General features: G+C 42.5%; 4 protein-coding genes across 4 annotated transcripts; 2 read left to right on the top strand and 2 right to left on the bottom strand.

The window, feature by feature from the left end:
- Positions 1-25,886: 25,886 nt before the first annotated feature.
- LOC142196968 (vomeronasal type-2 receptor 26-like) lies at positions 25,887-45,994 on the bottom strand. The gene is made up of 7 exons (XM_075266939.1): positions 45,870-45,994; positions 44,349-44,640; positions 42,266-43,069; positions 40,988-41,170; positions 39,634-39,855; positions 31,011-31,134; positions 25,887-26,800 (listed from the first exon to the last, which is right to left on the bottom strand). The coding sequence occupies exons 1-7, from the start codon at positions 45,992-45,994 to the stop codon at positions 25,887-25,889; spliced, it is 2,664 nt and encodes an 887-aa protein (XP_075123040.1).
- Positions 45,995-52,623: 6,629 nt separating this feature from the next.
- LOC142196967 (vomeronasal type-2 receptor 26-like) lies at positions 52,624-87,074 on the bottom strand. Its single transcript, XM_075266938.1, has 8 exons — positions 87,068-87,074; positions 84,224-84,388; positions 74,342-74,628; positions 70,419-71,183; positions 66,703-66,924; positions 64,657-64,780; positions 58,453-59,347; positions 52,624-52,759 (listed from the first exon to the last, which is right to left on the bottom strand). The coding sequence occupies exons 1-8, from the start codon at positions 87,072-87,074 to the stop codon at positions 52,624-52,626; spliced, it is 2,601 nt and encodes an 866-aa protein (XP_075123039.1).
- An 11,122-nt stretch (positions 87,075-98,196) lies between these two features.
- LOC142196966 (vomeronasal type-2 receptor 26-like) lies at positions 98,197-109,069 on the top strand. The gene is made up of 6 exons (XM_075266937.1): positions 98,197-98,456; positions 100,107-100,320; positions 101,430-102,233; positions 104,807-105,028; positions 106,451-106,574; positions 108,168-109,069. The coding sequence occupies exons 1-6, from the start codon at positions 98,197-98,199 to the stop codon at positions 109,067-109,069; spliced, it is 2,526 nt and encodes an 841-aa protein (XP_075123038.1).
- Positions 109,070-111,600: 2,531 nt separating this feature from the next.
- LOC142196965 (vomeronasal type-2 receptor 26-like) lies at positions 111,601-142,064 on the top strand. The gene is made up of 9 exons (XM_075266936.1): positions 111,601-111,633; positions 112,316-112,380; positions 113,495-113,622; positions 123,493-123,509; positions 126,268-126,528; positions 129,258-130,058; positions 132,047-132,268; positions 138,895-139,018; positions 141,151-142,064. The coding sequence occupies exons 1-9, from the start codon at positions 111,601-111,603 to the stop codon at positions 142,062-142,064; spliced, it is 2,565 nt and encodes an 854-aa protein (XP_075123037.1).
- Positions 142,065-144,179: the final 2,115 nt, after the last annotated feature.

Genomic DNA, 144,179 nt, shown 5'->3' with positions numbered 1-144,179 from the left:
CCTGACATCCACTGTTTCTTCATCCTAACTCGCACCTAGCCAAGCTGCTGATGGTGGATTCACTGCATTTTAGTGGATTTTACTGTGTTTTGCCAACTGATAACATGTGCAACACCCTGGAAGAAGTTACCTAGCCACCGATGTTTGTCTAGGAAAGCTGTTGTTGCTTTATATGCTTTGCATATCTAGACCATTCTCCACAGCCATCTTCACCAGGGCGAGGTGTTGCTTCCACTTCTCCTTCCTTGTTTTAATGGTGTAAAGTGAGGGGCTGTGATTTGGTTTTACTGTTAGTGACTCTAGACTTAGAGGAGCCAGCAGAGCTGCTGTGATGCTTTGCTGCAAATTGGGTTATATAACACATTGGTCACCATCATTGCACTGGGTTAATGCAAGGGAACCTGGGGAAGGATGAAGATCTGGGTCAGGGTCATTGCGACCTTCATAAGACATCTGTAAGTATACATTTTACATAAGTCCTACCCTTGGTTCACATATGCATTTGGTAATCTGTTCAGGGAGTCCACATGGGAACCCCATCAAACGGATTACCGAATGCATTTGCAAGTGGTGTGCAGTGAAAGTACATGGACCCCATAGACTATAATGGGATCCTTGTGCTTTCCGCGAGATCTCACGGAAAGCACATGGACCCCATTATAGTCTATGGGGTCCATATGTTTTCACTGAACACCGTCCCCATGTGGACTCCCTGAAACGGATGTGAACAAGGTCTTATGCAAAGATAACAATGATAATGACCACGTCAAAGTTCTTAAATGGGATATCCAGAAAAGTTAGATGAGGTGGATATATCTAAAAATACATGCACATATATAAAAAGGAGGTAAAAGGTAGATACATGTAGGTATATGACAATAGACATAAATAATGGAACTTAGTTGGCATACATGGATATGGGGCAATGTTCCAAGTACATAGGAATAAATGACTAGAGATGCGAAGTCCAGATTTCTACTACAATGATATAATCTCCAAGAAGCATCATGGTAAAAATAAAGCAAATATAACAAGAGAAAAACATATGTAACATAATCTGACCAATCTTACCAGACTAGTAGAAACAGAGTAAGGAAGTGTGTGGAGCAATGAGCGTCAGGGAATAGGCTGTATGGCAGGGGTAAGGCGCTGTGTATAGTATCAGGGATCATGAAATGAAATTCACTTGTGAAAATTCACTTACCGCTGTGTGCATCGCAACGGGATTGGAGGATGTACCTCTATGGTCCATAGTAGCACTTTACAGTGAACTCACTTCCGATCACGAGCAAAAGTACTTGGGAGTGAAGCCAATGTGGAAGGTGCACAATGGCGCATGAGAAGTGAATTTACTTCCAGTTGAGTCACCCAGTGCCAGGAGAGAAGAGAGAAGACTGGGACAATGGCAGGCCAGAAATGAGTTATGTCATGTCACTCTACGTCTGGGAAAGGAGGTCACATGTGTACAGGACACACTGATGGGTTGAGCCCCTCTCTGAGCTCCTCAAGACAATGCAAACTAAGTGCTGAAACATTAATGTTTACAAAGCTTTGTTATATAAACCTCCTTCTATCCCCAGACTCCCCAATCTGTCTGTACTCCAAGCTGTCTAAATGGATATAGGAAAGTCCTCCAGGAAGGTCAACAGAGATGCTGCTACTATTGTGTGCCCTGTCCGGAGGGCGAAATCTCCAATGAGACAGGTAATATTTACCTACAGACTGTCAAGAAAAAATGAAGTTGATAAGTTTCATACATTGGGGCAAATGTAATAATCTGTTAATTTCTGGCACAGAATTGGTGCATTTGTGGGGCACATCTGATTGCTCTAAAAATGCACCAAAAATGCAGCACTTTGGCGACATTCTGACTTGATTGCAACATTTGAAAAAAAAAAATGGCCGGATCAGCCCAAGGTCAAGGCCCTAGAGATTTATTATTATCCATGAAATGTCTGGTATAGATATAATTTTTGGCACACAGGACCTCTCATAGTGCACCAGATATATCAGGTCAGTGCCATATAATAATCCATGCACATCTGCCACTAGTGCTCTAAATATTACAATTGGTGCAGTATGTGCTGGTCTTAATAAATTCCTCCAATTATCTATCTCCATTTCAAACATATTGTGGGAATTTATTAACACTGCTATATACTGTGAATGTCTTAATATTTTCAGAGCTGGTGAAAATGAGGCATTGATCTAGCAAGAGCTACCTTCTATAAGGTGGTGCTAGAGCACGTTCCTCTTGTGTTACCTTATTTGCATATTTTTTTCTCAGCCAACCAATAATCTGCTTCACACTGGTGGGAGACAATAACCTCTAGACAGCGAATGGGTCACTGGAAGGGTCACTATTCCTTTGGGAGGAGATTTGCTTTTTTGACTTTATTCCCAAATCATGCCGCTAGGTTTAATGAAAACCAGACATTGAGCAGTAGAGAACTACCTTCCTTCCAAAAGGTGGCGTTAGAACAACTTTTTCAATCAAAGGGGTCATATTTTTATATTCTCTTCCCAAGGCAGCAGTCAAATCTCTAGTGTTTGCCCTATACCCCTTCACTTCCATTTCTCAATATGAATATCACGGTTGTGTCAATTCCTGAGCAACCATATGTTGAATGCTGCTTGCACCTCTATGGAAATAGGGTAGGAAAACTCTCCCTATGACGTCTGACTAGGTCCTGCCTGACGGTATTGGTCAGCTGTACCCAAGTTAAACTTGGCCCCGACAACTTCTGGCTCCATAAACACGGAGACCTAAGAGACAGGTGGGGGTGAGAGCTGAAAGAGGCTAGGGACTGGCATGCTAAAGGTGGTCACCCCTAACAAAAGAATAGGTGCAGCTGCAAATAGTAACAACTAGGAAGGGACGTGCTGGAGAATCAACAGGCAAAGCACAACCATAAACACACAACAGGAGAATGAGGAGAGGAAGAGTGAAGTAGTGAGGAAAGGGTATCACAGGACAGGGGCAAAATAAACCTGAAGCCCTAAACAAAATCTCACTAATACCAAGACAGTGTCAGGCAACCAGAAAATGCAGGACAGGGGTTTATAAGAAATGTTGAGGGTTAAACAGACTCTCACACAAGACAAAACTCACACCACTTCCAAATCAGCTCCTGAGACTGTGCAACTCCCACAAAACACTGCTCCTAAACTGGGCCAAGAGTCCTCGCCAAAAACCGGCAGTGAGCCTTTTACAGACCCCGGAACTATCTGATAGGTTGATGACAATGTCAAACACCTGAAGCTTGCATCTACTGAGACAACCAGCCAGCTCAAGGATACACTGAGGCAGATACCAAAGCCCTGACTCCACAGCTCAGTAGCAAAGAGAACGACCAGAGAGCCACAGGACACCGGCTCCAATCCCCAGACAAACACCACCAGAACATACACAAGACTATTACAAACAACTCAGGTCCTGATGATGAAGAGCCAAAATGAAAACTTATGGGTCTCAGATCACCATCTACCCATAAATATGCTTCTTTGTGATTCCTTAATACTAATTCTTTCCTTTTACCATTCCACAACCCTCTCAAACCCATCACAACCACTATGTTTAAAGGGCTATTTAAATGGATTTTCCCACAAACATCACCAGATATAAATTTCTAGACTATTAAAAGTTAAAGATTTTAATAAAATAAAGTTAGATTTGGGAAATTTTCTTGTAAGTCTATAAAAATCACTGTTACACTTGTAATCTTTATAACATCCAAAATAAATTAAAGGACGATTAAAAGACGCCGATACAAAGCAGAGATATGGGAGAGAATATTTATTCATGTGTTTGGGTGGTATGACTATATCTTTTTGAACAGCAGAGCATTTCACATCTTGAAAACTGTAAATTTTTCCAAATTTCCATCAGATTTCCTATTTTCTTTTTATAAGTAAATGCAAAAAATATTGATCAAAGTTTACCACTAACATGAAGTCCAAAGTGTCATGAAAAAGAATCTCAAAGTCACATGAGAAAGTTAAAGCGTCTCAAAGTTATTGTGACATAAAGTGATAAATACTAAAGTGATGAGGTTTGGGAAGTGGGGAGTCAAAAAAGAAAATCGTAAAAATATCAGCGGTGGAAAGGGCTTAAGGAAATTTTCTGTCATGTCTTTAAGGGGTAAAATAACATTTTCCTTCACTACTATTTGAAAACTGCCTCAGTTTGTAAGGTCAGAATAGTTTTCTCACCCCCGTGACCTCTTGTTCTCATTCTTTGTTCTGGGAACATTGTAAGCTCCTACGGGGAATCTTCTTACTCTCCCACTTCTTGCATTGCACCTTATTCCTTATAAATTATAAACTCCTATGGACAGGATTGAGAAGTCCAAATACTTCTACTGCACTGGATGGTCAATTTGTTGAAAAACAATTTTCTAAAATTTTTCTAAGTATTTTCTAAAGAAATAAGGTTTTTATAGAGCAATTTAGCAGATCTAGATAAAAAGTAAAAAAATAAAAAAATAAAAAAGAAATACATGATAAAAAGTTACTTATGTAACAGAGTATTATTATATAAAGATTCATGAACATGTCATCTCCACAGATATGGAAACTTGTCTGAAGTGTTCTGAGGATCAATGGTCGAATGAGAGAAGAGACACCTGTATCCCAAGAACGATTGTGTTCCTATCTTATGAGGATTCCCTGGGATTATCTCTGGTTGTTATTGCCGTGGTCTTCTGTCTTCTGACTGCTGTTATATTGGGGATATTCATCAAATACAAGGACACCGCCATTGTGAAGGCCAATAACCAGAACCTCAGCTTTATACTTCTTCTCTCACTCATGTTATCCTTTCTCTGTCCTTTCCTATTTATTGGGCGTCCAACCAGAATGTCCTGTCTCCTCCGACAAGTGGCTTTTGGGAACATTTTCACAATCGCTGTCTCTTCCATCTTGGTCAAAACAATCACCGTAGTCTCGGCCTTCAAGGCCACAAAACCCAACACATCAATGAGGAGATGGCCCGGGAGACATTTCTCTACTTGTCTTTTAATCATCTTCTCATCCATTGAGGTTTTCATCTGTGTCATCTGGTTGTCTTTATCGCCACCATTCCCATATCAAGATACAGAGGTAGAAATAGGGAAGATAATCCTACAATGTGATGAGGGGTCTGTCATTGGTTTCTACATTTCTTTAGGCTATATGGGATTTCTGGCTGTCTTGAGTTTTGTTGTAGCATTTTTAGCCAGGAAACTTCCAGACACCTTCAATGAGGCTCAGTACATCACCTTCAGCATGCTGGTCTTCTGCAGTGTGTGGATTGCCTTCATTATGGCCTATCTCAGCACCAAGGGGAAATACATGGTGGCTGTGGTGGTCTTCACCATTGAGGTTTCTAGTGCGGGACTTCTGGGCTGTATCTTCTTTCCTAAATGTTACATCATCCTACTGAGACCAGAACTGAATGTAAAAGGAAACTTAATAGTTCAAACAAAACATAACATAATATAACACTTGCAGATGTGTCACCTCTTAGCTGTTGATGTGTATCTAGATATATCCTGAGATGTCTAGTCTTAAATGTATGTAACACTCAGGAGGGCCAGGGTTGGTATCACGGGTAATATATCAGATGTGGCCGGATTTCAGGGGGTCTCTGGGTCCCAAATGTGCACAAAGTCTCCTTTTTGATGTCCCCGACTACCCACCCCCATGTTGATATCTGACAATGACAACAGACAACCAGGTTTCGGGGGTAGCCATTGCTTTTTTACTAGCAGGACGAGGTAATACAAATGTACATATGTAGTAATTCTTCACATACAATACAGCGATCTTTATAGGTATTGTCCAATTGAGCAGGTGATAGAGTTTGGAGCAGGAATGCTTTGGATAGCTTAATTAGTAGTTGCTTGGATAGTTAAACTTGTATATCGATCCGGAGTACATGGAAGGATCATACCTACACCTTTCCTTATGGGGAAAAAACTTGGATGAGGGTAAAGCATCCTCAGCCTTTATAAGCAGGCTTTGGTAACATGGAGGTAGAGCACTAACTCCACCTTCATACCAGCTCTCACTCTCTTCATATTGACACTTGTTATTTGTCATGCATATTCTATGTTCTTTTAACTTTGTTTAATTTTTGGACTGTAACCTATCTATTCGTTTGAATTAAACCTTCGTTTGCTGTTTTAACCACAAATTGGATTGGACTCCAGCTGCTTCTTGGTATCACCGAAGTACACCTCTTGTCTCATCAGTCAAGTGGTGTGGGACGTTATTTAACATTTGGCGAGCCACTCAGTCGTTGTCTGGAAGTATTCCTCAGTCCTTTGTTTGCAAAAGGGAGGACTGAACGGAGGAATCGTTTGCAAAGTGCAAAGCTTCAGGACTTCGTAAAGTACCTAGGACGGTGAGCCACGCTTACAGCTATCAGCTGCACGAGTAGACGGAAGCCTGTGTGCGGAACGTCTGTGTGAGAGCAGAGGAATTTTGGCCTTGACAGCACAGTGCATACAGAAGATCGTGTAACTGAGTGAGTATGGAGTTCATTGTTTCATATTCTGATAAGAGCAAGCTAGATTTTAAGTATGTAAGTAGTCATACTAATGCACAGCTTTGGTCTAGTTTATACACTCAGTGTGAGGAAGAAAATCAGCGATTAGATAAGAAATTTATTTGTGTTGATAGGTTGCAAAAGAAATTAAGGAATGTATTGCATATGGTCAGAGTGTACAATTCTTTAGTTATTGAAGAGAAACAGACACACAGGGTATGTGTGAACACTAAAGGCACAAGTAACACTGACACACAGACAGTGGAAGAGGATTATAATGAGTGTTCAGCATGTGAGGTATTAGCCCAACACATTGAGGAGTTGGAGGATCAAATGGAAACTAGGACACAATTAGTTTCAAAATTACGCCAGGATATAAGGAAAATCTCTGCTGCTACAGGTAGTCCCTCCTATATTCCAGAACAAAGCCACGGGAGTACAGAACAGTTAGAAGAGGTAGATCTTAAGAGAAGACGCTTACATGAAAGGGCAGCTAGGTTGACTTTAAAAATCAATGATCAGTTAATGAAAATTGGGAAAGATGTTCCAGCTTACAATGACAAAATGGATGCTTTCCACAATGCAAATACTTTTGAATCGTATACAGATAAATTTAATCTTACTGATGAACAGAAAAATAAGATTTTCAGAGTATGGTTACCTTCTCACATGGCCAAGAGGTTACTGCCGACGCCTGTGGTGAATGAGGACAATGAGGTGATGCATAGTACTGAATCAGATAGATTGAAACAGCTTATATTTTTCACTACTGGAGAATGTGAACCAACAGTAGATATTCTGGATTCTTTGAAGCCAACCTTGGAAGATGATCCTTTTGCTTTCTTAATGAAGTTTGAGCAAGCATACAGGATGGTCTTAGGGATAGATGAGGGTGAAGAACCTTCAGCTATGATAAAGGCATTTGTAAAGAAGTTTAAATATTTGGATCCAGTATCATTACGAATTGCCTCAGAAAAACTTGCTTTATATGATGCAGCAATGTTCATTGACCACATCAGAAGGTCATTGAAGCAAACAAGCACAAAGGCAAAGATTTCTGCTGTCCAGAATAAAGTAAATAAGCAATCAGTCAATGCAAATCAGGACAGTCAAACTAATTCCAGGACTGCACCTGTTCCTAAAAAAAGTATTGCTCCAAAGCCAAAAAGGAAAGGAACTTGGGAGAGAGGTCAGATGTCTTGTTATCATTGTGGTAAAGTGGGACATTTAAAATGGCAGTGTAAAAGTTTCCTTAGAGAGACCCAGAATATAGGGAAAGAGAATGGTCTAGTGCCCACTGCACCTCCTCCTCCTTCAGAGGAAAGAGAATCTCCCTATGCATCTCTAATCCGGCAAATTAGGGAAATATCAATACAGGGATCAAAAGGGAGGTCACGCGTCATGATTGACAGAGATGATGGTCTGTTAGGATCAGCATGACTAGAAAAGATTCCAACCTCTCGACCCTTGGAATATGTAGCCCCAGTATTTTTGGATGAATGTGGAAGACCTTTTGTAACAGGATCTCTTCAAGGGGAAAAGATCACGTTCCTCATAGACACTGGAGCTCAACTGAGTGTCACAAATAAGCTTCAGATCCCATCCAAAAATGCACCTGTTTGTACAATTGTAGGCTTCAATGGTCGTGGGGGGGTGTCAGCCACATTGATATCTGATGTTAAGTTTGAAATTCCTGGACATTTGGAGACGAGCATTGATATTTGGCATTGTCCTAATTCAGAGAATATCTTAGGGACTGATGTAATGAACAAACGAGGTTGGATTATTGATTTGGGAAACAAGGTGATTTGGAAGGATGTTGATGGTTCTAAACCGGTACTGATTGATCCAAGTGAATACAGCAAGGTTGGAACTATTTGCTTAACAGATGTTATTCCTTCTGATCATGTTTGGCCTGACACTGGTGGTGATGTACAGTTAAAGGAAATTGTAGAAAGTATTCCTTCTTTGTGGGCACAGTACAGGAATGAAGTAGGTACAATGAAAGATGTACTTGTGAACATAGAGGGTAGGGATCCACCAGCCCAAAAACAGTACAAATTGCCTCCAGAATCAATAGGTCCAATGTCTAAGATTATTGAGGAGTTGCTTCAGCAGGGTGTCATACGGAAAGCAAACTCTGTGACAAACAATCCATTATGGTGTGTCTTGAAACCTGATGGTTCATATCGTATGCTTTTGGATTTAAGGCTTTTGAACAAATATACGCCTAATGTAGCTCCAATTGTTGCTGACACACATGATTTGTTGGGACAACTAGATGCAAAAGCGAATTATTTCTCGGTCTTGGATATTAGCAATGGATTTTTTAGCATAGAATTGGAAAAGAGTTGTCAATACAAGTTTGCTTTTACATTTCTGGATGAACAGTATGTGTTCTGTAGATTGCCTCAGGGTGCCCATTTGTCACCTAGCATATTTCATCAAGCACTAGCAAAAGTGTTGGGAAGGAGTTCACATCAGAAATATATCAAACAGTTTGTTGATGATATTTTGGTGGCCACAGAAGACAGGGAAACACATTTGGAAGTTTTAGCGGAATTGTTTACCTTGTTGCACGAAGCAGGTCTAAAATTGAACACAAAGAAGTGTAAACTGATGCAACGTGAAGTGAAATATCTGGGGATCCTAATTAAACCAGGAAAGAGAATGCCTCTCCAGGACAGGGTTGCAGCTGTTGCTTCACTTCCCATTCCAATGTCACATAAGGATCTCAGACACTTTTTGGGCATTGTGAATTTTTCCAGAGAATTCATTGAGGGATTTGCTGAAAAGGCAAAGCCTTTATATGATCTCTTGAAAAAGAGCCATGATGATTCCTTTGGTCCATGGACAGACCGGGAACAAAAGGCATTTGAACAATTGAAGTTAGCTTTGCAAACAGCTCCAGCCTTGTCAACTGTGGAAGCATCAGCTCCATTTGCTTTGCAGGTACATACGTCAGAAGTTGCTGTTACATCTGTGTTGTTGCAATTGCAGTCAGGGGAATGGAGAATTTTGGGATATTTCTCAAAACTCCTTACTCCGGTGGAAAAAGGGTTCGAAACTTGTGCGAGACATCTGATGGGAGTGTATTTTGCTGTAAAAGCAACTGAACACATTGTTGGCTTTAACAAATTAATTTTGCAGACGCCGCACTCCACATTAAAACTTCTCCTTGAGAAAAATATTCCAGGTGTATCTCATCAAAGATTTGCACATTGGTTGTTGACTCTGTCTCCAAAACAACTTGAAGTTGACCACAAAGCCAAGTATGTACTTCCCCAATTGATGCAGTACGAGGGTCAGGCACATGAATGCTTACACACATTTCAGGAGACATACATTTCAATGTTCAGAAGAGAAGCAGAAAAGACTGACGAAGCAGTTTTTGTGGATGGATCACGGTTTTTCAATGAAGGACATTACTGTTCAGGGTATTCTATCTGGTATCCTGAAAGAGGATATGCAATCCAGCACAAGTTACCAGGACACTATTCAGCTCAGAGAGCAGAGTTAGAAGCTGTCAGGACAGTGTTGGAGATTGATGAAAAGGAGAACAGAAGTCCTTTGGTCATTTACAGTGATAGCTCTTATGTGGTTCGGTCTTTGACAGATTACCTACCAGTGTGGGAAAAAAGAGGCTTTGTTGATTCATCAAACAAAGTGTTGGTGCACAGTGATACTCTAAAAAGAATTGTTGAATTAGCTGCAAAGAATCCAAAAGGATATGCAATTGTCAAAGTCCCAGCACATAAGAAAGGAAACCATGAGCTAGTAGTAGGAAATTCTACTGCAGATGCATTAGCAAAAGAGGCCGCTTTAACAGGAGCAGAGGTCCTCGAACCTGAACAATTGAAAGCCTTATCAGCTAGGAAAACAGACACGCATTTGCCTTCTTTTGCAGAGGAACAAGCAAAGGATCAATCCCTTGCAGTTTCTCAGGTTGATCCAAAACCTCCCTTTGTTTGTGAAAACGGGGTTTTGTGTCATGACTATAACGGGGAATTGCGTCCTGTTGTGCCAGAGCATTTACAAACTGAATTCACCCGATACAATCATGAGAGCTTAGGTCATTTGGGTCAGCAAAAGTTGCTGGAAGTTCTTAAAGGAAAGTTTTATTGGGACAAAATGGAGGAAACTGTACAAAATGTTGTTCAGTCATGTCTCATTTGTGCTCAAGTGAACCCTCGACCTAAAGGACAAAAACCTCCACTCCAAAGAATTGCACCTGCAGATGGTCCATGGTCTACATTGCAGATTGATTACATAGGTCCATTGCCTACAGGTAAACATGGACTCAGGTATGCATTGGTGGTGGTAGATGTGTTCTCAAAATGGGTAGAAGTTTTACCAGTCAGGAAAGATGATGCTTTGTCTACAGCTAGAGCATTGGTAAATCATGTGTTTTGTACTTGGGGGATCCCAAGAATGATCACTTCCGACAGAGGAAGTCACTTTACTGGACAAATAATGCAAACAGTTTGTGGTATTCTAGGAGTACAGCAACAATTCCATGTTCCTTATCATCCACAATCTGCAGGTATAGTGGAAAGAATGAACCGAACAATAAAATCCAGGATTGCAAAAATGTTGTTGGATAAAGGAAATACATGGGTTGATGCAATACCATTTGTTTTGATGAGTATTCGAGGAACAATTTCCTCTACAACACAATACACTCCTTTTGAATTAATGACAGGAAGAAAAATGCCATTAATATTTCCGCATGAACCATGTTTGTCTACACCCCAAAAAGATGCTATAGCAAGGTCCAGGTGGTTGCAGTTGCTGCAAGAAAACTTACAAACAATTCTTCCACATGCAGCATCTAGAATGCAACGTATGATGCCACCTCACTCTTCAAAGTTTGTCAAAGGTGCATCAGTGATGATTAAAACCTTCAAGAAGAGTGGACCTTGGGAAAGTAATTGGGAAGGTCCCTTTGAAATAATTGATACAATGGGACAAGTGATGATTTTGGTGCAAAGATCACCCAAAGCAGGAAAAAATACTCGCAGACAACAAAAACTGTGGGTACATGTTGATCAGTGTAAATTATATGTTTCAAAATAATGATACTGCTTGTTTTTTTAGGAAATGAACCTTCACAAGGAACTACATCTCCTTGAGGAAAGAGACAGATCAAAGGTTCATCGCAGTCAATATAGAAGTCTCAGAAGATGTTATTTGGTGGGAACTTTCCTTCTGATATGCACTCTGGCTGCCGTTTTGATGAAAGACGCGTTACAGAGTGGAAACAACGGGAGTGACCAAATAAAGGAGGTGGATTTACTACCACGGAAAACAAGAGACTATACACTAGAACACTTGCTTAAAGAACGCTTGAAAGATTATTCAAAGGACATTACAGGACATTTATGTTTGGGTTATGGTGCAAAATGTTGTATTGAAATATACTACACACACGACACAAACATTATGTTAAGTGATAATTTAGAATTTACAGAGTTTGCGTATAATGGAGCTTCAATTGAGCAAGTAGACCTTTCTTCATGTTTACATTTTTCCTCTAAAGTAGTTTGTTTACCGGAACAAGATAAGACTATCTATCATTCTTGTTTCCATAACCAAAGTACATGTCATGCTAGAATTGAAACTGTACAAAATATACATGATATTGTGACACCAGTTGGCCAAAGAAAAGTATGTATACAAATTATGTCGGAAAAAGAAAAGGTTTCAGCATTTTATCCTTCATGTGTATATGCTGAAAACCTGACTAGAGGATTGTATTGTAGAGATGAGCGAACACTAAAATGTTCGAGGTTCGAAATTCGATTCGAACAGCCGCTCACTGTTCGAGTGTTCGAATGGGTTTCGAACCCCATTATAGTCTATGGGGAACATAAACTCGTTAAGGGGGAAACCCAAATTCGTGTCTGGAGGGTCACCAAGTCCACTATGACACCCCAGGAAATGATACCAACACCCTGGAATGACACTGGGACAGCAGGGGAAGCATGTCTGGGGGCATAAAAGTCACTTTATTTCATGGAAATCCCTGTCAGTTTGCGATTTTCGCAAGCTAACTTTTCCCCATAGAAATGCATTGGCCAGTGCTGATTGGCCAGAGTACGGAACTCGACCAATCAGCGCTGGCTCTGCTGGAGGAGGCGGAGTCTAAGATAGCTCCACACCAGTCTCCATTCAGGTCCGACCTTAGACTCCGCCTCCTCCGGCAGAGCCAGCGCTGATTGGCCGAAGGCTGGCCAATGCATTCCTATGCGAATGCAGACTTAGCAGTGCTGAGTCAGTTTTGCTCAACTACACATCTGATGCACACTCGGCACTGCTACATCAGATGTAGCAATCTGATGTAGCAGAGCCGAGGGTGCACTAGAACCCCTGTGCAAACTCAGTTCACGCTAATAGAATGCATTGGCCAGCGCTGATTGGCCAATGCATTCTATTAGCCCGATGAAGTAGAGCTGAATGTGTGTGCTAAGCACACACATTCAGCACTGCTTCATCAAGCCAATACAATGCATTAGCCAGTGCTGATTGGCCAGAGTACGGAATTCGGCCAATCAGCGCTGGCCAATGCATTCTATTAGCCCGATGAAGTAGAGCTGAATGTGTGTGCTAAGCACACACATTCAGCTCTACTTCATCGGGCTAATAGAATGCATTGGCCAGCGCTGATTGGCCAGAGTACGGAACTCGACCAATCAGCGCTGGCTCTGCTGGAGGAGGCGGAGTCTAAGGTCGGACCTGAATGGAGACTGGTGTGGAGCGATCTTAGACTCCGCCTCCTCCAGCAGAGCCAGCGCTGATTGGCCGAATTCCGTACTCTGGCCAATCAGCACTGGCTAATGCATTGTATTGGCGTGATGAAGCAGTGCTGAATGTGTGTGCTTAGCACACACATTCAGCTCTACTTCATCGGGCTAATAGAATGCATTGGCCAATCAGCGCTGGCCAATGCATTCTATTAGCGTGAACTGAGTTTGCACAGGGGTTCTAGTGCACCCTCGGCTCTGCTACATCAGATTGCTACATCTGATGTAGCAGTGCCGAGTGTGCATCAGATGTGTAGTTGAGCAAAACTGACTCAGCACTGCTAAGTCTCTGCATTCGCATAGGAATGCATTGGCCAGCCTTCGGCCAATCAGCGCTGGCTCTGCCGGAGGAGGCGGAGTCTAAGGTCGGACCTGAATGGAGACTGGTGTGGAGCGATCTTAGACTCCGCCTCCTCCAGCAGAGCCAGCGCTGATTGGTCGAGTTCCGTACTCTGGCCAATCAGCGCTGGCCAATGCATTCTATTAGCCCAATGAAGTAGAGCTGAATGTGTGTGCTTAGCACACACATTCAGCTCTACTTCATCAGGCTAATAGAATACATTGGCCAATCAGCGCTGGCCAATGCATTCTATTAGCTTGATGAAGCAGAGTGTGCACAAGGGTTCAAGCGCACCCTCGGCTCTGATGTAGCAGAGCTGAGGGTGCACAAGGGTTCAAGTGCACCCTCGGCTCTCCTACATCAGAGCCGAGGGTGCGCTTGAACCCTTGTGCAGCCTCGGCTCTGCTACATCAGAGCCGAGGGTGCGCTTGAACCCTTGTGCACACTCTGCTTCATCAAGCTAATAGAATGCATTGGCCAGCACTGATTGGCCAGAGTACGGAATTCGGCCAATCAGCGCTGGCCAATGCATCCCTATGGGAAAAAGTTTATCTCACAAAAATCACAATTACACACCCGATAGAGCCCCAAAAAGTTATTTTTAATAACATTCCCCCCTAAATAAAGGTTATCCCTAGCTATCCCTGCCTGTACAGCTATCCCTGTCTCATAGTCACAAAGTTCACATTCTCATATGACCCGGATTTGAAATCCACTATTCGTCTAAAATGGAGGTCACCTGATTTCGGCAGCCAATGACTTTTTCCAATTTTTTTCAATGCCCCCAGTGTCGTAGTTCCTGTCCCACCTCCCCTGCGCTGTTATTGGTGCAAAAAAGGCGCCAGGGAAGGTGGGAGGGGAATCGAATTTTGGCGCACTTTACCACGTGGTGTTCGATTCGATTCGAACATGGCGAACACCCTGATATCCGATCGAACATGTGTTCGATAGAACACTGTTCGCTCATCTCTATTGTATTGTATTGAAGGAGACGTAAACGCTATAAGGATGAACATGGGAAGATTTAATATATCCTCCATAGCGAGCAGTTATTTGAGAACCCTTCCAGTGCAATATAATCTATCTCAAGTTGATAAATTTCCATGGAAAATGTGGACAGAAGAAATTGTAAAAGATAAAGGTCTATTAGATGCTCTAACAAGACAGTTAAAAGTGGCTGAAATTGTGTTTAAACATCAGCAAGGTCAACTAGATGATATAGAACATGAATGGAGCACCATGTCAGGATCATCCTGGTGGGGAAAATTTAAGAAATCGGTCGATGTTTGGTCAAAGTCATCAGCAAAAATGGCAGTTGGAAATGTATTATCTAATCCTATTGTTATTATATTTATGTTTGTAGTGGTGTGTATATTGTATCAGATATTTATAATGTGTAGAATCAAGAGAATATACACTCAGGTAAAAAAGGAAATTGGAAAAGGAGACAAAATTTTACAAGAAATGTTAAAAAGAACTCAACAAGCTAGTTCCATCATTAACACTGAGTCAAAGAAAGAACATGCTGATAAAATGTTATCACATGGCCTGTGAATGAATGTGATACGATTGGTGAGTAAATGAGTTAGAGTAGGGAAATTATGATTAGAAAAATGTATATCTAATCATAATCAGGGGGAAATGTTAAATCTCATAATTTGCTGAACTTAGAGTGTGAGTGGAGAAGGTCATGGAGTAGCATTTGTGTCCAGCATGTCATCCTTGACAGATGAAGGGGCTAGTGGAATGTTGGGTGGAGGTAGAAGAAGTCTCGTTACTAACAACAATACGTCAGTGTAGCCAAACTTAGGGCTATGGTCAAACAAGGAACGATCCGGAGTACATGGAAGGATCATACCTACACCTTTCCTTATGGGGAAAAAACTTGGATGAGGGTAAAGCATCCTCAGCCTTTATAAGCAGGCTTTGGTAACATGGAGGTAGAGCACTAACTCCACCTTCATACCAGCTCTCACTCTCTTCATATTGACACTTGTTATTTGTCATGCATATTCTATGTTCTTTTAACTTTGTTTAATTTTTGGACTGTAACCTATCTATTCGTTTGAATTAAACCTTCGTTTGCTGTTTTAACCACAAATTGGATTGGACTCCAGCTGCTTCTTGGTATCACCGAAGTACACCTCTTGTCTCATCAGTCAAGTGGTGTGGGACGTTATGTAACAGTTAGTCCACAACAAACTGGGTACACGTATGTAAGAAAGGATCTAGACTGTGCCAGCAGCGGGAGACCCTCGAATTCTGCCACACTAGCAATGGGCTTCTTAAATATGGATTTGTCCCAAAGACTTACTTGAATAGAGAGATACGTGTGAAGTTCCCAGATGTATGGATAAGCAGGTCCGTCAACGTTAGTGCTTGTAGGCTTGATGATTCAGAGGAAAACACTCTCTGAGGAGAATCTTGAGTACAGAGCAAAATACATCTCTGCTTGCAGTGCTCTGAGGGTTGGCTGCCATTTTCAGCTTTCCATGTGTCTGTCCCTGCAGCTAGCTCCACACAAAAGAGAAGAGACAAAAGGTCCCCAGCCCCCCTAGAGGGGGCTATAACTCCTCCTCTTCCAGGCCAGTCAAGGGAGCTTGATTGGTCCTGAAGGTCACCTGGTCATACTGGACATCCCTGTGCACTGGCAACTCAAATTAGAATGGCAAAGTATAGGCAGGTGTAGTTCACAAAAACATCCACAAGATGGCGCATTAATAGACCCCCTGTGTGCTGGCTCTGGTAATATAGAAAGAAGGGGGAGGAAACTCTTTACCTTATATGCAAATGTCCACACCATCTCGGTCTGCAAGGACTAGTAAAGGGAATTGGACGAGCAGCACCGGGACATTACATGTATAAGATATAATCTTGTATAGGACTGTCAGGTTGCTGGGTATATTGAAGCTGTCTACTATAGAACTGTGCAGACCTGTGTCCACCTGCCACAACATCTCCAGACCTTCATAGGGAGTGGTGAAGACTCTGCAGTTATGACTTTTATTATAAAGGGTGGATTCGTCAGCTCATTCAGATTAATATTAGACCTATTGTACGTTATTTAGGTTTCCTTTGGCAAGGAGTATCCAAGGCAAAATGGTTACTACATTTTGTTTTAACATAATAATTAGTTTTTTTTTAGAAAATCACTTACTTATCAGTAAAATAAGGAGAACAAGAAAACAAATTCTTGCCAAATTGTGTATTTCAGTACTTGGTTACAACCACATGTCTTTATAACTTTTTTGTATTTCATCTATTTTTATATATAAAAGATTTTTTTGACTATATTATTTAAAAAAAATAAATAAATAACATAAATAACATAAATTCTAGGTGACGCAATGTGCGCTTTACCCCGGACTGAAACTCTGCTTATAATATGCGGTGCTACAAGAGAATACAACTTATCAAACGTCTGAAATACAAGTGAACAAGGGAGACCCAGGCCATGCGGAGGACTTCTGTTCTTCATGTGTCGGAGACTGACAGTTACAGTTTAGCCGAACAATCACTGCAAATGTTTTACTGATAAAAGCTAGAAATGGCCAAACCTTGAAAGATTTGTCTGGTTTCGGGTTTAGTTGGTGGGCGCAAAGGACGCGGCGCAGGCGACCCCCTGTCTGGCCGCGGCAGAGTACTGCGGTCCCGTGGTGAGGCCACACAGGTGGGGCAGCGTATGGACTTGTTGCTGTCCCAGAGTAGAGGCCCTTGTGCAGGACGCTCCGGACCTCTCAGAGACGCCATGTTGGTGTGGGCGGCGGCCGGACGATAACTCCGCCCACATAGATAAGTGGCACCCAATCAGGTGAGCTGCTGAAGGGGCTGGGATGACGTCAATTGAACCGTGAGAAGCACCGGGCATGGGAGTGAATTGCAGTGGTGTATGGGAATTCCATGTAGCCTATCGTTCAATCCGGGACCCAAGGTATGTATGTGCGCATTTTCAGACAAATCCGTTCGCCTGTGTAGGTGTGATTGAGGAACAAACATCCAAACACACAAACTTTCACCTTTATAATATTAGTAGAGTACATTATTATTATTATTATTATTATTATTATTATTATTATTATTATTATTATTATTATGTTTTATTTATTATATGTAATGATTTGTGTCTATTGTATACAGTGCACTATTCTATTGTATTGCTCATTGTTGTCTACAGTAGGCACCATCTCAGCCACACTAAGCTCCTATATATGATTTCAGTTTTAATTCTAAGTGCCCCTTCACACGGAGTTTATGCTCCGCTCATTCAGACACGTATACGTGAGCGCTTCAAAACATTCACTTCACGTTCACTTTCACTTTTCACTTTCACTTTCACTTTCGCATTCACTTCAATGGGAGCGTGCGTAAAGCCGGCTTTCAGATGTTCTGAAATGAATCACTTGTTTATGAGCATTTGTATCACCTCGAAATAAGACATTGTTCAGAACACTCTAAAGTGGATGACAATAGGGGAGAACTCCTTATATGTGGTTTATATTTTACAGAAAGAATTAAGGAATGTGAAAGGAATAAGGAGGGAAAAAGAAAATGGAGAAATTAAAAAGAACAATGGAAGGAAAATAAAAGGAATATTGAAGGGATTAAGGAAGGATGGAAAGAATATGAAAATAATACAGAAGAAATATAGTAGGAAGATGGAATATATTAGGATGGAATATAGAACGAAGGGATATGGACAAAATACATGGGTAAGGCTGGGTTCACACTTCAGTTCAGTGACTACTGCTGTGTATGGGGTGACCAAGGAGGGAACTTTGTTTATCTGTATCCCACTTGGGGTTACTCATGTGTGTGTTTACTGATCACAATAAAGCTACTTGTTTTACAGAACAATTTGGGAGTAATTTTGATACTTTTCTTGTTGGTCCTGACCTTATTGATTTTTCGCCCCTCCGTGGATGTTAAGGGCCCCAGCAGCTGACCAATACTCCACTCCTCCTCCATTCTGCTGTCCTACACACCCGAACCATTCCATAGTGGATTACGATCATACGGTCGTGCACTGCCAGTGGGCCTTGGACAGAGCCGACTTCACATACAGGCGAGCCGACTTAAAAAAAATGGCTGCCTGCATGTGAAGTCGGCTCTGTCCGAGGCCCGCTGGTAGAGCTGACTTGCACATGCGTTGACTTTTGACCCACCTCGCGCCGGAAGAAGATGATGAAGAGGCAGTTGCTGATAAAGATGGGGGTTGGAGAGAGTTCTCTCGCAGCATTGGGGACACTTTCAGTGCTGTTTGAGTGCTGGGGCCCGCCCCCAGTACTGCGAGAGAACACATTTGCATATGGACAAAAAACGTGATTTCAGGCGAACAGCGGCGCAGAGAAGACAACAAAAGGTAGGAGAAGAATAGCCTTTCTTAAGGCTATTACGACGTTTCATGCGTTTGAATGATAGGATCCCTTTAACTATGAGGCCCCACATTGCAGGATTACTTGGTGAGTGAGTATTAGGGTCCATTCACACGGAGTAAGGCGAGGCGTTTTTTGTGCTTATTTTTACGGCCGTAAAAAGACGTTTCCATTGAGTTCTATAGTAAAATACGCCTGTATTTTTACGTCCGTAATTTTATGCCCGTAAAATAACAGACGTCAAATTACGGACGTAAAAATACAGGTGTATTTTACTATAGAACTCAATGGAAACGTCTTTTAGGGCCGTAAAAATAAGCACAAAAAACGCCTCGCGTTACTCCGTGGGAATGGACCCTAAGGGTGAATTCACACTGAGTAAACGCTAGCTTATTCTGAACGTAAAACACGTTCAGAATAAGCGGCGTCTAAAGCAGCTCCATTCATTTCTATGGGAGCGGGGATACGAGCGCTCCCCATAGAAATGAATGGGCTGCTTCTTTCACTCCGTGCAGTCCCATTGAAGTGAATGGGGAGTGCCGGCGTATACGGCAAGCTCTGCTCATGCCGGAGCGTATACGCCGGCACTCCCCATTCACTTCAATGGGACTGCACGGAGTGAAAGAAGCAGCCCATTCATTTCTATGGGGAGCGCTCGTATCCCCGCTCCCATAGAAATGAATGGAGCTGCTTTAGACGCCGCTTATTCTGAACGTGTTTTACGTTCAGAATAAGCTAGCGTTTACTCAGTGTGAATGCACCCTTAGACTGGAACTGTGTCAGTCAGCTTATATTAAATAAAAAAAGCCTGATGAAGCCTAATTGTATCCGTAACAGGCATTTACGTCAGCACTAGAAGATCATCACACATATTGGTAGAACGTCCGTGAATAGGTTTGTACGCCATACCACATATGCATGTGATATATACTTATGGTGTATATTATTCTTGTGTACTTTGTGAAGGATTAGGGGGCCTCATTAATTGTACGCATTAATGTTGATGGTTACTTATTTATTATATCTTATACTAGCTGGTACCCACGACTTCGTCTGCGGTGATTGTAGCAGTGGGTATATACAGGCGCGGGTAAGGTTTTTGTAGTGTGTATAAGGGATGGGATATGAAATGTAAGTTTGTATCTTGTTTTTGCTATAATTCAGAGAAAGTTACTTTGTATTTGAGCTGCTATATATACGGTGTTGTGAGAAACTTTACATAGTGTCTTTGGGACAGAAGTATTTGAAGTTAACCCTTTCCCGTCGATGGCATTTTTTGATTTTCGTTTTTGACTCCCCTCCTTCTAAACCCCATAACTTTTTTATTTCTCCGCTCCCAGAGCCATATGAGGTCTTAATTTTTCCTGGGACAAATTTTTCTTCCTGATGCCGCCATTATTTATTCTATATAATGTACTGGGAAGCAGGGAAAAAATTCAGAATGGGGTGGATTTGACGAAAAAATGCATTTCTGCGACTTTCTTACGGGCTTTGGTTTTACGGCGTTCACTGTGCAACCAAAATGACCTGTCCCCTGTATTCTGTGTTTCGTTATGATTCCGGGCATACCAAATTTATATGGTTTTATTTACATTTTGACCCCTTAAAAAAATCCAAAACTGTGTTAAAATTTTTTTTTTTTGAAAAGTCGCCATATTCCGACAGCCGTAACTTTTTTATACGTGCGTGTACGGGGATGTATAGGGCGTCTTTTTTTGCGTGACCGGGTGTACTTTGTAGTTCTACCATTTTCGGGAAATGTTATTGCTTTGATCACTTTTTATTCAAATTTTTATCAGAATCAAAACAGTGAAAAAACGGCGGTTTGGCACTTTTGACCATTTTTTCCGCTACAGCGTTTACCGAACAGGAAAAATATTTGTATAGCTTTGTAGAGCGGGCGATTTCGGACACAGGGATACCTAACATGTACGTGTTTCACAGTTTTTAACTACTTTTATATGTGTTCTAGGGAAAGGGGGGTGATTTGAATTTTTAATTCTTTTTATTTGTTTTTATATTTTTTTTCCTTTTTTTTAAACTTTTGTTTTTGCATTTATTAGACCGCCTAGGTATATTGACATGGGTGGGCGGTGTTGCGAATTGTCAGAGCAGTGGGGGTCGGCAAACATGGCTGCTCCGGAGCGTTATAGAGAGCCTCCTGGAGTATCGGTAAGGTGAGGGGCAAAGTGGTAAAGTCTATGTATACAGTCCTATGAAAAAGTTTGGGCACCCCTATTAATCTTAATCATTTTTAGTTCTAAATATTTTGGTGTTTATAACAGCCATTTCAGTTTGATATATCTAATAACTGATGGACACAGTAATATTTCAGGATTGAAATGAGGTTTATTGTACTAACAGAAAATGTGCAATATGCATTAAACCAAAATTTGACCGGTGCAAAAGTATGGGCACCTCAACAGAAAAGTGACATTAATATTTAGTAGATCCTCCTTTTGCAAAGATAACAGCCTCTAGTTGCTTTCTGTAGCTTTTAATCAGTTCCTGGATCCTGGATGAAGGTATTTTGGACAAACAATTCAAGTTCAGTTAAGTTAGATGGTCGCCGAGCATGGACAGCCCGCTTCAAATCATCCCACAGATGTTCAATGATATTCAGGTCTGGGGACTGGGATGGCCATTCCAGAACATTGTAATTGTTCCTCTGCATGAATGCCTGAGGATTTGGAGCGGTGTTTTGGATCATTGTCTTGCTTAAATATCCATCCCTGGCGTAACTTCAACTTCGTCACTGATTCTTGAACATTATTCTCAAGAATCTGCTGATACTGAGTGGAATCCATGCGACCCTCAACTCTAACAAGATTCCCGATGCCGGCATTGGCCACACAGCCCCAAAGCATGATGGAACCTCCACCAAATTTTACAGTGGGTAGCATGTGTTTTTCTTGGAATGCTGTTTCTTTTTGGACGCCATGCATAACGCCTTTTTTTATAACCAAACAACTCAATTTTTGTTTCCAAAATGAAGCTGCCTTGTCCAAATGTGCTTTTTCATACCTCAGGCGACTCTGTTTGTGGCGTACGTGCAGAAACGGCTTCTTTCTCATCACTCTCCCATACAGCTTCTATTTGTGCAAAGTGCGCTGTATAGTTGACCGATGCACAGTGACACCATCTGCAGCAAGATGATGCTGCAGCTCTTTGGAGGTGGTCTGTGGATTGTCCTTGACTGTTCTCACCATTCTTCTTCTCTGCCTTTCTGATATTTTTCTTGGCCTGCCACTTCTGGGCTTAACAAGAACTGTCCCTGTGGTCTTCCATTTCCTTACTATGTTCCTCACAGTGGAAACTGACAGGTTAAATCTCTGAGACAACGTTTTGTATCCTTCCCCTGAACAACTATGTTGAACAATCTTTGTTTTCAGATCATTTGAGAGCGGGCTGTCCATGTTCGGCGACCATCAAACTTAACTGAACTTGAATTGTTTTGTAGAAAGAAATGGTCCAAAATACCTTCATCCAGGATCCAGGAACTGATTAAAAGCTACAGGAAGCGACTAGAGGCTGTTATCTCTGCAAAAGGAGGATGTACTAAATATTAATGTCACTTTTCTGTTGAGGTGCCCATATTTTTGCACCGGTCAAATTTTGGTTTAATGCATATTGCACATTTTCTGTTAGTACAATAAACCTCATTTCAATCCTGAAATATTACTGTGTCCATCAGTTATTAGATATATCAAACTGAAATGGCTGCTGCAAACACTAAAATATTTAGAACTAAAAATGATTAAGATTAATAGGGGTGCCCAAACTTTTTCATAGGACTGTATGTGATTGTGTGGGGTTAGGGGCGAGGCTGTAGAGGGCAATAGGAATTTTGTGGCTTGCTATGGTCCAAACTGTGTGAGATTGCAGAGATGGTGGTGTGAGTTTGGGTTTTGTGAGGGTCCTGGCACAAACGTATGTGCGCTATTGTGACGAAAAGTAGCCTATTGCGCAATCCAGTGTAGTGACTATGTTTGTGGAAACTCTCAGCCAAATCAGTCGAGCGGGTTTTGAGTGATTGAGGAACAAACATCCGAACATCCAAACACACAAACCCACAAACATCCAAACTCACAAACTTTCACATTTATAATATTAATAGGATTATTATTATTATTATTATTATTATTAATTATAATTTTTTTGTTCTTTTCTATAAAATATTATTATTTATGCATATTTAATATTTGAGATGTATGACCACTGCATCTGACATACTATACTATGGAATCTCATTAGGTTTATTGGTTACCATGTAGACATGTTATAACTAGAGATGAGCGAGTAGGTATTCGATTGAATACTACGGTATTCGAAATACTCGTACTCGATCGATTACCATTCGCTATTCGAATGGAAAAATTCGATGCAGAACCAGCATTGATTGGTCGAATGCTATACAGTCGGCCAATCAACGCTGGTTCTTCTCCTACCTTTAGAAGTCTTCTCCTTGCAGCGTCCCCGCGGCGTCTTCCGGCTCTGAATTCACTCTGCTAGGCATCGGACCTGGGTAGAGCCGACTGCGCATGACTGTAAGCGGCCATTTTCTTGTAGTGCGGACATGCGCAGTCGGCTCTGCCCAGGCCCGATGCCTGGCAGAGTGAATTCAGAGCCGGAAGATGCCGCGGGGACGCAGCAAGGAGAAGACTTCTTGGAGAATCCAGCCCGACCCTCACTCGTGGACTTGGTAAGTTCAGTTTGATCGAACGTTGCCTACCCCTGAAACGAGCATTTTCCCCCCATAGACTATAATAGGGTTCGATATTCGATTCGAGTAGTCGAATATTGAGGGGCTACTGGAAACGAATATCGAATATCGAGTATCTAACTACTCGCTCATCTCTAGTCATAACTGGTGTTGTTGTGCATTAGTATTATGGTTTATCTATTGTACCAGTGTGTGAAATTCCCTCTCCTACATGTTTTCTTTTCAGTTGAGTTGTCCTTACATTTTATTTCCTACCCTGTATTTTTTTTTCGTTTTCTTTTTTTTTTTTTAATTTTCATGTATAATTTTCTTTATGTATGTATTTCATTAATTATTATTTGATTATTGATAAATGTTGCTGATTTTTTTTTTTGTTTATTGTATTAATTTAAATTAAATAACAGGATTTTTAAAAAAAAAAAAAAAAAATTCAGATTAGCTCATGATAGATTGTATATCGGGTGAACAACACACCAAAAAAAACCCACCTTTAAATAATGGAGATTTTTTATTTAGATTGATGGAGGCTGCACTAATGTGAATATATGCACAGTTGTATATTAAAAAAAAAAAAAAAAAAAAGCAATGAATATTTTTTTATTTTTTTCAGATTAATAACAATGCTTCATCAGACTATGTATTTGGTCACCAGATCAGGAAAACAACACACGTCGTTTTATTCAGATAAACTAAGCTGTATAAAGGGTGAATAACAAAACCAAGGCTTGTATATAACAGAGCGCTTTACTGTTAGAACAGCAATATGTATTTAATACGAAAATGTAATCTCTCTCCCAAAAAAGTCTTTTGCAAAACATTGTTCACTAATAGGATTGTCTTGTCAGTAACAAAGTATGCTTAAAGAATGTGTATAGATGTGAAAATGCTCTATTGCACAACCGTCAGACACAATGAAATCACTGACAATGAAAGGGTTAACTGTGGGTGAGTAGCAGAAGAAGCAAAGATTCACCCGGTCACTTATTAGCACTGCTATGTGTATGATCCTATCCTAGCTCTACTCAATTCTAGCACTAATCTGTGCTCATTTCTAAGGGTAAGTTCACAAGGCGGAAACCTTTTTTCGCTATGTGACTTTTCTGCCTGGCTAGCCGCAAAGGGATGCTGATGTCGCGGGATCCCGCTCCCAATTAGGCCCGGATGAATAGGCCTAAACAGGAGGGTGTCTCAAGCCACAGAATCCACGTGAAGATAGGGCATGCCACTTGTTTTTCCCGCCAGCTGAAAAAAATCGCCAGCGGGGAAAAAAAGTGAATGACTCCCATTGAAATGAATGGCAAACGTTTTTTTGCAGGCGGATTTTGAGGCGTGAAAATCCGCCTGCAAAATACTCCATGTGAACATACCCTAAGTTCTGTAACTATTCCTGGAATTCGTATTGCTTTGTCTGTGTTACAGTCTATAATATTATCAGGTGGTGCTACAATGTCACAGACTAGTCATGCACTAGTGTCTTCTCTGTATTTCCTAATCAAACACATGGTGACAGCCATTTTCTTGTCACTGGACCAATTTTGTTTGTCCAACGCAAATCGCCATTTGTCCGGTTTTGTTAAAAACTGAACAATTTGGAATAAATTTGGAATGGACCTGACTTATTACAAAGCAGTTTGCCCATGTGTAGTAGTGAGTTTTTAAGCTGTGTGGTCATGGTGCTGAGGAGCTTCAATGGCGTAGTGTCGGTAGGACCCCTGTGGAGATTGGAGCCGTGGGGAGTTTGGACTCCCTAAAACATCAACCCTCTATAGTGCACAAGGCTCTTGTCCTAAAATAATTACAAAATGACACAGTTACTATTTCAACTTAAATGGATTATAGAAGTAAGAAATGTTACATATAATAATCCTTATATGTTATCTCCTTCTCTCTATGGAATCCATAAGACATTTGTATTTCTTCTGCATTTTATTTATTGCAGCATTTGTTTTTTTCTCTAAGATGTAAAATTCAATAAAAAGATTTAAAAGAAAAAGGGTGTCCAAGCTCGACCCCTATGAAACCTTATATAGTGTTCAGGAAGAGATAAAACAATAGTAATTCTAAGTGGATTTAGTATTTTTAAATATAAAAAACCCCTTACATTGTTCTATTCTAGATCTTATACTATGTTATGTTTTGTTTGAACTATTAAGTTTCCTTTTACATTCAGTTCTGGTCTCAGTAGGATGATGTAACATTTAGGAAAGAAGATACAGACTAGAAGTCCCGCACTAGAAACCTCAATGGTGAAGACCACCACAGCCACCATGTATTTCCCCTTGGTGCTGAGATAGGCCATAATGAAGGCAATCCACACACTGCAGAAGACCAGCATGCTGAAGGTGATGTACTGAGCCTCATTGAAGGTGTCTGGAAGTTTCCTGGCTAAAAATGCTACAACAAAGCTCAAGACAGCCAGAAATCCCATATAACCTAACGAAATGTAGAAAGCAATGATAGACCCTTCATCACATTGTAGGATTATCTTCCCTATTTCTACCTCTGTATCTTGATATGGGAATGGTGGAGATAAAGACAACCAGATGACACAGATGAAAACCTCAATGGATGAGAAGATGATTAGAAGACATGCAGAGAAATGTCTCCCGAGCCATCTCCTCATTGATGTGTTGGGTTTTGTGGCTTTGAAGGCCGAGACCACGGTGATTGTTTTGACCAAGATGGAAGAAACAGCAACTGTGAAAATGTTCCCAAAAGCCACTTGTCGGAGGAGACAGGACATTCTGGTTGGACGCCCAATAAATAGGAAAGGACAGAGAAAGGATAACATGAGTGAGAGAAGAAGTATAAAGCTGAGGTTCTGGTTATTGGCCTTCACAATGGCGGTGTCCTTGTATTTGATGAATATCCCCAATATAACAGCAGTCAGAAGACAGAAGACCACGGCAATAACAACCAGAGATAATCCCAGGGAATCCTCATAAGATAGGAAGTCGATTGTTCTTGGGATACAGGTGTCTCTTCTCTCATTCGACCATTGATACTCAGAACACTTCAGACAAGTTTCCATATCTGTGAAGATGGAGATACATATGACATTGATGATTCCTTATAAAATAATACACCATTATGTGTTGGAAGCTTTGCAGCTTAGTTTTTACTCATTTCTTCTTCTCTAAATATGAGTCTAAAGCTGGGAGTGGTACCTCGACTGTGGAAAACATCTTGTGTGGTATCAGTCCCAAAGAAACCCAGCCCGATGGGCTACAACGACTACCGACCTGTAGCACTGACATCCCACCTGATGAATGTCCTAGAGAGACTGGTCCTGACACACCGACGCCCCCTAGTGAGCTCCGCTCTGGATCCCCTCCAGTTTGCCTATCGGCCGGGCATTGGGGTAGATGACGTCATCATCCACCTTCTTCATAGAGCTCTTTCTCACCTAGAGAAACCCGGGAACACTGTGAGAATAATGTTCTTTGACTTCTCCAGTGCGTTCCACACCATTCAGCCAGGGCTACTGAGGGAGAAGCTGAACCTTGGTGGAGTGGACCACCACCTGTCCAACTAGATCCTAGACTACCTGACAACCCGCCCTCAGTATGTGAGAGCCCAGGACTGTGTGTCTGACACTGTGATCTGTAGTACGGGGGCACCACAAGGTACAGTTCTTGCCCCATTTCTTTCCACACTGTACACTGCCGACTTTAGGCACAACTCCTCCAGCTGTTACTTACAGAAGTCCTCTGATGACTCTGCTATAGTCGGCCTTATCACTGATGGCGATGATAGGGAATACAGAGACTAAGACCGGGATTTTGTTGAATGGTGCCAGCGGAACCAGCTCAGAATTAATGCTGGGAACACCAAGGAGATGGTGGTGGACTTTAGTAAACGGGGAGGTGCTCCGAACCCAGTGGAGATCCAAGGGACATGTATTGAGATAGTCAGGACCTATAAGTATCTAGGCGTGCTCCTCAATAATAAATTAGACTGGGCCGATCACCTGGAGGCGCTGCACAGAAAGGGCCACAGCAGACTCTACCTGCTCAGGAGGCTGAGGGCCTTCGGAGTCCAGGGGACACTTCTTAGGGCTTTCTTCAACTCTGTGGTTGCTTCAGCCATCTTTTTCGGTGTGGCCTGCTGGGGAAGCAGTATATCAACCAGGGACAGAAATAGACTTGACAGGCTGATCAGGAGGGCCAGGTCTGTCCTGGGGAGCCCCCTGGACCCAGTACAGGTGGTGGGTGACAGAAGGATACTGTCTGTGGTGACCTCCATGCGGGAGAACAAATCCCACCCCATGTATGGGACCTCGATGGGACTTGGCAGCACTGGAAGTGACCGTCTGCTTTATCCCAAGTGTGAGAAGGAGCTATCGCAAGTCCTTCCTTCCAACCGTGATCAGGCTGTATAATCTACATCAAACCAAGCAAAGATCACTCCGCACAGAGAACTAATGATTATGACTATGACGTCTTCCTTCTTTCTCTTCCGTTCCTTAGCTGCTATGGATTCCTAGTATATCTTCTCTCAGCTTATATGTGTCTACGTCTGTAATATATTACTGTGTATTATCCTGTACCTGTATTACTAGGCTGCTGTAACATGCTGAAATTTCCCCAGTATGGGACTATTAAAGGATTATCTTATCTTATCTTAAAGTCTGTATTCAATTTTCATCTATTATCTTTTAGAAAAATTCTAAAAATGCTTAAGAAAAAAATATTTCTTAGCTTTAGTGAATTATTTTTTAACAAATAAGACATATAGTAAAGTATATGAAGTTGGCATGTCCATCCCATTCCATAGGAGCCTAAACTCTATAAGGAATAAGGTAAAGATTCAAGAAGTAGGAGGTTAATAACTACAGATGGGCAAATCTGCTTGTAATGAGCCGGGTCGTCACGAATATTCCAAATTGTTCTGGTTTATATGAAACCGAACAAATGGAGATTATTCATGAACAAACTAAAATGTACTCTGTTCAGATAGGACTCTAGGAGACTTAATAGCATTCTACACTATGTTTTATAGATAGGTTCCTAGGAGCCCTAAGAGTATTCTACACTATGTTTTATAGATAGGTTCCTAGGAGCCCTCAGAGTATTCTACACTATGTTTTATAGATAGGCTCCTAGGAGCCCTAAGAGTGTTCTACACTATGTTTTATAGATAGGTTCCTAGGAGCCCTAAGAGTATTCTACACTATGTTTTATAGATAGGTTCCTAGGAGCCCTCAGAGTATTCTACACTATGTTTTATAGATAGGTTCCTAGGAGCCCTAAGAGTGTTCTACACTATGTTTTATAGATAGGTTCCTAGGAGCCCTAAGAGTATTCTACACTGTTTTATAGATAGGTTCCTAGGAGCCCTGACAGTGTTCTACACTATGTTTTATAGATAGGTTCCTAGGAGCCCTGACAGTATTCTACCCTATGTTTTATAGATAGGTTCCTAGGAGCCCTAAGAGTGTTCTACACTATGTTTTATACATAGGTTCCTAGGAGTCCTGACAGTGTTCTACACTATGTTTTATAGATAGGTTCCTAGGAGTCCTGACCGTGTTCTACACTATGTTTTATAGATAGGTTCCTAGGAGCCCTAACAATATTCTCCACTGTTTTATAGATAGGTTCCTAGAAGCCCCGACAATGTCATACACTATTGTAAGCCGATGGCTGGTCAGGTAATGGAGGGGGTGTACATCTCACCCAGACTACTCAGGTGGGTGAGATGGAGAAAACTCCAGGAATGTTTGTTCTCAGCAGACAACTTTTGTCTGCTGAGCATTTTGGTAAATGCTCAGTATTGGGCTGGATTTTTCGGAATGACAGTGTCACGGTTCTGTGTATATATATAAATATTTTGTTTAAAACTACAGAACCTCTTAGCTGTAGAACACTACAGCGAGGTTCACAGGCCCAATGGTGGGCGGTTGTATGTCTGAACTCAATGTGAACTACTGCAAGACACTGCAGCCTGGACTAAATGTGAACAGTGTGTACTGTGAGACACTCCATGTGAACAAGGTGCAACTAAAATCCTGCCAGTTTACCTCACTGGCCAGGTGCACCAGTACAAGTGAAACACACACAGCTGCCAAGGGTTAACACTCACCCCAGGCCAGCAAACACGCTCCCGCACATATCTAGGAGCCATACATGAATTCAGACAGTTCACATAGGCTATCTCAGAGACCAAGCCTGCTGCAGCTCCACAAGCTGGAACGGCGTCTACCGCTCCTAGCCCTGGTGTAGATCCAACAGTTCAAGGCTTACAGGTCCTAACTAACAGCACCCAGATTGAAGCAGAGAAACCCCACACAGAGGCCTAGTCTGACAACCTGCCTGAGTACTGGAGCCTATCCCTGACTACTGTCATTCACTCTGTGGACTTTGAGGAAATTTTAGACAAAGTGTGAGCCCCCGACGGGCGTCGACTCACACTATTTAAAGGGAAGTCCCCACCCAATAAGGGCGGTGGCCATGACCTCACCACTCATGCTCAGTAGGGGAGAAAGCTGGATGGTTAGACTGACCCACAGGTGGCGCCGTGAGCTATGATAGCAACCTGCGGGACCCAATCCTAACAGACAGGTAGGTTGGTTAGCAGTAGTATTACATTTCCACTGATTGTTCTCTAGACCTATAGAGATGAATAGAGTAGCAATGAATGAGCACAATCAGTTCTTTTCATTCATATGGCATACATGGGAAGCCCAATTCTTCATCCCGGGTTCCAATGGACAAACCATCACCCATCAGACAGTGTTTAGGGGTATAACTTGTAATTACTGATAATTGCCCTTAAACATTTGGATGAGGTGAGTCTTGAGAGTCCATTAGAAAGCTAAAACTTCAAGGGAGCAGATGAGGTTTTGTGTAGGGCGTATTGAATTGTAGGTAAGAGTTAAGGAGGATAGGGCATTGTAAGTTAGGGATGCCCTTTAATTCTCTTTGCAATATGCAGGAAGATGAGGATGAATGTGAGCCAAACTAAAAGAGAAGGTGACTGTGAGCCAAACTAAAAGAGGGACCGAAATCATGTAGTAGAGTTTACAGTAGATTGGAGAAAAGTCAGTCTATTGACTAGGATATTGCAGTAACATATTCAGGACTCATTCAGGACACCATTCATCACTGGTGTTTCTTATATACAGGGCAAGTGTTGAACTTGAGAACACTAAATATATGTTTGAGTTGGGGACAGAAAGATAATGTGTAAATCTGTTCCGCTTCTTTTTCTGCAGGTTTGACAGTCTGTGGGTAAATATTACCGGTCTGGTTGGAGATTTCCCCCTCCGGACATGGGACACAGTAGTAGCAGCATTTATGTTGTCCTTCATGGATGACTTTCCTGTATCCGGGTAGACAGTGCGGAGAGCAGACAGATTGGGGGGTCTGGGGATAGAAGAAGATATATAAGAAGTCTGACACCTCTGTAAATAGGATAATATGTACGAGGACGAAACATTTAGCTTACACTTTTTTAAATCCAGCAAATACAGGAATATCTGCAACAAAATAACCCAAGTTCTCCAAACTAGCCTTAGAAGATTCTGTACTGCTACAATCCATTTGCGACAAATGATTGACACTGACGAAGGAAATGTTGATATGCTTCTAGTATTTATTGTTTTCATGTGTCACCACTAACAAAGTAATTCCAAAGAACCGTAGCTTAGATCATCCGAGGTCTCAGATCATAGATACAGAGAGGCAATACATGTATCTAATAGGCAAATTCTGTGTCTAAACCAGGCATGTCAAACATGCGGCCCTTTGGGCCGCAGAGGTGCAATACTCTCGCGGCTATTCGCTACTACACGCTGCTGTGTAGACGTGATGTGACGTGATGACGTCACATCGCGTCTAAATCTTCAGGCGGAAGCCGCGCGGGTTGAGCCGCGCGGCTTCCGCCACCGGCAGCACCCTATGTCGGCTCATTCATTTGAGCTGACAGCGGAGGGGAAAGCCGCGACCGCGATGGTCGCGGCAGGCAGGTTTTGACCAGAGAGAGACGCGGCTCGCCGCATTTCTCTCGGTGTCAAAACCCGCACGGGCAGTTCACGTGTGAACTAGCCCGAGGGAGAGAGAGAGTGCGGCGGGGGAGCGAGGACTCGGAGTCGTCGGAGAAGGTAAGTTTAATGTGTGTATGCATAGAGGTGGAACGTGAAACAGGGCAGATGAAGGAGGGGACAGCATGACACTGGGGGCAGAGATGGGGGGACATGACACGGGGGGCAGAGATGGAGAGGACATGAATCTGGCGACAGAGATGGGGGACATGAATCTGGGGGCAGAGATGGAGGGGACATGAATCTGGGGGCAGAGATGGGGGACATGAATCTGGGGGCAGAGATGGGGAACATGAATATGGGGGCAGAGGTGGAGGACATGACACTGGGGGCAGAGATGTGGAGACATGAATCTGGTGACAGAGATGGGGACATGACACTGGGGGCAGAGATGGGAGACATGAATCTGGGGGCAGAGATGGGGGGACATGAATCTGGGGCAGAGATGGGGGACATGAATCTGGGGCACAGATGGGGGACATGAATCTGGGGCAGAGATGGGGGACATGAATCTGGAGGCAGAGATGGGGGGAAATGAATCTGGGGGCAGATATGGAGGGACATGAATCTGGGGGCAGAGATGTGGGGACATGAATCTGGGGGCAGAGATGTGGGGACATGAATCTAGGGGCAGAGATGGGGGACATGAATCTGGGGGCAGAGATGGAGGGGACATGAATCTGGGGCAGAGATGGGGGGACATGGATCTGGGGGCAGATATGGGGGGACATGAATCTGGGGGCAGATGAAGGGTGTATATGTAAATAGATAATTTTCTTTTATGAAACTAACAAAATCTTCTCAGAGAACAAGGCTGACTGATCACCACTTATAATCTAAAAAAGATTGAAAAAAATGATAGCAAATAAATGTTTAGTTTTTAATTGCTGTATTTTTGTTAAATATATTAGTTGCTGTTACATATTACTACTTCATATCTTGTTTTCATGACTGCTGTTAAAATACGTGTGTGACATTAGCTGCTGTGTGCGGCCCTCGCAATAACCTCTTGTTACTCATGTGGCCCTCGGGGTACCCTGAGTTTGACATGCCTGGTCTAAACCATTGTCTACTGGCTGAGCTGCTGTCAGATCCTGCTATGACGTGGTGACACCATTGTTTCCGTAAGTATAATCTCCCTATCTTATAAAAATGAATTCTTGTCTGTCTGTCTGTCTGTCTGTCTGTCTGTCTGTCTGTCCGTCTGTCTGTCTGTACTCTAATGCGAACCAAACGACTGGACCGATCTTCACCAAATTTGGTACAGAGATACTTCAGGTATCCGGAAAGGTTTAACACGAGACTCCAACTCGCTCGGACGTACCGTTGCTGAGATACAGCATTCCAAACACAGTGCCCCCCCCCCTTAGCCAATACAAACCTGCAAGTCTTTCACTCATATTCCAACTGCAATACACACAGTCACTCCACATGCACAATACAACACTGATATCCAAACTGAGATACATGCATCAGAGGATTAGATACACAGATCAGCACAAAGTATCACATGCCAGAGGATTAGATACTCGGGTCTGCACACAGTCCCACACACCAGAGGATTAAATACGCATTTCTGCACACAGTTCCACACACTGAAGGATTTGATACGTGCATTTGCACACGGTTTCACATGCCAAAGGATTAGATACAGGCGTCTACACACAGTTCCACACTCCAGAGGATTAGATACGTGCGTCTGCACACATTTGTACACGCCATAGGATTAGATACACGCGTCTGCACACAGTTCCACACTCCAGAGGATTAGATATGCGCGTCTGCACAACGTACCACATGCCGTAGGATTAGATACGTGCGTCTACACACAGTACCACATGCCTTAGGATTAGATACACGCGTCTGCACACAGTACCACATGCCATAGGATTAGATACGCGCGTCTACACACAGTACCACATGCCGTAGGATTAGATACGCGCCTCTTCACACAATACCACACAGGGGAGGATTAAATACGTGCGTCTGCACACAGTACCACACGCCAGAGGATAAGATAAGCGCATCTGCACACAGTACCAAATTCCGTAGGATTAGATACGCACGTCTGCACACAGTTCCACATGCCGTAGGATTAGATACGCGCCTCTTCACACAATACCACACAGAGGAGGATTAGATACGTGCATCTGCACACAGTACCGCACGCCAGAGTCATTAGATATGCGCGTCTGCACACAGTTTCACTTACTGGAGGATTAGATACGCGCCTTTTCACACAATACCACACGGGGAGGATTAGATATGTGCATCTGCACACAGTACCACACCAACAAGGATTGGATACTTGCATCTAAACACAGTACTACACGGGGAAGGATTAGATACAGCTTTACTCCAGGTATCCATAACAAATGATCACAGGTTTTTCACTGACATTCAAAATGAGATACACACAATCACATGACGCTTATGGACATACACACAAACCACATACAAAATACATCAGTGCAAAATTGGACAATTCTTATGGGGCCACTACACAAACATAAAATGTAATACACCTGTGCGAAGTTGATTTAAAAAATGCAACAATGTTTAAAATTTCAGTATTTCCTCTGCAGATTGTTTCTGCAATATGTAATGGGATTAGCCACTGTTTTTGCCGCAGTGTTTCTGCTGTGACCAAACCAGTTTTCACAACATGGGGCTCCGGCTTAAATGGAGAGGAAATTACTGTGCGGACAGGTTTATGTTAAATGTAACTTACACAACTGGCACTTAATGCAAGAAATGACTGTGCCTGGTATTCAAAAATGTCTGGGAAATGTGGACAGCAGAGGCATGTGAGGAGCGTCCATACGTCTACCAGCTATTCTCCGATGATAAAATAGTAGTAGATAGCATTTTATTATTCAGGTTTCCTATTCAGGTTTCCTATTGGCCTATCGGTGTCACGTGACCTAAGCGCCGGATACAAATGTCATATGACACCTCTATGGATATCTGTTCATACCGTAGTTGACTCAAGCGCTCTAGTGCCGGCTAGAAGAGATACGTTTTAAACAGATATTGGTCACTTAATATCACGTGACCCGGGCGCCCAAGCTACAAGGGCCCTGATATCTTTATGAATGGCCGCACACACTTCATAGTAGGTTTTCCTTTGATATACAGGTGGGAGCTGGCGGAATGTTCTTCCATCTACATTTGTCTTAATATTTTTATAGACCACTCTGATTCCATCGTATATTGTAAGATCCATGTGTGACTCCATCAGAGTTGAAAGTCATATGCACTAATTCATGGAGTCTGGGGTTGGTCTATTACTACCAGCCTCTAGATCAGGCTCCGGGAAGCTGCATCTACAATGTGAACTTTACCTTATAAACGGGGGCAATGTGAATTGATCCATGCTTACCTATTTCTATACATATATAGGATATACATTCCTGAGTGGTTGCAGTAATGTTTCATATGAGATGTAGTCTTTAAGATTACAATTCTGTCTTTATCTTTATAATGGAGGTGAGATATTTTGTTCTATTTTGATCTATACTCACCTATGTACTATCCTGATGTAAATCAGCGGACTGCTGCTCTAACCACATGTGCTTTGGAAATTTATAGATCACTTTAATTCCAACATATAGTGCAGCGTTTTATTGGCAACCCGTCCGGAGCTTAAAGGTATAGATACATACTTACGGAGCCTTTAGGTCACGTATCGTTACGCATATCAGGCCTCAGGTAGTTGCAACTAAAATGTGGAAATTCACCTAAGAAACGCAGGTAGTGTGAATTGTTCCGTACCTACCTTTCCGTCATATATTACATATGGTCTTTTCCGGTGGAAGTGTTTTTTTTGGATGATATGCAGACACTATTAAATATGTTCTAGGATTAGAATGAGGTTTTTTTTTTTGTTTTTTTTTTTATTACGCAGGCAGTGTGAATTCACTTACCCAGGTTGAAAGGAAAAAAAAAAAAAAAAAAGGAAAAAAAAAAATCCTTTTGGATGACATTCGTCCAGGTGACGAATAATTTGAAAAGATGACTAGGGTGGTTCCTTTGGAATTGAGATGGGTGAGAAACCTATATTAACCCAGGTCATTCTATTCAGAGCATGCACTGAGGAAGGAACAATGGTTCCGCAACGCGTCTGCGTTTTTTAGGGGGTTTATATATTTTTTTTCTTTATTGTGTGATCGACATCACATTTTTTGTCATTTTATGATGTTTTCTGATTAAAAGTTATATTTTATCATCGGAGAGTTGCCGGAGAAATTTGTTTTTGCCGTGGAGATATTACACTCAAGGAATAGAGTGTGTTGCCGTGCACCCCGAAGAATTTAACCATTGAAAAGCCGATGTCTGAAATCAACCTGTGGGTGAGCTGAACCTTTTTGTACCTTTTTTATCTACCAGCTATGTAAATGTAAGAAATTCATGTATGGAAATTTGCAAAATTTCCTGTTAAATGTGGCTTACACAAAGGGTGACTGAAGGTCAAACAGACTGTATGTAAAAAAAATACCATAGTGCATTACTGTAATTAACCCCTTCCCGACATGCGCCGTAATAGTACGGCGCGTGTCGGGTCTGTAACTATGGCGACCGCCCGGGAGCCGGGCGGCCGTCATAGCCGCCGGGTGTCTACTGCTTTAAGCAGTAGACAACCGGCTCTAATGCCTCCGATCGGTCCCCGGACCGATCGGAGGCATTAACCCCTCCGGCGCTGCTGTCAAAGGCGCCGGAGGCGCCATTTTCCCGGCGGCGCATGGGCGCCGCCATTTTGGCAGGGATCGCCGGCTCCTGGAGCATGCTCCAGGGCCGACGTCATGTTGCCATGACAGCCGAGAGCCTTGTTAAAGGCTCCCAGCCGGTCTGCAAATTCTCTCTTTTGCAGGCTGGTCTATGCAGCCTGCAAAAGAGATGATGATTTTTGCAATGCATTGCAATGCATTGCATTAGTGATCAGACCCCCTGGGGTTCAACACCCCTAGGGGGTCTAATAAATGCAAAAAAAAAAAAAAAAATTAAAAAAAATATAAAAAAATATAAAAAGTATTAAAAGTTCAAATCACCCCCCTTTCTCTAGAACAAATATAAAAGTAGTTAAAAACTGTGAAACACATACATGTTAGGTATCCCCGCGTCCGAAATCGCCCGCTCTACAAATCTATAAAAATATTTTTCCTGTTCGGTAAACGCCGTAGCAGGAAAAATAGTCAAAAGTGCCAAACTGCCGTTTTTTCACTGTTTTTTTCTGATAAAAATTTGAATAAAAAGTGATCAAAGCAATAACATTTCCCGAAAATGGTAGAACTAAAAAGTACACCCGGCCCCGCAAAAAAAGACGCCCTATGCATCCCCGTACACTTATGTATAAAAAAGTTACGGCCGTCGGAATATGGCGACTTTTAGAAAAAAAAAATTTTAACACCGTTTTGGAATTTTTTTTAGGGGTCAAAATGTAAATAAAACCATATAAATTTGGTATCCCTGGAACCGTACCGAAACACAGAATACAGGGGACATGTCATTTTGGCTGCACAGTGAACGCCATAAAACCAAAGCCCGTAAGAAAGTCGCAGAAATGCATTTTTTCTTCAAATCCACCCCATTCTGAATTTTTTCCCTGCTTCCCAGTACATTATATAGAATAATTAATGGTAGAATCATGAAGAAAAATTTGTCCCGCAAAAATTAAGACCTCATATGGCTCTGGGAGCGGAGAAATAAAAAAGTTATGGGGTTTAGAAGGAGGGGAGTCAAAAACGAAAAATGAAAATCAAAAAATGCCATCGGCGGGAAGGGGTTAATAGAGATGAGCGAACACTAAAATGTCCGAGGTTCGAAATCCGATTTGAACGGATTTCAAACCCCATTATAGTCTATGGGGGGGGGGAATGCTCGTTTCAGGGGTAGGCAAAATTATACTTACCAAGTCCACGAGTGACGGTCGGGCTGCATTCCTCTTGAAGTCTTCTCCCGGCACAGACCTTCCGCGGCGTCTTCACTCTGCCTAGGCATCGGGGCCTAGGCAGAGCCAACTGCGCATGCAAGGGCATGTCCGCGCATGCGCAGTCATCCCTGCCTAGGCCGGATGCCTAGGCAGAGTGAATTCCACCCGGAAGAAGACGCCGCGGGGACGCTGCACGGAGAAGACTTCAGAAAGGTAAGAGAAGAACCAGCGTTGATTGGCAGAATGTATAGTATTCTGCCAATCAACGCTGGTTCTGCATCGAACCTTAAACTTCGAACAGCTAGTAGTGTTCGATCGAGTACGAGTATTTCGAATACCGTAGTATTCGATCGAACACCTACTCGCTCATCTCCAGTAATTAACAAAGAAATTTTTTAAGTTTGCACTGAAAGGATTGGCTGCAGGTCATACATACTACATGTAAACTAACACGGGCTCTACTGCCCTTATATCACAAAAAGTGATAGAATTGACGGTCAATGGACTGGCTGAAGGTCAGATAGACCTCATGTAAATGTGAAAGTTTGTGTGTTTAGATGTTTGTTCCTCAATCACGCAAAAACGGCTGCAGGGATTCGGCTTTCTCTTGGCACATACATACTTTGGAACCTGGAATGAAATCTAGGCTACGTATTCTGCCAGTACATGCCCGCACCTAACAACCCCAAATTCACCATGCCACCAGGCTAACGGATTTGAGATGATGTCATCTACTCTCCTTGAGCCGCTTTCCGATAGGGCCACGGGATTGTGTTGGCGGCGCTACGAACACTGTACACGCTGGAGAACATTTCGCCGACTGCAAGTTTGGGAGCATCCGGACCACTGGCTCATGGTGTGGGGCTGCGAGACGTAGTTTGCCTGCGTCGGCTGTGTGTGCTCGCCAGGGGACTGCAGTATTCAGCCTCTGCAGGGGAGGGGGTTGCCTGCACCGCTGTCGTCAACGTCCGTTCAGCCGGCTATGCTACAGCAGCTGCTGGCAGATGCAGCTGATGTGTTTGGGGTGGGGGGTGTCTGGGGGGGGCACAGGATGGGAGGGGCCACATGGCAGGGGACTTTGGGGAGGGAGTGACCGGCGGAGAGAAGGTCACATGCAGCCGTGCTTTGCGGGAACCCCCACGTACATCGGCTGTGCCACTTTGTGACTCTGGCGGCTGGCTGTAGTCAGAGGCCTCTGCCGGGTGTGCAGCAAGGGACAGTTCAGACTGTGGGGACCATGACGCATGTGTAAGACAATGTGCACGGTATCGGTTGTGAACATTCGGTAAGTATGCAGGGTCAATCTGCACTGTTACCTTTGCCATGGGAAGGAGGGCCGTGCGGGAGTGGGGGGGCCACGTCAGGGTAGTGACATGGGGAGCTTAGGGGCCGGGGGGGCCGCATGACATTGGGGGCACGGGGGTGAGGGGACTAGAGGAAGGGGGGTAGCACGGGGGGAAGGGGGGGGGAGCAAGACTGCTGGTGGGAGGATTTTTTGTATTATGAAACACATTCCCCATCTCTAGTACTCATACATCTTTAGTCATCTCACAACTCCTTATCTAAAGTCTCCAATGACAAGAGTTCTTGGCTCAGACAACAATGCATGCTTTAAGTAAGTAGATAAATCTTGACATTAGTTTGTCTTCTTTGGAGTCACAGGATCAGCAATAAAAGCTGCGTAATCTGACTGCTGTCATCAGGGGGTGAACTCAGGACATCCTCATAAACATCAGATAGTTGGCCGATTTTGTCTTCTATCTGCTAATGTGTAGGGATATTTTACACAAGATTAGATTGTAAGCCCAGGAGAAAAGAGGAGTGAGAAGGATATAAAATAATAATAATAATAATAATAATAATAATAATAATAATATGTTACAATAAATCTACCGTATTATATTTTGGATCCCAGTGAATATCGTCGTCATTTACTATAAATTGTTCATGGCCGTCCACATTATGAAAATATCCAACTTGTCTTATTTCTTTCTCTGTGTTGGAAATAAAATAATTCACCACATCAAATCTTCCTGGCATGTTTCTTTCATCAGTAAAGTAAACCCTCTCACCGCCCGGAGTCGTGACATTAACCTTCTGTAAGTAGCGGTTGACCTGTGGAAAAATGAAATGTTTGTCATGAACCAAAATTCCGGCGTTTCATCTTTTAAATAATTCTAAGTAGAGATTGGTGATTGGTTTTTAATAAACCGAATTTGACCAGAATATTGCAAACTGTATTGCAGTCTATGGGAGATGCTCTATATTGCTATTGAGGCTGGTCAGGGGAGGCTCCCGCGTGGCCCAGGAACAGGTCGGCTCCCGCAATCTCGCCCTGCGGGAGCTGGCCAGGTACCAGGGGCGCTCTCTTAACTTTCTGGGGGAAGGAGGGGGGGTTAACACCGGTAGTAGTAATGTCTGATCGCAGGCATTAGCTCTTAAGACTCGTGGCCACTCTTTAAGAGCGATTGCCATAGCTATTGGGTCTCCTGTACAGCGGAGACTCGGCAGCTATGGCAATTGCTCTGCAGGAGCTGCCACTGTCTTTAAGACCCAACATCTACCGTAATGAAACAGCAGATGTCAGGAAGGGTCTTGCACCGCCTGTACCCTCTAGCTGTAGCCTTTCTCTGCTTCGCACAGACAGGGGGAAAAAAGTGCGTCTTATAGTCCGAAAAATACGGTACTTTATACTATATTATATAAAGATAGGGACCATCTACATCACATATAGGAATTTAAGCATAAAGCATAGGCGCGAAGTAGGGTCTTCCTGCCATCCAAGAAACATAAGGGATAGACTGGGAGGACAAACGAGTCATCACCTCCTGAAGGAGAGGGGGGTAATTGGCTTGGAAGAGACATTAGGATCCTTGGTAATTTTTGCCCCTAAATATTGTAATTGGTAGGGTTGTCACCTAAAATGAGATTTTGCCTGGAGAGGTGTATAGTCAGAATCAGAGAGGGAGACATTCACCGCTTCTGACTTGTCTACTTTATTGGACAGTCGACCGAATTGGCCCAATAACTCCATGATATGGGGGAAGGTACGGACATGGTCTGATACAAGCAGAAGCAAGTCATCAGCAAAGGCCGCACTGTGATAAGCAGTATCTCCTACCGGGATTCCTCTAATGTTGGCCATTATGGAGGCTCGTCAACAAATGGGCTTCCGTTGGTAAGGAAACAGGAACGCTAAAACCCACGTAATCTAATCACATGATCGCCAGAGAAAACAAATACATACAAGAGCTTTCCCAAGAGCATAAAAGTTTCCCAATGACACCAGCAAGTTCCCCACTTTACCCTTCACAAAGAGGAACCGGCCCTCTGGGTCAGCGCAGACAACCAATGGTTCAAATGGGATGGTTTTAGCGATGGCAGTGGATACTCCCCAGGAAGGTTTAACATTACAACTGTGAAACCAATGCTTAAAATGTTTAGTAGTCAGTTTAGGGACAGATGCTGACCTAATGTACGCCTCTTGTAAAAAACAAATCTCTGAACCAAACTTCTTCAGAAGTGTCAACGGTTGGGATTTGGGATGAGCGATCATGTTCGGAAAAGATCGGATTCCGATCGGCGATCGAGAAAATTCGGAGAGATCGGATTCCGATCACAATCTTTTTAGGTGGGATTGAGATCGGTACTATTTCCCACAATGCTTTGCTTAGCCTTCACACTGAGTATACGCTCCACTCATTCTGAGTGGAGTGTATACTCAGTGTGAAGGCTCCGCTGTGGTTCCATAGGAATGAATGGAAGCAGCCGGCACACAGCCTTAATCCCCTACGCGCTGGCTGCCTCCATTCATTCTAATGAGAGACTAAACTAACATCTCTAGTAGCTACTTACCTGCAGAGATGGCTGGTCCGGTGCCTGGTGTTCTCCTTCTCCTTCACCTCGCTGCCGCCTCCCAGGTTAGTGTTTAAAGAGCTAGGAAGGCGGGGCTTGTGGCTTAAGAGAGTGTGGGCGGGTACAGGGCGGGGAGACATGACGTCTCCCCTCCCAGTACCCACCCAAACTCTCCTAATCTGGGAGGTGGGGGCAGCGAGGCAAGAAGAGCAGCGTGGAGCGGCAGTGAGGCAAAGAAGAAGGAGAACACTAGGCACCAGAGCAGCCATCTCTGCAGGTAAGTGAACACCAGGGGGGACTAAGTAGCCAGATGATTTTTTAAAAATCACTACACAGCATGGATTCTAACAATTAAAATCCGATCTCCGATTAATAAAAAAATCCCATTGACTTGCATTGGGATCGGAATTGGGATCAAGATTGGGTTCGAATGAAAAATGATCGGAAATCAGATTGTAAAATTGATCCTGAAAAGTCAAGATCGGCTCAACCCTAGTTAGGATCTAAAGTGGCCAAGCCCTTTAAGGATCTTTATAGAATTGGACTATTTGCATGTTAGGGAATGACAAATACCAAACTATAGACAGAGATACCAGGATATTTTTTCTCCCCTGTTTTTGTGGTACTTTGTATCATTCATAGCACGCTTATCTCTGGAGAACGTACTTACCTTTAATAACATCTGGGATCTGTTCTTAGACAATGACTTGAGATTTCCTTCTATTAATGATAAATCGTGTAATGCATTCGCCACAGCGTAGACGGCAGAGTATATACTAAAGGTATAGCGGAAATTACTGACATCATACATATAAGGAGACACATTACTGAAGAGATTGCTATCATTACAGAATCTGCAGTTGCAAAACCGAGAAGAGTTTTCGCAACATCTAAGATGGCATTTCCATATGGTAGAAATGATTGTAGAGTTTGGATGTTTGTAAGGACCAACACTGAGCAAATAATCCTTCAGCCCTGGAATATTTCTTCTTGGTAGAGGAATCTGTAGAGATCCGGCCAATTCATATGTTTTTCGAATATTCCACAAAGTATACAAAGCCGTTAATATAAAAACGAATCTTCTCTTATATACAGTGAACATTTTGGTCTGCATAATCCTTATATTCTTAGAGGTGCCGATAAATAAAATAACATCACAATTGGTCTTGAGGAGCCGATGTAGAACCTCGGTGTATAAATCATCATTTGAGAAATCAATTGATGTGAGGCTGTCATCAATAACGTATCGATAAGCGACACACATCCCGTTCTGAGTTATTACGCTATTCAGCTCCATGGCGGCTCGTTGGCTTCCTTCATCTTCCGCTACTACAATCCCCACCCAGCTCCATCCAAAATGCTTCAGTAAGAGAACGATGGCCTTATACTGATCCCTCCCATCAGGAACCGTGCGGTAAAAGGAAGGGAAGCGGAGCTTGTTGTTAAATATGGAATCCATAGCTCCATAGCTGATCTGGAAGGGAAATACATGAAATGAACATCATGTCCTGTCCTGTAGAGATGAACGAACACTAAAATGTTCGAGGTTCGAAATTCAATTCGAACAGCCGCACACTGTTCGACTGTTCGAACGGATTTCGAACCCCATGGGGGGAAATGCTCGTTTCAGGGACACACAACATTCGATAAAATTATCATCCACGAGTGACGGTCGGGCTGGATTCTCCTTGAATCCGCACCATCTTCCGGCTTGAATTCACTCTGCCTAGGCATCGGGGCCTAGGCAGAGCCGAATGCGCATGCGCGGGCCTAGGCAGAGTGAATTCCACCCGGAAGTAGATGCGGGGACGCAGCGCAGAGAAGACTTCGGAAAGGTAAGAGAAGAACCAGCGTTGATTGGCAGACTGTATAGCATTCTGCCAATCAACGCTGGTTCTGCATCGAACATTAAACTTCGAACAGCTAGTAGTGTTTGATCGAGTACGAGTATTTCGAATACCGTAGTATTCAATCGAACACCTACTCGATCGAACACTACTCGCTCATCTCTAGCCATTTCCTTTTTCCGCAAGCGTTTTTTCCGCTCACGGAAAAAAGAAGTGACATGTCCTTTCTTCAAATGGATTCCGCGGCTGATTCAACCTCGGACATGCGCGGCTCGACAATCCCTCCCGACTAGGCCCATTCATTTGGGCCTAATTCCTAGGGGAATGCCGCGACTGGGTGCCGGAGCACTGTATGCACTGCATCAGCATCCATTTGCAGCTAGCCGTTTTTTGGACCGGATTTGAGGCGGCTTCCCGCATTAAAATCCGGTCCAAAAAATTCCCATGTGTGCTTCAGGTGTTTTTGGTAGGAGTAGCCTACTAGCTTCTATTGGATTTGAAGGAAAATTGTCTCAAGGATTTTTTTAGGTTCAATATTATATGTTGAATTCATTAGGTCGAGTTCAGACGGGGTTTTTTGGACCAGATTTTGACGCGGAATTTGTGTCAAAATCCAGCTCAAATACAACCTCCAATTGACTTCAACGGGAGCGGAAGAAAGAAGCAAAATGGCCTTTCTTGAGGCAGATTCCGTGGCTGATTCAGTATCCAATGCACCAGCATCCAGTTGTGGATAGTCATTTTTTGGTCCAGATTCTGAGGTGGCTTCTCACGCCAAAATCAGGACCAAAAAACTCCATCTGAACCCGCATAAATGGATCCAGGTTTTATTTCCGTGTGGAATTAGCCTCAATGTCTTGAAGGGAACAGATTGTGTGTGATGAATTGCACAATGAAATATATTACCTGTGGATATCCATAGAGCCCGGCTATCTCGGCTATGGATAGACTGGAGGAGGACGCCAAGTGTCCAATAAAAGCCACCACGTTGTTCTTCTCATCACAGCTGTAGTTGGGGACGGCTTCTTCTCCTCCGGACAGTATACTCAGTGCACTCAGTACAGCTGAATGTTCTAAACTACAGGAGTCATAGATGTTGTATCCCAGAGTGATATTAGGTAAGAGGTCCGATCTTCTGTTTATTTCTTCTATGGCGAATATGAAGACCAGGAGATGTCTCCAGAAATGAAGAAAAGGGCTAAATGTATATAAATAATAGAAGAAAGAGAAGAAGACATGGAATTAGAAGACTGGTAAGAATAAAAGGGAGAGAAAGAAGGAGAAGAAAAACGTGAAAGTGGAGAAGGAAATTTCAGTGATTTGGTTGAAGCGCGCACATGCACACAAGTAAGAAAAGCCCAGATTGGACCTAGAAGTAGATAAATCAGGATAAGGGATAAGATACCGCCGAGGAGTAATTAATGATCATACATGGAAGTCGGAATGACTCTACTTTGTGGAGGAGGTGGACTTGCGAAATGTTTTCAAGGAGTCCAGATTTTAATGTAGTTGTCATATGTTCTATTTGACCATCCAAGTAGTTCGAAATGGGAAAGTTCATGAACTTTCGCTTCCCAGATCTGAATTGGGGGCGTAACAGGTTGTAGCCAGAATTGAGGGATGAGGAGTTTGGCAGATCATTTCTGGGGTTGGACATAGAGGTTTCGCCATTATCCTCTGTATGCGTGTCTTCACTTCTTCCCAGTAAGAGGAAATGAGTGGACAAGACCACCAGATGTGTAGTACACTCCCGACCTGAGACCAGCATCTCCAACAAACCTTGTTGTCCGAGAGTCCTCTATGATGTAGCCATTCCGGGGTTCAAATCAAATCAAATCAAACAAGCTTTATTGGCACATCCGAATAGATATTTGTCATTGCCAAAGCTAGTAAAGTGTGTGTGTGTGTGTGGGGGGGGAGTTGGATTTGGGTGGGTGAGTGGTGGGTATGGGGGGGTGGGGGGGGGTGATTTGGGGTATAACAGTCCGTGGAGTCTCATCTTCCTCTTGTTTGGTGACCGCTATATGGGGAGGTGGGGTGAGGTGGGTGGTTTGGGGTATAACAGTCCGTGGAGTCTCATCTACCTCTTGTTTGGTGACAGCCGGACACGTATTGGGCAGCGATCTCCTCAGAGGCCTCTTCTTCTCCCAGTAGGATGTAGAGTTTCCTCTTCTCATCTGCAGATATGAAGTCTGGGGTGTGGGCAGAGAGTCTTTGGTATTAGACGGCCCTCACAGCTGGGGCTCTGTACCACCTAGAGACAAGTTTGTAATGAGCTTCTTTTAATCTGATGCAGGGTGAAAAACCTTGTGAGGCCTTCAGGATTTTGGAGACTTCTTCGTCCAAAAATTTGATGTTGAGTTCTTTCTCCCAACTATATATAAAAGCTGGTTTCTACGGTTCTGAAGGATAGACACGTCTCCGTACTAGGACTGAGGTTTTACGGAGCATCTTAATCTTGGACTGAAGAAGTTTCTCGAAGGCTGATAGTTCAGTTCTGAGCTTGAAGCTTTTGGCAAATCTGACAAAGAAGTGTTACAAATGCTGTTCATGTAGGAAGGAGAGCTTTGATAATGGCAAGAGGTCAAGAGCCATGGAGCCTACAGGGTGGGAGTCTTTCAGGAAAACGTCTCCAAGTGATTTAGAGCGTAGTTTCAACCACTGGTCATCATAAGGAATTGTGTAGGCTGAAGGGAGGTGGGAATCAAGCTCACCGGCGTCGGAGGGGAAAGACCCGACGCAAGTCGATTTTTCAGGTCTCTCCAAATCTCAACAGCTCCTCTTAGTAGGGGGTTTATGGCTGCAGCTGACTTCAAAATAGCCCCAAAACTTCACACTTTGGTCATCGACACACCAAGTTAGCTGCATACTATGCAATGAAATTAATGTCTGTTTCGGTACTGATATAAATGGTCTTATGATGGAGTTAGATGGTCACATGTTCCTGGTGAATGGACACTAATTGTATTTGATCAAATAGTCAGAACATAAATGGACAATTTGTGGTGACCTGACAGTGGTAGCACGGCTGCTTGGCCTACAGTTTGGGTACACAAAGCAGATATGTTTCTTGTGCCTATGGAAAAGACGTGATGACAACAATCATTACAAAGTGACCCAGCGGCCTCTCAGAGTTGAGCACACAGTTTGTCAGTACAATGTACAACACAAATCACTGGTCCATCCACTACTTGTTTATCTTCCAACACTTCACAGTAAACTTAGTTTAATGACAAATGTTGTACTTGCACTTGATGGAGATGGAAATGGTTTCCAGTATGTGAAGGAGAAGCTTATCACACTGAAAACGGAGGCTAAACTAAAGGGCGGAATTTGTATTGGCCCAGAAATCAACCAACTAATGCGATGACCCATTCAGAACAACACTCAGCCCTCCGGACCTCACAGCTTGAGATGTATTTGTGCTTGTAGTGCAGAACTTCCCTGGGAACAGACGAGCTGCAAACTCTGCCGAATTATTAGACACCAGGCTTACAGCATATGGACAATTCGGCTGCTGAATGTCATTGGAAATACATTTCTTACATTCCCATCTTGACTTTTTCCCACCCAATTTGGTGACACGTAAGTGACGAACATGGAGAGCAGTTCCATAAAGATATTTCTACAATGGAGAACAGATATCAAGGCCACCGGACTCCCAACATGATGCTGGTTCTTGCAATGGGCAAATATGACCATTCACAACTTTTATACTGAAAAACGAGACTTTTTGAAATTTTGTTATTCCATTACATTTCCATACACGGTTTACTAGGAAAACTGATGTAGATCAGATAATTGTTGGAGTAAAACTTACAACAATTCTGACTTTGGATTTGGAATCTGCACACTCGATTTAGTGTAGGACAAATAGTGTTTGGCCAGTAGCAGACGAGAAGGTTTTTTTTTTTGCTGTGTGGTGTTATATAAGGGGAAGCTATTATAAGGGGGGTATTATATATAAGGAGGGACTAGTATGGCATCTATTATATTTAAATAGGGAACTATTATAAGGTGGAGACTTATATATAAGGAGGCTATCAGAGGAGAGGAACTACTATACATAAAGTGGATTGTTATAAATATATATATACATATAGAAGGGAATATTATGTATAAGAAAGGAATTTTTCTATATAAGGGGGAGTCTATTGTATATAAACGGTGAACTATTATTTATAAGGGGGCTATTACTTATAATGGGGGAGACTGTTAAATATAACGGTTAGAGATCAGCGAGTAGTTAAATACTCAATATTCGATATTCGTTTCGAGTAGCCCCTCAATATTTGACTACTTGAATCGAATATCGAACCCTATTATAGTCTATGGGGGGAAAATGCTCGTTTCAGGGGTAGGCAACATTCGATCAAACTGAACTTACCAAGTCCACGAGTGAGGGTCGGGCTGGATTCTTCGAGAAGTCTTCTCCGTGCTGTGTCCCTGCGGCGTCTTCCAGCTCTGAATTCACTCTGCCAGGCATCGGGCCTGGGCAGAGACGACTGCACATACCCACACTACAAGAAAATGGCCGCTTACAGTCAAAGCGGCCATTTTTTTGTATCACGGGCATGCGCAGTTGGCTCTGCCCAGGCCCGATGCCTAGCGGAGTGAATTCAGAGCCAGAAGAAGCCGCGGGGACACAGCACGGAGAAGACTTCTAAAGTTAGGAGAAGAACCAGTGTTGATTGGCCGACTGTATAGCATTCGGCCAATCAACGCTGGTTCTGCATCAAATTTTTCCATTCGAATAGCAAGTGGTACTCGATCGAGTATGAGTATTTCAAATACTGTAGTACTACTCATTATAAGTCATGCCAAGTAACACACTGGCACACCTGGCTGACTTCATGTTAGGTTGCTTTTCAAGAGACAAAGGCATACAGTGGGGCAAAAAAGTATTTAGTCAGTCACCAATAGTGCAAGTTCCACCACTTAAAAAAATGAGAGGCGTCTGTAATTTACATCATAGGTAGACCTCAACTATGAGAGACAAAATGAGAAAACAAATCCAGAAAATCACATTGTCTGATTTTGTAAGAATTTATTTGCAAATTATTGTGGAAAATAAGTATTTGGTCAGTAACAAAATTTCATCTCAATACTTTGTTCTCTCTCCTTTGTTGGCAATGACAGAGGTCAAACGTTTTCTGTAAGTCTTCACAAGGTTGGCACACACTGTTGTTGGTATGTTGGCCCATTCCTCCATGCAGATCTCCTCTAGAGCAGTGATGTTTTGGGGCTGTCGCTTGGCAATACGGACTTTCAACTCCCTCCAAAGGTTTTCTATAGGGTTGAGATCTGGAGACTGGCTAGGCCACTCCAGGACCTTGAAATGCTTCTTACAAAGCCACTCCTTCGTTGCCCTGGCGGTGTGCTTTGGATCATTGTCATGTTGAAAGACCCAGCCACGTTTCATCTGCAATGCCCTTGCTGATGGAAGGAGGTTTGCACTCAAAATTTCACGATACATGGCCCCATTCATTCTTTCATGTACCCGGATCAGTCGTCCTGGCCCCTTTGCAGAGAAACAGCCCCAAAGCATGATGTTTCCACCCCCATGCTTTACAGTAGGTATGGTGTTTGATGGATGCAACTCAGTATTCTTTTTCCTCCAAACACGAAAAGTTGTGTTTCTACCAAACAGTTCCAGTTTGGTTTTATCAGACCATAGGACATTCTCCCAATACTCTTCTGGATCATCCAAATGCTCTCTAGCAAACTTCAGACGGGCCCGGACATGTACTGGCTTAAGCAGTGGGACACGTCTGGCACTGCAGGATCTGAGTCCCTGGCGGCGTAGTGTGTTACTGATGGTAGGCTTTGTTACATTGGTCCCAGCTCTCTGCAGTTCATTCACTAGGTCCCCCCATGTGGTTCTGGGATTTTTGCTCACCGTTCTTGTGATCATTTTGACCCCACGGGGTGAGATTTTGCGTGGAGCCCCAGATCGAGGGAGATTATCAGTGGTCTTGTATGTCTTCCATTTTCTAATTATTGCTCCCACAGTTGATTTCTTCAATCCAAGCTGGTTGCCTATTGCAGATTCAGTCTTCCCAGCCTGGTGCAGGGCTACAATTTTGTTTCTGGTGTCCTTTGACAGCTCTTTGGTCTTCACCATAGTGGAGTTTGGAGTCTGACTGTTTGAGGGTGTGCACAGGTGTCTTTTTATACTGATAACAAGTTTAAACAGGTGTCATTACTACAGGTAATGAGTGGAGGAAAGAGGAGACTCTTAAAGAAGAAGTTACAGGTCTGTGAGAGCCAGAAATCTTGATTGTTTGTAGGTGACTAAATACTTATTTTTCCACCATAATTTGCTAATAAATTCTTACAAAATCAGACAATGTGATTTTCTGGATTTGTTTTCTCATTTTGTCTCTCATAGTTGAGGTCTACCTATGATGTAAATTACAGACGCCTCTCATCTTTTTAAGTGGTGGAACTTGCACTATTGGTGACTGACTAAATACTTTTTTGCTTCACTGTAGTTCACATCATGGAGAGCAAACAATAATGGATTATTGCAATCCTCGAACCCCGGTATAAGTTAAAAATCTCATCCTTTGTTCTGGTACAGTAGAGGAAAAAAATTGCACAAATGATATGTAAATATGGAGGCAGGCTAAGCAGGAAAAAACATGGCTACAGGCAGAGGCATGGACAGGGGTGATGTATAGCGGGGAAAGCAGTGTAGATGTGGAGGCGAGCTAACACATTGTTGACATATCAGCATTTGGAGGCCATGCTTTTAATTTTGCAGTCCATTCATTTATTTCTAAGTGGTAACATAAAATTCTAACCAGAGAGTATTTTCAGACTTCCGACCATTGTGTGCCCATTCGGCTTCTCAAGTCCTTCTTCGAATGCACTGTATCTTATCATAACACAAGATATTTCCTACATATTAAAATCCTAAAGAAACCTTACAATGTCAGTATTATATTATATATACTTCTATAACTCAGAAAATGAAGATTTTTAGACTTACACCACACATTGGTTCATGTAATAGTAACGGGTAAATTTTTGATTTCTGTGGACACTAATTTCATTAGAAATTTTTAGGATCCCTCCAATGATCAGATCTGCAGACTCCGCAACATTCTTTACTTTTCCAGCCACATGTATTTTGCACCCGGTGTCTATAAGACCTTGTCCATCAATGACAGTGGGGATGGTATATATTATGTATATAGCATGCAGCATCGTGACCTTGGAAAAGAAATAAGTAAAGTGATGACGAGAAATCTAATACTTAATCTTAGGTCTAAGAGGTAACAAAAAAACATAAAATGCAGAAATGTGTAAATCAGTAGCTGCAGGACGCACCTTGGCGACTTCCATGACTTGATGTAAAATAGGAGACAAGAAACATGACATTATAGCCGGGGGTCTGCTATAGATCTTGCATGAAGGAGCTTCATTTTACGTCTTTGATGTGTCACACACATAGGCAGCCAACTCGCAATTTTCCAAATTGTGGTGTCGTGTGAGACAAGGGTGAGCCTTGTTCTGTAGATAGCGTCACATCCGAGTGCTAAGATCCATATCTATCAGATAGCTATGGAATATTCTGTGGATAGGACATGAATGGTTGAGATAATAACAACACTTGAAATCAAATTTTGTTTTATTTGATATTGTTATCTATATGGAAAAAAAATACCCCTCACATTTTTTGATGTGTATTTGAAATTTTGTTTTCAACAGTGCTTTCATTAATGGTGCAAGCAGGAATACAATGACAGCTAACACTTATGTAGAGATAACACAAGAAGTCATATTTCAGAAAATGTTATAGTGAAATCTCACCTCCTCCCCCAACCTGCACAATGACCTCTGTATCCATCACTAAGAAGATCAAGGAGTCATCTCAAGTCCACAGTTTTACGTGTAAGGCCTCATTTACAGTCCACAACGCATTTGTAAGCGGTGTGAAAGCACATGGATCTCCATAGACTATGATGGGGTCCATGTGCTTGCAGCGAGATCTCCGCACGGAACATGTGGACAGGAAAATACTTCACAATCTACTTTCCTGGGAGCATGTTCAGTGCTGAGATCACGCAGCAAGCACACAGACCCCATTATAGTCTATGGGGTCCGTGTGTTTTCACTGCACACCGCTTGCCGTTGCGTTCAGTAGTCCATTCGGGGGAGTGTCCATGCAGACTTGCGAGACGGATTACCAAACACTGATGTTAACCAAGGGTAAGGCAAATGTGGCAGCTTAAAACATTGCTGTTGAGCCTCCACAATTTACCTCTCCACATTCTATATATTGCAGCAGAGATATCCAAGGACAGTAACGCATGAGTGCCAACATTTTGTCTAGGATCTTTGTGGCCAGGAGCAAGAGCTGAAGGTGTCATCCATTATCATTAGGGTAGGTTCACACTGGGTTTTTTGGTCCAGAACCTGAGGTGGAGGCCGCCTCAGGTTCTGGTCCAAAAGCCGAGTAGCTGCGACTGAAAGCCGATGCACTCCACTCCAGATAAGGCCTAATGAACGGGCCTAGTCTGGAGGAGGGAGTGTCTTCAGGCTGAATCGTGAGGTGACTCGGCCTGAGGAATGAGCATGTCGCTACTTTTTACTTTACTATGAACAAGAACCTAATGTACGAGGAGTGTATGACAGGACTAGGGACCGTATATACAGCACAGACATCAGAAGTGGGAATGACCGGAGACCACATATAGAGAATGAGAGCATACACAACCTCACACTACACATGTATATACTGTATATACACAACCTCACACTACACACATATATACTGTATATACACAACCTCACACTACACACATATATACTGTACATACACAACCTCACACTACACATATATATACTGTACATACACAACCTCACACTACACACATATATACTGTACATACACAACCTCACACTACACACATATATACTGTACATACACAACCTCACACTACACACATATATACTGTACATACACAACCTCACACTACACACATATATACTGTACATACACAACCTCACACTACACACATATATACTGTACATACACAACCTCACACTACACACATATATACTGTACATACACAGCTCAGTGAATTGTATGGAGATGTCACAGGGCTGAGGACACATCACATCATTCCTTCCCTCCCTGCTTGTTAGTACATGAAGCTTGTGTCTTGTCTTGTCACTTACTTGTTACGATGAAGACGCAGCCGGTCTGGAATCCTCTGGAGGTCGAGCTCTGATCTTCGGATCCCTTCCTTTTATCTTGTCTTCGCACATACAGGCGGCTATTTGGGAAGATCTCATGATGATACAATCTGCAAGAAATAGTTATTATGTGAAAGAGAAATCTATTAAAAAAGAAAAGAAACAAAGATCATATAAGTGCTTGAGTTTATCTTCGTTCCCAGAGTTAACCCTTCTTTAGAACATAATATATAAAGTAGTTTGAAGGACATGATGACTTTACCGCTCTCCTCCCTCCATAGGTAGTATTAGGCTCTGAGGCCTGAGGGCTATACCGGGGATGTGCAGACTAAATATCTCAGGGTTTATTAAACAATTTGCCTCAGTAAGTTCCACGGCTATAGAGGGGCGACCTGATTTATATTAACCCTTTAACTCCTTCCCCCCCGGGTAAGATTTCTCGTTTTTGACTCCAAACACCATAACTCTGAATTCACTCTGCCAGGCATCGGGCCTGGGCAGAGCCGACTGCGCATGTCCGCACTACAACCTGGAAACCTTCTTTCTTCCCCAAATGGATGGACACAAACCCAAATTTAAGCTAAAGTAACATTAACAAGCACCCCTTTAAATCACGTTGCCCATGATAACCACAGATGGAATAGGCAATGGGAAATCCAACAGTCCCCACCCTGAACTGTCATTGTGTGTGTGTGTGTGTGTGTGTGTGTGTGTGTGTGTGTGTGTGATGTGGTAAGACCTTCCAAAATTCACTTTTATGGCCCCTAACATGAGCCCTTCCAAATTAAGTTAGAGGCCCTTAAGTTGAGCTCCCAGCAGAGATTGAGGCCCTTCAGGTGACTTCAGCCTCTACCTGCAGAGTTTTAGGCCCTTTAACTTAGTTCAGCCTTCACCAGCAGTTTTTTTTTCCCATTGGGTGAGTTGAGCCTTGCACCAGCAGAGTGTTAGCCCCTTTAAAATTGTTAGCCCCTAAAACAGTGGTTCCAGAACCATCACTCTCATTGTGTGGGATTCATGCAGTGGATTGGACTGAGGACCCAGACATTGATCTTGATTTTGACTTGGAAATTGATAACATTTTGGCATCAAGTCCTGGGGGTAACTTTTATTTAGAGGACCGCAAAGGTGGAGAATTGGCTGCAACCACTACTAGAGGTAATGGTCCTCTAATATGGGACTCTACATTACTAGAGATGAGCGAGTACTGTTCGGATCAGCTGATCCGAACAGCACGCTCCATAGAAATGAATGGATGCACCTGGTACTTCCGCTTTGACGGCGACCGGCCGCTTAACCCCCCGCGTGCCGGCTATGTCCATTCATTTCTATGCGAGCGTGCTGTTCGGATCGGCTGATCCGAACAGTACTCACTCATCTCTATACCTTACCTCTACTGGGTTCTGATCAGGTGTTAATAGTCCAAACAACATGCTCTAGTACTTTAGATGTAGATCAGAAACCACTTGGTAATTGTAATTTGATCGAACGTTGCCTACCCCTGAAATGAGCATTTTCCCCCCATAGACTATAATGGGGTTCGATATTCGATTCGAGTAGTCGAATATTGAGGGGCTACTCGAAACAAATATCGAACCTCGAACATTTTACTGTTCGATCATCTCTAGAAACCACTACTAGCGGTAATGGTCCTCTAATATCAGACTCTACATTACCTATACAGGGTTTTGATCAGGTGTTAAATGTCCAAACAACATGCTCCAGTACTTTTGGATCAGAAACCACTTTCCCTTCCGACACCAGATTTAACCAATCTTCACCATCATCATCCTGCTGAGATGGAGCCACTAAAGGAAACCTTGCCTTCAAAGGCATGTCCTGGAGCTGCGACTGAGCCAAATGTAAACACAGAGTCCTTTGGAACTGAACAAAATTCACCAGCAGTGTTTTTGGCCCTTAGGATGAGTTGAACCTTGCATCAGCATGTGTTCTTTTTTTTTGGTTTTATGCCCTTGGCGGGATTTGAACACCAGGACCCCAGCGCTGCAAGGCTGCAGTGCTAACCACTGAGCCACCGTGTGGCCCTCATCAGCACGTGTTCTGTAACATCAGGCGGGCCCTAAGTTCTGCGCTTTGCACAAAGTTCCACTTGACCACCGACGCGTGGACAAGTGCATGCGGCCAGGGACGCTACATCTCAATCCCAGCACACTGGCTGAATGTAGTTGAGGATGGGACTGGGTCGCAAACTGTGGCAGCCTGCCTTGTCTTCCCGCCCAATATTCCTGGCAGGAGTGCTGAAACACCACCCTCCTCCTCCTCCGCCGTTAAATCGACCCCAGCTACAAGCTGGAAACACTGCAACACTGGCATGGGGAGATGTCAGCAGGCCGTGCTGAAGCTCGTCAGCTCATCAGCTCATCAACTTGGGGGACAGACAGCACACTGCCTCCGAGGTCAGGGATGCCATCCTGGACAAGATGGCAATGTTTTTTTGCCCCGCTGCACCTGGGTCCAGGTGCAGGTTGGCGTAAGTGATAATGGCCAGAACCTGGTAGCAGATCTGGAGCTTGCCAGACTCAAACATGGTCCACACATGGCCCACGTTTTCAAATTATTGGTGCAACAGTTTCTAACAACTTACCCCAATTTACACAAGCTACTGGTTAAAGTGCGGCACTTGTGCTCCCACTTTGGCAAGTCTACAGTACCTGGTTCTATCCTGAATACACTTCAGCAACGCCTACATCTGCCTGAAGCACCAGCTGTTGTGCGAGGTCACCACATGCTGAAACCCTAGATACCGTATGTTGAGCAGGGTGTGTGAGCAATGGAGACCTTTGATGGAGTTCCATCTACAAAACCCAAGGGTTCATCAAAGTCAGCTCCCTCAGTTTCTGCACCATGAGTTTTCATGGGTGGCAGACTTATGTGAAATCCTATCTCATCCTTTCCACTGGACAAGAAACATTAGCATGCGCTCATCACAATTGCTGATATGACAGCTGCGTTAAGCAGGGTGCAGGGTACAACACAGACCAGGCCCAAGCACCAGGAACAGGTGTTACAATGGCTAGCGGATAATGCTTCCAGCTGCTTTTCCAGCAGCCGGTCAGCCACTACCTGCAGTCATGTTCATACCCAAGAGTCTGCCCCTTCTTCCTCTCAACATGCCCAATCTTACCAACAGAGTCATCCCACCCTTGCCCCCTCCCAGGATCTCTTTTCAGGTCCTTTTACTGTCTCTCCCTCTGTTGAACCACTTCCCAAATCCCAGGAGCTACCAGACGACTTTGTGTGTACTGATGCCCAAACGCTGGAGCATCCGCCATCACCTGGCAATTTTGTGGTTGTGGAACCGCAACCAGCATTTTCCGTCCTCAGTGATGATTATGAGACACAGTTGCCATCAGGGCATGCTGTTGTCATGTGCGGTTTGCAGTAAGAGGAGAGTGAACAATTGGAAGAGGAGTGGTGGACGATGAGGCCACCGACCCTAAATGGACAGGGGTGATGTAGAGCGGGGAAAGCAGTGTAGATGTGGAGGCAAGCTAAGCAGGAAAAAGGTGGATACAGGAAGAGGCATGGACTGGGGTGATGTCTAGGGGTGAAATCAGTGTAGATGTGGATGCAAGCGTAGCAGCAAGAAAGGTGGCTAGAGGCAGAGGCATGTCCAGAGGCAGCAAGGCCAAAGATTTTCCGTGTACTAGCCACTCATACAAAACTCACCCATGTTGCCAGACTAATTCCTCCAACAGGCTGACAACTTTCATCTGGTCCACACCCACCAGGGGCACACTCTCCAAGGTCTGGGACACGTTAATGGCACCCCCTGGCCAAACTACTGCCACTGAGGGGCCTAGTGTCACCAGGAAGGACAAGTATAGGCACATGTTGCGGGAGTACCTGGCCGACCCCAGCCCTGTCCTCTCCGATCCCTCTGCGCCCTACATTTAGTGGGTCTCCAAGTTGGATTTGTGGCTGAAACTTGCGCACTACACATTGGAGGTCCTTTCCTGCCTTGACACCAACATGCTATTAGAAAATGTCTTCAGCGCAGCCAGTGGCATCATCACGGATAAGCACAGCCAGCTGTCAGTGCTGACCGGCTGACGCTGATCAAAATGAACAGCCACTGGATAGACCCATCATTTTCATTTCCAGCAGTGTCAAGCACCCTGACATGAAGTTTGATGTGTGTGCTCACCCTCTTCAATTCTTCCTCCTCCTCATACTCCTCCACCATCAGCGTTGCACAATTCTGCTCCTACTAGGTTCAATTCACACTAATGCCCCCAAACTCTTCTGGTTAGATTCTAAATCCACCCTGATTCCCCCAACTGTGCTGGTTAGAAGCTCATTATAAATCATGCCAAGTAACACACTGGCACACATGGCTGACTTCATGTTAGGTTGCTTTTCAAGAGACAAAGGCATAGTTCACATCATGGAGAGCAAACAATAATGGATTTTTGCAATCTTTGACCCCCGGTATAAGTTAAAAATCTCATCCTTTGTTCACATAAATATTCCATGCATTTAACCCCTTGGTGTTTTCGGCCACTTACACAAAAACCTATGCCAGGGAGGTATTTGATCGGACACTACTCGCTCATCTCTAATAAATATGTATAAGATTCATCTACAGAGCCGCTCAGCATACACAGCATTTTTACCAAAGAAAATAATTTCCATCTATTGATAAGCAAATTGTGTGACATATCATTCTACATTGGAAATTTGCATTGTATATTTGGACATTCATCTATAGTCCTATAATTATCTTGGCAGATCATTGCTGAATATTTTCAGAAAGCAAAATCTGTATCAGGTAATAATGACAGAAAGACAAGTCTCTCAAGATTTGCTTTGGGTTTAGGTGGTTCGGGACAGTGTGATCCTGTAGCTAGTAGGGTTAGTGTTTTTCTTAGGTGTCACTGTTAAATTAGCAAAATGTGTCCTGCTCAAACAGTGTGATTCTGTAGATAGTAGGGTTAGTGTTGTCCTCATGTGTCGCTATTAAATTAATAACATGTAAATATATATAAGATTCATCTACACAGCCACTGAGCATACACAGTATTTGTACCAAAGCAATAAAATTCCAATCAATTGAAAAGCAAATTGTTTAACATATCCTTCTGTGCAGGGAATCTACATTGTATATGCAGACATTCATCTATAGTTGTATAATTATCTTGGCAGACGATTCCTGAACATTTCCAAAAAAAGAAAAATCTGCATCTGCAATAATTACAGTTACAGAAAAGCCTCTCAAGATAAGTTTTGGGTTTAGGTAATTCAGAACTAACCAAGAACAATACAGTCATATGATAAATAAAGAAAACCCCTCTCATATATAAAAATAGAGATATAAGCCAAAAAGTTGTTAAGACATGTAATTGTAACCAAGTACTTACATACACAGCTTGACCAAAACAATCTTTTTTGTTTTTCTTTTTGTCCTTTGTATTTTTCTTATAAGTAAATTTGACTTTTTTTTGTTTTCTTATAGTAATATCAATTGATTTTGCTTTGGATGACCCTTGCCAAAGAAAACCCAAACAATGCAGAGCACTTTTAATCTTAATTTAACTGAGCATAACATTAACAAATCCACCCTTTATAATAATAGTAAAGTATTCATAGCTTTCTCCTTGGTGGTGTTGTATACATGAGAGGTCTGCACAGTTCTATAGTAGACAGTTTCAATTTACCCAGTAACCTGACAGTCCTTTGCAAGATTGTATCTTGTGCATTCAAGGCTAGATATCTCAAGATATATCTAGTTACAGGAGCAGCTAAGAGGTGACACATTTGTAAGTGTTATATTATGTTATGTCACGTTTGAACTATTAAGTTTCCTTTTACATTCAGTTCTGGTCTCAGTAGGATGATGTAACATTTAGGAAAGAAGATACAGCCCAGAAGTCCCGCACTGGAAACCTCAATGGTGAAGACCACCACAGCCACCATGTATTTCCCCTTGGTGCTGAGATAGGCCATAATGAAGGCAATCCACACACTGCAGAAGACCAGCATGCTGAAGGTGATGTACTGAGCCTCATTGAAGGTGTCTGGAAGTTTCCTGGCTAAAAATGCTACAACAAAGCTCAATACAGCCAGAAATCCCATATAACCTAAAGAAATGTAGAAACCAATGATAGACCCCTCATCACATTGTAGGATTATCTTCCCTATTTCTATCTCTGTATCTTGATATGGGAATGGTGGAGATAAAGACAACCAGATGACACAGATGAAAACCTCAATGGATGAGAAGATGATTAGAAGACATGTAGAGAAATGTCTCCCGAGCCATCTCTTCATTGATGTGTTGGGTTTTGTGGCTTTGAAGGCCAAGACCACGGTGATTGTTTTGACCAAGATTGAAGAGACAGCGATTGTGAAGATGTTCCCAAAAGCCACTTGTCGGAGGAGACAGGACATTCTGGTTGGACGCCCAATAAATAGAAATGGACAAAGAAAGGATAACATGAGTGAGAGAAGAAGTATAAAGCTGAGGTTCTGGTTATTGGCCTTCACAATGGCGGTGTCCTTGTATTTGATGAATATCCCCAATATAACAGCAGTCAGAAGACAGAAGACCACGGCAATAACAACCAGAGATAATCCCAGGGAATCCTCATAAGATAGGAAGTCGATTGTTCTTGGGATACAGGTGTCTCTTCTCTCATTCGACCATTGATCCTCAGAACACTTCAGACAACTTTCCATATCTGGGAAGATGGAGATGTACAAGACATATTAATTAGAGATGAGCAAACAGTAAAATATTCTATATTCATTATTCGTTTCGAATAGCCGCTCAACTATTCGAACGATTATCAAACCCCATTATAATCTATGGGGAGAAATGCTTCATTTCAGGGGAACCCACCATTCGACTCAGGTGGGTCACCAAGTCCACTATGACACCCCAGGAAATGATGACAACACCTCTGCAATGCAACTGGGACAGCAGGGGAAGCATGTCTGGGGGCATCTAACAAGCTAAAGTCACAATTTTACCCCACCATCACAGCCTAACAACTACACACTTTCCACACTCAAAAAAAACCCAAAACACTATTAAGGTTGGAAAATACCTGGAAACCTTCTTTCCTCCCCAATTGGATGGACAGAAACCCAAATTTTAAGCTAAAGAAACATTACCAAGCACTCTTTTAAATCACGTTGCTCATGACAACCACAGATGACATAGGTAATGGGAAATCCAACAGTACCCACCCTGAACTGTCATTGTGGATGTGCGTGTGTGTGTGATGTGGTAAGACGTTCCAAAATTTACTTTTCTAAGATCGTACCCCAATTTACACAAGCTGCTGGTTAAAGTGCGGCACTTGTGCGCCCACTTTGGCAAGTCTACAGTAGCTGCTGCTAGCCTCAATACACTCCAGCAACGCCTACATCTTCCCAAAGCACCGGCTGTTGTGCGAGGTCACCACCTAGAAACCCTGAACTCTAGATACCATATGTTGAGTAGGGTGTGTGAGCAGCAGAGACCTTTGATGGAGTTCCATCTCCAAAACCCAAGGGTTCCTCAAAGTCAGCTCCCTCAGTTTCTGCACCATGAGTTTCCATGGGTGGCAGATTTATGTGAAATCCTATCCCATCCTTTCCACTGGACAAGAAAAATTAGCATGCGCTCATCACAATTGCTGATATGACAGCTGTGTTAAGCAGGATGCAGGGTACAACACAGACCAGGCCCAAGCACCAGGAACAGGTGTTACAATGGCTAGCGGATAATGCTTCCAGCTGCTTTTCCACCAGCCAGTCAGCCACTACCTGCAGTCGTGTTCATACCCAAAAGTCTAACCATCCTTCCTCCCAACATGCCCAATCTTCCCAACAGAGTCATCCCACCCTTGCCCACTCCCAGGATCTCTTTTTGGGTCCTTTGACTGTCTCTCCCTCTGTTGAACCACTTCCCAAATCCCAGGAGCTACCAGAAGAACAGAAGCAGAGGCAGAAGCCAAGAAAGCAGAGGCAAAAGCCAAAGCAAAGATCCTTCAAACAGAAATGGAGGAAAAAATCGCATTAGCTGAAGTAAAAATACTCGAGCAAGCTTTGAAGCTCCAGCGTACACTTAGCAAAAAAAAACGGAGATGAAAGAACACATTATCAGCTTTATGAGCAAAATATTCCGGAATCACTATGCGGAGCCAGCGCCTCTCTTAAAAGAAAATGAGGAGTGCTGGTACCTACTCTCATTCGGAGTGTATGACCCACGGAAACCTAAGCAAATTAGAGTTGTCTTTGACTCAAGTGCCAAACATCAAGGCGTATCTCTCAACGATATCCTCCTCGCAGGTCCTAGTAGGAGTGTTGATGAGGTTCCGGAAAGAGCCCATTGCCATCACCGCTACATTGAACAGATGTTTCACTGTTTCATAGTCTGAGAGGACCATAGGAATTTCCTCAGGTTCCTGTGGTACAAGGACAATGACCCCAGCAAAGAGATGGTGGAGTATCGCATGAGGGTGCACGTATTTGGCAACAGCCCTTCCCCCGCAGTGGTAACCTATGGTTTGCGGAGAACCACACAAGAAGGAGAGTCCGAATATGGAATAGACGCCAGAGACTTTGTAGAGAAAACTTCTATGTAGATGATGGACTAAAATCTCTACCCACAGAAGAAGCGGCGATCGACCTACTCAAGAGGACCCAAGGTATGCTGTACCGAGCTAATCTTAGACTGCACAAAATTGCTTCAAACAGCCCAGCTGTCATGAGAGCCTTTGAGTCAAATGACTATGCTCCAATATTCAAGGACATAGACCTGGGATCAGATTGTCCGCCTGTGCAGAGAAGCCTAGGCTTCAGGTGGAACCTGTCAGTCAACACCTTACGTTTCCAAATCAACTGCGCAGATAAACCATTCACTAAACGTGGTGTCCTGTCAGTGGTGAATAGCTTATACGACCCACTGGGATTTGTAGCACCAATAACCATACAAGGTAAATCTCTTCTGCGACAACTTTCCGAAACAGTCAAAGACTGGGATGCCCCACTTCCCCTGATAAGGAATCAAAATGGGAAACCTGGAAGCAATCTTTGTGTGCCTTGGATGAAATCCATATACCAAGATGTTAAGCCAGAACCTCACTCGCTGCTAGCACTAGAAGGGAACTCCATGTGTTCTCGGATGCATTCATGGAGGCCATTGCAGCAGTTGCCTATCTGAAGGTGATGGGACCCAACAATCAAGATCACGTTGGGTTCGTTTTCGGCAAAGCTAAGTTAGCTCCCAAGCCTGAACACACTATTCCCAGGCTTGAGCTCTGTGGGACCGTGCTTGCAGTAGAACTCGCAGACTTTATACAGCATAAGCTGGATGCCAACATAGACAACGTACAATACTACAGTGACAGTAAGATTGTCTTAGGTTACATCTACAACCAAACAAGGCGCTTCTATATGTACGTCAGTAACCGCATCGAGAGAATAAGGAGATCTTCCAAGCCTGAACAATGGCACTATATCCCATCCGAACTTAATCCAGCTGACCATGCCACTAGACGTATGTCTATAAGTTCCTTTGCTAACTCTTCTTGGCTTTCAGGTCCTAAGTTTCTGTTGGAACAGGAGGGAAGTGAATGTGTCCAGGAAGTCTTCAGCATTCAGGATCCGGATGGTGACCCAGAAGTCCGCTCCGAGGTTAGTGCTTTGACCACGAACACTAAAACATCCTCCAGCCTCGGTTGCCATCGCTTTGAACGCTTCTCCAATTGGATGAAACTTGCCAAGTCTATAGCAAGGTTAGTCCACATTGCGAGATCTTATAACAACTCACATGGAGATAAAGACGGTCACGGTTGGCATGTTTGCCATAAACCACTCTCTGCCGAGGACATTTCTCACTGTGAGTCCCTTATAATACGTTACGTCCAGCAGAGCATATTCAGCACCGAATGGAAATGCCTATACCACAAACAGCAAATCCTTCTCAAAAGCCCCATTGCCCATTTAAATCCAGTGATGGACAGTTTTGGTTTGCTGAGAGTCGGTGGTTGTTTAAATCAAGCCAAGATCATGGCTTCAGAGCAACATCCTTGTATCATACCCAGCAAACATCATATCACCGATCTATTAATCCGGCACTTTCATGAAAAAACCGAACACCAAGGCAGGCAGATTACAGAAGGCGAAATACAATCTGTGGATCATAGGTATGAAAGGACGCATAGCAGGAGCACTACATCGCTGTGTTCAATGTCGCAAAACCAGGGGAAAACAGGTACATCAACAAATGGCTGACCTGCCCCCTGACAGACTGAGTGCCGAACCACCTTTCACCTACGTTGGCCTAGACGTCTTTGGGCCATGGATGATATCCGCATGCAAAACTCGAGGCGGGTATGCCAACAGCAAACGTTGGTCTGTATTATTCACTTGCATGAGTGTCCGTGCTGTCCACATAGAGGTAATCGAGTCTATGGACACATCCAGCCTGAGTAACACTCTCCGGCGTTTTCTAGCGATCAGAGGACCAGTGAAACAGTTAAGGTCCGACCATGGAAGCAACTTCATTGGTGCTTGTCGAGATCTGGATATCAACATCAAGCCAATTCAGGAACAACTGGCAGAAGGAGGTTGTACCTGGATCTTCAATCCTCCACATAGTTCTCACATGGGAGGTTCCTGGGAAAGGATGATTGGAATCTCACGCAACATCCTGAACTCTATGCTTATGGACGTGAAATCTTCAAGGCTCACCCATGAGACTCTGGTCACTCTCCTGGCCGAAGTTTCAGCCATAATCAACTCAAGACCACTCGTCCCAGTGTCAATGGATCCCGAAATGCCGACCATTCTTACGCCAGCTACACTTCTCACCCAAAAGATCGGGAACCCACTAACAATCAGCAAAGAGTTTACTCATTCAAATACCTATCAGAAACAATAGAAACGTGTGCAATACGTCGCTGATTACTTTTGGAACCGGTGGAGAAAGGAATATCTCATCATTCTTCAAGGAAGAGGAAAATGGCGACAGAATAAACCAAACTTGAAAGTACTACCCTAATACTTCGTTCATTGGATTACTACTGGGTCGGAGATAGTTTGGCCCAGTGCCGCTTCTCCGATCCGAAGATGGGTATCTTTGGATTATCTCAGAAACTGCCTGTCATCTACCTCATTTGAAGTTATTATCGCATTACATACATATTTGTGTTTGTTTTCTAGGCTATTGAACTTTAATATATATATATATCCTTACGGAATTTTTTTTTAATTTTTTTATGTAGATTGTGAGCCCCACATAGGGCTCACAATGTACATTTTTCCCCTATCAGTATGTCTTTTTTGGAATATGGGATGGAAATCCATGGAAACACGGGGAGAACATACAAACTCCTTGCAGATGGTTTTTTGCCCTTGGCGGGATTTGAACACCAGGACTTCAGTGCTGCAAGGCTGCCGTGCTAACCACTGAGCCACCGTGTGGCCCCCATCCTTACGGAATTTCAGACGGGGAGTGTGCTGTTTCATCTAGATGTAATCATACAGTTCATATAGATTGTATTCTTTGTAATCCTTGCTGCCACCTGTTTCCTGTTTTCAGACATTATTAGTCTCCATTTTCTCTGGGAGAGACACACTTGGACTGAGCAGCAGAAGGCATCAGTTTTCGAGCACACTTACCACATTTACTCACACTTAGGGTACGCTAACTGATTCTGAACGTTAAAACACGTTCAGAATCAGCGCGTATAAAGCAGATCCCATCCATTTCAATGGGAGCCAGCATACAAGCGCTCCCCATTGAAATGAATGGGCTGTTTTTTTTCTCTATGGGCCCCTTCACACGGCGTAAGCACTTGGCTCATTCCAAGCCGTACACGCAAGCGCTTCTAAACACTTCCCATTCACTTCAATGCATTTTGGTGCCCACTTTTAGAACAATCAGCTGTGTCCCAACAATGTGCCATTTGTGTGCCAGAAAACAACAAATTATTCTGATTCTATGACATTGTTTAGTTTAGTTTTGTTTGCTTGACAGTCTGTAGATAACTATTACCTGTCTCATTGGCGATTTCACCCTCCGGACAGGGGACACAATAGTAGCAGCATCTCTGTTGACCTTTTGCGAGGACTTTCCTATATCCATGTAGACAGCTTGGAGTGCAGACAGATTGTGGGGTCTGGGGATAGAAGGAGGTTTATAAATCAAAGATTGAGACTTCTGGGAAAAAATGCCAATATACAAGAGGATTTAGTATTTGCATTTTATTGGCCATTGACTTATCTATCATGGGATCTTCTAATAGTTGTTATTTGGTTTTATTCTGTTTCAAGGGGGATTTCCGCCTAAGAAATTTATCTCAAAATCATTGGCTAGATGAGAAAATGATGATGAGTGAAGATCTCCTGGCTGAAACTCATACAGTTTTTAGAATGGGAGATTCTCAGGTTCCCCTAGGCGCACAGCCATGGCTTGGAGAGTTGAATGAAGAACTGTGCTTGACTATTTCTGTGATCATAACGCACATAGAAAAGATAGGTTCAAGTGGCCTAAGTGGCCCAGTAGTCAGATAAGTTTGGTACAAACTTCTATAGACATAGAGATCCATAACACACAGTGAATGACACTGTCACGGCTCCTACAATCTATCTATAAAACATAGTGTATAATCCTGCCAAGGCTTCTTGGATACTATCTATTAAACATAGTTTAGAACTACTAAGAATGACTCTATCTTGGGTTTATAGCAAGGGTCTAAGAGCATGATGGTCCAGTCCTCATTCCTCTGATTGATGCAAATATTAAACTTGTTATTGTATAAACAGTGGAACATAGAGCCTTCCATACTTTCAAGTGTGTACACAGACCCAAGGGCCTACCATGGTTGGTTTTCTTGGCCAGTGAGGATCAGCTTTAAAAATAAGGATTAGCCTCCTTCCCCTGACTGTGCCTGTGACATATCAAGAAGAGTTTTCCTCCTCCTCCTTTTCTTCCAGGTCTTCCACCATAATGACCCTGACCAAGATCTTCTTCTTCTCCCAGTTCATTTTGCATCAACCCAGGGCAATGACGGTGACCAAAAGTTAGAAGCTGTTTTACCACTACATAATAAAGGGATGACATGGCTGATGCTGCATTTATTCCTGTTGACATATTGGGTGGCCTTTCCAAAGGGCTTGAGAAGGCGACACATTGCCGTCATAAGCCTTCAGTGGTGGATCTCAAAATAACACATTGTTCCTGCGGTCTCCTTCATGCAGTTATCAAACACTGCTTTTGGCTGCTCACACGGACGCCCCAGTACATTGAAGATGACATCTCACTGAGTTGGAACCTCACAGATAAGATGTTAAAATGGCAGACCATTGTGTCATTGCATATCTAGCAGGTTGTTTTACCACATAAGAATGGCTGAAATGCGCAGACACTTTTCTGGCCAAGAACAGAACCGCTATGATATAAACTATGATATATATGTTAATAAAATGGCACACCACTAGATTCAGTACATGCACCGTACAGGGATAATGTGTTATTCAACTCAATTTGCAACTAAGCAACGCGGCAGTTCCTCTGCCGTGTTACTTCTCTAGTCTAGAGTCATTAACTGTAAAACCAAATGGGAGTGCAGCACTTTACACCCATAAAACAAAGGAGGAGAAGTGCAAGCAACACCTTGCCCTGGTGAAGATGGATGTTAGAAATGGTCAAGATATGCAAAGAAACAACAGCTCAGGTAAGTATCCTCCACCGGGGTTGAGCACATGCTATTAGTTGGAAAAATGCAATGAAATCCGCTAAATTGATACAGTAGCGATTCCACTGTTAGCAGCTCGGCTACGGGTGAGTTAAGTTGCAGGATGACTAGTACCCAGTGCTGTTTTCTGGACACACAATCCCTTGTTGGTTGACTGACATAGGCATGGAAGGTGGTGATGAATGGAGTTGGGTTAATGGGTCCACAATGAATTGGATTTGACCTAAAATTCCAAATTGTTAGTTTTTCAAATTCTGAGCCCAGGAGAGAAGAGAATAGAAGGTTTTTTTCACATAAATATTGGAAGAAATAAATAAAATACATCAAATGATTATAGAATTTACCTGAGTGTATCTTGGATTCCATCGAATATCATCATCATTTACTATAAACTGTTCATGGCCGTCCACATTATGAAAATATCCAACTTGTCTTATTTCTTTCTCTGTCTTGGAAATAACATAATTCACCACATCAAATCTTCCGGGCACATTTCTTTGATCAGTAAAGTAAACCCTCTCACCGCCCGGAGTCGTGACATTAACCTTCTGTAAGTATCGGTTGACCTGTGGAATAATGGGATGTGTGTTATGGACATCAGAGATTCCAGGGTTGTTCCATCATCTCCTCCCTATTAGATGGTTTGGGGCAGTCACTATGTAGATGTCTCAGGGCTTAGTCACTAGTGATCAGGCGATCTCTGCTCCGGGCAGGCTTGTTAGGGAGAAGTTCCTGATGGGTTAGCCCCTCCATAAATATCCGTGGTCCATGCAGGAAAACATTGGGATACCTAACCACGCTCCTACTCATAACCACCTCTGCGTCCTCTTTTTCTCATACTACTATCATTATACTCTCGGGTCTTTTTAGATTCTGGAGTATATTCATTGGAGAGCAAGGGGAGGTCAGTTAATATAAAAACAGTGTTACTCACCTCACATGTGATCCAGTGTTATTCCCAGCAGGCTTAGCACCTCTTTAGTGATGCCCCAGGTCAGATGTGGACCAGGCTGGCCTCATTATGTGTCGTGGTGTTGGCCTGGCCCATGTGATGAAGTGATCTGAAAGCAGCAAGGAGTGAGCCAGAGCCCAAGAGAGGTAAGTAACATTGGTTTTTATGTTTATCACCTCCCTGGGTCTCTGGTCATTATATATTATCTTTTCTGACCCCAGAGTATAATAATAGTTCATGGGTGGGCTATGAGGCAAAATTGTGTGTGCAGGGACCACTATAGAGCATAATATGGTGTGCAGGAGCCATTATGAAGCATAATACTGTGTGCAGGGGCCACTATGGGGCATAATACTGTGTGCAGGGGCCACTATGGGACATAATACTGTGTGCAGGGGCCACCATGGAGCATAATACCATGTTCAGAGCCACTATGGAGCATGATAATGTGTGCAGGGGCCGCAATGGGTCACAATACCTTGTGCTCTGATGTCTCCCACCGCAGTATTGTTCTGCTGTTGTGGGGGTTTTCTTTTGGCAGAAATCCCCACCACACAGCAGGACTGGCTCATCTTAAAAAAGTGGTTATCCTGAACAACCTCACGGCAATTAGGTTTTATCAAAGGAACGTTTCAGCTCATTTTTATTGCTGATTTATCCTTTGCACAGATTATTAATAAGAGATCAGTGACTCCCCGCTGATCAGCTGTATGAAGGGGTTATGGTGACCTTTTGATGTAATTACAGTCTTGTTGCACAGACGAGTATAGGACAAGGCTGTAGTTACATTACATGGCTGCTATGAGATGTATGATACTATGTAAACAGAGAAGGGGTCACAGCACTTACACAGGTACCACGGTGCATTCACACATCTGATCGATCTGTTTTTATTAGTGACCTGGAAAATTATTAAATTATGAAATATCTGGGGCAATATTAATAAGGGGCACTATTATACAAGGTACACACAGACATTATGAACATAAATATGCACTTGGGAGTATTATTCATTATGGGGGGATTATATATTTTATAATTGGGGTATCAGCAGGACGGGGGCTTTATGTAGGTGGAGACAATGTGGGTCAGGTGTCTGGAGAAGTGAGGAGCCAAAGATGTCTGTGTTGCAAACTTTACAGAGACTGGAAGAAGTGGTCACTCAGTCAGGGTGAATATAGGCAAGTCGCTTGGTGGATGGATGGACCCACGCTTTGGTGGGAATGACAAAGATAGCTGAAGTCTAGTAGTCAGCTATCCGTGGCACTCCAAGTAAAAAGAATGGCTCGTCCATTCACTGAGCAGACGATGTGTGAAGTTATTTTCGTTGTTAATGCCGAGGTGTTGATCTTTGATCTTAAGAATTCTTAAAAACTGATTTATTAACCTTTTGTATTGTGTATATTGTGTGACAGAGTGTGAAGCACATCATTTTTTGGGGGTGATGTTTGGAGGGAAGCGGGAAGGGGGGGGGGGGGGCTAAGGCATGAAAGAGGCCAGGTTAATCCCTGACTGCATAGTCCAATACCTTGGAGCTTACCTAGTTGATATCTTGCTGTTCAGTTTGCTCTTGTGGTTTATCCTAGTCCAGTCTGATCTATTATATTTCCTCTTTATTTTTTTCCTGTTTGGACTTCCCATATGTGATGAAGTCTATGTGTATGTCACACTGTACAAATTATCTAATTTAACTGTTGTGTTCAATGCTGCCGAGGATCTTGCTCCAGTGTATTAGCACAGCCTGTGACAGTGGAATAGTCGCTGCGATGGACAGGCCAGGACGCTCAGTGTAATGTCTGCAACAACGTGTAACTTACAGCTCAAGTGACCAAGGAAGAAGGAAGAGTCCCCTGTGCTAATTCAAAGGAAAGAAGGAAGAACAAGAAGAAGAAAAACTGGAAACCACCCCCTAGTGGTCATTTAATTTCCAAGCCGGGGTTCCTGACTAGAGATGAGCAAAGTTTTCAAAAATTCAATTCGCCCGCTTCGTCCCAAAAAGATTAGATTCTATCCAAATTAATCTGTCTGTTGAGCATCCGCCTTCACTGGGTCAGGATTTGGTCAGTAATCTATCAGTATTGCTGATGCCAAAAATAAATAGAGATAGATTCAAAACAAGAAAGACATGTGATTGGAATATTTGCAGGTCTTCTGCAATTTGTATCCACTCTTGCTTTTGGCTACCAAATCATAAGCCAATTCTGATGGGACCATACAGGTGTTACACCTGCTACACAGACTGGGTCCGTCGTGTGTCTCATTTTTCCCTCCTTCTGACAGATCAGAAGAAGGGTCAAATAAATGATGATGTCAGCCAGGCCAAAAAGGCAAAATAGTGGCCCAGTCATGGAGTGCGAGGGGTGGGAACAGCATGAGAAGTGACATAGTGTTGAGGTAGCAGCAGCATGAGGAGGCCACAGATGGGCAAGGGATCATAATGTGGAGGTGGTAGAATGAGAAGGCATAAGCATATCGTCACTCCATAAGGAGAGAACTACCATTAAGGTGTGTGGAGTCTTATTAAGCAATGAGCGCTCCACTGTGCAAAGGAACATGGGAGGAATATGCAAATCTGACTTCCCTGATGTAATTAGGAAGACAGTGCCTCAAGTATGCACACCAATAGAGGGCTCTGACTCCTTATGGATTGACGATATCCCCTCAACCCTGTCTAAGCCTTTCACCTCTGCCAGATCAGTCCTCTCTACGCCAAGCTGATGAGATGCAAATACATCGAAATGGCTGTCCTTGGCTGAGAAGACTGTATCTGGTATAATCCCAACATCATTGCAATCAAAGGCCTCTGAGAAGGTTGTCATGATGTTAAAGGGAGCACCCTCTATAGGCTTGCTTGACTGAGACTCTGTCTTCCTAATTACATCATGGAAGACAGACTTGCACATTCTCAGTCAGCGCCCTCTATTGGTGTGCATACTTGAGGCACTGGCTTCCTAATTACATCAGGGAAATCAGATTTGCATATTCTTCCCATGTTCCTTTGCACAGTGGAGCGCTCATGGCTTAATAAGACTCCACACACCTTAATGATGGTTCTCTCCTTATGGAGTGACGACATTCCCTCTGCCCTATATTTACCAGACTACTTACCTTTGATAACATCTGGGATCTGTTTTTAGACAATGACTTGAGATTTCCTTCTATTAATGATAAGTCATGTAATGCATTCGCCACAGCGTAGACGGCAGAGTATATACTAAAGGTATAGCGGAAATTACTAACGTCATACATATAAGGATCCACTTTCCTTAAGAAATGTTTATCTTTAGATAGATAGGTAAACCGTATGTCAGACATTATTGAAGAGTTCAGATGTTTGTACAGACCAGCACCGAGCAAATAATCCTTCAGCCCTGGAATATTCCTTCTTGGTAGTGAAATCTGTAGAGATCCTGTCAGTTCATCACCATATTGTATATTCCACATAGCAAATGAAGCCGCTAATACAAAGACTTTTTTGCCATTATATTCCTTCATTATTTTATTCTGAACAATCTGTAGATCATCAGAGGTCCCAATAAATATAATAACATCACAATGTGTCTTCAGTATCTGATGCTCCACCCTGTTGTATCCCATATAACCATGGAATATATTAGATGATGTGATTTGTTTTTTGACAATGACTTGATAAGCGACACACATCCCGTTCTGAGTTATTACACTATTCAGCTCCATGGCGGCTCGTTGGCTTCCTTCATCTTCTCCTACTACAATCCCCACCCAGCTCCATCCAAAATGCTTCAGTAAGAGAACGATGGCCTTATACTGATCCCTCCCATCAGGAACCGTGCGGTATAAGGAAGGGAAACGGAGCTTGTCGTTAAATATGGAATCCATAGCTCCATAGCTGATCTGGAAGGGAAATACATGAAATGACCATCATGTCCTGAAACTATGGACCGGCTCTACTGATCATCATATGGTATAAGATGTTTGTCTTTGTACTGTGTTAGCCAGTGGGTAGGAAATATAAAAAACACAAAACTTGAGAGTCTTCAGTAGTTGATCCCTTTTTTAATGGCTATCTAATAATGATGGTAGATTACAACGTTTCGAAGCTCTCGGCTTCTTCTTCAGGTATATCTAAAACAATTTCTGCAGGATGCTTATTTATGTACAGAGGGACACATAAGAATAGAATTCTAGGAGGGAGGGGGGAAGAAGGTTATTGGTTATACAACTAAACAATTCATCAGTTTGTAATGTCTATTATGGCTGTCTCAGTTCAGTGATTTCTGTAGGATGCCATGAACCCATGTGAGAGATTCATCCCTTTCTCGAGACTGTTAAACAAGGTCATAAACTTGTACTCATAAATCCGTCTCTCTTTCCTGGATTTAAAATTCCCTCTTAAAACCAAAATTTTCATGTCATTGGTGATATTATGATCTTCACTGCTGAAATGTTTTGGCACGGGAAGGTCCATTCTTTGTTCTCTAATTGTATGGCGATGTGAATTAATTCTCATTCTGAGCTTCTGGCCGGTCTCTCCAACATACAGATTTTCGGTGGAACATTTGGTGCACATGATCACATACACTACATTAGGTGTGTTACAGGTGAACGTACCTGGGATTTTATATTCCCTGTTAGAGTTTGGTATCTCTATCTTGTCGGTGGTCAGTATGTGAGGGCAGGTTTTGCACCTTTTCTGTCCACATGGAAATGTTCCTGTGTTAGTTGGAGGTGACAGTGAGCTGCTAATAATCATATTCCTGAGGTTAGACTGACACACCGCACTGAACACCCAGCAGTGCTAAAACAACAGGAGCAGAAGATCATAAATGGACACACCTCCTGCGCCATAGAAGAGGATGGCAATGTTGCCTGAATGGGCAAAGATTTTGCAGCTATTAAACTCTACACACATCAGAACATACATGTATATCTGATACACATGCCTAACTATTGCAACTGTCCAGCCTCAAACAAAACAGCTGAAAGAGTGTTCAGTGTTTCTGGGGATGATGTAACGCCTTTGTGGACCAAACTGGAAAAAATTTTGTTAAATGAATCAGACAATGGATCCTTGAGTATTTTCACACCCCTCCAGCCTCTGTCTCCTCATATCAATCTCCATATATTGTAATACTGATGCTACCTCCTAATACTGACAAGCCAGAGATCCTCTCCTGTGGACTGCTTTGTCATGGTCTATTCCATATTGTACTGCCACTCATGTTGCCACCACTACCACCCCTGCAAACATATATCTCCTATGGCCTGGTTCATCATCTTCTACTATTCCATACTGTTGGCATAATAAAAAAATATAGATCAAAAAGGTCCCCACCTCAAAAAAATACATGCCATTGCTTCTTCCAATGCTAACGCCATGTTGATGTGGCATCTACTCCCTTAAAGGGATGATTTCTTGGTGGCTCCATTTCTTTGCAACTTTGTGTAACATATTTTCTTGAAATTCTATCATTGTCACTTCATTTCTATGGTGTTACAAAATTCTGCTCCAATAATGGGGTAATATTTGGTGGCATTTTTTTTTTTTTTTCAACTAGTAGGTAGTCCAGGAGTGTTGACAGTCTGCCACAAATTCTGAAATTGACATTTGCCACTGCCACACTGTATACTAACAGTTAAATAAAATAAAAAACAAACACTACTGCTCCACTCAATACTCATGCCCACTACTGATCCACCCAATACCAATGTCCACTACTGCTCCTCCTAATACCAATGCCCACTACTGCTCCACTCAATATTCATGCCCACTACTGATCCACCCAATACCAATGTCCACTACTGCTCCACCCAATACCAATGCCCACTACTGCTCCAACCAATACCAATGCCCACTACTGCTCCAACCAATACCAATGCCCACTACTGCTCCACCCAATACCAATGCCCACTACTGCTCCACCCAATACCAATGCCCACTACTGCTCCACCCAATACCAATGCCCACTACTGCTCCACTCAATACTAATGCCCACTACTGCTCCACCCAATACCAATTCCATGATGGTTCCTATAAAGGGATAGTTTTTGACAACTTTTTTAAAGACTTTTCAATCTGGCATACTACGATAATTTTTTTTTTCAAAATAACAAACCTGTCACACTTGCAAGTCCCCAAAATGGGAAAATTTTTATAGAAGTCATTTCTTTATATAAGTCATTTCTTTATATAAGTGTGCCATTAGTAAGGGGGGAGGGGGTACACCTGAAATACATAGGAATTTTTAACCTGTGACTTTAGTTTTCTTTTCTGTAAATAACGTTTTATTGGAATTTCAAAATAATACCGATGAACATACAGCGTTGAAAACAATAAGCGTAGAAATACAGTCACAAAAAAAAACATTCAATGGTACTGGTATATAACCATAAAGAGAGTAACAAAGGACACAGCGGGAGTTGAAACGTTGAGGGGGGGGGAACAATGAATGCTGGGAGTAAAAGTCCCAAAGAATACTATAATTAACCAAGGGGTTCCCACAGATGCGCCATGGTAAGATTGTTAGAGACAGTATACCATGGCGCCCACATGGAGAGGAACTTTTGGTGAGTGCAAAGCTCCAAGTGGGAACGTTCCTCCATACGGGCTACGAGAGACTTTCTGTAGAAAATGGGATACTGAAGGAGGGGATTCGGATGCCCAGTATAAAGGGATCAAATACTTGACGAAAGCCAGAGTTGCTTGTGGGACTCAAGGGCAAGGTGGCCCACAGCTTTTATGCCTACAGGGGTCAGAGATTTGGGGAGTACACAAACCTGGTTCAGAACCCACTGAATGAGCTACTAGTAGGGAAATTTCTTTTCGCATTTCCACCAAATATGCAGATAGGAGCCTGAAGCCTTATGGTAGCACCAACACAAAGGGGAAGCCTCAGGATAGAACTTATGAATTAGAGTGGGCATTGTATACCATCTGGTGACCAATTTAAAGCTCGATTCTTGTAAGTGTATACATCTAGAAGGGCCCATGTAGTGTTCGAAGACAGAGGATCTTTCTCCAGGGGTGAGGAACATTTGAAGTTCTGCCTCACATTTGGGGGAAGCTCCGTGCTTAGTTGGCGCAGAAGGTTGGAGTAGAGATTAGATAGAGGTCTTGGAGGACTTTTCTTCCGGAGTAGAAGTTGCTGTAGCGATGAAGTGCGATTGCTAGACTCCAGCCTCAGCTCTCTCAGGTAGAGTGCCTTAATCGATGGACATGTTAGAAAATCAATTTGGAAGGAGATCGGGAGTTGAGTGAACTCAGAGTAAGAATGGAAAGACACATCAATTAGTATGGAGTCGTAAGGTAGCCGCCCGATATGCTTCAGCACAACAGGAGCTGAGTCCAAAAACTTTGATTAAGTCCTGAACGGATATGACAGCAGACAGGCCTGGAGGTGAAGAAAGTTGTAGTGGTTTCTTAAAGTTTCCGATGCTGTTTGATAACTTTGGTGTGTTCTTAGACTGTATAGTCTAAGCTTACATCTCCTATTAGTTCTGTGCACGTTTCTCATTTCTAAGATATATGGCACCCTCGTATTGTAACCTTATCGCTACGGTTATGGTAATGGACACACAGGTGGTGATTTCGATGTTCTTTTCAGGGTCCTCCTTTTAGAGGAATCTCTCTATGTTGGTACCAAAGACACTTTCCATTGGTTTTCTCCATATTGTATGTGTTTTGCTTTGTTCGCACACTCGTTTCGGCGCATTGCTATTATATTCAGCGTTCTGTGTTCTGGACAAAGTTTTTTGTTTTTCTTAAATAAATCAAAAAAATAAATAAAAAAGTGATACTGCCGTGTGAATGAGGCCTGAATATATATATTACCTGTGGATATCTATAAATACCGGCTAACTCAGCTATGGACAGACTTGGAGAGGACATCAAGTGTCCAATAAAAGCCACCACATTGTTCTTCTCATCACAGCTGTAGTTGGGGACGGCTTCTTCTCCTCCGGACAGTATACTCAGTACACTATGTATAGCTTTATGTTCTACACTACAGGAGTCATAGATGTTGTATCCCAGAGTGATATTAGGTAAGAGGTCTGGTCTTCTATTTATTTCTTCTATGGTGAATATGAAGACCAGGAGATGTCTCCAGAACTGAAAACGTGGTCTGTTAGTAAACAAAGAATAATAAAGAATAAAAAGAAGATGGAGAAGGGTGAGAATAAAAGAACGAGCAAGAGGAAAATGATGATACTTGGTTTGGTCAATCTAACAGTAAAAAGAATATAACTATGGCTATGCATCAGTATTAAGGGGATATCGTCACTCCATAGGGAGAGACCACCATATAGGTGTGTGGAGTCTTATGGCTTAATAAGACTCCACACACCTATATGGTGGTCTCTCCCTATGGAGTGACGATATCCCCTTAACCCTGTCTAAGCCTCTCACCTCTGCCATATCAGTCCTCTCTGTGCCAAGCTGACGAGATGCAAGTACATTGAAACAGCTGTCCTTGGCTGAGAAGACTGTATCTGGTATAATCCCAACATCATTACAAACAAAGTCCTCTGAGAAGGTTGGCATGATGTTAAAGGGAGCGCCCTCTATAGGCTTACTTGACTGAGACTCTGTCTTCCTAATTACATCATGGAAGACAGACTTGCACATTCTCAGTCAGCGCCCTCTCTTGGTGTGCATACTTAAGGCACTGGCATCCTAATTACATCATGGAAGTCAGATTTGCATATTCTTCCTATGCACCAGTACGTTTGCGCTGCTCGGCCATTATTCCCACTGATGTTATTTATTTGGTAGTTTTATGTCCTGCAGTGTTAGTCCAGAGGAAAGCAAAAAAATAATACGAGGCTGGTTCAATTTCTACTTGTTAAAGAGAGTCTATCATTCAGATTTTCAATTTTAAGAAGAAAGAAGGGAGCGGTGATGCAGGTAGAGGTGGAGGATGCGGGCAAGCTCGGAGCACAGAGGAAACGAATACCAAACAAATCTTCAGTCTAGTCCGCTGAGGCCTCCACTGTTTCACCTCCAGGGCACTTCCTTAAGGCTGGGTTCACATGGGGATTTTTGGAATGGATTTTGACGAATCTGGTCCAATAAATGGCTAGCCATGACTGGAAGCCAGTGTAGTGCATACAGTGCACCGGCATGCAGTCACGGCATTCCGCTCCGGATTAAGCCCAAATGAATGGACATGTTGCTCGCGGAAAAAGGAACCCGTTGAATCCAATGGGACGCTTTTTTTGAGCCAAATTTTGATGCAGATTCCGTGTCAAAATCCTGACCAAAAAACCCTGTGTGAACCCGGCCTAAGTCAGCAACACCACATATGTCCTCACCTCTCTCCCAGGATAACAGCTGTCTGGTTCTTGATAAAGTGTAGAGGGTCTTCTTGTACAGAAGAGAAACCCACAGATGCTCCCTCCCGAAGTGACTCAGAAGTCACCAAGCACCAGGGGGAGCAGACAAAAGGAATAGAGATGAGCGAACAGTGTTCTATCGAACACATGTTCGATCGGATATCAGGGTGTTCGCCATGTTCGAATCGAATCGAACACCACGTGGTAAAGTGCGCCAAAATTTGATTCCCCTCCCACCTTCCCTGGCGCCTTTTTTGCACCAATAACAGCGCAGGGGAGGTGGGACAGGAACTACGACACTGGGGGCATTGAAAAAAATTGGAAAAAGTCATTGGCTGCCGAAATCAGGTGACCTCCATTTTAGACGAATAGTGGATTTCAAATCCGGGTCATATGAGAATGTGAACTTTGTGACTATGAGACAGGGATAGCTGTACAGGCAGGGATAGCTAGGGATAACCTTTATTTAGGGGGGAATGTTATTAAAAATAACTTTTTGGGGCTCTATCGGGTGTGTAATTGTGATTTTTGTGAGATAAACTTTTTCCCATAGGGATGCATTGGCCAGCGCTGATTGGCCGAATTCCGTACTCTGGCCAATCAGCACTGGCTAATGCATTGTATTGGCGTGATGAAGCAGTGCTGAATGTGTGTGCTTAGCACACACATTCAGCTCTACTTCATCGGGCTAATAGAATGCATTGGCCAATCAGCGCTGGCCAATGCATTCTATTAGCGTGAACTGAGTTTGCACAGGGGTTCTAGTGCACCCTCGGCTCTGCTACATCAGATTGCTACATCTGATGTAGCAGTGCCGAGTGTGCATCAGATGTGTAGTTGAGCAAAACTGACTCAGCACTGCTAAGTCTGCATTCGCATAGGAATGCATTGGCCAGCCTTCGGCCAATCAGCGCTGGCTCTGCCGGAGGAGGCGGAGTCTAAGGTCGGACCTGAATGGAGACTGGTGTGGAGCGATCTTAGACTCCGCCTCCTCCAGCAGAGCCAGCGCTGATTGGTCGAGTTCCGTACTCTGGCCAATCAGCACTGGCCAATGCATTTCTATGGGGAAAAGTTAGCTTGCGAAAATCGCAAACTGACAGGGATTTCCATGAAATAAAGTGACTTTTATGCCCCCAGACATGCTTCCCCTGCTGTCCCAGTGTCATTCCAGGGTGTTGGTATCATTTCCTGGGGTGTCATAGTGGACTTGGTGACCCTCCAGACACGAATTTGGGTTTCCCCCTTAACGAGTTTATGTTCCCCATAGACTATAATGGGGTTCGAAACCCATTCGAACACTCGAACAATGAGCGGCTGTTCGAATCGAATTTCGAACCTCGAACATTTTAGTGTTCGCTCATCTCTAAAAAGGAACTGAAGTCGAGAGATCCACATACTTATTACTTACAAAACACAGATCAAAGAACTCAGGAACAGTACACAGCAGGAGCTGAAGAGGGTTGATGAGCATAGGCAACCAAAGTAAGCACATATGGCTTGACGGGACACAGGAGGATCTCTATCACATGATGTGGCATAACAGACTTCTGCGGAGTCTGTATCATCAGCAATATACATGGACAAACATCCCCCAGGGGTATCGATCAAATGGCATCTCACCCTCTCCTACTGCTCATTTATTGATGGCCATTGTGCATTGCTGACCTGGGATGGGACAGGAGTAGAGATGAGTGTACAGTGAAATATTCGAGATTCGAGATTCGTTTTGAGCAGATCCTCAATATTGGATTACTCGATCGAATATCGAATCCCATTACAGTCTATGGGGGAAAAAATGCTCGTTTCAGGGGAACCACTATTCGACTAAAGGAGAGTCACCAAGTCCACGAGTAGCAGGAGTAGAGTGTTTAGGAGGAGTGCTGTGCAGTTAAAGCACCCATTATAGTCAATCAACGCTGGTCAATTCATTCCTATGAGAAAAAGTAAGCTTCCTCGTGACCGCAAGCTGCCAGCTCTCCTGACTAGCAAGGTGAAGCCTGCGGCAAATCAACGCTGGTTCTGCAGCAGGCTCATCCTTGCTAGTCAGGAGAGCTGGCAGCTTGCTGTTACGAGGCAGCTGACTTTTTTCTCATAGGAATGAATTGACCAGCGTTGATTGGCCAGTGTACAGCATTCATCCAATCAACGCTGTTCTGCCGGAGGCTCGTCTATGAGGAGGTGGAGTCTAAAATCGGACCACAATGGAGACTGTTATGGTCCGATCTTAGACTCCGCCTCCTCACAGACGAGCCTCCGGTAGAAACAGCGTTGATTGGCCAAATGCTGCACACTGACCAATCAACGCTGGTCAATTCATTCCTATGAGATAAATTCAGCTCCCTCGTAACCGCAAGCTCCCAGCTCTCCCGACTAGCAACGACGAGCTGCTGCAGAACCAGCATTGATTGGCTGAATGCTGTACACTGTATACTACCTACACTGTATAGCATACGGCCAATCAACACTGGTTTTGAATTGAAAATTTACTGCGAATAGCGAGTAGTATTTGATCGAGTATGAGTATTTTGAATACCGTAGTATTCGATCGAACACTACTCGCTCATCTCTAGACAGGAGTCAATGACCAATTCTCTACTTGTTGAGGCTCCTCCATCTCCAGCTATAAGCTTACTGCACAAAATGAATGATTCATGCGGGCATTGCGCGGCAAGCACACGGAGCCCATTATAGTCTATGGGGTCCATGTGCTTTCACAGCACATCGCTTAACATTGCGATTGTATTCCCTCCCGGGGGTCTCCATACGGACTCCTTCCAGATGGAATACATACACTAGTGTGAACCAACCCTTATAGTTGTAGCCTGTGCATGGGATATGTAAAATCTCATCCATATTACTGTTACAATAGGAACCCAGAATCTGATATATGGGTGCACTTATTAACCCATAAACAGCACTAACAGACCTTTTTTAAAAAAAAAAAAAGTGGGGGGGGGGGGGATTTGCCCAGAAGACTCCATTAACTTACATCATAAAGCACAATATTAAAATTGTAAAGAAAAATGAGGACTTTTAAACTTACTTGTAACAACTTACAGATTCCTTAAATGCGTTCGATGAGAAAATTGACATGCTACTCTGAACGATTGAAACTTGTAAGATTCCTCCAATGATCAGGTCGGCAGGCTCTGCAACGTTCTCTACTTCTCCATTGAAATGTATGTTGCACCCGATGTCCGTAAGAACTTGTCCAGCAATAATAGTGTGGATTACATATATTACATATACACAGGTAGCATGGAGCATGGTGACCTTGGGGGAAAAAATTGTAAAATTTTGTTGAAAATGTATAATTTGTTATTATTATAAAATGATACCAAGAAATCTCATGCCAAGACCTTAATACATGTATGTGGTAACTTGGAGCTGTTCAACATCATGTCACTTTTAAGTAAGGCCCTGGAAATTGTCGGAGCCCCAAAAGTCCCTCTGCCACATAATCTAGAAATCTCTAAAACAGACTTTGACTTTGATGGCGCCTCCATCCACCTATATCCTGACTAGGATTGAGCCGATCTTGAAATTTCAGGATCGTTTTTAAAATCCGATTTTAAATTTTCCATTCGAACCTGATCCCAATTCCGATCCCAATGCAAGTCAATGGGATTTTTTTAATAATCGAAGATCGGATTTTAAAAATGATCCTATTCACTATACAGCATGCAGTGTAAAAATTGAACGCTTTAATTGTTAGAATCCACACTGTGTTGTGATAAAAAAAAAAAATCCCCCCTGGTGTCCGCTTACCTGCACAGATCTGCTGCCGCTCTCAGTTCTTCTTGGCCCGGTCTGGTCCGGTCTTGGTCTCTCCTTCACAGGCCTTCAGAGCGCCGCCACCTCCCTAGGCTAGAGTTAGAGATGATGGGAGTAGGTGGGGCTTGTTATGGCTTAGGAGAGTGTGGGCAGGGAGACGTGAGCGCATCACTCAAGTCTCCCCTCCCAGTACCCACCCACACTCACCTAAGCTACAAGCCGCACCTTCACCCAGCATCTCTATAATACTAGCCTAGGGAGGCAGGGGCGGGGGCGCAGCGCTCTCTGAAGGCATGTGAAGGAGAGAGGACCGGACCAGAAGAGGGCAGCGGCAGCACTTCTGTGCAGGTAAGTTGAGCGAAGTTCACGAATAGATAGATACTACTGTACATTGACTTGTCTAAAAGATAGACAAGTCAATGTACAGTAGTATCTATCTACTCGTGAACTTGCCTCATCGTCCTCACAGCAGCGCAGCACACAGTGATTTACCGCAGCCTGCCACTCTTCTGCTTCATCCCTGTTTTACCGTATATTCAGCTGAGTATATGGTAAAACAGGAACAAAGCAGAAGAGTGGCAGGCTGCGGTAAATCCATAGGAATGAATGGACGCAGGGGGTTAAGCAGCCGGCTGCTTCCATTCATACCTATGCCTGCTAAGCTTTTCCCACAATGATTGGCCAGTAGCCAAGCATTGTGGGAAATAACCTCCAATCTCGATCTCGATCCCGCTCGAAAAGATCGGGATCGGAATTCCGATCGCAATCGTGAAATTTACTCGATCGCCGATCGGAATCCGAACCTTTCCGATCCTGATCGCTCAACCCTAATCCTGACCACCTCCTGTACAGTTAGGGGTTTCCTTTCGCATTGATTGCCAGAAAAGATGGTCATCCTGCCACTCTGAGATCAGGCCAGACTATATCCCTTTAGGCCATAATATTATTAGCTCACTGGTTTTCTCTCTCTAATTTGTTGACTAGTGAGCAGATTCAGACACACAACTGATCTCTCTTGTTGGGAAATACAGTCCATAGCTGACATTGAACTGACAGTAGATAGTTCTGTCCCATCAGTGCATAGTTAATGTGATGTATTGCAACTTTTTCTGCATGTTTTCTCTGCTCCCTAAGACACCAAACTATTTCCATTTTTACAACATAACACCAAACTTTTTTCCAATTTTGACAACCATAGACAACCAATCAGCTGTTGAGATTCTGCACTGCAACACAACAAGAGTGTATCTACCATCTACCATCTACCTCCAGAGAAACATGGAAATGCCAAGTCACTGTCCAGACAATTAAGCTATATTGAGCAGACAAGGCTTCTTTACCATGGGGAATAGGAGGTTCTCACTAAAAGTTGACTGCCAAATACCCTGAAGGCCTGGCATGATAACCCATCTCTGGTGGTCAATTTGGTAGAGATAAAACATTAGCCAAAATAGAATGACTTTCACCAACATATCAGACCTGAATCTGATTGAGCACATCTTGGACATCATGTCTCGCTCCATCCATCAACGTCACCACAGATTGTCCAGGAGTTGGCAGATGCTTTAGTCCAGGTCTGGGAGGAGATCCCTCAGGAAACCATCTGCAACCTCATCAGGAGCATGTCCAGGCATTGTAGGGAGGTCATATAGGAACGTGAAGACCACACACAATATTCAGCCTCATGCTGACATGTTATAGGGCCATTACATCAAAGTTGGATCGGCCTGTAGTGTGTTTTTCCACTTTATTTATTTTTTTATTTTTTTTTTTTGGGGGGGGGGGCGGACTCCAAATCCAGGCCTCCATTGGTTAATAAATGTGATTTCCATTGATGATTTTTGTGTGATTTTGTTGTCATCACATTCAACTTTGTACAGAACTAAGTATTCAATGAGAAGATTTCATTCCTTCAGATCTAGGAGGTGATATTGGAAGGGTCCCTTCATTTTTTTGAGAAGTGTATACTGCACATACACAACTTCACACGACACACATACACAGTCCTATGAAAAAGTTTGGGCCCCCCTATTACTCTTAATCATTTTTAGTTGTAAATATTTTGGTGTTTGCAGCAGCCATGTCAGTCTGATATATCTAATAACTGATGGACACAGTAATATTTCAGGATTGAAATGAGGTTTATTGTACTAACAGAAAATGTGCAATATGCATTAAACCAAAATGTGACCGGTGCAAAAATTTTGGCCCCTTTTTATCATTTTATTGATTTGAATCCTCCTAACTACTTTTTACTGACTTACTGAAGCAAAAAATTGGTTTTGTAACCTCACTGAGCTTTGCACTTCATAGCCAGGTGTATCCAATCATGAGAAAAGGGATTTAAGGTGGCCAATTGCAAGTTGTTCTCCTATTTGAATCTCCTCTGAAGAGTGGCATCATGGGCTACTCAAAACAACTCTCAAATGATCTGAAAACAAAGATTGTTCAACATAGTTGTTCAGGGGAAGGAAACAAAAAGTTGTCTCGGAGATTTAACCTGTCAGTTTCCACTGTGAGGAACATAGTAAGGAAATGGAAGACCACAGGGACAGTTCTTGTTAAGCCCAGAAGTGGCAGGCCAAGAAAAATATCAGAAAGGCAGAGAAGAAGAATGGTGAGAACAGTCAAGGACAATCCACAGACCACCTCCAAAGAGCTGCAGCATCATCTTGCTGCAGATGGTGTCACTGTGCATCGGTAACAATACAGCGCACTTTGCACAAGGAGAAGCTGTATGGGAGAGTGATGAGAAAGAAGCCGTTTCTGCACGCACGCCACAAACAGAGTCACTGCCTGAGGTATGCAAAAGCACATTTGGACAAGGCAGCTTCATTTTGGAAGAAGGTCCTGTGGACTGATGAAACAAAGATTGAGTTGTTTGGTCATACAAAAAGGCGTTCTGCTTGGCGTCCAAAAAAACAGCATTCCAAGAAAAACACATGCTACCCACTGTAAAATTTGGTGGAAGTTCCATCATGCTTTGGGGCTGTGTGGCCAATGCCGGCATCGGGAATCTTGTTAAAGTTGAGGGTCGCATGGATTCCACTCAGTATCAGCAGATTCTTGAGAATAATGTTCAAGAATCAGTGACAAAGTTGAAGTTACGCCGGGGATGGATATTTCAGCAAGACAATGATCCAAAACACCGCTCCAAATCGACTCAGGCATTCATGCAGAGAAACAATTACAATGTTCTGGAATGGCCATCCCAGTCCCCAGACCTGAATATCATTGAACATCTGTGGGATGATTGGAAGCGGGCTGTCCATGCTCGGCGACCATCAAACTGAACTGAACGCGAATTGTTTTGTAAAGAGGAATGGTCCAAAATACCTTCATCCAGGATCCAGGAACTGATTAACAGCTCCAGGAAGCGACTAGAGGCAAAAGGAGGAGCTACTAAATATTAATGTCACTTTTCTGTTGAGGTGCCCAGACTTTTGCATCAGTCACATTTTGGTTTAATGCATATTACACATTTTCTGTTAGTACAATAAACCTCATTTCAATCCTGAAATATTACTGTGTCCATCATTTATTAGATAGATCAGACTGACATGGCAAACACCAAAATATTTACAACTAAAAATGATTAAGATTAATAGGGGGCACAAACTTTTTCATAGGACTGTATACTGTACATACACAACCTCACACTACACACATACTATACATACACAACCTCACACTACACACACATATACTGTATATACACAGCTCAGTGAATTGTATGGAGATGTCACAGGGCTGAGGACACATCACATCATTCCTTCCCCTCCCTGCTTGTTAGTACATGAAGCTTGTGTCTGGCTCTTGTCACTTACTTGTTACGGTGAAGACGCAGCCGGTCTGGAATCCTCTGGAGGTCGAGCTCGAATCCTTGAATTTGTCCTTTTTATCTTGTCTTCGCACATACAGGCGGCTATGCGGGAAAGTCTCCTGATGATACAATCTGCAGGTGATAGTTGTGAAGTTTAGGAGAGAAGAATCTATAAAAACACATAATTGTTCTGTTTATCTGTTCTCAGAATTATCTCTTCTATTTCTTGATGTAAGACATTTGTATAAGTTTCTTGGATAACTTTTCTCCAGTTTTCTCCTGCCCAGGTAGTTACTGAATACACTTATAACATTTGAGAAATTTTCTGAGGTCATCAATACACTTAAATTGACGCCCTTACTACTTTACTAAAAATATATATTTTTTAAATATTTGTTACTCATTTTATGTAACAACTTTCTTTGGGGAATCCACTGCCGGGGTTATCCAAAATGGCTTTTATAAAAGTCCTACCTAAACAGGGAGCCTCAGCTCCTTACCTTGATCTCATTAACATACGTTCAAAGAAACGTCTGAATCTGGTAGTTGTCCACGCTCATCTCGTAGACTCAGGACAGGTTGGGTTTGTTAGAGGTGATTCTGCTACAGCCAATATCAGATGCAATTATACTGAACAAATCAATTTTTTGGTAATGGTAAAAATGTATTCAATTAGACCATGGGTACTAATAGTGCTATGTAGTAACTTTATTTCGCTGCCATAACCTTTTAAGGGACCATGTTTGTCAAAGAAGGAAAAAATAATAAATACCATACCTTTCTTAAGTTTCAGGGTCCCGGGGATGCTTAGAAAAGCTCTTTTATGTCTCTTTCTATGTCTCTAGGATCTGTCAGTATGGTAACCGAAGATGGATGTTTGAGGTATGGAATATTGGAGTTTGCTGCTCTGGCCTTCAGGTTACCAGCCTTGATGCTCTACAAATAGTATGTAGCCTTGGTCTTTTCTTTTGGAGAATAATAGTGAGTTGCAAAATACGGCAATATTTCCTAAGTTCCAGCATATCCCATAGAGCTATAACACTTCTTCTGTGGAATAATGGAAGGGCTGACATAGTAGGACACTACAGCACACTCAGTGCAGATTGTGATACATGTAGAGCATTTTGTGCTGTAGTAGAATAGATATAACATGCGGTTGTGATATTATTTATGTGTAGGGGACATACAGTACATTGAGCTTGTGGGGATAGGGGACATACAGTACCTTGAGCTTGCGGTGGTAGGGGACATACAGTACCTTGAGCTTGCGGGGGTAGGGGACATACAGTACCTTGAGCTTGTGGGGGGTAGGGGACATACAGTACCTTGAGCTTGTGGGGGTAGGGGACATACAGTACCTTGAGCTTGCGGGGGTAGGGGACATACAGTACCTTGAGCTTGTGGGGGGTAGGGGACATACAGTACCTTGAGCTTGTGGGGGTAGGGGACATACAGTACCTTGAGCTTGCGGTGGTAGGGGACATACAGTACCTTGAGCTTGTGGGGGGTAGGGGACATACAGTACCTTGAGCTTGTGGGGGTAGGGGACATACAGTACCTTGAGCTTGCGGTGGTAGGGGACATACAGTACCTTGAGCTTGCGGTGGTAGGGGACATACAGTACCTTGAGCTTGCGGGGGTAGGGGACATACAGTACCTTGAGCTTGTGGGGGGTAGGGGACATACAGTACCTTGAGCTTGTGGGGGTAGGGGACATACAGTACCTTGAGCTTGCGGGGGTAGGGGACATACAGTACCTTGAGCTTGTGGGGGGTAGGGGACATACAGTACCTTGAGCTTGTGGGGGTAGGGGACATACAGTACCTTGAGCTTGCGGTGGTAGGGGACATACAGTACCTTGAGCTTGCGGTGGTAGGGGACATACAGTACCTTGAGCTTGTGGGGGGTAGGGGACATACAGTACCTTGAGCTTGTGGGGATAGGGGACATACAGTACCTTGAGCTTGTGGGGGGTAGGGGACATACAGTACCTTGAGCTTGTGGGGGTAGGGGACATACAGTACCTTGAGCTTGTGGGGGTAGGGGACATACGGTACCTTGAGCTTGTGGGGGTAAGGGACATACAGTACCTTGAGCTTGCAGCCCTGGGTCTTTTAAGTCCTTAGTATTGTCCTGGAATTGCTGCAGCTCTCTGTACACCACCTGCTGAATGGTCTATTGTGTAATATTTCACCCTACTTTTATATTCTCAGGACCAGATTTTGTCTTTGCCTTACAATCAAGAAACCAAACAAAGGAGTCTTATACAAAAGGTGTTAATAGGTGTTCATTCCTAATAGGATTATTTCCATGAATGGAGAGTTTGGAAGTTTTCAGTTCCCTTCTGGATTGATTCAGATACAACTATATGACTAATGGCAAGTCTCTTAGGAATTGATGAGATTTTAGTGATGTGTGGAAGGGGATGAAGTAGGACAAGACCGGCACATGTGAGAACACCTTTCTACTCACATCGTCTAAGGTGGAAGTTTGATTCTAAAGCACTGGAATTGAAAAATTCTGGATTTGGTAAGATGCCATCATAAAAAAAAGGTTTTGGTTGTCTCACCTAACCAGAGTACACGCCGACCCAGTGAGGGTGCTGAAGATTCATTTGGTGGTTCAGACCAAAGATTTGTTTTGGTTAAAATGAGTTTGGTACCATGTGATTAACCTCCATAGTCAAGTCATTTACCCTCCATGGTCATGTGATTTACACTCCATGGTCAAGTCATTTGCACTCCATGGTTATGTGATTTACGCTCCATGGTCATGTGATTTACACTCCATAGTCATGTCATTTACACTCCATGGTCATGTGATTAACCTCCATGGTTATGTGATTTACCCTCCATGGTCAAGTCATTTACACTCCATGGTCATGTGATTAACCTCCATAGTCAAGTCATTTACCCTCCATGGTCATGTGATTTACGCTCCATGGTCATGCGAACAATAAAATTAGAACATAACCTGCACAGTGAATGTCGTAAAAAGCAAGTAGAAAACCGCAAGAATTAATGATTTTTTTTTGCTGTCTTGTCTCACAAAATGTTTGATAAAAAGTGATCAGAAATTATAGATGTGCCCCAAAATGGTACTAAAGAAAAGCAGAGCTGGTTCCACAAAGAACAAGTACTCATCTAGCTCTTTCAACGTAAAAATAAAAATGTTTTGCCTTTCTGAAAATGGCGATGCAAGAATAACTGATTTTTTTTTTTCACTAAATGGAATTTTATTCGGCAAATTTTTTTTACATCTCACCCTTAGGCTAAGGCCCCACATTGTGGAAACACAGCTTTTTTTTTTTTTAAATTCAAAAAGTTTTATTTAATTTTTACATAACAAAATAACAAGCATAAAATACGTCCAAACAGAAGCAACAAAACTGATTTTCAATCACCAAAAAATGGCAGAAATATAAATGAACACTCCAGAGTTCATGCAAGTCCAATTTGAGATCAATAAATCTAAGAATTTAGAATTCAGAGAGAAGAGAGGAGCAAGGTAGAAAATTAAAGAAAAAGGAAATGAGGAAAAGTCACCGAGACTCTGCTGCTCATTTCCTGTTGATCTAAGGGGACCCAATTTTCATGAAGCTATCATGTGACCTTCTGGTCCAGCTCAGTAGTTCCTCCGGGTGGCCGCCATAGACGCCAGGTCCAGGTGTCTACAAGCTTTAAGCAGTAGAAAACTGGCTCTAATGTCTCTGATCGGTCCCAGGACCGAGCGGAAGCATTAACCCCTCCGGCGCCATGGTTTAACCCCTCCAGCGCCATTTTCCTGGCGGCACATGCGCCGCCATTTTGCCGGTGATCACCTGGAGCACAATGCAATCAGCGGGAAAGGGTTAAAAAACAACTGGCTGTGGCAAGAAGGAAATGTATAAGCTATGTCAATACCCCCCTCCCCCGCATGCCCACCCACATGTCATAAGAGATAGTGGGAAAATAGCATGAGATTTGGGGTACCCATAGCTACATATTCACTTCTGGAAACTAATGCTAACTACAAACCTTGATAAATTCTTTGAGGAGGGAAGTTTTCAAAATGGCGTCACTTTCTGGCAGATTCCACTTTATTGACACCTCAAGGACTTTGCAAACACAGTATCCAAAAACTAAGCCATCTAAATCTGTGCCCTGAAAGCCAAGCACATCTTCTCTTTTGTGCACAAACAGCAGTTTTTGCCCACATATATGACATGGTTATACTCAAGATACCCCATTTAACTATCAAGTGGATGCATCTGCAGTTTGGGCACGCAGCAAGGTGCAGAGAAGAAGCAACGCTATTTGGTTTTTGGACGTCATGACACTTTTGCAGAGTCCCAGAAATGCCAGTAAAGTGGAATCCTCTGAACCATGGCTGCATTTTGGAAACTAAACCCCGCGGTGTCACATTAATGTATTTTCCAGAAATGCACCATCAGATACTCAGAGTGAAAATGACAATTTTTCTAGGATTTTGTAATTTCATTGCACAATCTGTTGTACCAAGGATAACCCACTTATCAGTTTTTGGGGTGTGTGTCTCTGTCACGAGCTGGGTGCAACGTATCGCTCACTGCAATGGCGAATCTCTGAAAATGTTGCAATTTTAATTTTATACTGCACATTTATTCCTGGAAATTAAATTAATTCAGTGCACCGAGTGGTAACAATCCTCAGTATGGAGATTACCTATCTGCTATTACTTCCCTGCTTGATATTGTCATTTGGACCTCTCCTTGTAAATGTCTATGTTGGGAACGTTGTATGCCACCAGCAATTATAGGCAGGACAATACATATTTATCGCGGCCCACTGGGTCAATGTTTTTAGTGTAAGCCTCCACAGTCTAGAAAAGCAGCAAGACCAGGCGCTTTCTAGTACTAACACCGCCTTGTGGGTGCAGGTCCAGTTTCAACACCAGACAGGAACCATCTGCCTCCTCCAGCACTGTAATGTGAAGCACATTGTAACGTCTCTGCCTGTTTGGGTCACTGCGCCACCCTCTGCTCGCATGCTGTGATGCAGGAGGCATGTGCAGTTTAATTCCTTGCCTAGGGGCCATTCACAGGGCATAGCGCGCCGCTCATTTAGACATGTATACACGTGTCAGCGCGGCGCTTCAAAACAGAGCCCATTGATTTCAATAGGTGCCGGCATACACGCGCTACACATTGAAATCAATCGGACGCTTTTTTACCTATTGATTTCAATGGGTAGCACACGTATGTCGGCACCCATTGAAATCAATGGGCTCTGTTTTGAAGTACCGCGCTCGACATGTCTATACGTGTGTAAATGAGCGGCACGCTACGCCATGTGAACGGCCCCTTAGAGTTTTTGGTTGCACTGTGTTGACATGGCTCTAGTTCTGTAATTGAATTTCCACCACACCCGTCTTCTGTCCTTGTTTGCCTCTGTTCTTAAAGTGGTTAATTCTAGTCTTGCTGTGTGATTGACAGCCTGCCTTCCTATCAACTCCAGGGCAGGTTCTTGCTCCCTATTTATTCTTGGCTCACATTCACATTGGTGCTTGCTATTGCTTTGTGTGTACTGGCTTTTCTCTTGCTGTTTATTCTTGTATTCTGATTCTTGACCTCTGGCTTTCCCTATTGACTACTCTTTTGGATATCGATTTTGACACTGTATTGCTCAACTGTTACTGACCCCTGGCTGGCTGACCTTCCTTGTTATTGTTTGTCTTGTCCGCGTTTTGCGTGTCATGTATTTAGGAAGGGTTTTGTCGTCCAGTTGTCGCCTATTACCTAGGATAGGACCAGCAAGAGGGAAGGGGCAGTGGGGGGTTTCAGACCAGGGCTCACTGTCACTTGTGCCCCTTCCTCCAGGGTTCATCAGCAGCTACTGGGGATCTGCTGTCTGGCACTTCCCTAACACACATTGACATATTGTTAGATCGTCAGTATTTATTTATTTTGCTTGTTTATATAGCGCCATCATATAGTACAGTGTTTTACACACATAGTCAATCACTTTCTCATTGAGGGCTCACAATCTACATTCCTTATCAATATGTCTTTGGAGTGTGGGATGAAACCAGAGTACTTGAAGGAAACCCAGTCAGGCACAGGAAGAACATACAAACTCCTTGTAGATGTAATTTTTGGTCAGATTCGAATTTAGGTCTCCAATTGCAGTGCTAACCCCTGAGCCACCGTCAGTATAGTTTGAGCAGCAGTAAAGATAACTGTGAGAAGAACAACTTCTGCCTCCTGATTACTTTTGGAAGATAGTCCAGTTTTTTCATCTGACAGGTTAGGCATGCTGAAAACGTGCCAGAAATTTTTCTTGAAATTCTATAAATTGTTACTACTTGGTGTCACATCTGCACCCATAAAGTGCTAATTTTTCATGGCTTTTTCTATGCACAATTTTTTATTACTTTTCAACTGGCACCGATGGTGTGCCACAATTTTTTAGAAATTTACTAAATTTTAACTCTGCCCAGCAATGATGTTGATGTGGCATTTTTTTTTGAAAAGCTGCCTCCTTTTTAGGAGCTCTGATAGTGTTATACTCTATGTTTGTTGCATTCTATGTTTGTGATACTTCTTGTTTGTTACATTCTATGTTTGTTACACTCTGTTATACTCTATGTTTGTTACACTCTATGTTTGTTACATTCTATGTTTGTTATACTTCTTGTTTGTTACATTCTATGTTTGTTACATTCTATGTTTGTTATACTTCTTGCTTGTTACATTCTATGTTTGTTACATTCTATGTTTGTTACACTCTATGTTTGTTATACTCTATGTTTGTTACACTCTATGTTTGTTACACTCTATGTTTGTTATACTCTATTTTTGTTACATTCTACTGTATGTTTGTTATACTTCTTGTTTGTTACACTCTATGTTTGTTACACTCTATGTTTGTTACATTCTATGTTTGTTACACTCTATGTTTGTTACATTCTATGTTTGTTATACTTCTTGTTTGTTACATTCTATGTTTGTTACATTCTATGTTTGTTACACTCTATGTTTGTTACATTCTATGTTTGTTATACTTCTTGTTTGTTACATTCTATGTTTGTTACACTCTATGTTTGTTATACTTTGTTACTCTATGCTTGTTATACTCTATGTTTGTTACACTCTATGTTTGTTATACTCTATATATGTTTGTTATACTTCTTATTTGTTACATTCTATATTTGTTACACTCTATGTTTGTTACACTCTATGTTTGTTACATTCTATGTTTTTTACATTCTATGTTTGTTACACTCTATGTTTGTTATACTCTATGTTTGTTACATTCTATGTTTGTTACATTCTATGTTTTTTACATTCTATGTTTGTTACACTCTATGTTTGTTATATTCTGTTTATTATACTCTATGTTTGTTACATTCTATGTTTGTTACATTCTATGTTTGTTACACTCTATGTTTGTTACACTCTATGTTTTTTACATTCTATGTTTGTTATTCTCTATGTTTGTTACATTTTATGTTAGTTATACTCTATGTTTAAAGCTATGGTTAATACTAAACTTGTTCTGCTTAAAATATTGGTCCTGAACCCCCCATTTCAGAACAAAATAAATCTTGAGAGGATCTCCCATCTCTACTGATAAAATCTTAACCTTGCCTTAGTGATCTAGGAATTGGATACCTAGGCTCCTAGGAGCCCTGACAGTGTTATGTACTACCGTATATAGTACTAGGGTTGAGGCTGTTTCTTACTAGTGCTGTTGTTCTCCATTTACTATGTATTATAGAGCTGTGGGAGTCGGGGTACTCAGAAATGTTGCGCTCCCTGTTATATTATAGAACACCTGGGAAAGATTTGTAGCAACTCCCTCTCCATAGCTCTAAGCTTTCATTGATACTGAGCTGTCCACATGATGTCCATATGATGTAAAGCAGCCAATCTCGGCTTATGGTGGTCGGCGTTTGCTGGGCCAGAATAAGCAGAAGAAGACAGATGTTAATGGGGATAAGATTATTTTTTGTTTCACCTTTGTTTAATTGATAACTCTTTTGTGTGTTTTGTATTCAGACTTTCAGCTTTAATTCAGTGGAAATTTCTCGTATGGGTTTTTTCTGTTTTCGCAGCTGAAGGATAACTTGTTTCCCTGCCTGGAGAGATCCTTGACCGCATGTTTTCTTAACAGCAGAATCTATCAAATGCAAACACTGTAAGCACCGCACCTCAGATCAACTCCAGGCATTGTATCTGCTTAATGGAGAACGACAGGATGAAGGAATTGCCCAAACCTGCCCATGAAACAGCCAAAGAATCAATTATCCAATTACTTATGGCCCCCTAAGGGTGCATTCACATGGAGGAAAATGGCGCTGAATTTGGTGTGGAATCTGCCTCAAAATCAGCGCTGAAAAAAAAAAGCCTTCTATTGACTTCAATGGGTTCCTTTTTCTGCTATCAGAGGCAGATTCCACACCAAATTCAGCACCATTTTCCTCTGTGAGAATGCACCCTTAAAAACAAGGTGGCACATGTTAAGGAGCTGAAACTCCTAAACCCTTCATCCAATTTTAATATGGATACCCTCAAATGGAAGCTGAAAGTCTGGGGTTTATGTCAATGCCCATTATATAACTATATCTTGAATAAGTTTCAGTAAACATTTAAAAAAACTACATTTCTGCCAGTATCCAAATGTATATGGACCTAACTGTATATTAATGCAAACAAATGCTAGAAAGTGTAGAGAAATGTCTCCCGAGCCATCTCCTCATTGATGTGTTGGGTTTTGTGGCTTTGAAGGCCGAGACCACGGTGATTGTTTTGACCAAGATTGAAGAGACAGCAACTGTGAAAATGTTCCCAAAAGCCACTTGTCGGAGGAGACAGGACATTCTGGTTGGACGCCCAATAAATAGGAAAGGACAGAGAAAGGATAAAATGAGTGAGAGAAGAAGTATAAAGCTGAGGTTCTGGTTATTGGCCTTCACAATGGCGGTGTCCTTGTATTTGATGAATATCCCCAATATAACAGCAGTCAGAAGACAGAAGACCACGGCAATAACAACCAGAGATAATCCCAGGGAATCCTCATAAGATAGGAAGTCGATTGTTCTTGGGATACAGGTGTCTCTTCTCTCATTCGACCATTGATCCTCAGAACACTTCAGACAACTTTCCATATCTGTGAAGATGGAAATGTATAAGACATATTAGTGATTCCTTGTAGAATAATACTCTGTTCTATAGGCAACTTTATATCATGGATTTCCTTATTTCTTCTTTTCTAAAATCTGTAACCAGTTTCTCTTATCATCTAACTGTATATGATTTATCCTTTTTTATTTTTTCTGTACTTCTTAGACCCCAAGGGTCTTGAACCCCGTGGAATGGTCTGGTTATTAATACAATACTTTACAATGCATTAGGCTCCTGCCCTGGGTCTCGTTCCTTGGGGCGGCAATCTTGCATGCATTAGTGCTGTGTATTAGAGATGAGCGAACACCGTTCGATTGAATACATATTCGATTGAATATCAGGCCGTTCCAGGTCTTCGATTCCAATCAAATACCACGAGGCAAATGCAGTAAAAATTCGTATCCCCTCCCACCTTCCCTGGTGCTGTTTTTGCACCAATAACTGCGCAAGGGAGGTGGGACAGGAACCACGACAACGGAGGCATCGAAAAAAATTGGAAAAAGGAACTGGCGGCCGAAATCAGGTGACCTCCAATTTAGACGAATGGTGGATTTAACATTCGATTAATTTGAGACTGTGAACTATGTGACTGTGAGACAGGGACAGATGTACAGGCAGGGTTAGCTAGGGATCACCTTTATTTAGGGCGGATGTCACTCACCCAGCTCTTTGGGGCTCTATCTGGTCGGGATCCCTGTCAGCTTGCAATGTGCACCAGCTGACTTTTTCCCATAGGAATGCATTGACCAGCGTTGATTGGCTAGTGTGCAGCATTCGGCCAATCATTGCTGGTTCTGCCGGAGGAGGCGGAGTCTAAGATCCCGATCCCGATCTCAGATGTAGCAGTGATGACACAGCTCTACTACATGGAGAAGCAGCAGAGCTCAGCACACACACCAGAGATGCAGCAGAGCTGAGTGTGCAGCAGGGTTCAGCGCACACTCAGCACTGCTACATTAGATGCAGCAAAAATTTCCCTTGAAATTTTCATTAAAAATAGGAAATTTCATTATAAACTTTAGGCCATTAGCATCCTGCAAAAATAAAAAGTGTGTAAAACACTTAAGCCAAGACATAGTAGACATGTAGAAAATGAAAAGTATTTATTATATGGTGAAGCTATACGTCTTAAATGATTAGAAATGAAGATTTTGAGCATTTTTCTAATTTTCAAAATGTCTATGAATAAAAAAAAAAAATAATATTAATAAACTAATAGAGCCATCAGGTCTCAGCGTCCATTTCTACCTGGGGAGAAGGTTGGAGTAAAGACATCCTTGTCCAAGAAACTATTTTAACCAATCCCTTTATAAACTTCTTCCATCATGAAGAGAACGCAGATAAACAGAACAATTAGATATTTTTATAGGTGTTTCTCTCTTGAACATCATAAATATCATCTGCAGATTTTATCACCATGAGATGTCCCCAAATAATACCCTGCTTGTGTGAGGCGAAGATAAAAAGGACGGAGCTCAAGATCAGAGCTCGACCTCCAGAGGTTCTTACAGTGGCTGCACCTTCAGTGTAACAAGTAAGTGACAAGAGCCAGACACAAGCTTCATGTACTAACAAGCAGGGAGGGAAGGAATGATGTGATGTGTCCTCAGCCCTGTGACATCTCCATACAATTCACTGAGCTGTGTATGTACAGTATATGTGTGTGTAGTGTGAGGTTGTGTATGTAAAGTATATATGTGTGTAGTGTGAGGTTGTGTATGTACAGTATATATGTGTGTAGTGTGAGGTTGTGTATATACAGTATATACATGTGTAGTGTGAGGTTGTGTATATACAGTATATACATGTGTAGTGTGAGGTTGTGTATATACAGTATATACATGTGTAGTGTGAGGTTGTGTATATACAGTATATACATGTGTAGTGTGAGGTTGTGTATATACAGTATATATGTGTGTAGTGTGAGGTTGTGTATATACAGTATATATGTGTGTAGTATGAGGTTGTGTATATACAGTATATACATGTGTAGTGTGAGGTTGTGTATATACAGTATATATGTGTGTAGTATGAGGTTGTGTATGTACAGAATATACATGTGTAGTGTGAGGTTGTGTATATACAGTATATATGTGTGTAGTGTGAGGTTGTGTATATACAGTATATATGTGTGTAGTGTGAGGTTGTGTATGTACAGTATATATGTGTGTAGTGTGAGGTTGTGTATGTACAGTATATACATGTGTAGTATGAGGTTGTGTATGTACAGTATATACATGTGTAGTGTGAGGTTGTGTATATACAGTATATATGTGTGTAGTGTGAGGTTGTGTATATACAGTATATATGTGTGTAGTGTGAGGTTGTGTATATACAGTATATATGTGTGTAGTGTGAGGTTGTGTATGTACAGTATATATGTGTGTAGTGTGAGGTTGTGTATATACAGTATATACATGTGTAGTGTGAGGTTGTGTATATACAGTATATACATGTGTAGTGTGAGGTTGTGTATATACAGTATATACATGTGTAGTGTGAGGTTGTGTATATACAGTATATACATGTGTAGTGTGAGGTTGTGTATGTACAGTATATATATGTGTAGTGTGAGGTTGTGTATATACAGTATATATGTGCGTAGTGTGAGGTTGTGTATATACAGTATATATGTGTGTAGTGTAAGGTTGTGTATATACAGTATATATGTGTATGTACTATATGTGTACTATGTATACTGTATTTCTGTGTACTGAGTGTCTGTGTGTGTGAGTGCAATGTATATGTGTACTGTGTGTGTACTGTGTGTGTGCCTTGTGTATTATGTGCGTGTATTGTGCATGTGTTAATGTGCCTCTTTTTTCTGCATGACACTCAGTTTATGTGTGTATTAGTATATGTATATTATTATTTCTCGTATAGTGCCACATATCTCACAGTGAGTTACACAGATTGTCAGTCTGTCCCATACAGGGTTCACAATCTAAATTCTCTATTCCTTAATTCACACACAAGCACAGGGAGAACATATAAACTTGTGCAGATATTGCCATGCAGATGATATAATGTGATCTTACATAATTGAAAATGTAATATTTCTTATTTTCTACATTTTATTTAACTTAAAATTTTTATTTACATTTTTTACAGCCTCCCCCAATGGACTTGAACTCTTTTGATTACCCATTCTGTATACTATAATACTAATGTATTGCAGTTTATGGTAAAATCCATTGTCTTCTATTACAGGCTGCTTATGGCTTCTCTTACTAGGGGGCAGGAATCTCAGGCTTTAGAGTCCTCCATAGGCTCCTCGCTGTTATGACACCTTCAGATCTTGCTCCTGGCATCAGTAATCCTAGATAACACGTTGTCACCCACATATTACCGTTCTTAGATGTCTTTGTTGCAATTGACCAAGGCATGTCAAGAGACGTAAATTGTGGAGGCTCAACAGCAATGTTTAAAGTTCCTACATGTATCATACATGTCAAACTGTAGTCCAAGGATGACTCTTTGATTTGTCTGGGAGAATGTTGTGGGCATGCTCAGTGACTGATACAGAGGTCATTGTGCAGGGTGGGAGTAGGTGAGATTTGACTATAACCTTTTGTGAACCATGACTTCCTGTGTCATGGATATAAGTGTTAGCTGTCATTATATTCCTATCTGTGTTGTTAACCACTTGATGGGTGAAGTGGCTGCCTATTCATTATAGAATAAAATATAAAGTTATCCCCCTCCCCCACAAGGCTCTCCATAATGCCGCACCTCCCTACATCTCCTCCCTCATCTCTGTCTACCGCCCAACCCGTGTTCTCCGCTCACTCAATGACCTAACACTTACATCCTCTATTATCAGAACCTCCCACACTCGTATACAAGACTTCTCCCGAGCTGCACCACTTCTCTGGAATGCTCTACCCCGGACAATCAGATTAACTCCCAATTTCGACAGTTTCAAACGCAAACTAAAGACACATCTTATCAGACAGGCCTATCACAATGTAAAGCCTGTACCTTCATTAGAATCCCCCAAATTTAACCCTCCTCTGTCCCCGCTCCCACATTACCCCACATGATATGAGGCCATCTTAGGCTAACTCTATATGTCCAAGCTCCATCCACATGTTACAGGACACGACTGGTGACGGCTCATAAAGTTTTATGTTTGTGTAATGACAGTCACCTCTATTACAGAAGTGTCTGACCTCTGTATAAGCAATGCCGCCCCTGCTACCTCTTGTGTCACCCCCTCTACCTCATAGATTGTAAGCTCTTGTGAGCAGGGCCCTCAGTCCCATTGTGTGAAATGACTTTCTTTGTAATGTATCTTTCTGTCTGTACTTGAACCCTACAAATTGTACAGCGCTGCGGAATATGTTGGCGCTATAGAAATAAAATGTATTATTATTATTATTATTATTATTATTATTATTATTATTATTATTATTATCTATCTACAGAACACGGCTCATCCTTGTCTCACTGGTCACCACACGACACCAAAATTTGTAAATTAGCGAGTTGGCTGCCTATGTGTATGGCACATCAATGAAGTAAAATGAAGCTCCTTCATGCAAGATGTATATCAGACCCCCGGCTATAATGTAATGTTTATTGTGTTCCCATATTGGGCTCCTTATGGGCCTCCTGAGGCTTCTGATACCCTCTGCACCCCCTCAGGTTATTCTTCTGTGACTCTCCCCATTTACTTCTATTCAAGCCAAGGAATCAGCCAAGGTGGGCCCGGCATCTACTGATTCACACTTTTCTTACCTTATAGACAATGTCGCTACTTAAGACCTATTTTGAGACTAGATATTACATTAGACTAAATTAGATTTCTTAGCATCATTTATAAAAAAGAGAAGATGAATGAACAAGACTTTACTTATGTGTTACCCAAGGTCACGATGCTGCATGCTGTATACATAATATATCTAATCCCCACTGTCATTGATGGACAAGGTCTTATAGACACCGGATGCAAAATAGATTTGGCCGGAGAAGTAGAGAATGTTGCGAAGTCTGCAGACCTGATCATTGGAGGAATCTTAAAAATTTCTAATGAGCTTAGTCTCCACAGTAACCAAAAATTTACCCGTTACTATTACATGAACACATGTATCTTGTAAGTAAAAAAAAATCTTAATTCTCTCAGTTATAGCGATATAAATATATAATACTGACATTGTAAGGTTTCTTTAGGATTTGAATATGTATGAAATACTTTGTTTAGGGTTGAGCGATCAGGATTGGAAAAGATCGGATCCCAATCGGCGATCGAGTAAATTGGCTGGTGAATTCCAATTCCAATCGCTCAACTTACCTGCACAGATCCACTGCCGCTGCCGCTCCCTGTTCTTTTTGCTCCTCTTCTCTCTCATTCACATGTCTTCAGAGCACCGTGTGCGCCCCCGCCTCCATAGGCTAGTGTTAGAGATGCTGGGAGAAGGTGGGGCTTGTGGCTTAGGAGAGTGTGGGTGGACACTCACATCTCCATGCCCTGTACCCGCCCACATTCTCCTAAGCCACAACAAGCCCCGCCTACTGTCAGCATCTCTGAACACTAGCCTAGGGAGGTGGGGGCACGCACGGCGCTCTGAAGGCATGTGATGTAAAGAGAAGAGGAACGAGAAGAACAGGCAGCAGCAGTGGATCTGTGCAGATAAGCAGACACCAGGGGGGACTAAGTAGCCGGCAGATTTTTTTTTAATCACTACACAGCGTGGAGTCCAAAATTGAAAGCCTTCAATTTTTGGACTCCATGCTGTGTAGTGAATAGGATCGTTTTTAAAATCCGATTCTGATTATTAAAAAAATATATAATAAATAATAAAAATAATTTTGGACAGTCTGTATCACATAGAAATTTTGAGAAAGTGTTAGTGTTTGTGAAGCAAGTAAATGTTAGCAATTATTAGTTCAAATAAATGAAAAGTATTTTACTGCTGATTTTCTTTTGTACTCAATGTCTGGTGCATCCCATATTCGTGTCCAGTAGGTTTGAGCAATGGGGATCGGAAAATATCGGATCCCGATCGGCGATCGAGTAAATTTCACGATCGCGATTGGGTTCCGATCCCGCCTAAAAAAGATCGGGGACGGAATTCCGATCCCGATCACTCAACTTACCTGCACAGAATCTCTGCCGCTCCTCATTGTTCTCGCTCCTCTTCTCTCTAATTCACAGGCCTACAGAGCGTTGTGCGTGCCCCCGCCTCCCAGGCTAGTGGTACAGATGCTGGGAGAAGGCGGGGCTTGTGGCTTAGGAGAGTGTGGGCAGGTACTGGGAGGGGAGAGGTGAGTGATGCACTCACGTTTCCCCGCCCTGTACCCACCCACACTCTCCTAAGCCACAACAAACCTCACCTTCATTCCTCATCACTGGACAACTTCCCACCACCAACTTCAACTTCCCACCAGCCATTGCTCCTACTCCACCTCCCTCGTTTCATGAGTATAACCATTTTTATTTTTTTAACTCCAAGCATTTCACTGAACTTATTTGTATTTGGCCATCAATTTGAAAAAAATCAGATTTCTACAATTGTGTACTTTTTTTTTATAACTTTTTTTCTTTTTACCAGGGAATAAAGTGACCTCATTTTAGAAACCAGAAACTAGACTTTGTAAGGAAGACATCTAAGGAGGGTGATAGGACATTTTCATCCCCCAGGCTTTTCGCTGAACTTACCTAAATTTGGCCAACAATTTGAAAAAAATGATAATTTCTACAGTTCTGTCTACTTTTTTGTCATTTTTTTTTCCATTTATTCAGAAAAGAAACTACCTCATCTTGTTACACAAGTTCTCCTGAACACATCAATGCCCTATTTGTCATCAAGAACCACTGTTTGGGCACAGAAGAGGACTCAGAAGAGAAGCAGCATTTTTTGTCCTTTGGAGCTCTGATTTTACACGAATGGTTTATAGTTGTCACCAGTGGCATAACAATCATGGTTGCAGGGGGTGTACCAACCAAACCTGGAGTGGTATGGGGCTCGCAGTCAGCTGGAAAAGGCCAGGGCCCTGGATCACCATCATAGTGGTCGGGGAAAGCCTTGTTCCTCAACCGCTATACATCTTGGTAATAGAAAGTGCCATGCCTTGGGGAGGTGTATAAAAATTAAAATAAAAAACACTTATACCCACCTGTCCTGGGCATCCGCTTTGGGTCTCTTCATGCCGTTAACTGAAGTCACACCAGTGGCCACATGCGGTGCGCCAGAATATGGATATCACACCCCACGTGACCACTGGAGAGCAAGACCTCAGTTGTAAGACAGAAGAGGATGCCACAGACAGCAGGATGGAGTGAAGATGTCCCAGAGATAGGATCTCCACCATTTGTACCTTCATTTTCTTATTATTTGTCTTCTAATTTCACTTCTTCTTCTTCTTTTTCTTCTCCTTCTATCATTTATATATATATATATATATATATATATATATATATATATATATGTATATATCCCAGTTCTTCAGTTCTGGAGACATCTCCAGGTCTTCATATTCGCCATAGAAGAAATAAACAGAAGATCGGACCTCTTACCTAATATCACTCTGGGATACAACATCTATGACTCCTGTAGTATAGAACATAAAGCTGTACATAGTGTACTGAGTATACTGTCCGGAGGAGAAGAAGCCGTCCCCAACTACAGCTGTGATGAGAAGAACAATGTGGTGGCTTTTATTGGACACTTGATGTCCTCCTCCAGTCTGTCCATAGCTGAGATAGCCGGGATTTATAGATATCCACAGGTAATATATTTCTTCAGTTATTCTGCTTGTTCCGTAACATTAGACTGACAATTTAGGTAATATAGGATAAGTAAACCAAACAGATCTGGTGAATCCATTTGCTTATCAAACACAAAAGAAAATGGGCAGTAAAGCAACTATAGAAGATGTTTGTATTTGTGGCATATGGTTATTTTCTATAGAAATTTATGAATCCATTTAATGTGTCTGGTTTTGCGTAAGAACTAATTAATTTAATGGAAAGAAAAAGCATGGAGTGAAAGTCGCCTTATGATGATCAGTAGAGCTGGTCCATAGTTACAGGACATGATGGTCATTTCATGTATTTCCCTTCCAGATCAGCTATGGAGCTATGGATTCCATATTTAACAACAAGCTCCGCTTCCCTTCCTTTTACCGCACGGTTCCTGATGGGAGGGATCAGTATAAGGCCATTGTTCTCTTACTGAAGCATTTTGGATGGAGCTGGGTGGGGATTGTAGTAGCGGAAGATGAAGGAAGCCAACGAGCCGCCATGGAGCTGAATAGCGTAATAACTCAGAACGGGATGTGTGTCGCTTATCGATACGTTATCCATCACAGCCTCACATCAATTGATGTCATAGATGATGATTTATACACCGAGGTTCTCCATCGGTTCCTGAAGACCAATTGTGATGTTATTATATTTATTGGGACTTCCATGTTTCTAAGGAACCTTCAGACCAAACTGTTCACTGTTTGTAAGAGACGAAACGTATTTATATTACCGGCTTTATTTACTTGGTGGAATATTCGAAACGCGCGTGAATTGGCCGGATCTCTACAGATTCCTCTACCAAGAAGAAATATTCCAGGGCTGAAGGATTATTTGCTCAGTGTTGGTCCTTACAAACATCGAAACGCTACAATCATTTCTACCATATGGGACATATATCTAAAATGTTGTGAAAATCCTTCTCGGCTTTCCAAGTGCAGATTCTGTAATGATAGCAATCTCTTCAGTAATGTGTCTCCTTATGTGTATGACGTCAGTAATTTCCGCTATACCTTTAGTGTATACTCTGCCGTCTACGCTGTGGCGAATGCATTACATGATTTATCATTAATAGAAGGAAATCTTAAGTCATTGTCTAAAAACAGATCCCAGATGTTATCAAAGGTAAGTACGTTCCACGGAAATTTTATGTAAATGTTTGTTGGGTAATTCGATACAAAAAATTGGATTGGACACATTGTTATACACCTTCTCAGCATCTGTTAGTAAACTCAATGCCCTGTAGTAGTCTATGTGGGTTCCCCCTTCCATTCCCTTAAAAAAGCCTGATTGTTCCATGTTGCTTAGGTCGGACAGGAGACAAAAGATTATTGTTTCAACAATTTAAAGCCCATAGGTTAAAGGAGGTCTGCCAACAGGAAAAGCAGTATAAAACTAACACCAATACCTTGTAGGGTGACTACACTTTCCAAAGATGTCTTCTTTATTCTACATTGCAGCTCTATTTTCATGAAAATCAGTGTTTTAATCTTATGTAAATTAGCCCAAAAGGGCATTTCTGGGGCTGCTCTAAGATAAGATAAGATATTCCTTTAATAGTCCCACCATGGGGAAATTCAGTGTGTTACAGCAGCATGTATTATACAGTAATATATTACAAGAAAGACACATACAAGGTCATAGCAGATAGAAAAGATACTAGGAGTAGCAACTAAAAAGAAGAGAAAGACGTCAGGATCATTTAGTTCTCTGTGCGGAGTGATCTCCGCTTAGCCTGATGTTGATTATACAGCCTGACCGCGGTTGGGAGGAAGGATCTCTGATAACGCTCATTCTCACACTTAGGGTGAAGCAGTCTCTGGCAGTGCTGTCACAGTCTCATACATGGGATGGGAGTTATTCTCCAGCATGGAGCTCACCATGAACAGTCTCCTTATGTCACCCACCACCTGTGTAACATCTCTGCCTGTTCAGGTTACTGTGCCACCCTCTGCTTGCATGCGGCGGTGCAGGAGGCGTGTGCAGTTTAGTTCCTTGCTTAGAGTTTTTTATTTCACTGTATGAACACGGCTCTAGTTCTGTATTGAATATGCATCTGTCTCTGTCCATGAAGTAGTTAAATTTAGTTCTTAATCCTGACCTTGGCATTTTCCTATTGACTATTCTTTTGGACTTCGACTTGGCACTACATTGCTTGACTGTTACCGAACCCTGGCTAGCTGACCTCCCTTTGTTGTTGTTTGTCTTGTCTGTGTTTTGTGTTTTATGTTTATAGGAAGGGATCATCTTCAAGTTGCCACCTATTACCTAGGATAAGACCAGCAAGAGGAAGGGACAGTGGGGGCTTCAGCTTATGGCTCACTGTCTCTTGTGCCCCTTTCTCCAGGGTTTCCAGCAGCTACTTTGTCATCAAAGCAATTTCCTAACAACATGTACTGGGTCCAGGGGGCTCCCCAGGACAGAGCTGGCCCTCCTGATCAGCCTGTCAAGTCTATTTGTGTCCCTGGCTATTATGCTACTTCCCCAGCAGGCCACTCCGAAGAAGATGGCTGATGCTACCACAGAGTTGAAAAAGACCCTTGGACTCCGAAGGCCCTCAGCTTCCTGAGCAGGTAGTTTGCTGTGACCCTTTCTGTGCAGCTGTTAGGATTGGGTCCCGCAGGTTCTCTCTCAGCGCACAGTGCCACCTGCGGGTCAATCTAACTCTTGCCCTCAGCCTTGGGTAGTGAGTAAGTCCAGCCTTCGGCCTACTGAGCATGCTCAGACATTTTGGAGCCGCTCAGAGGCTAAGTCCTCTTTTGCCCATAATTAGCATGATCGGTGACATCATGGCCACTGCCCTGTTGGGCGGGGACTGTTGCAGGACTGCTGCAGGAGCATGTTTTGTTGCTGACCTGGGGTGAAAGTTAACCCTTGGCAGCCTTGCTGTTTCAGCTGTACTGTGCACCTGTCCATTGAGGTTAACTGACAGGGTGTTGTTGCAGCTTGTTCACATTGTGTACCGCACCACATGACTGCCAGTGCAGTTTAACTGGTAGCACACTGTTCAGACCTTACAGCCGCCCATCTGGGCCTGTGGACCTTGCTGCAGTGCCTTGCAGACTAGTGGGTCTGTCATTTAAAAATATTATTATATACACAGAACGGTAACAGCAGCACATCCAGGTGATCGGCCCAGTCCAGCTTATTATTGAGGAGTGCACCCAGATACTTATAGGTCATGTCTATCTCAATGCCGATCATGAAGTTGTCCCTAACAAGCCTACCCTGTCAGAGACCAGGTGATCACTAGTGACTAAGCCCTGAGACATCTACAGGGTGACTGCCCCAAACAAACTAATAGTTAGAGATTGCAGAACCTCTCAAGATTCATTTCTGTTGAACTGGTCTCAGCAGTGACCAAAGGAACATGACATCACTGGAGAGCGCCAGATGCCACACGGAGACCCAAAAGGGGTAACAAAAGGAGGGTATGAATGAATTTTTTTTATGTTTGTCTTTTTATCTTCCTTTGGCCTCCCTCTATTTTACCCAGGTGTCTGAAGATACCCTTCAGAACCCTTTTTGTTCATTTGAAGCAAATCGCCATTTGTTCAATTTCATTAAAAAAAAAAAAAAACAATTTGGAATATTCTGATCAAACCCATTACAAGCCAATTCCCCAATCTCTACTTATAAGTAGTAGAAGATGAAACACCGGAATTTCTGTCCATAACACACATCACATTATTCCACAGATCAATCGCTACTTAATGAAGGTAAATGTCACGACTCCGGGCGGTGAGAGGGTTTACTTTACTGATGAAAGAAACGTGCCCGGAAGATTTGATGTGGTGAATTATTTTATTTCCAACACAAAGCAAGAAATAAGACAAGTTGGATATTTTCATAATTTGGACGGCCAAGAACAGTTTATAATAAATGACGACGATATTCACTGGGATCCAAAATATAATAAGGTAGATTTTTTGTAACATTAGATTTTTTTATTTTTATTTTTTTTTAAGATTGCCATTATTGTTACCTTTATTATTATTATTATTATTATTATTATTATTAATTATTATTATTAGGGTTCAGCGATCGTGTTCAGAAAAAATCGGATTCTGATCGGCGATCGAGAAAAATTCACGATCGCGCTCGGAATCCCAAACACGATCTTTTTAGGTGGGATCGAGATCGGTACTATTTCCCACAATGCTTTGCTTAGCCTTCACACTGAGTATATAGTGTATATTCAGTGTGAAGGCTCCGCTGCGGATCCATAGGAATGAATAGAAGCAGCCGACACACAGCCTTAACCCCCTGCACGCCGGCTGCCTCCATTCATTCTAATGGGAGACTAAACTAACATCTCCAGTAGCTACTTACCTCCAGAGATGGCTGCTCCAGTGTTCTTCGCCTCGCTGCCGCAGCCTCCCAGGTTAGTGTTTAAAGAGCTAGGAAGGCGGGGCTTGTGGCTTAGGAGAGTGTGGGCGGGTGCAGGGCGGGGAGACGTGAATGGCCACAAGAAAATAGCCACGGGCATGCACAGTCGACTCTTCTCAAGGCCCAATGGTTTGAAGCCAGCGATGGAAGAAGACAGAGGGAGAGGCTTAAATAATTTCTTTGTTAATCACAATAATGCACTATGGTATTGTTTTACATACAGTCTGTTTGACCTTCAGCCACCCTTTGTATTGACCACATTTAACAGAAAATTTTGCATACCATCTGCATATTAATTCATTCAGTTACATACCAAATGTAGAAGCAACATTAAACAGGGAATTTTGCAATTTCACACACATGAATTTCTTGCATTTTCATAGTTGGCTGTACATTGTCCTCACCGAATCTTCTTACAGTTATATGCCACTGCAGTCCACATTTACCAGAACATTTTGGATACCAGCCACGGTAACATATTGCATTCAGTGTCAGTTGTGTAGGTTACTTTTAACAGAAAACTGTACACACAGTAATTTCCTCTCACAGTAAGTTCACACGGGTTTTTTGGAGGCCGCCTCAGGTTCCGATCCAAAACCAGGTAGCTGCTACTGAAAGCCAGTGCACTGCAACGGCATCCAGCCATGCGCTCTGCTCCGGATTAGGCCCAATGAATGGGTCTAGTCCGGAGGAGGGAGTGTCTTCAGGCTGAATCGCGAGGCTACCCCTCCTGAAGAATGAGCACCTTGCTTCTTTTTCCCAGGAGCCGGAAGAAACGGCCTGAGCGTCTCCCATTGATTTCAATGGGAACTGTCTTTTTGGTCTGGGTTTTGAGTCGATTACGGAAAAATACACGATAGATCAATCAAGTATTAACTGAATGTTTCATCCTCGTACATATTATCCTATTTACAGACGTGTCAGACATTTTATATATCTTCTTCTATCCCCAGACCCCCCAATCTGTCTGCTCTCCGCACTGTCTACCCGGATACAGGAAAGTCATCCATGAAGGACAACATAAATGCTGCTACTACTGTGTCCCATGTCCGGAGGGGGAAATCTCCAACCAGACCGGTAATATTTAACTACAGACTGTCAAACCTGCAGAAAATGAAGCTGAACAGATTTACACATTATCTTTCTGTCCCCAACTCAAACATATATTTGGTGTTCGCAAGTTCAACACTTGCCCTGTATATAAGAAACACAATCCTAGACCAGTAACATGTCCTGAATAAGTTCCTGCAATATTCTCCTTATGGAGTGACGATATCCCCTCAACCCTGTCTAAGACTCTCACCTCTGCCAGATCAGTCTTCTCTGCACCAAGCTGATGAGATGCAAATACATCGAAATGGCTGTCCTTAGCTGAGAAGACTGTATCTGGTATAATCCCAACATCATTGCAAACAAAGGCCTCTTAGAAGGTTGGCATGATGTTAAAGGGAGCGCCCTCTATAGGTGTGTTTGACTGAGACTCTGTCTTCCTAATTACATCATGGAAGATAGACTTGCACATTCTCAGTCAGCGCCCTCTATTGGTGTGCATACTTGAGGCACTGGCTTCCTAATTACATCATGGAAATCAGATTTGCATATTCTTCCCATGCAATATTCTAGTCATTGTCTACACAAATGAATAGACTGACTTTTCTCCAATCCACTGTAAACTCTATTACATGATTTTGATCCCTCTTTTTGTATTTGCTCTATGAATTACCCAGCAAGCCTTCTAATGCACGGTCAAAACTCATCTCATCCAAACGTTTGGGGGAGTTTATCAGTAATTACTAGTTATCCCCTAACCACAAGATATGACATAACTGATTGGTGGGGTCTTACTACCCATGGACCCCAAATGAATGGAAAAACTGGTTGGGCTCAGTGTTAGGACAGTGTGGCAGCTGAGGTCAAGGGGACGGGTCACAGTCCGCTCCTTGGTTGTTGCTCTTTGCCAGCTGTCACATTTCCCTACGTGATTAACTTTCCTTGCAGCAGCTGGGTGTAGTCGGCACTCTGACAGACTGGGATGTCGGCCAATGTGCGCTCGGCGTGGGCAGCTGGGCTGTTTGCTTGGGACTGCCCTTCCCCTTTTTAAGGAGGTAGGTTCCTCAGCCCGCTGCCCTAGTATCATTTTACAAATGCACTGCGTGTGCTCAGGTTAGCTAGCTTAGTTAGAAATTGGTTAGGCAGTATCGTAGATTGAGTTAGGAATTTATTACTGAAACTTTAGTTGCTAGCTACCTGTGGTGTGCCTCAGGCAGTCACAGAGTGCACACTATCTATTTATTTGCAGTCTAGCACAGGAGTGCTGTCTAGACTGGTTTCCTTTGAGTGGCTGCTCTGAGCTACACAGCCCTCTGTGATTATACAGAGCATACCCGGTTGTGTAGTGGGCTGGCAGTGACGCTAACTGCCAGACCTTATTCACACCAGGGTGTCCCTGTGGTTCAGAGCCTAGTTGGGCTCCACAGGGTTTTTATTTGTTTGTTTTTAATAAACCCCGCTGATTGCAACACTCAGTCATTGTGATTCTCTTTGTCTCTATAGGTCAAGAGAACAATCAGTTGACGTGTAACCTGCCTTCGTACTTGATATTCTTATGATAATTATGGTGTATTATATTATAAGAAGTCATTGATGTCTTATACATTTCCATCTTCACAGATATGGAAACTTGTCTGAAGTGTTCTGAGTATCAATGGTCGAATGAGAGAAGAGACACCTGTATCCCAAGAACAATCGACTTCCTATCTTATGAGGATTCCCTGGGATTATCTCTGGTTGTTATTGCCGTGGTCTTCTGTCTTCTGACTGCTGTTATATTGGGGATATTCATCAAATACAAGGACACCGCCATTGTAAAGGCCAATAACCAGAACCTCAGCTTTATACTTCTTCTCTCACTCATTTTATCCTTTCTCTGTCCTTTCCTATTTATTGGGCGTCCAACCAGAATGTCCTGTCTCCTCCGACAAGTGGCTTTCGGGAACATTTTCACAGTTGCTGTTTCTTCAATCTTAGTCAAAACAATCACCGTAGTCTCGGCCTTCAAAGCCACAAAACCCAACACATCAATGAGGAGATGGCTCGGGAGACATTTCTCTACATGTCTTCTAATCATCTTCTCATCCATTGAGGTTTTCATCTGTGTCATCTGGTTGTCTTTATCTCCACCATTCCCATATCAAGATACAGAGGTAGAAATAGGGAAGATAATCCTACAATGTGATGAGGGGTCTGTCATTGGTTTCTACATTTCGTTAGGTTATATGGGATTTCTGGCTGTCTTGAGCTTTGTTGTAGCATTTTTAGCCAGGAAACTTCCAGACACCTTCAATGAGGCTCAGTACATCACCTTCAGCATGCTGGTCTTCTGCAGTGTGTGGATTGCCTTCATTATGGCCTATCTCAGCACCAAGGGGAAATACATGGTGGCTGTGGTGGTCTTCACCATTGAGGTTTCTAGTGCGGGACTTCTAGTCTGTATCTTCTTTCCTAAATGTTACATCATCCTACTGAGACCAGAACTGAATGTAAAAGGAAACTTAATAACTAAAGCAATGTAAAATATAAAAATATAATATATGAAATAGAATAATATTAGAGTTTTGTCATTTTTTTAATATTTCTATCTTACTAAATCCCTATAGAGTACTTATTCTTTTATGTGGCCTCTACTTTATAATTAAAAGTATAATTTCCATCCAAGATCTTAGAAAGCAGAAACACAGAAGCAAAAATCCATCATCAGTGTAAGTGATAAAATGTAACTTTTATTCATTCGTCATAAAAATTCTTCACATTCACAAGAAATATTCACATGGATGTAGAGTATAACATGGCTACGCGTTTCAAAACTCCTGTTTGTTCCTTCCTCATGGCATACCAACCCCATTCTACAGACTTAAAAGCTTCCTTAATTGATTCGCCCCTCCCATAAAATTAACTCTTTAAGATCAATATACAATAACATCTTTTGTAAACATATCTATCATTTATAGAAAAACACCTCACCACAGCTAACTAGCTTAAAAAAACGCCTCAAAAACTCATTTTTAGGGCTAATTTAAAAAAAAAAATCCTAGGGAAGGATACCCAGACCCCTTGTTCCCCTGGGGGGTATTCCAGACCCCCGGGGAAGTAGGGCCCTGCCAAAGTCTATTGCCTAGGGCCCCGCAAAGGCTGGATCCGCCACTGACTCCAAGGGCCAAAAACTATGCTGGTAAAAGGCTCAGCTCACCCAAAGGGCAAAAAACTCTGCTGGTTAAAGGGACTCTATCAGCAAAATTATGCTGTATGAGCCCCACATATGCATGAATAGCCTTGAAAAAAGCTATTCAGGCACCAGTAATCTTATGTTAACCACACACACACACACACACCGTTTTAAAGGGGCTCTATCAGCAAAATCATGCTGCTAGAGCCCCACATATGCGTGCATAGGCTATTCAGGCACCGTAAATGTTATATTAAACTACCCCCCCCCCCCCATTTTAAAATAATAACCTAAAAAAGAATGTTCTCTACTTACGGAACGTGCACCCTGGGCGGGCATTCAGGGTGTGTCTTCATCTTCTTCCCCGCCTCTTCTTCCTCCGATGTCTTCGGGTCCGGTCCTCCTCTGGCGCTCGCTCGCGGACACTGATAGGAAAAAAAATAGCCTGGGCGCATGCGCAGTAGCCGTAGTAGAAGCCGCGTGCTACTGCGCATGCGCCCAGGCTATTTTTTTTTATCAGTGTCCGCGAGCGCCGGAGGAGGATGGGACCCGAAGACATCGGAGGAAGAAGAGGCGTGGAGGAAGATGAAGACACACCCTGAATGCCCGCCCAGCGCGCACGTTCGGTAAGTAGATCATATTCTTTTTTAGGTTATTATTTTAAAATGGGGGGGGGGTAGTGTAATATAACACTTACGGTGCCTGAATAGCCTTTTTAAAGGCTTCACACATATGTGGGGCTCTAGCAGCATGATTTTGCTGATAGAGCCCCTTTAAAATAAAACTATAAAAACATATATGTAAATCATACCCTAGCATGTACGCTGGGCAGAGATGCACGAGCCGACGTCATCTTCTGGTACGCCATTCTCTTCTATCTTATGTACTCACCTCTCCCTGCCCTGTGCCCGCTCACACTCTCCTAAGCCACAACAAGCCCCGCCTTCTCCCAGCATCTGTAACACTAGCCTAGGGAGGCAGGGGCGCATATGGCGCTCTGACAGAGGAGAAGACAGAGTACAACGGCAGGGAGCTCCGGGGAGTGGCAGTGGTTCTGTGCAGGTAATCCCAGGAAAAAAAAATTGCGGAAAAGCTGCATTTTAAAAAATGCAGCATGTGAATGTTACCTGCAGAAACACGGGCATTTACCCTATAGATTTTATAAAGAAAGAAAAACAATGACAAATGCGCTTAAACACCATGGTTTGGCCCTGCCATTTACTGTCCCTGGGTTTGCAGAATTTTTTTTTTTCCAAAATTACCGCATGTCATTTATTCCTATGGAAATGTTGGCATGTTCTGCATAAGTATGACACATGATGCATTTCTGCCACTGTCTTCTCCACAGCATTTTTTTTTTTTTGCTCCGATTCGTTGTGCTGTGATTTGGGCCCTGCTCTTAACAAGCGGAGATTTTTCAAATTTTCAGGTTGCGTCACAAATGTGATAATTGGGGTTGTGTCCTTAACCCTTTCCATATTGAAGCTGGGCCTCCTAGCTGCTGGGTCCCTGCTATATCCTCTATGGCAGTGGATCTTACTGAAGCAAATCATTCCATAAACCATAAGATATTTAGTCTGCACATACTTAGCTAAGGCCTCGTTCACATCTGCGTTGGTAATCCATTCGGGGGATTCCATATGGGGACCTTGCCAAATGGAATACCAAATGCACGGGCAAGCGGTGTGCCAGTGAAAGCACACGGACCCCATAGACTATATTGGCGTCCATGTGCTCTCCGCGTAGTGTCCGTATGGAACATGTGGACAGAAAAGTAGATTGCGCGGAAAGCACACGGAACCCATTATAGTCTATGAGGTCCATGTGCTTTCACTGGCACACCACTTGCCCGTGCGTTTGGTATTCCGTTGGGGGGTCCCCATGTGGATTACCAAACGCAGACGTGAACTCAGGGTAAGACTCCCCAGTATAGCCCTCAGGCCTCAGTTCCTAATTCGACCTGTGAAGGGAGAATAGAGGTAACGTCTTCCTGTCCTAAAAACTACTTTATATACACTGCTAAAAAATAAAATAAAGGAAATACTCCAATATCACCTCCTAGATCTGAAGGAATGAAATATTCTTATTGAATACTTTGTTCTGTACAAAGTTGAATGTGATGACAACAAAATCTCACAAAAATCATCAATGGAAATCAAATTTATTAACCAATGGAGGCCTGGATTTGGAGTCACCCCAGAATTAAAGTGGAAAAACCCACTACAAGCTGATCCAACTGTGATGTAATGTCCTTAAAACATGTCAGTATGAGGCTGAGTAGTGTAGGCTGGGGAACGGGTTCAATGTCTTCATCTTGCAGGAACTGCTGACACACTCCATCCACATGAGGTCTGGCATTGTCCTGCATTAGGAGGAACCCAGGTCCATCCTCACCAATACATGGTCTCACAAGGTGTCTGAGAATCTCATCTTGGTACCTAATGGCAGTCAGGCTACCTCTGGTGAGCACATGGAGGGCTGTGAGGTCCTCCAAATGCCACCCCACACCAGTGTTGGGCTGTGAGTACAACTCTCATCTGTGGACGTCATGTCCTCATACCATCCTCATGGAGTCGGTTTCTAACTGTTTATGCAGACACAGGCACATTTGTGCCGGGCTCTGGCCGTGCTCCTCCTGTTCCTCCTTGCACAAAGGCAGAGGTAGCGGTTCTGCTGTTGGGTTGTTGCCCTCCTATGGCCCCCTCCATGTCTCCTGGTGTACTGGTCTGTCTCCTGGTAGCGCCTCCAGCCTCTGGACACTGCGCTGAAAGACACAGCAAACCTTCTTGCCACAGCCTGCATTGATGTGCCATCCTGGATGAGCTGCACTACCTGAGCCACTTGTGTGGGTTGTAGAGTCCATCTCCTGCTACCACGAGTGTGAAAGCACAACCAGCATTCAAAAGTGACCAAAACACCAGCAAGAAAGCATTAGTACTGAGATGTGGTCTGTGGTCCCCACCTGCAGAATTACTCCTATATTGAGTGTCTCCATAATTGCCAATAATTTCCATCTGTGGTACTGAATGGGGCTAGCACTACTAGGGAAACGGGGTAGGTAAGCTGTCCCTATCGCTACGACGGCTGACTAGGCCCTGCCTGAGGGTGTTCAGCTCAAGAAACCGTACAACTCCAACTAAACTCTCCTTCAACTTCAAGACTGGGCCAAGAATCCTAGCTGGTAACCATGAAAGCCAGCGAGGACTGAAGCCAGCAGTCAGGCTGTTACAAACCCCAGAAAGACCTAATAGGTTGACGACAATTACACACACCTGAAGCTCGCATCCACCGAGACACAAAGCAAGCTCATGTGGGCATGCACGCGCATACACTACGCATGCGCAGTCGGCTCTGGCTAGGCCGGATGCCTAGGCAGAGTGAATTCCACCCAGAAGAAGACACGGAGACCCTGCGCCGGGAGAAGACTTCAAGCAGAATCCAGCCCGACCGTCACTTGTGGACTTGGTATGTATGAGTTTATCGAATTTTGCGTACCCCTGAAACGAGCATTTCCCCCCATAGACTATAATGGGGTTCGAAATCCGTTCGAACAGTCGAACAGTGTGCGGCTGTTCGAATCGGATTTCGAACTTCAGACATTTTGGTGTTCGCTCATCTCTATTACTTAAGAATTCCCTTTATTTGCTTGTATTATGTTGTAAAGTTCTTTCTCATACAGTAGAAGGGATAACTCTAGTAACACAGATAAACTCAGTTATTTGTTTTATTTCTTTTTTAATAGATTTCTCTTTCACATAATAACTATTTCTTGCAGATTGTATCATCATGAGATCTTCCCAAATAGCCGCCTGTATGTGCGAAGACAAGATAAAAGGAAGGGATCCGAAGATCAGAGCTCGACCTCCAGAGGATTCCAGACCGGCTGCGTCTTCATCGTAACAAGTAAGTGACAAGACAAGACACAAGCTTCATGTACTAACAAGCAGGGAGGGGAAGGAATGATGTGATGTGTCCTCAGCCCTGTGACATCTCCATACAATTCACTGAGCTGTGTATATACAGTATATGTGTGTGTAGTGTGAGGTTGTGTATGTACAGTATATGTGTGTGTAGTGTGAGGTTGTGTATGTACAGTATATATGTGTGTAGTGTGAGGTTGTGTATGTACAGTATATACAGTCCTATGAAAAAGTTTGGGCACCCCTATTAATCTTAATCATTTTTTGTTCTAAATATTTTGGTGTTTGCAACAGCCATTTCAGTTTGATATATCTAATAACTGATGGACACAGTAATATTTCAGGATTGAAATGAGGTTTATTGTACTAACAGAAAATGTGCAATATGCATTAAAACCAAAATTTGACCGGTGCAAAAGTATGGGCACCTCAACAGAAAAGTGACATTAATATTTATAAGTGATATTAATAATAAGTATGGGCACCCTTATCATTTTATTGATTTGAATTCCCCTAACTACTTTTTACTGACTTACTGAAGCACAAAATTGGTTTTCTAACCTCAGTGAGCTTTGAACTTCATAGCCAGATGTATCCAATCATAAGAAAAGGTATTTAAGGTGGCCAATTGCAAGTTGTTCTACTATTTGAATCTCCTCTGAAGAGTGGCATCATGGGCTACTCAAAACAACTCTCAAATGATCTGAAAACAAAGATTGTTCAACATAGTTGTTCAGGGGAAGGATACAAAAAGTTGTCTCAGAGATTTAACCTGTCAGTTTCCACTGTGAGGAACATAGTAAGGAAATGGAAGACCACAGGGACAGTTCTTGTTAAGCCCAGAAGTGGCAGGCCAAGAAAAATATCAGAAAGGCAGAGAAGAAGAATGGTGAGAACAGTCAAGGACAATCCACAGACCACCTCCAAAGAGCTGCAGCATCATCTTGCTGCAGATGGTGTCACTGTGCATCGGTCAACTATACAGCGCACTTTGCACAAATAGAAGCTGTATGGGAGAGTGATGAGAAAGAAGCCGTTTCTGCACGTACGCCACAAATAGAGTTGCCTGAGGTATGCAAAAGCACATTTGGACAAGGCAGCTTCATTTTGGAAACAAAAATTGAGTTGTTTGGTTATAAAAAAAGGCGTTATGCATGGCGTCCAAAAAGAAACAGCATTCCAAGAAAAACACATGCTACCCACTGTAAAATTTGGTGGAGGTTCCATCATGCTTTGGGGCTGTGTGGCCAATGCCGGCATCGGGAATCTTGTTAAAGTTGAGAGTCGCATGGATTCCACTCAGTATCAGCAGATTCTTGAGAATAATGTTCAAGAATCAGTGACGAAGTTGAAGTTACGCCGGGGATGGATATTTCAGCAAGACAATGATCCAAAACACCGCTCCAAATCCTCAGGCATTCATGCAGAGGAACAATTACAATGTTCTGGAATGGCCATCCCAGTCCCCAGACCTGAATATCATTGAACATCTGTGGGATGATTTGAAGCGGGCTGTCCATGCTCGGCGACCATCTAACTTAACTGAACTTGAATTGTTTGTCCAAAATACCTTCATCCAGGATCCAGGAACTGATTAAAAGCTACAGGAAGCGACTAGAGGCTGTTATCTTTGCAAAAGGAGGATCATTTTTCTGTTGAGGTGCCCATACTTTTGCACCGGTCAAATTTTGGTTTAATGCATATTGCACATTTTCTGTTAGTACAATAAACCTCATTTCAATCCTGAAATATTACTGTGTCCATCAGTTATTAGACATATCAAACTGAAATGGCTGTTATAAACACCAAAATATTTAGAACTAAAAATGATTAAGATTAATAGGGGTGCCCAAACATTTTCATAGGACTGTATGTGTGTAGTGTGATGTTGTGTATATACAGTATATATGTGTGTAGTGTGAAGTTGTGTATATACAGTATATATGTGTGTAGTGTGAGGTTGTGTATGTACAGTATATATGTGTGTAGTGTGTGGTTGTGTATGTGCAGCATATATGTGTGTAGTGTGAAGTTGTGTATATACAGTATATATGTGTGTAGTGTGAGGTTGTGTATGTACAGTATATATGTGTGTAGTGTGAGGTTGTGTATGTACAGTATATATGTGTGTAGTGTGAGGTTGTGTATGTACAGTATATATGTGTGTAGTGTGAGGTTGTGTATGTACAGTATATATGTGTGTAGTGTGAGGTTGTGTATGTGCAGTATATATGTGTGTAGTGTGAGGTTGTGTATGTACAGTATATATGTGTAGTGTGAGGTTGTGTACGTACAGTATATATGTGTGTAGTGTGAGGTTGTGTATGTACAGTATATATGTGTGTAGTGTGAGGTTGTGTATGTACAGTATATATGTGTGTAGTGTGAGGTTGTGTATGTACAGTATATATGTGTGTAGTGTGAGGTTGTGTATGTACAGTATATATGTGTGTAGTGTGAGGTTGTGTATGTACAGTATATATGTGTAGTGTGAGGTTGTGTACGTACAGTATATATGTGTGTAGTGTGAGGTTGTGTATGTACAGTATATATGTGTGTAGTGTGAGGTTGTGTATGTACAGTATATATGTGTAGTGTGAGGTTGTGTATATACAGTATATATGTGTGTAGTGTGAGGTTGTGTATGTGCAGTATATATGTGTGTAGTGTGAGGTTGTGTATGTACAGTATATATGTGTGTAGTGTGAGGTTGTGTATGTGCAGTATATATGTGTGTAGTGTGAGGTTGTGTATGTACAGTATATATGTGTGTAGTGTGAGGTTGTGTATGTGCAGTATATATGTGTGTAATGTGAGGTTGTGTATGTACAGTATATATGTGTGTAGTGTGTGGTTGTGTATGTGCAGTATATATGTGTGTAGTGTGAGGTTGTGTATGTACAGTATATATGTGTGTAGTGTGAGGTTGTGTATGTGCAGTATATATGTGTGTAATGTGAGGTTGTGTATGTACAGTATATATGTGTGTAGTGTGTGGTTGTGTATGTGCAGTATATATGTGTGTAGTGTGAAGTTGTGTATGTACAGTATATATGTGTAGTGTGAGGTTGTGTACGTACAGTATATATGTGTGTAGTGTGAGGTTGTGTATGTACAGTATATATGTGTGTAGTGTGAGGTTGTGTATGTACAGTATATATGTGTGTAGTGTGAGGTTGTGTATGTACAGTATATATGTGTGTAGTGTGAGGTTGTGTATGTGCAGTATATATGTGTGTAGTGTGAGGTTGTGTATGTACAGTATATATGTGTAGTGTGAGGTTGTGTACGTACAGTATATATGTGTGTAGTGTGAGGTTGTGTATGTACAGTATATATGTGTGTAGTGTGAGGTTGTGTATGTACAGTATATATGTGTGTAGTGTGAGGTTGTGTATGTACAGTATATATGTGTGTAGTGTGAGGTTGTGTATGTACAGTATATATGTGTGTAGTGTGAGGTTGTGTATGTACAGTATATATGTGTAGTGTGAGGTTGTGTACGTACAGTATATATGTGTGTAGTGTGAGGTTGTGTATGTACAGTATATATGTGTGTAGTGTGAGGTTGTGTATGTACAGTATATATGTGTAGTGTGAGGTTGTGTATATACAGTATATATGTGTGTAATGTGAGGTTGTGTATGTACAGTATATATGTGTAGTGTGAGGTTGTGTATATACAGTATATATGTGTGTAGTGTGAGGTTGTGTATGTTCAGTATATATGTGTGTAGTGTGAGGTTGTGTATGTACAGTATATATGTGTGTAGTGTGAGGTTGTGTATGTACAGTATATATGTGTGTAGTGTGAGGTTGTGTATGTACAGTATATATGTGTGTAGTGTGAGGTTGTGTATGTACAGTATATATGTGTGTAGTGTGAGGTTGTGTACGTACAGTATATATGTGTGTAGTGTGAGGTTGTGTATGTACAGTATATATGTGTGTAGTGTGAGGTTGTGTATGTACAGTATATATGTGTAGTGTGAGGTTGTGTACGTACAGTATATATGTGTGTAGTGTGAGGTTGTGTATGTACAGTATATATGTGTGTAGTGTGAGGTTGTGTATGTACAGTATATATGTGTGTAGTGTGAGGTTGTGTATATACAGTATATATGTGTGTAGTGTGAGGTTGTGTATGTGCAGTATATATGTGTGTAGTGTGAGGTTGTGTATGTACAGTATATATGTGTGTAGTGTGAGGTTGTGTATGTGCAGTATATATGTGTGTAGTGTGAGGTTGTGTATGTACAGTATATATGTGTGTAGTGTGAGGTTGTGTATGTGCAGTATATATGTGTGTAATGTGAGGTTGTGTATGTACAGTATATATGTGTGTAGTGTGTGGTTGTGTATGTGCAGTATATATGTGTGTAGTGTGAGGTTGTGTATGTACAGTATATATGTGTGTAGTGTGAGGTTGTGTATGTGCAGTATATATGTGTGTAATGTGAGGTTGTGTATGTACAGTATATATGTGTGTAGTGTGTGGTTGTGTATGTGCAGTATATATGTGTGTAGTGTGAAGTTGTGTATATACAGTATATATGTGTGTAATGTGAGGTTGTGTATGTACAGTATATATGTGTGTAGTGTGAAGTTGTGTATATACAGTATATATGTGTGTAATGTGAGGTTGTGTATGTACAGTATATATGTGTGTAGTGTGAAGTTGTGTATATACAGTATATATGTGTAGTGTGAGGTTGTGTATATACAGTATATATGTATAGTGTGAGGTTGTGTATATACAGTATATATGTGTAGTGTGAGGTTGTGTATATACAGTATATATGTGTGTAGTGTGAAGTTGTGTATATACAGTATATATGTGTGTAGTGTGAAGTTGTGTATATACAGTATATATGTGTAGTGTGAGGTTGTGTATATACAGTATATATGTGTGTAATGTGAGGTTGTGTATGTACAGTATATATGTGTGTAGTGTGAGGTTGTGTATGTACAGTATATATGTGTGTAATGTGATTTTGTGTATGTACAGTATATATGTGTGTAGTGTGAGGTTGTGTATATACAGTATATATGTGTGTAGTGTGAGGTTGTGTATATACAGTATATATGTGTGTAATGTGATCTTGTGTATGTACAGTATATATGTGTGTAATGTGAGGGGTTATTATGTACATATGTACTGCATGTATATGTATTATATGCTTACTGTATGTGGAGTTATTATTTATGTACGGTATATATATATATCCTATTAATATTGTGAAAGTTTGTGAGTTTGTGTGTGTTTGGATGTTTGCTCCTCAATCACGCAAAACCTGCTCGACCGATTTGGCTGAAAGTTTCCACAAACATAGTTAATACACCCGATTAAACAATAGGCTACTTTTCGTCACAATAGCGCACATACGTTTGTGCTAGGACCCCTACAAAACCCAAACTCACACCACCATCTCTGCAATCTCACACACTTTGGACCATAGCAAGCCACAACATTCCTATTGCCCTCTGCAGCCTCGCCCCTAACCCCACACAATCACATATACATATACTTTACCACTTTGCCCCTCACCTTAAGGATACTCCAGGAGGCGCTCTTTAACGCTCCGGAGCAGCCATGTTTGCCGACCCCCATCGCTCTGACAATCCGCGACACCCCCCACCCATGTCAATACCCCTAGGCGGTCTAATAAATGCAAAAACAAAAACAAAAGAAAAGGAAAAAAACAATAAAAAGTATTACAAATTCAAATCACCCCCCTTTCCCTAGAACACATATAAAACTAGTTAAATACTGTGAAACACATACATGTTAGGTATCCCCGCGTCCAAAATCGCCCGCTCTACAAAGCTATACAAATATTTTGCCTGGACACTTAACGCTGTAGCGGGAAACATACTGAAAAGTCCAAAACCGCTGTTTTTTCTCTATTTTCATTATGATACAAATATCAATCAAAAGTGATCAAACCAATAGCATTTCCCGAAAATGCAACAACTACAAACGGCCCCGCAAAAAAGACATCCCCCGACACAGACGTATAAAAAAGTGACTGCTGTCAGAATATGGCGACTTTTACACACAAAAAAATGTCCACACACTACTGGCAGAAAATAACAAATCCTACAATGTCGTATATCCAAATATATTAACTTCAAATACCTCTGTCCCAAAGTTACTATGTACAGATTATACCAACACCGTATAGCAGCTGAAATACAAATTACATTTAACACAAAAGTCTCAGAATTACAGCAACAACAAGATACAAAGTTACATCTCATATCCCATCCCTTATACACAGTACGAAAACCTTACCCGCGCCTGTATATACCCACTGCTACAAGTTCTTCTTTGGCAAACTGCTCGTGGTCCCCCCTGAGATGTGAAGGGGGCCTTCTCCAAACTGCCACCAAGAGATCTCTCCCCCTCCCCCACAGGTGTTCTATGGGATTCAGGGCTGGACTCATTGCTGCCACGTTACAAGTCTCCAGGGCTTTCTCTCACCACCATTTTCTAGAGATCTCTTGGTGGCAGTTTGGAGAAGGCCCCCTTCACATCTCAGGGGGGACCGCGAGCAGTTTGCCAAAGAAGAAGGGTCTAAGATTCCAGCAGAGCCTTGTAAGAAACTCATTGCTGGTTAGCGGAAGCGGTTGTGCGCAGTTATTGTGTCTAAAGGTTGTGCTACCAAGTATTAGGCTGAGGGCGCCAATACTTCTGTCCGCACCAGTTCTGGAGTTTTGTGTAAAATGATCAATGATGTGACTTATTTTTTCATTCTCTTTTGTGTTTTTTCATTGCAAGAAAAATAAATGAAGATATTACCAAAGAGTTTGTGTTTGCAATCATTATCTGGGGACACCGAGGATTATCTGACAGAACTGCAGGGGGCCAATACTTTTGGCCAGCACTGTACACATAAGGCTAAGATTACATCTATAATCCACAAACCAGAAGTACAAGCGGACCGGGCACTGCCATATACTGTATATTGTGATTGTGTGCGGTGGTGAAATATAAAGCCGTCATATAGGAGTGTGGATGTATAAGCCGGGTCATACAGTAATAGTCCTTTGTACCCTGAGCAGAACAAGCCCAATATCACAAGGTCCGAAGCCCTAAACTCCTCTATAAGATCCTAAACCCCTGTACAGTCCCTGCTGAATTTTGAGCTTGTTCTCCATTGATTTCTGGATAATCAGGAGAAGAAAGCAGCAGAGTAAGAGGAGGAGAGTCACAGGCGTGTGTGTACTGTATGTGCTATGTGTATATGTGTGTGTGCCTATGTAATGTGTGTGTGTTGTGTGTGTATATGTGTGTGTGTCTATGTAATGTGTGTCTATGTAATGTGTGTGTACTGTATGTGCTATGTGTATATGTGTGTGTCTGTGTATTGTGTGTGTGATATATATATATATATATATATATATATATATATATATATATATATATATATGTGTGTGTGTGTCTCTTTTTGTCTGTATGTATTGTTATTATTTCTTGTATACTACCAACATATCCCACAGCACTTCCCATACATTGTCCCTCACTGTCCCATATAGGGTTGCACAATGTAAATTCCCTGTTCCTTAATTCACATGGACACACAGGGAGAACACACACACTCCTTGCAGATGTCGTCATTGGTCGGATTTGTATTGCCGCCCATGTATTGTATGTATATACACTCACCGGCCACTTTATTAGGTACACCTGTCCAACTGCTCGTTAACACTTAATTTCTAATCAGCCAATCACATGGCGGCAACTCAGTGCATTTAGGCATGTAGACATGGTCAAGACAATCTCCTGCAGCTCAAACCGAGCATCAGTATGGGGAAGAAAGGTGATTTGAGTGCCTTTGAACGTGGCATGGTTGTTGGTGCCAGAAGGGCTGGTCTGAGTATTTCAGAAACTGCTGATCTACTGGGATTTTCACGCACAACCATCTCTAGGGTTTACAGAGAATGGTCCGAAAAAGAAAAAACATCCAGTGAGCGGCAGTTCTGTGGGCGGAAATGCGTTGTTGATGCCAGAGGTCAGAGGAGAATGGCCAGACTGGTTCGAGCTGATAGAAAGGCAACAGTGACTCAAATAGCCACCCGTTACAACCAAGGTAGCCAGAAGAGCATCTCTGAACGCCGCACAGTACGTCCAACTTTGAGGCTACAGATGGGCTACAGCAGCAGAAGACCACACCGGGTGCCACTCCTTTCAGCTAAGAACAGGAAACTGAGGCTACAATTTGCACAAGCTCATCGAAATTGGACAATTGAAGATTGGAAAAACGTTGCCTGGTCTGATGAGTCTCGATTTCTGCTGCGACATTCGGATGGTAGGGTCAGAATTTGGCGTCAACAACATGAAAGCATGGATCCATCCTGCCTTGTATCGGTAACGGTTCAGGCTGGTGGTGGTGGTGTCATGGTGTGGGGAATATTTTCTTGGCACTCTTTGGGCCCCTTGGTACCAATTGAGCATCGTTGCAACGCCAAAGCCTACCTGAGTATTGTTGCTGACCATGTCCATCCCTTTATGACCACAATGTACCCAACATCTGATGGCTACTTTCAGCAGGATAATGCAATGCCATGTCATAAAGCTGGAATCATCTCAGACTGGTTTCTTGAACATGACAATGAGTTCACTGTACTCCAATGGCCTCCACAGTCACCAGATCTCAATCCAATAGAGGAGCATCTTTGGGATGTGGTGGAACGGGAGATTCGCATCATGGATGTGCAGCCGACAAATCTGCGGCAACTGTGTGATGCCATCATGTCAGTATGGACCAAAATCTCTGAGGAATGCTTCCAGCACCTTGTTGTATCTATGCCACGAAGAATTGAGGCAGTTCTGAAGGCAAAAGGGGGTCCAACCGGTTACTAGCATGGTGTACCTAATAAAGTGGCCGGTGAGTGTACACTATGCTCATGTCCTATTTCCTATATGTGTCCTGTAGAGAATTCTTTATGCTATTTTTGCTGTTTTCTTCCTTTGGCAGTAGCGCACAGGGTAGCTGAGAATTCACCAGGTATACATAGGGGCAATGGTGTATACTTTCTATGCCATGTGGGGTCAGTAGGTGAACGTCTGACTCACATGGCCATCTCCTGACCCTTGAGTACCCGTGATACTTAGTGATCAGATGATACGGTCACTATCTGATCTCTATATCTGCCTATAGGTTTATCTCCATGGCCAATATTGGGCCTAGGAGATCCCGGGAGATTCTCTACCAATAAATGGATACCAGTGTGTGATGTGAGGGAACACAGGAACAGGGTTTGCAACATCGTGAACATCCTCAATAGGCTCCTCACGGTTATGGTAATGGTTTGACACCTTCAGTTCTTGCTTCTGGCAACATAGATCCTAGACAACATGGCGGCACTCGTGTCACGGCTCTTAGATATCTCTGCTGCAATTGATCAAGGCATCTGAGTAGATGAATGTGGAGACTTAGGGTATGTTCACACGGGTGTTTAGCAGGCGGGTTTTGACTGCATCTTTCCTCTTAGGCCCATTCATCTGGACCTAATCGGGTGCAGGATGCCGGAGCGAGGTGCCGATATAGGTATATACATAGATGGATAGATAAAAATATCAGAAAGTAATAAAATAAATAAACCAAATTATTTTTTTAAAAAAATGCAATGGAAAAATAAACCTAAATTTGATGTAAAGCGTTATTACTATCTCAGATATTTATGTTCTATCCACAGAATGTTCCATAAGTAGCTGATAGATGTGGGAACTATCTACAGAACACGGCTCACCCCCGTCTCACTGGACACCGCACGACACCACAATTACGAGGCTTCTGATACCCTCATGTTATGCTCCTGTGACTCTCTGCATTTGCTTCTATTCAAGTCATGGAAAAAGCCAAGGTGGGTTCTTTTAGACCATGTCACTAGTTAAAGAGGACCTTTCATGGGTTGGGGCACAGGAGGTGTTAGATACCACTGGAAAGCTCACAGTGCACTGAATTCAGTGCTCTGTCGGCTTTCACGATCAGTGCCCCATGTGAAGAGCTATCGGTGCCGGTACTGTAGCTCTTCACAGTCAGAAGGGCATTCCTGACAGTCTGCCAGGAACGTCCTTCTGCACAGCAGCGCCTATTGCGCTGTACAGTCAGAGCGGGGAGGAACGACCCCTACCTCCGCTCACAGTGCTCGTCCATAGACCAGTATTATCAGGAGGGGAGGGGGCATTCCTCCCCGCTCACACAAATCAAATCAAATCAAATAGGCTTTATTGGCACGTCCGAATGGATATTTGGCATTGCCAAAGCTGGTAAAGTATGGGGGGGGGGAGTTGGAGTCGAGGGGGAGAGTATGGGGGGGGTTGATTTGGGATATAACAGTCCATGGGGTCTCATCTTCCACTTAGTTGGTGACAGCTGTATGGGGGGGTGATTTGGGGTATAACAGTCCGTGGAGTCTCATCTTCCTCTGGTTTGGTGACAGCTGGAGACATATTCGGCAGCGATCTCCACAGTGGCCTCTTCTTCTCCCAGTAGGATGTAGAGTTTCCTCTTCTCATCTGGGATGTGGGCAGAGAGTCTTTGGTAGTAGACGGCCCTCACAGCTGAGTATTTGGTGCAGTGTAGCAGGAAGTGGGTCTCGTCTTCTAGGGCCCCCTGGTCACAGTGCTGGCACAGTCTCTTCTCCCGTGGCTTGTACGTCTGCCTGTATCGCCCCGTCTCTATCTCCAGGTTGTGGGCGCTCAGTCTGTACCGGCTCAGGGTCTGTCTGTGTTTGGGGTGGCGTATTCTCTCCAGGTAGGTGGCCATGGTGTAGTCCCTTTGCAATGACTGGTACACGGTGAGTTTCTTGGAGTTATTTATTGCGCTTCTCCATTCCTCGATGTACCGCTCTTTGCCTCTCTCAAAGATTCCTTTTATTTGAGCCTTGTTCAGGGCATGTTGGGGGTTTTGGCTTGGCAGATGGCTGATGCTTGGTTGGGGGGTATCACTGTACAGCACTATAGGCGCTGCTGTGGAGAAGGACGTTCCTGGCAGACTGTCAGGAACGCCCTTCTGACTGTGAAGAGTTACAGTACCAGCACCGATAGCTCTTCACATGAGACACCGATCGTAAAAGCCAACAGTGTGCTGAATTCAGTGCACCGTCGGTTTTCCAGCGGTATATAACACTGCCCGTGCCCCAACCCATGAAAGGTCCTCTTTAAGATCTATTTTGAGACAAGTATTAGATTTCTCATCATCACTTCACTTATTTCTTTCCCAAGGTCACGATGCTGCATGCTATATACATAATATATATCATCCCCACTGTCATTGATGGACAAGGTCTTATAGACACCGGGTGCAAGATAGATGTGGCTGGAGAAGTAGAGAATGTTGCGAAGTCTGCAGACCTGATCATTGGAGGAATCCTAAAAATTTCGAATGAGCTTAGTTTCCACAAAAGTCTAAAATTTACCAGTTACTATTACATGAACCAATGTGTTGCGTAAGTTTAAAAAGCTTCCGTTTCTGAGTTATATATATATATATAAATATATACTATAATGACATTTTAAGGTTGTGAGCCTCCAGTCGCCATACCTGCAATATTCAGGTTTAGTCCAATAGACTAGAGGCGCCATAATGAGGGTGAATGTAATTGGTGATAAAAGGAACCCCTGGCGGGTCTCGTTTCACATAGAGGTTTTGATAATCCTTAGGATAACACTATCATGAAAGAGCAGGAATAAAGAGCCAGAATAGCCAACTTATAGGAGCCATATATACTGAATGTCTCCAACAGGCAATTGAGGTCTCCCCAATATACTTGGTCAAACACCTTGTCTGCACCCAACACCAAGAACATAGTCCGAATATGCTCTGCCCATTGAATCCAATGAAGGACCCTGCTAGTTCTATCCGGAGCCGGCCTTCCTGCAACAAATTCCACCTGATTGGATCTGATCAGCCTTGGGATTAGTTGTAGGAGGCGCTCGACCAAGTAAAGCGCAACATTTTATATCAACATTTAATAATGATATAGGTCTAAAATTTGCTGGGGAGTTACAAGTGTCACTCAGTTTGGCCAGGATTACTAGCCCAAGTTCTAATACATCTGTTGGACAAGGCGCATGCAGATCAGGGCTCGGTATCATCCCTATACCAGCTTTCTGGCATTGAGGGATTGATGAAGTTGGCACGTGCTAAATTTGGAGGTGCAACAATTTCATGCAAATGGCAGCTTATAGGAAGTGAGTTGAAAAACTAGGAAAGTGTCTGCACATATCAGCCGTTCTTAAGGTCAGTGCACCCTGAGTTTTTTGGCGCTGATTTTGATACTGAATCTGCCTTAAAATCAGTGTTCTATTGAGTGGCTTTTTGTAGGCTGATTTTGAGGCGGATTCAGCTTCAAAATCAGTGTAGTGTTCAGATGGAGTTTTTTGGTCCGGTGAGGCCACCTCAAAAGCTGGTGCACTGCAACTGAAAGCTGGTGCACTGCACCGGCATCCAGCCGCACACTCCGCTCCGGATTAGGCCCAATGAATGGGCCTAGTCCGGAGGAGGTGTGTCTTCAGGGTAACTCGCGAGGCGAAACGGCCTGATTGTTATATAGAACTAACCAAGTATTCTGCTGTTCCTAATATAGTCCACTCCTTCATTTGTGGAGACATCTCCAGGTCTTCATATTCGCTATAGAAGAAATAAACAGAAGATCGGACCTCTTACCTAATATCACTCTGGGATATAACATCTATGACTCCTGTAGTATAGAACATAAAGCTGTACATAGTGTACTGAGTATACTGTCCGGAGGAGAAGAAGCCGTCCCCAACTACAACTGTGATGAGAAGAACAATGTGGTGGCTTTTATTGGACACTTGATGTCCTTGCCCAGTCTGTCCATAGCTGAGATAGCTGGGCTCTATGGATATCCACAGGTAATATATTTCTTCAGTTATTCTGCTTGTAATGTACATACGAATGACAATTTAGGTAACACAGGATAAGTGCAACACATAGGTTACACTATATACATCCATATCAGAGCAACCCATGAGAACATGGCAGTCAGAACACTATTAGGAATAGTAGTGCGTACATGCGCAGTTGGCTCTGCCCAGGCCCGATGCCTGGCAGAGTGAATGAAGAGCTGGAAGATGCCGCGGGGACGCTGCACGGAGAAGACTTCTCGGAGGATCCAGCCCGACCCTCACTCGTGGACTTGGTAAGTATAATTTGATCGAATGTTGCCTACCCCTGAAACGAGCATTTCCCCCCCATAGACTATAATAGGGTTCGATATTCGATTCGAGTAGTCCAATATTGAGGGGCTACTCGAAACGAATATCGAACCTCAAACATTTTACTGTTCGCTCATCTCTAGTAGAGAACAGTTACATGAACTCCGCCTGGTTCTCCTTGGCTGTTATATGACTATGTATCAGTTTATTGTCCTGTTCTGTTCTCCAAACTGCTCACAAGTCAGTTATTACTGCACTGTAAGGATCAGTTCACACGGAATTGTTTTGCAGCGGATTTTGACACAAAATCCGGTTCAAAATCCACTGCATTGACTTCAATGGGAGCCGCTTGCTTCTGTTTTCTGCTAGCTAGTGACGGAATGAGAAGTGAGATGACCCTTCTTCCCGCAGATTCCGCAGCTGACTCAGCCATGGCGTCCGTGGCACGAGGCTCCCTCTTGATCAGGCCCATTCATTTAGGCCTAATTCGGAGTGTAATGCCGCGACAGGTTGTCGGTGCACTGCACAATTATCCTGTTGTGGCTCACCATACGGAAATTTCCACCATGTGAACACAGGGACGGATCCAGGGCCGGGCGAGCCTAACAAAACGCAGGTTGGGTTGGTCGATTAGAAGCACAAGGCCCTTAAAGGGGTATTCCCATGTCCCTTACTCATCAGTCTTTGCTGCTGTAAACTCTTCTTTCTTCCTGGTTTTCTTGCGTCAATTAGTGGGCGGGGTTTCATATGCAAAGCCAGCGGCGAGATGACATCGCTTCTATGCCGCTGGCCTTGCGTGCGTGCTCCCGATGCAGCTAGGCATCGGACATACAGCTCTATAAATAGATGGTGAGATCAGTCCCCCAGGCGTCACATACCTCACTCATTTCCCCCTCCTCTATCTGAGAGCAGGAAGCTAGGTCACGTGTGGTGCAGACACAGGAACTAGTTAAAAAAAACACCTCAAAAACGCATTTTTAGGGCTGATTTTTTCAAAAAAGACCTCCAGACCTCCAGACCTCCAGACCCCCTGGTAAGTAGGGCCCTGCCAAAGTCAATTGCCCATGGCCCCGCAAAGCCTGGATCCGCCACTGTGTGAACATACCATGAGGCTAAGGCCCCACGTAGCTGGTCACAGCAAAAAAGTGTTGCAGGAAAAAAGCAACAGGAATATGCATTGCAGTTTCAGTTTCAGCACTTTCACAGAACGTCTGCAGAGGTTTCTTTTACGGACCTTCTACTTCCATTATATCTATAGGTAAATCACCAGCATTACTATAGATATAATTCACATGCTACAACTTTTCAGGATCAATTTTAAAATCCGATTTCCGATCATTTTTCATTCGAACCCGATCTCGATCCCAATTCCGATCCCAATGCAAGTCAATGGGATTTTTTATTAATCGGAGATCGGATTTTAAAAGCAATCCTATTCACTATACAGCATGGAATCTAACAATTGAACGCTTTACTTGTTAGAATCCACGCTGTGTAGTGATTTTTTTGTAATCCTCTGGCTACTTAGTCCTCCCTGGTGTCCACTTACCTGCAGAGATGGCTGCTCCGGTGCCCTTCTTCGCCTCTCTGCCACTCCATGCTGCTCTTCTTGCCTCGCTGCCCCCTGCCTCCCAGATTAGGAAAGTGTGGGCGGGTACTGGGAGGGGAGACGTCACGTTTCCCCGCCCTGTACCCGCCCACACTCTCCTAATCCACAAACCCCGCCTTCCTAGCTCTTTAAACACTGACCTTGGAGGCGGTGACAGTGAGGCGAGAAGAGCAGCGTGGAACGGCAGCGAGGTGAAGAAGAAGGAGAACACCGGGCACCGGAGCAGCCATCTCTGGAGATAAGTAGCTACTAGAGATGTTAGTTTAGTCTCCCATTAGAATGAATGGAGGCAGCCGGAGCGCAGGGGGGTTAAGGCTGTGTGCCGGCTGCTTCCATTCATTCCTATGGAACCGCAGCGGAGTCTTCACACTGAGTATACATTCCACTCAGAATGAGCGGAGCGTATACTCAGTGTGAAGGCTAAGCAAAGCATTGTGGGAAATAGTACTGATCTCGATCCCACCTAAAAAGATCGTGTTCAGAATCGGAATCCGATCTTTTCCGAACACGATCGCTCAACCCTAGTCTGAACACTTTCTGTACCCACTGTAAAACCTATAAGCCCCTCACAGTTGGCAGAGGGTGCACCTAATGTGTGACCAGGCAAACTCCTTCACATAAATAAGGCGCATCCTCCACCAGGCCTTGCACCTGCAGGGGAACTCTACACCAGAATTATTATGTGCCCCTATGTGTGTTCAAACATTTACCAATGTTTATAAGCGATCCATCAAACAAAATAGTCACCATATGATGACCAGTAGAGCCGGTCCATAGTTACAGGACATGATGGTCATTTCATGTATTTCCCTTCCAGATCAGCTATGGAGCTATGGATTCCATATTTAACAACAAGCTCCGCTTCCCTTCCTTATACCGCACAGTTCCTGATGGGAGGGATCAGTATAAGGCCATTGTTCTCTTACTGAAGCATTTTGGATGGAACTGGGTGGGAATTTTAGTAGCAGAAGATGAAGGAAGCCAACGAGCCGCCATGGAGCTGAATAGCGTAATAACTCAGAGCGGGATGTGTGTGGTTTTCCAAGGCACTACCTATGACGTCCTCTTAACAATGAATTTTGTTGATGAATTTTACACCAAGGTCCTACATCGGTTCCTGAAGACCAATTGTGAAGTTATTATATATATTGGAACTTCTATGTTTCTAAGGATTGTGCAGACCAAAATGTCCATCGTATATAAGAGAAGATATGTATTTATATTACCGGCTTTATTTACTTCGTGGAATATTCGAAATGCAAATGAATTGGCCGGATCTCTACAGATTCCTCTACCAAGAAGAAATATTCCAGGGCTGAAGGATTATTTGCTCAGTGTTGGTCCTTACAAACATCGAAAGGCTACAATCATTTCTACCATATGGAAATTCTATCTTAAATGTTGCGAAAACTCTTCTCGGCTTTCCAAGTGCAGATTCTGTAATGATAGCAATCTCTTCAGTAATGTGTCTCCTTATGTGTATGACGTCAGTAATTTCCGCTATACCTTTAGTATATACTCTGCCGTCTACGCTGTGGCGAATGCATTACATGATTTATCATTAATAGAAGGAAATCTGAAGTCATTGTCGAAAAACAGATCCCAGATGTTATCAAAGGTAAGTATGTTCTCCAGAGATGACAGTGCTATGAATAGGGTTGAGCGACAAGATTGGATCCCGATCTTTTCCTGCGGGATTGAGGTCGGAGGTTATTTCCCACAATGATTGGCTACTGGCCAATCATTGTTAGCTTTTCCCACAATGATTGGCCAATAGCCAATGGGAAATAACCACCGACCTCGATCCCACGGGAAAGATCGGGATCGGAATCCGATCTTTTTGCTCAACCCTAACGATGAATGATACAAAGTACCAGAAAAACAGGGGAGAAAAAAGTTCCTGGTGTCCATGTCTATAGTTTGGCATTTGTCATTCCCCGATGTGAAATTGTATATATAATCCTTGAGATACTTGACATACCCACACGCTATGCGATACCGACACTCATTACCTTCCCTTAGTGGTCATCAGTCGCTTCCACTGATTTGTTTCTTTCTAGTTTCATCTCTCTTCCTCCTTGACCTTCTCTACCTATAACTAATCTCACCCTTCCTCTTTCTTCTTGCCCTACCCCCTCTTCCTACCACCTCTAACCCTTCTTAACTTTACTAATAATCTGACGGATAATTTGCTTCCTCGACTCCTTCCAACAACATGTCTAAGCTGATACTACGTTTATTGTCCTCGGATTTAATTCACCAAACAAAAGATCGAACATTTTTACAATCCTTTGCAAACTAAACACAAGTATTGCATTTCTTCAGGAATCTCATTTCAAAGGCGAGTGCATGCCACACCCCTCACGGAAACAATATTCCCAAGCTTTCCATTGTATGCACCCGTCATCTGCTACGAAAGGATTTTTCATACTGCTTCGTCATTCTGCTCCCTTCCATTGCTCACATTGATATGAAGACTCTTTTCCGCAAAGGCACCATAGCCGCCCCAAAAATACACAGACAAACCCTGAGCCGGTACAGACTGAGCGCCCACAACCTGGAGATGGAGACGGGGCGATACAGGCAGATGAACAAGCCACGGGAGAACAGACTGTGCCAGCACTGTGACCAGGGGGCCCTAGAAGACGAGGCCTACTTCCTGCTACACTGCACCAAATACTCAGCTGTGAGGGCCGTCTACTACCAAAGACTCTCTGCCCACATCCCAGACTTCATATCTGCAGACGAGAAGAGGAAACTCTACATCCTACTGGGAGAAGAAGAGGCCACTGTGGAGATCGCTGCCCAATACGTGTCCAGCTGTCACCAAACCAGAGGAAGATGAGACTCCATGGACTGTTATACCCCAAACCACTCCACCCCACCTCCCCATATAGCGGTCCCCAACTAAGAGGAAGATGAGACCCCACGGACTGTTATACCCCAAGGACAAGCCCATACATTAAAGCACAATTTATTAAAGGGAAATTCATCCCTGCATGCCCAGAAGGCTTAAAGAGGCCACTAAAAAGACATCCCAACCATAACAGTGGAGGTCCAGGGAAGGAGAAAAAATAAAGACCAAATTCATTTTTCTGTTCTTTTGGGCTACAATGCTCTGTCTCTGCCTCCTCTTGATGACTCCACCAGGAGAGCTGTTTAATCCCAAGGTGGCGAACCATTGTCTGAATAGCAATCATCTCCTATTCTACTTAATTTGAGAGGACAATAGTCCTAGGAATCGTATGTGACTTTTTTGGAGGACAAGTTTCCAAACGTGACCCAATTTAATATTTCCAAAAGAAAGTGCAAGATATCCTTCTTGTTTGGTTCCTCTCCATCCAGCACATCCTCATGATGACTGGCTCTCTACTATGAGATCATGCGCCCAGGAGCACCACTGAGACCCAATCATGACATGTTGAAGAGACCTCAAAGTATAATGTGGCGGCCAAATTGGTATTTGTTTGGTTTCATTAAAAAACAAACAATTTGGAATATTCTGGTCAAACCCGTTGCAAACCTATTCACCAATCTGTACATATAAGTAGTAGAAGATGAAACACCGGAATTTCTGTTCATAACAAACTTTGCATTTTTCCACAGATCAATCGCTACTTAATGAAGGTAAATTTCACGACTCCGGGCGGTGAGAGGGTTTACTTTACTGATGAAAGAAATGTGCCGGGAAGATTCGATGTGGTGAATTATTTTATTTCAAGCACAGAGAAAGAAATAAGACAAGTTGGGTATTTTCATGATTTGGACGGCCATGAACAAATTATAATAAATGACAGCGAAATTCACTGGGATCCAAAATATAATAAGGTAGATTTATTGTAACATTACATTATTTTTAAGATTATTATTATTATTATTATTATTATTATTATTATTATTATTATTTATTCTTAATTTATATCCTTCTCACTTCTCTTCACTGCTGGGCTCAGAATCTATTCTTATTTAAAGTATCCATACACATTAGCAGATAGAAGACATAATCAGCCAACTAGCTCGTGTTTAAGATAAAGATAAGATAAGATAATCCTTTAATAGTCCCACAATGGGGAAATTTCAGTGATACAGTTCCATGGATGGTACAGTAGTATATAACAAGAGAGAAACACATAGAAGCTCATGGCAGATAGAGAAATCCTAGGAATCATAGCAACTAAAAAGAAAGAAACACAGACACACTGCAGGATCATTTAGTTCTCTGTGCGGATTGATGTTAATAATACAGCCTGACCGTGGTTGGAGGACACGAGGAGGGGGAGGGAGTCACAGCATATAGATATAACAGGCAGAAACATTTTTTGCAGAGGTGGAGGACATATGCAGCTGTCATGATAACAGGTGGTAGTTCCTTTGGTAGGTGGTGAGATCTCCTGCTCACAGCTGATAGTTCGGTATCTTGTATCAGCACTATTGTCCATTAACCACAAAAAATGCCCCAAATGTCCTTCATCACAAGCCGTCCTCTTCCTCCTCCTTTCTTCTTACCACTGTGTTCTACTGCCCAGAGAGGTCTGAAGCCATCCAGGTATACATGGTGCAGCTCTCTTGCCAAGCTTCCATAACTCCTGGGGTAGGTGGGTGATGGTTCCCAGGCTGTAACATAATCCCACGTGTCCACAGTAATAGAAGAAAGAAATACCAGTCAGCTGTAGCATCTTCACACATCAGCAATAGACGCCAAAAATAATCTCCTTGAAAGAAGAAGTCCGCATTTTCCGGCAGGTTTCTCCTCCATGCTTTGTCTGCCTCATGGTGTCCATGCTGTCCTTAGCTCGTGGGGGGATGGTAACAGGCACATGTGCACACAGGAAAACTCCAGCTGATTCAGGTCTTGAGTCTTGTCCATGCTTTAACAATAGAAACAAAAGGGAAAAAAAATACTCCACAGGGTCTTCCGTTCCATTTATAGTTCCTAATTCATAGTGCTAGTTTGCTTGGTTAGAGGATTCTTGAAGATACAGACAAAAAGAGTGAAAAGGAAGATAAAGGTTGCTTTCAGCTTGGAGCTCTGTATCGAAGCAGCCACTCAGTGCGGTGCCATCTTTATGAGAGTGTCCTGATTTCATCACAGGTGACAGCTGTCAGGAAAAAGTCAGCTTAGTGGACTTTCACACTTGCACCCCGTGTTCGGTTTGTGCATTCCGCCGGGATTCCGTCTTCAGCCCCGGCGAAACTGGATATTCACCCATTCACTTGAATGGGTTTGCAAAAGTGACCACCTGTGGCCTCTCCATGGGTAAACCATTTTTTTTAGCCAGACACAAGTCCTGCATGTCCGATTATATACCACTGCAGTCCACATTTACCAGAAATTTTTGGATAACAGCCACAGTAATTTGTTGCATTAAGTGCCAGTTGTGTAGGTTATGTTTAATCTCACGTTTAGGCTGGGGCCCCACTGAAAACACCACAACAAAAAACATGGCATTTTACAGTGTCTGCAAAGTGGATGGGATTCTGGATAATCCAATTCACACATTGTAGAAAAATATAGATAGTGGAAATGCTACAATTTTCAAAGCTGCTATGTTTTTTTAAATCGCAACATATCAATTATACTTACGGAACCGCTGGTGTTCTCCATATAGGTATATTAGGGACAGAAAGTTTTCAGCAGAAAACTTTTTAGACTAAATCACTGTAGGAGTAAATAAAATATGCAGATCGTTCGAGAAATAGAACCAGCGTAGCCCCGTTAGGAAAGGTAAAACTCATCTTTATTTAATCCATGAAAAAATGTAATACACGCATGTGAAAATATAGAAACTGCGCCAGACTGACGCGTTTCGGATAATGGTATCCTTTCTCAAAGTCTGGTCTGAGAAAAGAGACTCACACAATCTCCTATGTAGGGCCACAATCTCAACGTCATAATTGACAAGTGATTACAGGTGTCCGATCTTATAGCAGCTCTACACAAGGAACAATACATCATGAATACAAAACAAACACATAAAAACACAAAACAAAGTTTATAGTAACAAAGTTGCACAAATAAAAACATGATAAAAAACTTAAAGTGAAGGAATAACAAGGATAGTCTATGTTCTATTAGTTTTCTTACCTGTCAAAGAAAAGACTCGGCAAGACGTACTGGCTGGCTCCAATAAGCTGCTGCCAGTACTATCATGTAATTTTCTATCCTAATTTGCCCACACTAAAGATGAACATTGCAGACGTAAATGACCAAACTGCGCGTGCGCAGAAAACCGAAACATACGCTCATATACCAAATGGTTGTGTGCCAATACTAACACTCCAAATCTCCATACAAGTTTGCCCTCACTAAAGATGAACATCACAGACATAGATGACTTAATTGCGCATGCGTAAAATACACTAGAGCGTGCATTCAAAACTTGGTGGCTATAATGCAGAATATATCACACTGCTAACAACACGTAACTCTTTACTAACCATAGACCAGCCTCAAAATGCAAGGTAAGTATTAAACTGCCATGAAGAGGAAATATGCTAACCTATGGAAATTGATATTAAATATTGTATCTATGAATGTTTGAATGCAAATCTACTCTGATTATGAGCTAATGTTCTTTATTAAGAGCCAATGCCTATTCTGACAAGATGGAAAACTATATAGACTTGGAAGAAAAAAAAACTCCAATATTGGACAAAAATCAGATATGATAGATATATGAAACGTCATTGCGTTGATTCATTCCATCTGGAAATCGTGTACCTATTTTCAAGATCCAGAAAACTTCACGTATCCTCACCAATCTTTCCCAGTCACCCCCCCTAACAGGGCGTTTAACCCTTTCTATTCCTTTGAATGTAAACGGATGGACATGCCCATTGTGTTTTTGATCAAAATGTCTCGAGACCCCCGTGCTCCTGAAATTATCATCCCTACCTATACTTGAGATGTGCTCTGCTATACGCACCTTTAAAGCTCTAATAGTACTACTTATATAATGTACCCCACAGTCCGTGCAGGTGATTAAATAAATCACATGATCACTACTACAGTCTATATGATTCCTGATAGTGAACTGTGTAGTACCATCTGTAGTCCTGAAGAAAGTAGAAACGTCAGCAAACCTACAGACCCCACACCTACAATTGCCACATCTGTAGAAACCTAAAGAGCGGAGCCAAGTGATATTATTGCTCGTATCAGTGAATAGGCTCGGGGAGATAAAATTACCAAGGGTTTTGCCCCTTCTAGATGAAAAATTACATCCTGTCGATAAGATTTGTTTGAGAATGGGGTCCTGTTTTAACAGAGGAATATTTTCTTTTATGATTTTAATTATCCTGGGATATTCCATACTGTATCTAGTGGTAAAATTAACCCCCAAACCCCTATTCTCTGACGTAGAACTGCAGGATTTAAACAACAGATCCTGCCTGTCTGTATTCATGGCTATCTTGCGTGCCCGTTCAATTGTCCACTTGGGGTTGCTTTAATCTGGTGCTAGTAATCTGTACTTCTTTATAGAATGCCTCTTGTGTAGAGCAGTTACGTTTAACTCTCAAAAATTCTCCAACTGGCAATGCTTTTTTAGTGCTATTTGGATGTAAGCTGGAGGCATGCAGAAGCGTATTACCCGCCTCCGGCTTGCGGTAATTCTCAACATGGATTTTACCCGTATCCTGATCACCTGTTAGTCTAACATCCAAAAAATGTATACTTATACTGTCCACATTAAAAGTGAATTTTAAGTTATAGGGATTCCCATTGATGTAATTAATAAAATCTATGATGTTCTCTTTGTCTCCCTTCCAAACTAACAGTCCGTCATCTATATATCGGCCATACCATTGGATATGGCCTCTATATGGATTATGATCACAGTATAAGTATTTTTCCTCCCACCACGCCATCACGATGTTAGCCAGCGAGGGGGAGAAACACGCACCCATGGGTGCTCCTCTGGTTTGCAGGAAGAACTGGCCATTGAACATAAAAAAGTTATGATGTAACAGATAATCAGTAATTTGTATAACATACTCATTGAAGTCCGGTTCAAAATTGGCATGTGTGTACAGATAATACGACAAGGCATCAAGTGCCACATTGTGTGGTATTGAAGAGTACAGAGCTGTGACATCACAGCTCACCCAACTATATTCCCCCCTCCACTGAAACCCATCAAAGATTTTTAGTATTTCTTTGGTATCCTTGATGTAACTAGGGGTGCGGAGGACCAAGGGCTGAAGCACCTGGTCCATCCATTGACAAATATGTTCATTTAATGACCCTATACCCGAAATGATGGGTCTCAGTGGAGGGGGGAACCCTTCTTTATGCACTTTTGGTAACCTATGGAATATGGGCATGATCGGGTGTTGTACCAAAAGATAACTAGCCTCCTTTTCAGAAAAAAAGCCCATATTGACTCCCTCAGATATCAATATTTTTAATTTATCTGAAAACACCAAAGTGGGATCCATTTTCAAAATTCTGTATGTTTCTGAATCATCAAGAATAATGTGCGCTGCTTGTATATAATCTTTCGTATTCATTACTACTACTCTCCCTCCTTTATCCGACATTTTAACTGTAATTTCTTTGTTTTTTTGTAACCAAGATAAACATTCCCTCTCTTCCTGACTCAAATTATCCTCCTCAACAGCAGATCTCTGTTTATTGTACAATTCCACTAATTCATTTTCAACTATTGACTGAAAACTGTCTAATACCGGTATTCTGGATTTGAGTGGATAATACAGAGGATTTTTTACTCGCACTGACACATCCACTTCACGATTGACAGTTTCATTATTTAAGCCCTGCAAATCCGTCAGACAACATTGCTCCTGAAATGAAAGGCCAATATAATCATTATTATCGTAGTTGACTTCACGATGTTGTAGTTTGGTTATTGAGTCGGTGCCCCAAAAATGCCTTTTTAGGGTAAGTAGTCGTACAAATTTATTTATGTCAAGTAAGGTGTCAAAAAAATTAAAATGTTCACTGGGTACGAAATTGAGTCCTTTAGACAACAACTTCAAACATGGTTCAGACAAAGCAACAGATGATAGATTGAGTACAGATTGAATACAATGTATGGTCCCTGATGTATCCACCACCTATTGTATAAGTTTTCCCTCACACTTCCCTCAACGCGTTTCGCTAGGGGTCTAGCCTAGCTCATCAGGAGGATGATAATGCAGGAGATGATAATATTTGCAGTTAAAACTGCATTTCCCGCGCCCTTGATGGTAGGACGCGGTATCAATATGTTGCAATATATTGTATTTATCCAGTTAGGATACGTAGCCCATGAATAGAGACTAATAGGGCTAATGTAACTATACCCTAAGTGGCAACAATGTTAACATAGGCAATTGGAGCATACTTGAGACCAGTAGGGCATTGTGTGAGGTGTAGTTGAGTGGAATACGGCTTGTGAGAACGTGAGACTGTACTGTATTGAATATCCTCCGTTTCAATATAGCTCCTGTTGTCATTATCATATACGGGGGTTAATTTGTCAGTAACAGAGACTGCTCACAGAGCTTTCACCTCCAGGACCTCCCTCTGGCCTTACTCACAGCCTAGGTGGAACCACTAGGGATTTGTATCTAGATTTCCTCGCACCTGATTTCATCTAGAGTTCCAGGGATATATAGGTGTACTGGGGCATACCAGATTAGCTCCTGGCACACTATCAAGGAATGAAACTGTTAATGGCTGTACCAGACAGGGATTGACTTAATAATTATTGGTTACCCTTTATCAATGAGGTCATAGTACAGTTTTGTAAAAAAAAAAAAAAAAAACATTTAAAAAACATTTAATAAATTGAGGCCATTTTTAAGAAAGATTATTAAAAGTTATATTTTATTTACTCCTACAGTGATTTAGTCTTTATGTGAGTAACTAACCGTCAGTGATAAAGAAAACTTTTTAGGTTTTCTGATAAAAATGTTGTGGACAAAACCATAATGCATTTCTACCACATTTTCTCTGCGGTGCTTTTTGGTTGCAGCACCCACCACTGCAAGTAACAATGACTGCAACTCTACGTTGGACTTGACTAGAGGTGGCCGAATGGGACCGCAATGTGCCGGGATCAGCTCATATATTCCAAGTTGTTTGGTTTTTAGTGAAACAGAACAAATGGCGTCTTCATTTGGAAAAACAAAAATAGCAACTCTATGAAAAAATGGCCAGGGCCACGTATGACCAATAGAGGGAAGGCAATGCCATGTGTGCAGGGACTCACACATCATGTAATATCAAAATTTGCAGGTGAATCATATCTCAGAAAACGCCAGCGGTTTCCTTATAGATATAATTGAAGCAGAAAGTCTACAGAGGAAACCTCTGCAAATGACAATATGACAAGTGGTGTAAAAATACACGATAGTTAAATCAAATGTAAAGTAAATGTTTCATCCTCGTACATGATATCATATTTACAGAGGTGTCAGACTTCTTATATGTCTTCTTCTATCCCCAGACCCCCCAATCTGTCTGCTCTCCGCACTGTCTACCTGGATACAGGAAAGTCATCCATGAAGGACAACATAAATGCTGCTACTACTGTGTCCCATGTCCGGAGGGGGAAATCTCCAACCAGACCGGTAATATTTACCCACAGACTGTCCGACCTGCAGAAAATAAATCTCAAACATATATATTTTCCCCTTCACAACACTTGCCATGTATATAAGAAACAAAATCCTAGACCACTAACTTGTTCTGAATAAGTTACTGCAATATCCTAGTCATAGTCTATACAAGCACGTGAGTTCTATGTCTCTTTTTAGTATTAAATATGCTAATCTATTCTCCAGGATGTAATTAGGAGGACAGTGCACTCTGTACACCGCCCTCTAGGGGCAGCATCCTTAACATCATGCATGACTCAGTTAAAAAGTCTAATTAATCATGATGCGGATTTAATTGCCAAATTAGTATTTCTATTCCAAAAGGAACAGATTCCCAGCTATGGACAGCGCTGTTTCTGCCTATTGGGCCTCCTCAGCATAGCGTAGGGATAGTGATTTGGCAGAGTATATCTGTTCCTTTTGGAGTAGAAATACTAATTTGGCAAATAAATCCGCATCATGATTAATTAGACTTTTTAACTGAGTCATGAATGATGTTAAGGATGCTGCCCTCTAGAGGGCGGCGTACAGAGTGCACTGTTCTCCTAATTACATCCTGGAGAATAGATTTGCATATTTTTTACCCAGAATCCCTAGCGGAGCAGGAATGACTTGTAAGTCTCCGTACTGCCTATGTAGGCACACACTCTCCCTGATGTGTACAATTATCCCCTGACCCTCTTTTAGTATTAGTCACAGTCACCCTCATCTGATTGCCCATTACAAAGAAACTTAAAAGGCGCCCCTAACTTATAATGCCAAAACCCCACAATTCACTATACCTTACACAAAACCACATCTGTGCCCATGACCTTCTACTCTTCTCTATTAATTATTTCCTCAAAACCATGTTCCCTTGACCTCTTGGACTAATCTCACTGGTTTTAAAACATTGTAATCTTTTACAAGGAAATAAATAGAGATGGACGAAACTCCCAAGATTTTTTTCTTGTGGGATTTGGTGGCAAAGGTACCCGGATTGTTTCGGGATGGGCAAGTTCAGTACAAACCACACTTTAAATTGACTTAAAACATAGTGTAGAATACTCTTAGGGCTTCTAGGAACCTATCTATAAAACATAGTGTAGAACACTGTCAGGACTCCTAGGAACCTATCTATAAAACATAGTGTAGAACACTGTCAGGGCTCCTAGGAACCTATCTATAAAACATAGTGTAGAATACTCTTAGGACTCCTAGGAACCTATCTATAAAACATAGTGTAGAATACTCTTAGGACTCCTAGGAACCTATCTATAAAACATAGTGTAGAATACTCTTAGGACTCCTAGGAACCTATCTATAAAACACAGTGTAGAATACTGTCAGGGCTTCTAGGCACCTATCTATAAAACATAGTGTAGAATAGTCTTAGGGCTCCTAGGAACCTATCTATAAAACATAGTGTAGAATACTGTCAGGACTCCTAGGTACCTATCTATAAAACATAGTGTAGAATACTGTCAGGGCTTCTAGGCACCTATCTATAAAACATAGTGTAGAATACTCTTAGGGCTCCTAGGAACCTATCTATAAAACATAGTGTAGAATACTCTTAGGGCTCCTAGGAACCTATCTATAAAACATAGTGTAGAATACTGTCAGGACTCCTAGGAACCTATCTATAAAACATAGTGTAGAATACTATGAGGGCTCCTAGGAACCTATCTATAAAACATAGTGTAGAATACTCTTAGGGCTCCTAGGAACCTATCTATAAAACATAGTGTAGAATACTGTCAGGACTCCTAGGAACCTATCTATAAAACATAGTGTAGAATACTATGAGGGCTCCTAGAGACCTATCTAAATAGAATAAATTTTAGTTCATCCAAGACTAATCTCCATTTGTTCGGTTTTTGAATCTTACCTTATTCCTTAAAGATTGAAAGCTCCTGTGGAATAGGATGGAATGGAAAAATCCAAATACTTTACTGTACTTCTTGTTTGTTATAAAATAATTTGCTCAAGCTAAGAAATACATTTTCTTAAAATCATTTTCATTTTCAGTATTTTTCTAAAAGACAAAAGTTGAAAGCTAATTAAATTTTTAGAAAAGAAAGCTGGAAAGCTTCCTACATAATGGTGTATTATATTATTTTCAGATATGGAAACTTGTCTGAAGTGTTCTGAGTATCAATGGTCGAATGAGAGAAGAGACACCTGTATCCCAAGAACAGTCGACTTTCTATCTTATGAGGATTCCCTGGGATTATCTCTAGTTGTTATTGCCGTGGTCTTCTGTCTTCTGACTGCTCTTATATTGGGGATATTCATCAAATACAAGGACACCGCCATTGTGAAGGCCAATAACCAGAACCTCAGCTTTATACTTCTTCTCTCACTCATTTTATCCTTTCTCTGTCCTTTCCTATTTATTGGGCGTCCAACCAGAATGTCCTGTCTCCTCCGACAAGTGGCTTTCGGGAACATTTTCACAGTTGCTGTTTCCTCAATCTTGGTCAAAACAATCACCGTAGTCTCGGCCTTCAAAGCCACAAAACCCAACACATCAATGAAGAGATGGCTTGGGAGACATTTCTCTACTTGTCTTCTAATCATCTTCTCATCCATTGAGGTTTCCATCTGTGTCATCTGGTTGTCTTTATCTCCACCATTCCCATATCAAGATACAGAGATAGAAATAGGGAAGATAATCCTACAATGTGATGAGGGGTCTGTCATTGGTTTCTACATTTCTTTAGGTTATATGGGATTTCTGGCTGTCTTGAGCTTTGTTGTAGCATTTTTCGCCAGGAAACTTCCAGACACCTTCAATGAGGCTCAGTACATCACCTTCAGCATGCTGGTCTTCTGCAGTGTGTGGATTGCCTTCATTATGGCCTATCTCAGCACCAAGGGGAAATACATGGTGGCTGTGGTGGTCTTCACCATTGAGGTTTCTAGTGCAGGACTTCTAGTCTGTATCTTCTTTCCTAAATGTTACATCATCCTACTGAGACCAGAACTGAATGTAAAAGGAAACTTAATAGTTCAAATAAAACATAACATAGTATAAGATCTAGAATAGAACAATGTAAGGTTTGATTTTTTTATATTTAAAAAATACTATATCCACTTAGAATTACTGTTGTTTTATCTCTCCCTGAACACTATATAAGGTTTCATAGGGGTCGAGCTTGGACACCCTTTTTCTATTAAATCTTTTTATAAAATTTTACATCTTAGAGAAAAAATAAAAGATGTAATAAATACAATGCAGAAGAAATACAAATGTCTTATGGATTCTATAAAGAGAAGGTGATAACATATAAGGATTATTAATGTATCATTTCTTACTTCTATAATCCGTTTAAGTTGATATAGAAGTTATGTCATTTTGTAATTATTTTAGGACAAGAGCCTTGCACATGGGAGATGGTTGATGTTGGAGGGAGTCCAAACTTCCCAGGGCTCCAATCTCCATAGGGGTCCCATCGGCACCATTTCATTGAAGTTGCTCAACATGACTAAACAGCTTAGGATATAGGATATAGCAAAGTTCTGACAAAGCAATAGGAATTCTTATTTTTTTTCATTAAATACATACAAACTGCCATTCTAACGGCAAAACAAGGATGCCGCTGTGCTAATCTCTATTACTGCTGATGCTGCTTACTGCTCCTAATCAGCCAGACATCATCTCTTGTAGCCCGGGCCATCATTTTATTCAGTACTGGATTGCCCCTCATGTTGATACAGTTGCCACCACTGCTAGCGCTCAGCCAGACATGTCCTGGAGCCTGGTCCATCACATTTCATTATGCTACACTGTTAGTGCAGCATTGTTGCCATAGGAAAAAAATAAGTTATATTAAGAAAAGGGTCCCAATGACAAAATAACCCATGCCATTGTATTTTTGAATGCCAATGCCATTTTGATTTCACATCTGCTCCTGTGAAGGGATAGTTTTTGATGACTCTTTTTTTATTTGGAAAGTCACTTTTTCTTAAGCATAAGCATAAATGTGTCTCCCAAATAACAAGAAACCTGTAGCACTTATAAATCATCAAATGGGATAATTGTTCTATAAAACCATTGCGTCTTCAAAAATAACCACCATGTCTGTATAAGAAACCATAGTCAAGGAGCTCTCATTAAGTTTGTATCTTCTGCTTACCATCAGTTCTTCCATAAAAAAAACATGTCTCTGTCACTTTTACATAACTTTGGCTGTTTTTGCCTTAGAGATCTATAAATTAGATAGATAGAATCCTAGGAGCCCTAAGAGTATGCTACACTATGTGCTATAGATAGGTTCCTAGGAGCCCTAAGAGTATTCTACACTATGTTTTATAGATAGGTTCCTAGGAGTCCTAAGAGTATTCTACACAATGTGTTATAGATAGGTTCCTAGGAGTCCTAAGAGTATTCTACACTATGTTTTATAGATAGGTTCCTAGGAGCCCTAAGAGTATTCTACACTATGTTTTATAGATAGGTTCCTAGGAGCCCTGACAGTATTCTACACTATGTTTTATAGATAGGTTCCTAGGAGCCCTAAGAGTATTCTACACTATGTGTTATAGATAGGTTCCTAGGAGTCCTAAGAGTATTCTACACTATGTTTTATAGATAGGTTCCTGGGAGCCCTAATAGTATTCTACTCTATGTTTTATAGACAGGTTCCTAGGAGCCCTAAGAGTATTCTACACTATGTTTTATAGACAGGTTCCTAGGAGTCCTAAGAGTATTCTACACTATGTATTATAGATAGGTTCCTAGGAGCCCTAAGAGTATTCTACACTATGTTTTATAGATAGGTTCCTAGGAGTCCTAAGAGTATTCTACACTATGTTTTATAGATAGGTTCCTAGGAGTCCTAAGAGTATTCTACACTATGTTTTATAGATAGGTTCCTAGGAGCCCTGACAGTATTATACATTATGTTTTATAGATAGGTACCTAGGAGTCCTAAGAGTATTCTACACTATGTATTATAGATAGGTTCCTAGGAGCCCTAAGAGTATTCTACACTATGTATTATAGATAGGTTCCTAGGAGCCCTGACAGTATTCTACACTATGTTTTATAGATAGGTTCCTAGGAGCCCTGACAGTATTATACATTATGTTTTATAGATAGGTACCTAGGAGTCCTAAGAGTATTCTACACTATGTTTTATAGATAGGT

Source organism: Leptodactylus fuscus, chromosome 3, assembly GCF_031893055.1.
Source record: "Leptodactylus fuscus isolate aLepFus1 chromosome 3, aLepFus1.hap2, whole genome shotgun sequence".
In the NCBI taxonomy this organism is placed as follows: domain Eukaryota; kingdom Metazoa; phylum Chordata; class Amphibia; order Anura; family Leptodactylidae; genus Leptodactylus; species Leptodactylus fuscus.
This window is presented reverse-complemented; position numbering and strand designations above follow the sequence as displayed.

What these genes read in the sequence shown, in the direction of transcription:
- LOC142196968 (XM_075266939.1), bottom strand. Translation starts at nt 45,994, where the DNA reads ATGAACAGCATTTGTAACACTTCTTTGTCAGATTTGCCAAAAGCTTCA. An exon ending in GGCTCTATGGATATCCACAG is followed by an intron (nt 43,070 to 44,348) that starts GTAATATATTTC and finishes TTTCCCTTCCAG; the next exon opens with ATCAGCTATGGAGCTATGGA. An exon ending in ATGCTCTTGGGAAAGCTCTT is followed by an intron (nt 39,856 to 40,987) that starts GTATGTATTTGT and finishes ATTTTTCCACAG; the next exon opens with GTCAACCGCTACTTACAGAA.
- LOC142196967 (XM_075266938.1), bottom strand. An exon ending in GCACGGAGCTTCCCCCAAAT is followed by an intron (nt 71,184 to 74,341) that starts GTGAGGCAGAAC and finishes TTTCCCTTCCAG; the next exon opens with ATCAGCTATGGAGCTATGGA. An exon ending in TGAAATCGCCAATGAGACAG is followed by an intron (nt 59,348 to 64,656) that starts GTAATAGTTATC and finishes CCATCTTCCCAG; the next exon opens with ATATGGAAAGTTGTCTGAAG.
- LOC142196966 (XM_075266937.1), top strand. Translation starts at nt 98,197, where the DNA reads ATGAATGAACAAGACTTTACTTATGTGTTACCCAAGGTCACGATGCTG. An exon ending in TACCAACCAAACCTGGAGTG is followed by an intron (nt 100,321 to 101,429) that starts GTATGGGGCTCG and finishes TTTCCCTTCCAG; the next exon opens with ATCAGCTATGGAGCTATGGA. An exon ending in GATCCCAGATGTTATCAAAG is followed by an intron (nt 102,234 to 104,806) that starts GTAAGTACGTTC and finishes ATTATTCCACAG; the next exon opens with ATCAATCGCTACTTAATGAA.
- LOC142196965 (XM_075266936.1), top strand. Translation starts at nt 111,601, where the DNA reads ATGTGGATTACCAAACGCAGACGTGAACTCAGG. An exon ending in CTCCTTGCACAAAGGCAGAG is followed by an intron (nt 112,381 to 113,494) that starts GTAGCGGTTCTG and finishes TATTTCTTGCAG; the next exon opens with ATTGTATCATCATGAGATCT. An exon ending in GGAAATCTCCAACCAGACCG is followed by an intron (nt 139,019 to 141,150) that starts GTAATATTTACC and finishes TATTATTTTCAG; the next exon opens with ATATGGAAACTTGTCTGAAG.